This window comes from Onychomys torridus, chromosome 2 (genome assembly GCF_903995425.1).
Source record: "Onychomys torridus chromosome 2, mOncTor1.1, whole genome shotgun sequence".
Classification (NCBI taxonomy): Eukaryota; Metazoa; Chordata; class Mammalia; order Rodentia; family Cricetidae; genus Onychomys; species Onychomys torridus.
The window spans coordinates 111,259,175-111,398,962 of record NC_050444.1 but is presented as its reverse complement, the minus strand read 5'-3'; the positions used below and the strand labels follow the sequence as shown (position 1 = coordinate 111,398,962).

The 139,788-nt window shown below is 39.1% G+C and overlaps 1 protein-coding gene, 1 long non-coding RNA gene and 1 pseudogene across 4 annotated transcripts; 2 read left to right on the top strand and 1 right to left on the bottom strand.

The window, feature by feature from the left end:
• The first annotated feature begins 19,607 nt into the window (after positions 1–19,607).
• Caap1 (caspase activity and apoptosis inhibitor 1) lies at positions 19,608–73,579 on the top strand. Of its 2 annotated transcripts, XM_036177622.1 has the most exons (7): positions 19,608–19,926; positions 24,562–24,762; positions 25,505–25,589; positions 26,876–26,951; positions 54,782–54,855; positions 57,387–57,425; positions 72,193–73,579. In XM_036177622.1, the coding sequence occupies exons 1-7, from the start codon at positions 19,684–19,686 to the stop codon at positions 72,627–72,629; spliced, it is 1,155 nt and encodes a 384-aa protein (XP_036033515.1). In that variant the 5' UTR covers positions 19,608–19,683; the 3' UTR covers positions 72,630–73,579. The 2 variants fall into 2 exon arrangements, with proteins under 2 accessions (XP_036033515.1, XP_036033516.1); XM_036177623.1 differs by lacking the exon at positions 57,387–57,425.
• Positions 73,580–75,546: 1,967 nt separating this feature from the next.
• Positions 75,547–79,276, bottom strand: LOC118577926 (annotated as a pseudogene).
• A 16,481-nt stretch (positions 79,277–95,757) lies between these two features.
• On the top strand, positions 95,758–111,890 carry LOC118577453. 2 transcript variants are annotated; one of them, XR_004944202.1, is made up of 6 exons: positions 95,758–97,265; positions 103,077–103,158; positions 104,936–105,004; positions 107,473–107,594; positions 108,235–108,351; positions 111,412–111,890. It is a non-coding gene; the product is annotated as an uncharacterized LOC118577453 (long non-coding RNA). The 2 variants fall into 2 exon arrangements; XR_004944201.1 differs by lacking the exon at positions 95,758–97,265 and having other exon boundaries at positions 102,631–103,158.
• The last annotated feature ends 27,898 nt before the right edge of the window (positions 111,891–139,788 follow it).

Here is a 139,788-nt window from a genome sequence, read left to right as displayed (position 1 = left end):
GCTCTGTCCACTGGATTGCATTCCCAGCTCCAGTACTTCCATTTTTATTATGGAAAAAAAATGGTTTTACAAGACATTGCTTAAAATTGTAAGCAATGATCTCAACGTTGACAATACGGAGAACCATGGGGTTTCCTGACAATGCCATATTACAGTCTAAGAAGGACAAATTTTTTTCCAGTAAGGGGAAGAAAACCCTAAATGTTTAGATTTACCCATGGAAGAACCTGTGAGGGAATGAGGAAATGTAAATAGGGATGTATACCTTATTAAATATTAAATTGCAATTTCCTGTGTGTACCTAAACTTTAAACTTTATGTTGCTGGTTCATTTATGTACTCGTGCTTTACTTTTGTTTAATTGGGATTTAAATTGTTACATCAAAATTAAATGGTGTAATGTAAATCACCCTGGTCTTATTATATGCTGCTTGTTAATACATCCAATCTAGCATGCAATTTTAAGTACAGTTTATCTTATATTTTGAAAGACTGGGTGGGTACCTCTGAAAAAGGGTTGGATGTATTCTTATTTAGAACATGAGTTTACTCTTCAGAATGTAAGAGGTGGAAAATTGTAAATACTTTGTTTCATATCACTGTCTTTTTTATACTAGTTTTTATTATTTGTACAGTTCAACAAAAAGATACTCTCACTTGAAGAACCTGTTAAATAGTGGTTTAAAATTTTGTTTTCCTTTAAACTTTTTTATAGCCCTCCTAATGTTTTCTTGAATATAAAAGAAATAAACATTTAGTAAAACATACACACATCTCATTGACTGTAACACTACTAGAGAACCATTCTTAGTGTCTTAAACTGTATTGACATGTATGTAAACATGCATTTTACTTTTTCAAAAAGGAATGTATTATATGTACTGTTCAGAAACTTTATTTAATATTCCATTATATTATACCCATTTTCTATTATCTGAAACTTTCCTGTTTTTGATTATCAAGCTATGCTATTAAAGATCACACAACACTCTTACCGTTTCCTTACATTATGCAAGAAATTGATGAATCAAATTAATAGGCAATTTTAAACTGATAACTGTTTCTAAATCATCCACACAGGGATAATTCCAGATTAGTGGATTTCACATTGCATTTTAAACTCCATTGTGTACAAAAGACATACTTTATGTCCATTTCATAAGTATTATTTTCATTTTCTTAGATATGTTGTTGTGATTTTCTTAGGATTTGCTGAGTTTGGTTTACTGATAATTTATCACTGCACAGCAATGCAATTAATTTTTTTTTAATCCACTTCACAGTTTCACAAATGATAGAAGAGACATAGCTAAGGATAGATTCTTTTCAAAGATAATTCTTGGGATAAGTGGGAAGTAGGTTCCTTAGTTGTTACCAAAGTACATTTTAGGAAGAAGTGATAAAAGAAGCTTTTGTGATGTGTCTTCTTTACTACAGGTCTGAGAAGGATCCTCTTACATGTCTTGAGAAGGAATTTAACCATTCAAGACTAGGAATATTATATCCAAGGGGCTGGAGAGATGGCTAAGCCATTGAGAGCACTGACTACTCTTCCAGAGGACCTGGGTTCAATTCTCAGCACCCACATGGCAGCTCACAACTATATGTAACTAGTTCTAGGGAATCTGACACCTTCACACCAATACACACAAAATTAAATAAATCATTTAAAGGAAAAAAAAAAGAATGTTACCCAAGGGGCTGGAGAGATGGCTCAATAGTTATGGTCACTTGTTACACTTGCAGAGGACCTGGGTTCACTCCCCCCTCTACCCACATGGTGGTTCACAACCATCCATAACTTCAGTTCCAGAGGATCTGATTTCTTCTGACCTCTGTGTGTAGCAGGCAAGCATGGTACATAGACACACATGCAGGTAAAATCTGCATAAAATAACTAAGTTTTAAAACATTACTTAATTGTATTAAAAAATACTTCCTAGGGGCTGAAGAAATGGCTTAATGGTTAAGTGTGGTTCTGCTTTTCCAGAGGACCTGAGTTAAAGTCACAGCTCACAGGACACAGGTGACTCACACCTGCCTGCTAACTCCAAATCCAGAGAAATTGGGTATTTCCAGCTTCTGAAAGTTCAGCACTTAGGTGCACACCTACATACCTCCACATAATTTTAAGCAACTAAAAAAATCTTTATCTAATTTTAATTTCTACCACATTTTCTGTAACAAATTCAATATAAATATGACTATAGATAAAATATAACATTTTTAAAAGTTTTATTTATTTATTTAGTATGTATACAGCATGTATGACTACAGGCCAGAAGAGGGCACCAGATCTCACCACAGGTGGTTGTGAGCCACCATGTGGTTGCTGGGAATTGAACTCAGGACCTCTAGAAGAGCAGCCAGTGTTCTTATCCTCTGAGCCATCTCTCCAGCCCATAACATTTTTATTTAGCATTATTTTTCCTTTAATGTTCATTAAAAACTGAAAAAAAAAAATAGTGACCCTACAAGGAATTTACAAGCTATAAACGTACTCCCTTGTGGAGTTACCAAAATCTACCACAAGTAGAAACTACCTCAATTTGCAAACTCATGTCAATACACCAAACCTACTAAACATAGCAACTTGAAACACCGGAGTACTAATGGTTTATTGTCAGGTTAATTTAGCTGTCCTGCATAGCCACTGCTTTGTATAAGAGTCCCTTGCCATATATCACTAGGTGAAGAAAGCTCTAAATCTAAAGTTTTCTACTGGATGGTGTTGCTCTCATGCTATCACAGAGTCAAACCACTGCTGTCAGTGAATTTGCCTTCTCTATACCTGTGAGACTGCATTAAAATAAATTGCAGATTTCACATCAATTCAGCATTTCAATATATATCTTCTCTGAATACAAGCATAGTTGACGTAATGTCAAAGCTAGAAAATAACTTCATGTCTGATATCTAGTCTGTATTTGAAATGAATTTGTTTGACCTAGAAATACCTAATATAATTTTTGCTTTTTTGTTGTTGTTGTTTTTCAAGACAGGGTTTCTCTATGAAACAGTCCTGGCTGTCCTGGAATTCACTCTGTAGACCCGCCTGTCCTTGAACTCAGATCTCTTTCTGCCTGCTTTGCCTCCCAAGTGCTGGGATTAAAGGCATGCGCTACCACTGTCTGGAGGATTTGGTGACTTTTTTTTTTTTTTAAGATTTATTTATTATGTACACAGAAGAGGGTGCCAGATCTCATTACAGATGGTTGTGAGCCACCATGTGGGTGCTAGGAATTGAACTCAGGACATCTGGAAGAGCAATCAGTGCTCTTAATCTCTGAGCCATCTCTCCAGCCCAATTTTTGCTTTTAAAGTAATTAGGATTTATGAGTTGTAATAGATATTTTTCGGGGGGGGGGGGGGAGACTCTAGAATAGTCCATCTTTACAAAATACTGTCTTTAGAGGCTACTATAGAAATGTGCAGTACCCCACATGTGAAAACATTTCCTATAGTCCTCTGTATTATATATTATTTAATAAATTACCCCATAACTTAATGCTTTAAAACAATGCCTTATTATCAACTATTTTACCCAACAGTGCCTTGTATGCTACAATACAGACTTGCTAGGCTATATGTGCCCACTGGTACATTAGTGGTATGACTTAATAGAGGTAACTGACCACTCTGGTTGTATTTGAGGCCCATGCTACAGGAAGGAATTACTGCCTTGTATTGTAAACCTGGTCAAAAGCCTAGAGCCAAATAGGTCATAGGTCCCAGGGGGAATCCTAATACTGTTGTGCTCCTAAATGGACATGGGGCCAAACAGCTTTGTAAATTCTATACTCAGACAAGTGCTGTTCTCAGCTTTGATCAAAGAAGCTTCTCTGGATAGTGAAGTGCAGACTTGTGGCTGCTCAAGGTGCTGAGAACAGGTAGCCACTGTGGACTCCCTCTCAACAGGATTAGAACATAGTGGAAGAAAAGGCAGAAAGGATCTAAGAGCTGGATGATGGATGATGGGCCTGTGAAAGACTTTCTTACTAGTATTACAAGGCCATTGCAGTCATGAACTCAGCTGCTGCTATTGGTTGCCTATGGTGGCCTGCACAAGATGGCCTGCCAGCATTCAGTCAGGGGTTGGAGAGGGACTCGTGAAGCTCTGTCCCCCATCCCACCCCAGGAACTGGTTGTTGATGGGTAATGGGGTGGGAGTGGAGAAGTCATTGTTTTCAGTGGTGTGACCAGGTTCCAGTGGATAGCTTTACACCTATGCTCATGCTGATGACCTTGGTTAAACTTGATCACAACAAAATACCATGAAAGTAGGAGCGACTTGTAGGGAGAAGGGGGATTGATGGGAATGGGGATTAAAAAGGAGATGAGAGGATAATGGAGTGCATGTAATTGCAATGTGCTCACACACACAGGCACGCATGCTTGCATGAGTGCTCAAGATGCTGAGAACAAGTGACCATAGAGTACCCCTCTAAACAGGTTATCTATACTACCTTGTCCAAGGCTTAGAAAATATACACATATAAAATTGTCAATATGTTTTAAAAATTTAAAAGACAGACTGGTTGTAGCTCACTGCAAACCAGTGTGTGGGTGTTCCTCTGTAGTCTTTATAGCAGACAGGGAAAATGATCCACCAAGAGACAACCAGTGCTGGACCAGGACTTCTAGAGTCTGGCCCAGGTCATTTTACTTTAGCCATACTTAAGTACAGCACAATTTTGGGAAAAAGTATTCAGGTAACTGGTGATAATTTGTTGTACTCTAATAAAGCTTGCCTGAAGTTCAGAGGTCAGGCAGTGGTGGCATACACCTTTAATCCTTGCACTCGGGAGGCAGGGGCAGAGATCCATTTGGATTTCTGTGAATTCAAGGTCACACCGGGCTACATGAGATTAATCCAGTCTGAAAGAGAAACAGCCAGGCAGTGGTGGCACACACCTTTAATTCCAGCACTTGGAAGTTGGAAACAGGAAGTGATATGGCTGGGCAGAGAAAGGAATATAAGGCAGGAGGAGACAGGAACTCACTCTTGCTGGTGCTCTTTCAGGCTGAGGAGTTGGTGAGGGAAGAGGTGATGGCTACGACTTGCTCCTCTGATCTTTCAGCTTTCACCCTGATTATCTGGCTCTGGGTTTTTATTATTTAGGATTCATGCAATATGTAACAACTCAGCCCCATGAGTACAACAAAGCTTCAGACATGTTTATATTGAAGTTAGCAAAGGACATATGACTTCATCCATAAGATGGTTTCTTGTTGACTTAGAAACAATGCTGAAGGTAAGGGTCTAGGGACAATGACTGAGATAAACATAATGTCTATGGAGTGAGAATTGGTCTGGCCCTAAGATAACATAGAAGTCACTTAGGCTGTTGTAAAGCCCAAGTGACAGCTCTCATAAGGATGGCTTTTATAGCCTAAAAGCAATGCTCAAGACTTAGGAGAAAAGGGTCTGAGAAAAGTAAATTCTGGGAGATATGGGCACAGCCTGTCTCATCAGACAGCAAAAGATCACTAGGCTGTAAAACTATCCTTCCTGGATTCCAGGAAGAGCAGCTAAATACCTCATTCCATTGAAGAGGTTAAGCTGTGTGTTTAACTTTCCTGGCCTCTCCAGTGCTTATCTGTGTGCACAGGCCTTTTTGCCCTCTACACTAGTGTGTGCACACATGCATGAACGTATGCACATGTCAGACATTTATTATCTCATATTGTGTCGGGAATCTTGTCACAGGTGCAAACTGAATCCTTGTTTCAACTGAGAGTACAATTGAGGTATCAGCAAAAGCTAGAGTCTCCATTTAAGGACTAAGGAAGCATCAGTTTTCAGGTCCATTTGTTTCATGTTGCATGCTTTTGGGATCTTTGAATCAATGAACTCAAATCCTAATTATCTGTTGGCCAGAGAAAGCTGTCCTTTATTTACCAAGAATTTGTGGGGTTGGGGATTTAGCTCAGTGGTAGAGTGTTTGTCTAGCAAGCGCAAGGCCCTGGGTTTGATCCTCAGCTCCAAAAAAAAAAAAAAAAAAAATTGTTTCATTAAAGCCACAAGAGACACTGCTAGCAGGACCATACATAGCTGGGATCTTTATAAAGCTAATCACAGAATTGACATCTCTGAAACATTAAAGATATTCTATTGGTTGGAAGCAGGTTACTTAAGGGGATTGGATAACTTAAGGCTGTGAGTACTAGGGGGAGAATTGTGTAGGACCATACTGATAGCTTGGTTACAGTGAGATTAAACTATTGGCAATGTTTTCCATGTGATATGTATCTGCTATTTTGACTTGATTCTATAATATATGAGATATCCTTTGGGAGTAAAATAATCTTCAGAATAAGTTAGTGCAAGCTTTAAAAGCCATCCTGAGAAATAGATTTCTCAGTATTTATCTTAGGACCTAAATGAGGTGCTGAGGCTTTTAATTTGTCTGTGAACCACAGCAATTATTACTTCTGATACCACAACACTTCAGTTCCTGACTGACTCTACAGGTTCTACAGAAAATTAGTTTAGAAATAATGGCCTCCATAAAAGAAAAATATTTAAGGAACTTGGCTCAGCTAGAAGGTGCACAGAAAGGCTGGTTACCTGTTCCTTGAGCATCACATTTACAAGGTAACTGGGGTCTGTAGCCCTAAGTTTTCTCACATCCCACCTGGCCCTGTGGTCTTGTAGCCGCTTATAAAATAACCATTCAGAGGTTTATATTAATTATGAACTGGATGGCCTATGGCTCAAGTTTCTTGCTAGCTAGCTCTTATAATGTAACCCATTTTTATTAATCTATAAATTGCCACATGGCCATGGTGTTACCAGTTTGCTGGCATCTTGCTGCTCCTTGGGTGGCAGCTGGCATCTCCCCTTGCTCTTCTTTCTCCTTTCACTGTCTCTTCTGGATTTTCCCACCTGGCTCCATCCTGCCCTGCCATAGGCCAATGTAGCTTTATTTATCAACCAATCAGAGCAACACATATTCACAACATCCTGCAGTGCTTCCCCTTTTTTCTCTAGTCAAAAAGGAAGACCTTAACTTTTAACATAGTAAAACTATATATAATAGAACAGTTATCAAGCAGGAATTACAGTTACAATATCTAGTCTATTTGTATTTGGCAAAAATTAAAAAAAAATACTCTATACTATATTTGTGAGTCTAAGGTTTTATATCTAATTATCTTCTATTATAACCAAAGAAAATTATAACTGTCTAGTCTTCAACTACATCAAAGACCCCAGAGGGATATAATATTACCTAAGTAAACAGGAGGTGCATTGTAAGCAACTTCCAAAAATCTAGAATGACAGAGACAGCTGGCTGCTGGGACAGTTACCTAAAGTTCCTTTGCAACATTGGGGTACCCATCTTCAGCCTGTAGGCCTAGAGTTTCTCAGTTGCTTCTCCCTGTGTCCTGTAGAATGTCTGGCGATCTCCTCTGTGAAGCAGGAACCTGAAGGACCATCTCACCTTGTTTTGGAAAAATTTGGTAGTCATTTTTCTATGAGTCCTGCATGTCCAGTCTATATAATATACTGCCAAATCAGTGTAGGCAAGAACAGTTCTTTGCCCAGCAGACCATTTTGTGTCAAGAAGAAGATAAACTCCATATCGAGTATCTTTGATGCCCATCTTTCTCTTTGAAGTAAATCAGTGCTGCCAGGAACAGACATGTCTCATTGTCCAGAAAGTCTAAGTTTTTAAAACTTTTTTTTTTTTGGTTTTTTGAGACAGGATTTCTCTGTGTAGCTTTGTGCCTTCCCTGGAACTCACTTGGTAGCCCAGGCTGGCCTCAAACTCACAGAGTGCTGGGATTAAAGGTGTACGCCACCACCACCTGGCTTTAAAACATTTTAAATGCCATATTTTGTAAGTCTTTGAAGTGTTTGAAGATTACCTACCTAATTGAAATATACCTTTATGTACCTAATAAAGTAACTAACATGGTTATTGATTATCCTAGATGACTATTAATCTGTCTTTCTTATATATTACAATTTTAAATGAGATGCGTAAACATAATACCTTAAACAAGGGCAGGAAAATATATATAGTATAACAACATTAACTTTATAAATTTGTAACAAACTAAAATCCATAGCAATATAAACATTTTAAACGAATTGTTGCTCTTTAAAAGTAGATTTATGTGATGTCTTTCTGTACACTGTGATTATGTGTTGCTCTGATTGGTTGATAAATAAAGCTGCATTGACCTATGGCAGGGCAGGATGGAGCCAGGCGGGAAAATCCAGAAGAGACAGTGAAAGGAGAAAGAAGAGCAAGGGGAGATGCCAGCCGCCACCCAAGGAGCAGCAAGATGCCAGCAGACCAAAAACACCATGGCCATGTAGCAATTTATAGATTAATAGAAATGGGTTACATTATAAGAGCTAGCTAGCAAGAAACTTGAGCCATAGGCCATCCAGCTCATAATTAATATAAACCTCTGAATGGTTATTTTATAAGCAGCTGCAGGACTGTGGTGCCAGGCGGGACCTGAGAAAACGTATGGCTACGGGGGTCCTGAAACATGAATCCATTCAAGGGTGACACCCACCTTGAGGGAGTTAAGATCAGAGGCAGCAAGGTCAACATGCATCCCTTCTTGGTCACAATCAAAGGACTAGGAAATTGTTATGAAATCCCTTTACACTATGTGAAGATATGTCTCTGTGATTGGTTTAATAAAAAGTTCAATGGCCAATAGCTAGGCAGAATTTCAGGGCAGAGAGGATGCTGGGAAGAAGACACAGTCATCAGCTAGACATTGAGGAAGCGGGAAAGCAGCTTGGGCAGTACAGAGTAAAGGTAACAAAGCCATGAAGCAGAAAGTAAATGAATAGAATTGTGTTAATTTAAGTTATAAGAGCTAGTTAAAGACAAGAATAAATTATCAGTTGAACTTCCAAAATTAATACTAAGTCTCTATGTCATTATTTGGGGAGCCAATGGTCCTAAAGAAAAATAATCTACAAATGGCGCTGAATGTGGGGCACTTATTTCAACATAAAACCTGAGAAAGTTTGAAAAAAGGGTTCCAAAAACAAAAAATGGAGCCAAATGTAGGGAGGGGCAAGGCTTGGGTGGGTGGTCCTTTATGGTGTGAGAAAGTAGTAGGAGCAAGCCAGAAGGAGCAAGCCAGTAAAAAGCACTCCTCCATGGTCTCCGAATCAACATCTGCCTCCAGGTCCCTATGCTATTTGAATTCCTACTATGATTTCTCTCAGTGATGGGACTGTGATGTGGAACTGTAAACTGAAATAAACACTTCCCTTCTCAAGTTGTTTTTGAGTGTGGTGTTTTATTACAGCAATAGGAACCCTAAGACTACATAATATTGTTTAACAAGAAAAAGCACCCTCATAATCTGAACAAAGTAAAAAGAGTTTGCTGTTATTTTAAAAGGCCAGGATACCTAAAAAAGGACTGCAGAAAATCCAAATATCAACAGGGGGAAATTAGAACAGGAACAGGGTTTTCTGTTTTACATGAAAATAAAACACTTTAGAAGGTCTTACTAAAAAATAGAGTGAACAGAAGGAACTTCCAGGATATTACTGTCAACAAGTAGATCCAAAATCAAAAGCTGATTCCCTGTATGAGAACTCCAGTAGATAGCTGAAGGATCAGGGCTCTTCTATTTATGCACCTCGTCCTGTAACTCCTACTATCAGATGGTCAACATTATTGTTGGTAGGCTTGCCCTTTATATGTACTTAAATCTCTTTCTTGCTGCTTGGGTGCTCTCCTCCATTGTTTTCTGCAGAGCCTCATCGTCACTGTGCTTCATGCCGGACAGAACTTTATAAGAAAACCAACACATACTGCTGATGTTGTTTGCTTTGTAGATGGAATGTATCTTTTAAATTGTAGTGAAGGGGGCTGGAGAGATGGCTCAGTGGTTAAGAGCACTGGCTGCTCTTCCAGAGGTCCTGAGTTCAATTCCCAGCACCCACATGGTGGCTCACAACCATCATAATGAGATCTAGTGCCCTCTTCTGACCTGCAAGCATATATGCAGGCAGAACACTATACATAATAAATAAATAGATCTTTTAAAAAATTGTAGTGAAAACAGCATAGCACAGACATTTGTCTCTTCAGTGGAAATCATTAAAAAATCAAAAACAAAAACCCTCTCCCAGACTGTCACCAACTCAGTGAACTGAACTGACTTCCTAAATCAGGTCCTGTCAGGTGGCAGAAAGTAATGTGACTAATAACTATGCAGATAGTTGCCATGGATTTGGAGTGGTCCAATATTTGAGGGTGTTGTGGAAACTAAAACAAAACAAAACACAAATCAAGAACATGGTTTCCTGAACTCTTCAGGACAACCCATTGAAAATGGTCACCTACTTTCAGACATATTGAAAGCAGTTTTAAAATCCAGTTAAAACAACCATGTAAGTTTGCTTCTTGTTGTTGTACTATGTAGCCATGTATTCCCAGTTGAACTTGAACTTGAAGTCACCTGACTCAGTCTCTGAAGTGCTGGGATTACCGTGTATCATGAAATTGGTGGGAGCATAAACTTCTTGAATTGCCCTTGCACGAGCAGGCCCAGTGCAAAACTGTTAAGAGAGCCACTGAGAAGGAATTATGAAGTGGGGCAATGGAGAAACATTCTTTTTGTGGGTTTGTTTGTCTTTCTCTCACTACGTAGCCCAAGTTAGCCTCAAATGTGCTATGTGCAGGCCCTCTTGCCCCACCCCCAGTGTTGCTATTGCAGACACATGCCACTGCACTCAGGTAGACCTTACCAGAAACTAGCTTACGGTGTGCAACAAAGAACAGATCAATTCTCCATAGTGCTTCCGCCTCCCTCTTACAACATATTTGTGTGTTAATTCTTTGGAACCATATAAACAGCTTTCTTATTAGCTTGGGGTATTTCTATGCTGCAGAGCTATGGCCCAAATGGTGGTGGAAATCCTACCAGAAAAAAAAAAAAACAATAAAAACAAAAATACCCAAACCTATTCCCTTCTGGTGAGTTCCTTTTGAATGCCAGTTTCCTGGAAATGTATTTCCTGGGCCAAATAATTCAGTCCTTTTGTAATATGTGGTGACTTTTCTTAGACTTCCCCTGTACTTACTATCCTTAGTTTTATGAAGACACAACGGAATAATAAAGTCCCACTTGTTAACAGAGATTTTTAACTTTTCCTGTCCAAAGGGTATTCTGTGGATTTTGCTCAACCTTTGTTCCAATCCCATCTGGAAAACATCAAGGTTTTCCCCTTTGAAATAATAACAGGAAGCCCCATCTGCCTAGTAGAAGGAAACATATGAGCCAGCTCTCCTCAAAGGGGATATTTCCACTTCTGTTAAGATCTAAACTTTTTTTTACAACAAAACAAAACAAAACCCCAAGTTAGAGACTGTTTTAATAGGGAGCTCCTGGGGACAAAGATATTATTCTAGATCACAGCTTTCAACCTAGGGGCTGTATTTGCTGGAAGCTAAATAAAAAAAAGGGCTCCCTCCAGCTTCCTGGAAGGACTTTATGAGTTATTGCTAACTAATCTTTGTGTTACTAGACACTGACACATTTGAGACATGCACACTTGCATTCTCATCAGCGAGCCTCATTAAAATTAAACAGGGTTTCTTTGTGTAGCTTTGCGCCTTTCCTGGAACTCGCTTTGTAGACCATGCCGGCCTCGAACTCACAGAGATCTGCCTGTCTCTGCCTCCTGAGTGCTGAGATCTAAGGCATGCGCCACCACTGCCCGGCCCTAAAAGTGTCTTTTTAAACTAATTTTTGTGGAGAGGTAGGGCTTACATGTCCCAAGGCACATGTGGAAATCAGAGGACAGTTTGGTGGAGTCAGTTCCCCACATGAAGTGGGTTCTGGATTGAACTGTTATCAGGCTGTGCAACCTTTCCTGTTGAGCTGTTTCTCTTGCCTCTCAACTAAAGAAGAAAAAACATTGCTCCATAGAAAGTTATGTAGAAATCTATCTACCTACCTACCTACCTACCTACCTACCTACCTGTTTGTTTGTTTGTTTACAGTGCTGGGGTTCAAGCCTGGGGCCTTATAGATGCTCAGCAAGTACTCTCCCACTGAGTTATATACCTAGTTATCATAAATATTGTGATGTTTTCACAATGCACACATTGTGAAATATTTAAGTCTGGTAAAAACATTTATTGCCTCAAAAATTTATCGTTTTGTTATGGTAAAAATGTTCAAAAATCTTTTCTTCTTGGATGCCAGAGTTTTTTGCTTCTATCTGACTGTAACTTTTTTGTGTCCACTGATGAACTTTTCTCCATCCTTACCTTTCTACTCAACCTTGCCTTTATCCCCCTTCTCTACTTTTGTTGAGAATGAGATCATGCAGTACTTGTATTTCTGACTCTTATGTACTCCACTTCTACCTCTGATTTCAGGGCCTGGACAAGAGACAACAAAATCATGTGCTCAGCTATTTTTAGCTCAGAGATGTCCTGTTCTTTTGGCTCTTGCTCCAACCATGGACAGTCTTGATGTTTTATGATCCATTTTACTTTCTTGTGAGAAATATTATTTTTAGCTTTGTGGATGCTGGGTTCAAACTCAGGACCTTATTAAATAGGAACCCCACCTCTGATTTACACCCCAGTCCAAACACAATGGCTTTTATTCTTTTCATTCCTGTATTCTACTTTTCTTCTTAAAGACTTGTAGTTTGTCCTTTTAAAAACCCTACAATTAGTTAAATGTTATCGTTCTAGCCATCTACGTGCCTAGGTAAGCTCAGACATGTTGGATGTCACCATTCTCCTACAACTGACAACGATTTATGATGCTTATCACTAATTTTTCCTCTGCTCCTTCCTTTTACATAACCGATAAAGAGACACCTGTAGATACTGCCTGCCAAATTTTCTTATGTCTCATGTCTAAAATCTTCTACTTTTCTGTCTTACCCTCTGCCATTAGCTGCCATCTTACATTCAGAATCATGAGGCAGTTCCTTATGGACATAAATTTTACAAAATGTTGTGGTTAAACTGAGAACGCCGTTTTTATTTACATCCTAGCTAAACAAGATGTTTACAAAGAACACGCATATGTAATATGCACCTGCGGGGCTTGAGAGAAAATGGCCCCCGAAGGGAGTGGCGCTACTAGGAGTGTGGCCTTTTTGGAGAGAGTGTGTCACTGTTGGTGTGGGCTTTGAGGTCTCCTTTGCTCAAATTATTCTCAGTGTGGTACACAGTTCACTTCCTGTTGCCTGAGGTCAAGATGTAGAACTCTCAGCTCCTTCAGCACCATGTCTGTCTGCAGGCCATCCACCATGGTGATAATGGACTGAACCTCTGAAATTGTAAGCAAGCCACCCCAATTAAATGTTTTCCTTTATAAGAGTTTCTATTATCATGGGTCTCTTCACAGTAACAGAAACTGTAAGGCAGAAGTTGGTACCAATTGGACCTAGGATAGGCCTGACCATGTTTTTGTTTAGAGGAATTTGAACTTTGGTACTTTGGGTTAGTAAAGCAGAGGAATGCTTACTGGGCCATATTAACAGAAGCATGGAAGACAGTGGTGCCAAGAGTCATATGAACTGTGGGGGCTCTGCATTAAGAGGTTTCAGAGGAGAAGAATTTTAGTATGTTGCCTAAAGACCAGTCTTGTGATATTTTGGTGAAGAATGTGGCTGCTTTTTGCCCTTGTCTGAAAAGTTTGCCTGGACTAAAGTGAAGAGTTTTTTATTAATTCCATCATTAGAGGAAATCTCAAATAGCCTAGTATTTACTCTGTTGTGTGGTTATTAATGTTAACTCTAATTATTTTTTTTCTTCCTTTTATTCCCTGCCCCCTCCCCCCACAAGTTTCTCTGTGTAGTTTTGGTGCCTGTCCTAGATCTCGCTCTGTAGACCAGGCTGACCTCGAACTCACAGAGATCTGCCTAGCTCTGCCTCCCAAGTGCTGGGAATGAAAGATGTGCACCACCACTACCACCACACAGCTTCTAATGAAAAAGAGCAAGTTGAGCTGAGAAAAATAATACAAAATGCACAATTTGGGGAAAATGGGGGAACCAGGAAGTGGAATGGAGCTAAGTCCTGTGTTCTAGGAGATAAAGAGATTAAGTAATGGAATAAAGGGAGTGGTGACCTCAGAGCAAGACCCCACAGAACTAAGCTTCCAACTTGTGACATGGAATTAAAGTAAAGCTTAGAGCTAGATGTGGTGGTGCACACCTTTAATTCCAGCACTGGGAAGGCAGAGGCTGGTGCATCTTTGAGTATGAGGCCAGCATGGTCTACGGATCCAGTTTCAGGACAGCCAAGCTTAGGCAGTGAAGGAAACCATCAAATACAAAAAGCTGGTGAAGATGCATTTGAACAAGGGGATCATCTTTCAGCCCTAGCAGGCAGAAGAACTTGGCAGATTAGGCCATGTGGTTCTGACTTTAGAGTCAAGGATAAAAAAAAGGGGCTATGGAATCTTCCTCTCATACTAAGGAAGCAGCTGAGGCCAGGTGCGTGGTAGGGGCATGGAGCCTCAGAGGGGCCATTGTGTGAAGCTGTGAAGTTGAAGCCTAGATTGCCTTGGAGACCCCAAGATGATAGAGATGCCAGAGCTGTGGAATACCTGCTGGGTGAAGCTGTTAACAATGAGTGCAACCAGCCCAAGAGAGAGAAGTGTGTTTCAATCAACAAAACTGAAAGGAGTTGGAGATCTTAAGAACACTTTGATATCAGACATGGAGACAGAGTTCAGAGTTTGCCCAGCTGGTTTTCAGTCTTGCTTTGGTCCAGTACTTCCTCACTATGCTCTCTTCCCTATGTTTTAATATAGTGCTGTATATTCTGTGCCATTATTTGGTGGGAGTATGCGATCGGCTTTTTGATTTATTTTTTATTATTTTGGGTTTTTAGATACAGGGTTTCTCTGTGTAGCTTTTGGACCCTGTCCTGGAATGCACTTTGTAGACCAGGCTGGCTTCAAACTCACAAAGATCCACCTGCTTCTGCCTCCTGAGTGTTGGGATTAAAGGCATGCCCAGCCTTGATTTGCTTTTATGGGGGATTGCAGGCAAGAGATTGCATAAATCTCAGAAGAGACTTTGAACTTACAACTTTCACATACGTTTGAGACTATTATAGACTATGGGGACTTTTGAAGATGGACTGAATGCATTTTTGTATTATGATATGGCTATAAGCTTTTTGGGGCTCAGGGTAGAATATATTACATGACCAAAGCCCTCACTGTGTTGCTATTTAAAATTAGTTCAAACCTTGTAACTACAGCTTTGTGGGACAACTACATAGGAATGAATCTTTCTAGCAACAGGGGATCTTCAGGTTTTTTTTGTTTGTTTGAGACAGGATTTCTCTGTGTAGCCCTGGCTGTCCTGGAACTCACTCTGTAAATGAGGCTGGCTTCGTACTCACAAAGATCCACCTACCTCTATCTCCTGAGTGCTGAGATTAAAGGTGCGTGCCACCATTGCCCAGTCAAGGATCATTCAGTTCTTAACTTTTGAGAACTATCAGTTGATTAACCATGCTTAGTAGAGAAAGATTTTGATCAAATTGGAGAAGTAAGAGAGGCTGGAAAACATCACAAAAAATGAGGTCAGAATCCTTTATCTCAGGGAAAATACGAGTATAACTGTAGTTACCTAGAATATTAGCATTGTAAGTTTCTTCTGAGTGATGCCATAAAAATAAAGGCCATTTTCTTATCATACTTATTTAGAATGATTAAAATGTTGATATTTTTGAGATTTATTTCTTAAATTATATGTACTTGTATGTGGTTGTGTGGTAGTGTGTGTACATGAGCGCAGGTGCCTAGAGAGCAGAAGAGGGTGCTGGATACTGGAGCAGCAGTGTAAGTTATTAACACTGAGCCATTTCTCTACTCTCCCTACCCTCATCCTGTCAGCCTTGTCAATAAATGAAATTGAGACAACTGTTTTGTTTCAACAAAATTTTGTTCTTTAAAAAGTAGGCTGGGCGGTGGTGGTGCACGCCTTCAATCCCAGCACTCGGGAGGCAGAGCCAGGCGGATCTCTGTGAGTTTGAGGCCAGCCTGGTCTCCAAAGCGAGTTCCAGGAAAGGCGCAAAGCTACACAGAGAAACTCTGTCTCAGAAAACCAAAAAAAAAAAAAAAAAAAAAAGGGAATGGCTCAGTTGCCTTGAACCTACTACCTACTGGCTATGGGTGGATTAAGACTTCTGTTGGTCTTTTCTGTGTCGAACACACAGATTGCAAGCCCAGCGCCACTTAGAGATCTTTGGCAACAGTGAACTCTGCAGCTCTCACACAATTGAGCCTGTATGATAATGAGTATTCAGAGACGGGTAATGCCTGGGGGGCGCTCACCAACCTAAGACAGAACACCTGTGTGGCCTGGACAGGTGTCTCCATGACGGGTAAGGTGACCTGCTGATGTCCCATGCAACCTAAGTCAGAAGCTTATTTTTTAGTAAAAGGAGGGGACCTGTAGGGTAACTGTTGCCTTGCTTGCTGACCTTGACCTTGATATCCTCCCTATGCTAATTCCCTGTGAGATTCCACCCTCCTGAACGCTTAAGGGAAGCTCCTCATCCGTGAATCCAGCATATTGGGCGTTAACAGCTTAGATGCAAGATTGTAAAATATCAGGAGCTGAGGTGGGGATTTAGCTCAATGGTAGAGTGCTTGCCTAGCAAGCGCAAGGCCCTGTGTTCAATCCTCAGCTCAAAAAACAAAACAAAAACAAAAACATCAGAAGCGAACTTCTGCCATCCGGGGTTCCCCAATTGTGCTGTAGGTCTGTATTTAAGACCTCCTCCCTCCTTCAATAAATGACATTTAACATAAAAAATGAAAAAAAGAAGAGGGGGTCAAGAACATGATGGGGAAACCCACAGAGACAGCTGACCGGTGCTAGTTGGAACTCACTGACTCTAGACTGACAGCTCAGGAACCTACATGGGACTGAACTAGGCCCCTTGAATGTGGGTGACAGCTATGTGACTAGATCTGTTTGTGGGGTCCCTGGCAGCAGGACCAGGACTTAATCCAGATGCATGAACTGGCCTTTTGGAGCCCATTCCCTGTGGTGGGATACCTTGCTCAGCCTTGATACAATGGAGAGGGGCTAGGCTCTCTTTCAACTTGGTATGCCAGACTTTGTTGACTACCATGGGAGGCCTTACCCACTCTGAGGAGTGGATGGGGGCAGAGTGGGAGGGACGTGAGGAGGCAGGAGAAAGGAGGGAGGGGGAACTGGGGTTGGTATGTAAAATGGAAAAAATTTTTAATAAATAAACATATTTAATAATTAAAAAAAGCAGTCAATACTGGGTCAAGAATGTGGCTCCATTGGTAGATAGTGCTTGCTAGCATACACAAACTGCTAGGTTTGATTATCAGCACTAAGAAAACTAGGCAAGGTGTTACAATAATCCCAATACCAGGAAAGGGGAAGCAAGAAGATCAAGTGTTCAGGGCTGGAGCTGGAGAAACGGTTCAGCAGTTTTCAGCAATTGTTGCTTTTCCAGAGTTCCTGGGTTCCACTTCCAGCACCCACATAGTGGCTTACAACTATAAATAACTTCATTTCCATGGATCCAAAATAAAACAAAAAACCTGGAAGAAGCCTGTGTGGGCAGAGAATCATGGATGGATTGGAATTTCAGTACTGAGGAGAGATGGGAGTTTTGTTGGTTTAGAGGCTAATTACCTTATCTTGGGCTAGTTTTAGCCTCCAGGAACAGCCTTTTCTTGTCCCTCTCTGTTATCAGTGTATAAACTGACACGGCTGCTCTGTGGTATGATTAAAGGGAAGGTTTTTTACCGTAGATAGGAGAGAGAAAACCCAGAGGCATGTGGAAGAGTCCACAGGAAAGAAAGAAGTCGACTGATGGCCAGGGCTATCTGTCAGAGGGGAGAAGAGCAGGGCACAGAGAGAGGAAACAGTGGGAGGAGCAGGAGCAGCACCTGGAGAGAACACCGTGAGAGGGAAGTCGGTGAGCTGCAGGGAGTTTAGGGTAGGGTAGGAGGTAGAGGAGCTAGGATGCCGGCCGGCATGGACTTGGAAATGTGTAACAGGTACCTGTGGTACTGAAGGCACCTGTAGACTAGCATGAGATTTGATATGCTGACAGGTAAGTGAAATGACTCCTGTTGGTAGATGGGAAACAGCTTCACAAGGCACCGAGGAATGCTAGCGTTTATCTAATAGCCACAAATCCTAGTCCAGGTTTAGCTCATTTCTGGACCTTTGACTGCCTTTTGGAGTTTGGGGGATTGGAGTTTCCTTTGGATGTGACAATATGAACTAACAGGTGATAATAAAAGCCTCTTAGAAGCCATTAACTTAACAGAAGAATACTAGCTTTTATCAATCCAAGAGCTAAGAATGTCACCAGATAAAATCTTGGGTCTATTGGACCTGGGTACTATCTCCCTTATCTCAAGGTATCTGTCTCTTGGGTGTACCCACTAATGTATTTAAAACTTGCCTTGACTTATCTTTGTTTTGTAAAACTATATTTAAAAAAAAAAAAAAAAAAACTTCATGAAACTGCTTCCACATTGGAACACAGAATTTAGAGTAATCTAGACCTGTGCTTCTCAGGCCAGTGACCAGATAAACTCTTATTCCCTTTAAGATGAGAGCAGTGGCCGGGCGGTGGTGGCGCATGCCTTTAATCCCAGCACTCGGGAGGCAGAGGCAGGTGGATCTCCGAGTTCGAGGCCAGCCTGGTCTCCAAAGCGAGTTCCAGGAAAGGCGCACAGCTACACAGAGAAACCCTGTCTCGAAAAACCAAAAAATAAAATAAAATAAAAAAGAGGAGAGCTGTGTTTCTTATGTCACACAACAATAACAAAACAAATCCACAAATCTATTCAAATTCAGACTTCACAAGGTTTATAGTTCCACCTATTGTAGAGGCAGGGACAATTAAGCCCAAGAGTTGTAGGTCTGACCAGACAACAAGAAAGAAAAACAAACGAAGGAGTTCCTCTCCCTAGGCTATTTGAGGAACTTTCCCTGAGGCAGCTAGAACTCATCTCCACAGGTGGCCATTTTCTTGACTCCATAATAAAAACTTTGAGCTCACTAAACACTGCGAAATATTACAGCCAGACCCTTTCTTTTTAAACGTTTTACTCTCCCCGCCCCCACATTTCTTTAAAAGTAACATGGAATCATGTCTCGAAATTAGTATTAATGAGAAAAGATACGGAAGCACAAGACCGCTATTCTTGAACAATTCTTTAAAGAACACTTTAAAGAACACTTAAAGACGCAAATGAGGTCGTAATGAGAGGAAACCCCCCCCTCCCCGAGATTCTTTTTATTGCTATATTGTTGGTATCACACGTGGAACTTGGAGGCAAAGGAGAATTACTCACGAACGTATTTGTAAGCTGACAAACACTACAAAGAGTTATCCACAAGGCAAAGATTTTTTTGAAAACTCCACCTTCGGCTCTTCGCTGAGGTTGGAAAAAAAAAAAAAAAAAACCAACCACACTGAGCCCGACTGGCCCACACGTCACCTTCCGAGCTCAAGACCACCTCAGCTGCTAGCACAGCGCGGCCGGGTCCTTCCTCCAGAAACGACAGACTGCGAAACGCGCCGGGACCGGAAGTGACGTCAAGCCTGCGCCAACCCCGCCGGCCGCTACGGAAGCGGTGTTCTGTTGCTGCAGAGACCGCTGACTGTCGCCGATGCTTGCGGTGCGGGGACCATGACGGGGAAGAAGTCTTCCCGGGAGAAGCGGCGCAAGCGGAGCGGGCAGGAGGCGGCCGCTGCGCTCGCGGCCCCGGACCTGGTGCCCGTGCTGGGCGGTACCGCGGGCGGCTGCGGGAGCGGCGGCTGCTGCGGGGGCGCCGGCGGCGGGGCGAGTGTGGCGGGCGGCGCGGAACGGAGCGAACGCCGAAAGCGGAGGAGCACCGACTCGTCCTCCAGCGTCTCGGGCTCCCTGCAGCAGGTGCGTGCCTCGCCTCGCGCCGGTCCCCGGAGCTGCGGCCCCTCAGGAGAGCCGGGCTGCGGAGCCGGGCGGGCGCGCACAGGAGCTCATTGTTAGTGCCGGGGTCCCCAGGGCCGCCGGTTCTGTTCTGAGTCCGGTGGAACCCGTCCCCATGTTTTGAACTCCCAAGTTTCTGAATTGACTGCTCAGTACCCGTTTCCTATTAAACTTTTCGTAGCTCTTTTTACTCGTGCTGTTCCGGATCTCGGGAGAGGCTTCGTTGGGTCGGGAACTAGTTAACAAATGCCAGTGTAAGCACTGATCATACCCTTGCCGTTTTAATGGATTCTCATTATTTTCACATTACACATGGAAAAAAAAAATCAAATAACTGAGACCCAAGTTCGAAAGTTTTACCCACAGTCACAACTGCAAGAATTTCATAGTTCTTACATTTGAATTCAACACCTGGGACCAAAAAATGTTTTTTGTGCGTCATCAACCTGTCGCGATAATCCCATTTAAAAACAGTAGTTTGTAACTTACAATAAAACGAAGGTGTTCTTAAAATCCATCGAAAACGGGATTAAGGCAGAAGTTGAAAGCCCTTCGTACTGCCGCTTGATATGCATACCTTCTGTTGATATGCAGCCACTTTTAATGGTTTCCTTTTACGTACATAATTGGGTAATATGCCGGCGTTGAATGGGGTTCCTTCTGTACGTGGTGTGTTTTAGGGACTTCCCAGTATCCACATATCTTTATTGATTAATGGTTAGGTTTTTAGTTTTCTTAATTTTTACATAAAATACCAAATGAAACATGTTCATGGATCTTGTGCAAGAGTTACATAGGCATAGAGCTACAGTAGTGAAATTGCAATGTCAAAAGTATATGCGTTTTTTGTTTGTTTGTTTGTTTTTGTTTTGGGAGCTGAGGATTGAACCCAGGGCCTTGTGCTTGCTAGGCAAGTACTCTATCACTGAGCTAAATTCCCAACCCTGTATATGCGTTTTATAAAGTGATGGATTAAAAAAAAAAAGCGATGAATTCATTTTCTTTAGTTCCTGGCTGCAGATGATATATTGACCAAATGCTTCATGCTCATGATACTAGAGCTTCACAGCCAAGATGGACTAATCCCTTGATCTGTGAACCTAAACCTTTTAGAGTGAAACAGACATGTTGGGAAATAGAACCAAATGCTTTTAAAGAAAGATTACTGATTTATAGCTACAAGTATTCATCTTTGTAAATCTCCACCAGTGTATGTTATCCTCCTAACATCGTGCTGCTCCCCCTTCCCTCCCACCCCCCAACTGTGTAGCCCTGGCTAGCCTGGAACTTGCTGTATGTATGCTCTGTAGACCAGGCTGGCCTGAAACTTAGCATCCGCCCTCCTGCCTCCGTCCTTGGAACGCTGGTATTACAGGTGTGCCCCACCACACCATTCCTGTAGTCTGTCTTCTTTCAGAGAGCTGTCATCAGACTAAAGGGCCAAGTGAATATTGCCCTTCTTTTTTTGATTCAGGGTTTCACTATATAGTGCCTACTGGTCTGGAATTTGTAGAACGGGCAGACCTCAAATTCAAAAATATTTGTCTGCCTTTGTTTTCTGAACACTGGGATTAAATTTAGGCATGTGCCACTGCACCCGGGCAACATTGTTTTAATATGTATTTTCCTGATGAATAGTGATACTGAACATGTTTACATTTTTATTTTCTGTTTGATTCCTTGTATCGTTGTATAGATCCTTTGCGTGTTGTTCTTTTATTCAGTGTTTCACTGAGAAGTCTTCACGTATTTATAGTGAGCTTTAGTTTTAAACCTTTGTGTAGTGTATACAGAAAATGTTGCAACTTTGTTTATGGGGTGCTGGAGCCTTTGATTTCTTTGTAGCCAGGGCTGGTAGTTTCTTTTGCTTTCCAGATTTTGTGTTTTGGAAGATCTTTCTGTATTTTCTTTTAATACTTAACAAATTTTATTGTGTGTGTGTGTGTGTGTGTGTGTGTGTGTGTGTGTGCGCGCACACACACACACACACAGCAACTGTGGAATGGGAGGACAACTTGGAGGTGTTGGTTCTCTACAGTTCATGGAGTCCAAGGATTGAGCTCAGGTTGTCAGGATGGCAGCAAGCACCCTTACATGCTAAGCCACCTTGCCGACTTTTCTTACAGTTTGTAAGATTAAAAAAGAAGTGTGTGTGTGTCCCATTTGAGTGTGTGCCACATGAGTGCAGGTGTCCAGAGAGGACAGAAGAGGGCATGAGGTCTGTTGGAGCTAGATATAGGTGATTTTAAGACCATAGTAGGTGCTGGGAGCCCAGTTTCCATCTTCTGAAGAGCAGCAAGTTCTCTTAACTGCTGAGCCATCTCTCCAGCCTCATACTCTAACATTACAGCTTTAAGTTGGGACTTGTGGGTGAAACTATCAGTATGATTTTTCTTCTGTCTAGTCATAGTATTTGTTATTAGTGATTTTTCTGTAATATTGTGCTCACACTGGACGTTTTTACTTTTTTAGCACTTTCTTTGTTATTAATTTTGTATCATCAAAATCTAGTGTAGTATTAGCTAGCAGCAGTGACAACAGGCATTCTCTTCCTGTTTTGTTTTTAAAGCAAGACTCTCCTTCCTCTCTTGTTCCTCTCCTATGCTGGACCCAGGGTCTTGAACCTGCTAGGCTAATGCTCTAGCACTGAGCTACACACCCAGCTCTAGTGGGACTGTTCTATGTTGTCCAGTAAGTATATTTGGGACAGATTGTGAGAGGTGGCTTTAGTCAGGTTAGGGAATTTTCTTCACCTGGTGGGTATGTCTTTATCATGTGGCTTCCTGGCATGCTTGCTGTTTATGTGATTGCTTCAGCTAGTGTAATTTTGTTGTTTAAGTATTGGTAAGCTAGTTGATATTAAACTATATGTACTGTCTTGGGATAAGCCCTGTCTGGTGTGTTGGATCTGTGTATTGTATGAAGTATTTTTACTTTGTGGTAGATATTTTTTTATTTTTTTATTTTTGAGTCTCTATGTAGCCCTGGCTGTCCTGATACTATTTAGCCTCTAACTCACAAAGATCCACCTGCCTCCCAAGTGCTGGGGTGAATCTTAATTAGACTAGCCTATAGCTTTAATTTTTATTGTGGGTTGAGTTGGGTTTATGTATATTCCACAGTAGTTCATAATATTTTCCTTACATGCTTATTAGAACTTGACCATTGGTAGGGCTTTACAAGCTTAATTGGTTTTTGTTTGTTTTTTATTTATTTTCAGTGAGGGCTCAGTGTGTATCCCTGACTATCCTGGAATTCATTGTGTAGGTCAGGCTGGCCTTGAACTCACAGAGATCCATCTGCCTCTCCCTTTCTAGTATTAGGATTAAAGATGGGCACCATCTTGCCTACCCTAAAAAAGCACTCTTATAAAAGAAAATTTAAGAGCCAGTGAGATGGCCCAGTGGGGCTGCATAAGCCTTACACCTGAGTTCCATCCTTGAAACTACTGTGGAAGGAGCAAATCCCTATCTAAAGTTGTCCTTTGACCGCCATGTGTGAGTGTGAAGCTCACACATTGTATGCTCATACAATAGCAATAAACAATTTTAAATTGAAAAAAGAAAATACAAAATTATTAGAGCTCTCTTAGGCTTTCCCACCCCATGTTGCCTTTCAGATTCATATCTGACAAGCATCTGCACTTGTTAATCGTGTGATATGGTGTAGTGTAGGGGAAGGAGGGAGGAAAGGCAATCTTATAGAAAAGATACACAGAAGCCCCACCTCTGTGAGCTGAGGGAAGGAGGTGTGTATTTGAGTAATTCGGAGAAGGTCCTTGTGCTGCGAACCTAAAAAGTGAGCATGAAGGGCCAGGTCCAACATAGTATCATAAGAACAGCTTGGAATCATTTAATTGTTTTAAACTAGGATAAGTAAGGACCCATCTAGAAAATTCATCTTGTAATGGTATACAAAACTGAAATCTCATCCTGAACATGGGGACCACAGCTTCATGGCTGCTATAATCTAGGAAAGATTATGGACCAGAATTTTGGAAGTAGATTTGGAAAGACTGACTAGTTATAGGGATAGCAAGTATAATTTTCTCTCTTTTTTTTTTTTTTTTGAGCTGAGGATCGAACCTTGCGCGTCAGAAATGTCTTAAATTATTGAAACTCTTTGAACCTCTTGAATATGACTAACTCATACAGCAGTTTAACAATGATAGCTGGTGGTTGGAGTACGGCTTTTTAATTGTAGTTTGTACCATTTGCTGCTGTTTTGTTTCTTGATGTGAATTTAAGTAGAATGACAAAGCATTTATATCTTTTGCATGAATGGCCCCTGAAGGAATCTTCTACTTCAAGTCTAAAATTTTAGGAAATAGTCCTCATGGAGTATATTTTCATTTGTGTCTTCCGAGATATGTTTGTCTTTTATTAAGACTGCTTGTGTTAACTGCAGAGTGAAGAGTAAAATTAAGGAGTGGTGAACAACTAGATTTTCTCTTTGGACTTTAGATAGATAATTGTGCAAACAACAGGAATTTAGAAGTGTTTAATGAAGAATAATTTAGTACAATAGATGGTGTCATGCATACACTCTTAAGTATTTTAAATAGTGTTATTTAATAATTCCTTATTTTTTTACTTGTAGGAAACCAAGTGTCTTCTGCCAACTCTGGAAAAAGAATTATTCTTGGCAGAGCACAGTGATGTTGAAGAAGGTGGACTGGATCTGACTGTTTCATTAAAACCAGTTAGTTTCTATATATCAGACAAAAAGGAAATGCTCCAGCAGTGCTTCTGTATAATAGGAGAAAAGAAGTTACAGAAGATGCTTCCTGATGTGCTGAAGGTACTTTGCTGGATTAGGAGGCTGCACACACGTGGAAAGAGAACCTTCTTGTGTAGCAGTCATTTCACTGAATGTAGTTTGTGAGTGGATGTTCTAACCTAGAGCAAGCTACTTGAAAGAATGCAAGGAAGAGAATTTGGAGAACCTTAAGTGACCTTATATGTTGAAGCATTTTATTTTTTTAAAGAAAAATATTTAGGCAAATCATTTATTGGCCCAGTGGAAATAATTTTATTATTTCCCGGTAATGGTACTAATTGGAGTTACAAGGTATCTTTCTAGTACTGAAGAATAACATGTTGCTGTGTAACAATCTGCAACAATGGTTTGTAGTAGCTTGTGTTTGATCAAGTTTATACCTGTTTTCTTGTATGTGTTCCTGAAAACATTAGGGAAATATGTAGTATTAATCGTAAGGGTGAGTAACTCATATAGTCACTCCCTGGAGATTTAAATTGTAAGAATTAAATAAGGTTAATAGATACAATTAAAGGCATGTGGAAGACTGATTTGTACTTCAGTTTTTCCTTATAATAAATCCATTCAAATCTCTGAAATTTTCATGTCAAGTGACAGCTTTTCAGATTTCATCCCATAAAAATGTTCATGTGAATATTCTTGAGGCTTTAATTTGTTTGATTATAAGAATTTACTAATTGGAATTTTTCTTATAATTGCAGTTTTCCAGTTTACATTGGAGCTATAGTACATAAATGCATTTTTTAAATGTCATTTTCTTTAGAACTGTTCAGTAGAAGAAATTAAAAAACTATGCCAGGAACAATTAGAGCTCCTGTCTGAAAAAAAAATCTTGAAGATTCTTGAGGGTAAGAATGAATATTTTTACATTCTGCAAACTTATTAAGTGGTTCTCTGCATAAATATTGAGGTTTTCTTTCTCTTGCTTAAATGTGACATTAATTTCGTTATTGTGGAATCACTGAAGAATATCTTTACTTCTGTTTGTACTGAAGTATAAAATTTATGTATTAGAATAGAATTTCCAAAAAACCCCCAAATTTGATAGTTTTCCCCAACCAATATATAGATAAGTCCATGTTTGTATATTATAATAAAATGAGTTAAAAATATCAGAAGTACTGTAAAAAAATCACCAAGAAGTTACATTTCCTCCAAAATAATTAAGACATTTTCTACTTTATTTTCTTCATGACTTATAATGAGCTATTGTGTATTTCTCCTGTTCTCACAAGACTTAGATGTAATATTAGAATTGTTTGAAAATTTCCAGCATTTATGTCTCCCAAACAAAGATTGTTCTTTGATATGGATAACTTTTAGAATTTTTGATTTTCAAGTTATTTTATTTTTTTGGTTTGATTTGGAACTTTGAGAGGATTTTCTCACTTGTATTACAGAAGAAACAAAAGCAGATTCTTTCAACTTCTAGAGACTGATTTTTTTAATTTTTTAATGTAAAGTAATGGGGTTGGAGAGATTGATTAGTGGTTAAGACTGGAGTTGGTTCCCAAATAACATCAGGTGGCTCCCTATACCTCCATCCCCAGGGGATCTGATATCATCTGCCTCTGCAGGCATCTTCTCCATTGTGCATACATAGGTGCATGCATGCATGTACACACACACACACACACACACACACACACACACACCCCAAACAACAACAAAAATAAAGGATTTAATGCGTTTTGTAGTTCTGGAAATATATACATATTTATGTATATAGTCCCTAATTATGTACATACTCCTTCTTGTTTGTATGTGATTGATAAAGGGAAGACAATGAAAAAATCCATTTTAAATATAACGCTGGAAGCTGGAGAATGGTTTAGGATTAAGAACACTTGGTGTTCTTTTGGAGTATCTGAGCATGGTTTCCCACACCCACACTCAGTGGCTCCCATCTATCTGCAATGACAATTCCTCCCAGTGTGGGCACTTGCATACATGTACCTACCCACACACATATACACACATACAAACACATAGATAAAATTGATTTTTAAAAATACCAGTAATAGAAAAATATTTTATTACTTTTTTAAACTTGTATCTTTTAAAGATGGCACTTTTATATAATGGTAAAATCATTTTATAGACATGTTTTCAGTAGTTCATTTTTTTTTATAAGGTGACAATGGTTTGGACTCCGATATGGAAGAGGAGGCAGATGATGGCTGTAAAGTGGCACCTGATTTAATCAGTCAGTAAGTTAAAAACGCAAACATTTTCATTTCACAATTTCTTTGTTATCCTTTTGAAATCCCTGATTAAAAAAAATATTAATGTGTGTGTGCTTGTATGAGTGTATTGTCACATGTGGGTAGTGGGAGGCCAGAGGAGGGCATTGGATCTGGAGTAGGAGTTATAAGTGGTTGTGAGCTGCCTGAAGAGGATGCTGGGAGCCAAACTTGGATCCTCTGGAAGAATAGGAAGTGCTCTTAACTGCTGAGCCATCTCTCCAGCCTCTCTTTGAAGATTATGATTGTCTGAATGTGTGTGTGTATGAGAACCTTTAAATAAATATGTATGTATATAAAAGTTCATTTGACCTATTTATTTTTACATGTACGTTTATATGTGTATTACTGTAAAAAATATATATGTATACATATAATTGAAATATTATGATGATAAAAGGTACTTGAGATTTTGAGAACCATTGTTAGTGGACAGTAACATGAATAAGTATGTATTTAAGCTGAAGTCTAGATTGTTTTTCGTGTTGAATAGAGTATTATTGGGTAAGTATCACTCAAAGGGACAGTTGCACATTACAAGTGTAGAGTGGTGCTGGAGAATTGATTCAGCAGTTAAAAGCACTAGTTGCTCTTCTGGAGGACCCCAGTTTGGTTCTTAGCACCCTCATGGTTGCTCACAACCATCCATAACTCCAGTTCCATTGGACTCGATACTCACTCCTTAACTCCTTGAGCATCAGGTATTATGTGGTCCACTTACATGTAGGCAAAACACTCATAAATATAAAAGAAAATAAATCTAATTAAAAAACTTTCAAATTGTTTTATTATTTTGTGGGTGGTTTTTTTTTTTTTTTTTTTTTTTGTGTGTGTGTGTGTGTGTGTGTGTGTGTGTGTGTGTGTGTGTGTGTGTGACAGGGTTTCTCTCTGTAGTCCTGGCTGTCCTGGAACTCACTCTGTACCAGGCTGGCCTTGAACTCACAGAGATCTGCCTGCCTCTACCTTCTGAGTGCTGGGATTAAAGGTGTGCGCCACCACTGCCTGGCAAGAATTTTTTTTTAAAGGTGTAGATAGCTAATCAAGTTGTCTATATTTTCTCAAGCCTTGAAAATGTCTTACTATGTTCCTTGGCTGCCTCGAGAGAAACAGACTTAGTACATCTTGCTTTAAGTCATTTGACAACATAGAAAAAGTTGATATTTTAAATAAATAATTTTAGTAGCTTTCCTTTAAAAACAATCCTAATCCTTTATATATATATTATGCACATATAGAAATGCACATCACTCAGTTTACTTAGTTTAAATATTCACTAAACCTGTTGCTTTTTAGTACTTTTAAGTTTCTTCTCCCATACCCTTGCTTACCCCCTTCTCTCTCTTTCCCTTCTGTTCCTTCCTTCCTTTTCCTTTTCATTTTAGTTCCAGGAATTGAACTTCACACATGCTAGGAATCTTTGTCCGACCAAGGTATATCCCCAGCCCTCAATTTCTTAAATTAATTGTTTTGTTTCTTGATGTTACTTTTAGAACCTTGAATTCAGTTTTTACTTGATTACTTTTATTTTCCCATTATTCATTTCCCTCCATTTTAGGGATTATTAAAGTTTAATGCTTTACTATCTCAGACCTGAATAATAGCGCTACCCTTTTTTTTTTTTTAGTGTGAAAGCCATTTAATGGTTGTTCAGTTAGAATATAAATTTGGTTCTTTTTAAAATTGCATCAAGAGATTGCTTACAAGCAGAGGCTGCTCTTATAGAAGATTTGGTGTCATAATTAGGGGTTTTATTGCTATGAAGAGACACCAGGACCACAACAACTCTTATAGGGAAAACATTTAATTGGGGAGGCTCGAATACAGTTTCAGAGGTTCAGTCTATTATCATCATGGCGGGGAACATGGTAGCAGGCAGGCAGATGTGCTCCTGGAGGAGTAGATGAGAGTCCTACATCTTGCAGGCAACAGGAAGTTGACTGAAACATTGGATGTTATCCTGAGCATTGGAAACCTCAAAGCCCACGCCCACAGTGACACACTTCCTCCAACAAGCCCTACTTACTCCATAAAAGCACAACATATAGCGCCATTCCCTAGGTGATTATGAGTGTCAGTTATATTCATGATACTGTAACACTTGGGTTTGAATCCTAGCTCCAGGGACTTCAGCATCCTCTTGTAGCCTCCATGGTGTTAGTCATTCATGTGGATGCACAGAGATACATGCAGGAAAAACAGCCATACACAAAACCAACCAACCAACCAAGGGCTAGCTATGGATTTTAGCTCAGTAGTTGAGTTCTTTTTTAGTATGAACTAGACCCTGGGGTTTAACCCCTAGAAACACAACAACAAAGTTCAATAACTAGCTTTTGAAATATTATGATGAAAAAGTTTTACAGAGAAACAAGATACAAAGCCAGTGTCATAAAGAACCCACTGTATGGATTAAGAGCACCGACTGCTCTTCCAGAGGTCCTGAGTTCAATTCCCAGCAATGACATGATGCCTCACAACCATCTATAATGAGATCTGGCACCCTCTTCTGTATACATAGTAAATAAATAAATCTTAAAAAAAAAAAAAAAAAAGAACCCACTGTATGATTAGACAGGTCACATGAACTTTTTGTCATGCTCTGTCAGGTAGACAAAGCAATTATAAACATATATATGGGTATCTGTAGGGCAAGAGAGGGTGTCAAATACCCTGGAGCTAGAGTTACAGGCTGCTTGATATGGTTGCTGGGACCCAAATCTGAGTCCTGGAAGAGCAGTATGCACTTATAACCACTCAGCTTCAGGATTCAGTAGTTCTGACCCCATGCCTCAGCCTCTTAAGTAGCTGAGACTCCAGTTTTTATTACTAAGAATGATGTAGGACCAGTGAGATGAATCACTAGGCAAGGCATTTGCTATCAAGTCTGATGGTCAGTGTTGGAAAGAGACAACTGACTCCCTAAAATTGTTTTTTTTTTTTTTTTTTTAGCCTGCCCACAGACACTCACTACAACTCTACACACACCCCCACAAAAATAAATGCATGTAAAAAACAATTTTTTTAAAAGAATGTCAGTTGTGATGAGGGAGTTATCTTGAAGTGTAAAGTGAAGGTTCTGGGAAGGGAGGGCTGTGGCTGTGGGAAGACTCCTTTAGCTTTAGCTCCTGCTGCTGACTCCTTTTCCCTGCTTCTTGGGACAGAATAACCCACATAAGCAAACCTCTAGACCTAAGACAGGAAACTAAGGGGTTCTGACAGAATGCAGGCAGAGTATTTCTTTCACCTTGCTATTGAGCAAAATTGGAGCCACAGAATAAAGACAGATTTTCCTTTTCTCAAAGCTTGCAAAGGCAGCTTAAGAGGCCTTTACTGATAGTATCCTTTTGAATTTTGCTTTGTACTTTGAGGTCAGTTGAGTTCTATTCATCTGAGGGGAGGTTGACTAGTGGGTAGATTCATGTAAACCTTTTTTTCCAGGCTTCAGCAGAAGAGCCAGCTTAGCATATTTGGTGCTTAAACTCCCCATGTCCTGTGACCTGCTGTTTTTCACTGTAGTGAAGGCTCAATGTGTGACCAGGCTGCATGCTAAGGGAATAGTCCGTCATGAGCAGACAAAAAAGGCTGAAAGGAATTCAGTTACTTCTGTTGAGCACCAAGTTAATAGAATACAGGAAATAAAGCTTTAACAAGATAATAGGACTGCTTGAGGAAATATAGTTAGAGCACAAATGTAATTTTGGGAACTAACACTATTCTGTGTTTCTTAACTCACTAGGCTAAGTGATAAAAAGATTGGTTATGACTGGGAACTGAATTGTTGTCCTAAACAGGCTTAATGGGCAGATAAATACAGAATACTACTGAAAAACCGTAAGACCCTATAGGGAAAATGTGGTGATATATTGTGTACCCTAATAAAATGTGCCTAAAGATCAGAGGACAGAGCAAGCCACTAGATTAAACATAGAGGCCAGGCAGTGGTGGCACACACCTTTAATCTTAGCATTCTTGAGGCAGAGACACGTCTGGATCTGTGAGTTCAAAGCCACCCTGGACTACATGAGATTGACTCAGTCTAGGAGAGAAACAGCCATACAGTGGAGGCACACACCTTTGACCCCAGCACTTGAGATCTTATGCCTTTGTTGGGAAGCACTCATGCCTTTAATCCCAGGAAGTAATATGGCAGAGCGGAGAAAGGTATATAAAGTGTGAGGAAACAGGAACTAAAGTCTCTTCAGCTGAGGAAGCTCATTCGGCAAGAGGCCTAGGCTGAGGCTTTTCAGGATGAGTTGGTGAGGGAAGAGGTGGTGGCTGTGGCTTGCTCTGCTTCTCTGATCATTCAGCTTTCACCCCAATATCTGGTTCTGGGTTTTTAATTAAAAGACCATTTAGTAATTTGTGTTACAGGAAGAATAAGGAGAGAAGATCTTATGGGTTAAAGTATGTCCTGGAGATTCATTTGTTAAGGTCTTACCCAACGGTGGCTCAGAATGTAACCTTATTTAGAGATAAAAGGGGTCATAAAATTACAGTGAGGTTTTTAACATGGGTTCTGATCTGATCTGTGTCCTGATACTAAGAAGGAAGTGAATACACTGGAAGACACGAGAGGTTAAATTGAGTAGGGGAATTTCCTTTACATTTCAAAGAAATTATAAAGTAATGAACTACAAGAACATTGAGAAAATAAAACAGCAAAGGCAAAAGCTCAAAACTAAAGAGAAAACACAGAACTTTAACCATTCATGGCCTCCGTCTTTGTAAAGGCCATACTATAGAGAAGATCTTTCTGATTTGAAGGAAGTAAGTAAAGGACAAGATTAGAAAGTAAGGAGATGCTTCATAGGTATATGTGAGCTTAAAACAAATTAGAATCCACATATGGCATTGTATGTACAACCATGGAACTAGCAAATACATGGCTTTCTTGCAAAATGCAAGTATATTCTCACAGAAATGGAAAACATGAAGATTGATGTCAGAGAAATTGGAAAGTTGAATGAAGTTCTTTTGAAGAAGCACCAAATCAAGACTGATGCATTCACACCTGAACTGCTCCTTAGAAGGCAACATGTTTAGTGTATTTATAGCCAATGAAATGTTCAATAAGTCCAACTGTTACTATTCATAGACAGATATATCTCTGTGTGTATATATATGTAAAGATGAAGAGATTTTTCAGTTTACCTTAAATTTCTGCATACTCTTAATATCCACAATCTTATAAGTAGTGCCACGAAAGCATACTGGAGATTTTAAGCCAGTTCAACCTGTGAATATAGGTTTGCAGGTATAAGCAGATAGAAATATTAGCATGTAGAATCCAACAGTGTATCAAGTGATTACACTGCTCATCTTATAGAATTTACTCTTAAGAATTTTATCAGAAAACCTAGTTAGAAAGTCTATTAGCATAGTTTATATCACTAAATTGAAAGAGAAATTACATGACCATATAAGTATATATAGAAAAGGCCTTTGGGAATGTTCAGCTGTCATTTTACTTGCGTGTAAGGTTTAGTACATGGTGTTTGATCCATTATAAAATGACTGTTAGGTAAGCACATAAGACTATCCATCACCTTGCTTATTTGGTTTTTGTGTATTGTAGCAGCATCTAAAATCTAGTTCAGTCAACCTCCTGTGCATATTGTTTTTAGCTAGCTATAGTCCTCACCTCATGCATTAGACCTCTAGATTAGATTAGATCTAACTACAACTTTTGTGCACTTTGACCTATATGCCATTTTCTCCTTACCCTGGTAAACACTATTTTATTCTGTTTCAGTGTAGTTAATTTTTTAAAAAGATTTATTTATTTTTATTAATGAGTGTTTTGCCCACACGTATGCCTTCATCACATGCATGCAATACCTGAGAGGCCAGAAGAGAGTATCAGAATTCCTGAAACTGCTGTGTTCTAGACAGTGGGTTCTGAGGTGCCATGTAGGTGTTTGGAACTGAACCCAAGTCCTCCTTAAGAGCAGCAAGTGTGTTTAACTGCTGAGCTGTTGAGCTGTCTCTCCAGCCGTATATTGGAATCTCTTAAGATTGCATATGTAACTGAAATCATGGTGTTGGTTGATTTTCTTGTTTGTTTTTTTGGCTTTTTTTTTTTTTTTTTTTTTTTTTTGAGATAGGATCTCATTATGTAACTCTGACTGTCCTAGAACTCACTATGTAGACCAGACTGGCCTCAAACTTGCAGAGTGCTGGGATTAAAGGCATGTGCCACTATGCCTGTTTTTTTTTTTTTTTTAATGTCTTATTGTCATGGGTTTCAGAATGTTATTATTCTAAATCCTGACTCTTTCCCGAGTGCATCATATTGTGTTATTAATCACTGCTCAGAAATTAACCCTTTAAAAGCATGAGACTATTGAAGGAGGGAGGAGGTCTTAAATACAGGCTTACAGCACAATGGGAGAACCCCGGAGGGCAGAAGTTCGCTTCTGATTTTTTTTTTTTTTCTGAGATGAGTATCGAACCCCGGGCCTTGTGCTTGCTAGGCAAGCGCTCTACCATAATCCCCACCCCCGCCTTTTTAATGTCTGCTTATTTCACTTAGTTTAATGGCTTCCAGGCTCATTCATGTGGTTACAAATGATAGGATATCATTTTAAAAAGCACAATACATACATACATATATGCATGCATATATCTGTATATGGGATGTGTGTATCTATGTGTAATAGGTATAAATACAATATATTATTGTATACTACTGTTTCTTTACCCATTTATTTACCATAGTAGGACTCATAGATTGATACTATATCTTGGCAGTTGTGAATAAGACTGCAATGTAAACAAAATGTGAATATATCCATGAGGTGTATATATAGAGTTGCTTTTTTCTTTTTTACTTTTTTTAAAAAACTTTTTTGAGAACTTCTGTAGCTGGAGAGTTTCTCTTCAGCTCCTGCCAAGCTCTGGCAGCCCCACAGCCCACTTATAAAATAAACACACAGACTCTTATATTATTTAAACTGTTTGGCCTAATGGCTCAGGCTTCTAGCTATCTAGTTCTTACATCTTACACTAACCCATTTTTATAAATCTATATCTTGCCACACGGCTCGTGGCTTACCAGTATCTTACATGTTAGTACTCATGGTGGCGGCTGGCACTGTTTCTTCACTCAGCCTTCCTGTTCCCAGAATTCTCTTCTCTGCTTGTCCCACCTATACTTCCTGCCTGGCTACTGGCCAATCAGCATTTTATTTATACAGAGCAATATCCATAGCAAACTTCCATACTATTTTCTACAGTGGTTGTACAATTTACATTCTTACCACCTGCTTGCAAGGTCTTCTGTGTTCTCCACATCCTCACTAATCCTTATCCTTGGTATTTTTAATTAAATTAAATAAAATTAATTAACTAATTAATTTTAGGTTTTTTTTTTTTGAGACAGGGTTTCTCTGTGTAGTTTTGGTGCCTGTCCTGGATCTCACTCTGTAGACCAGGCTGGCCTTGAACTCACAGAGATCCACCTGGATCTGCCTCCCAAGTGCTGGGATTACAGGTGTGCCACCCAGCTCCTTGGTATTTTTAAGATGTCATTACTTACTTATTTGGTGTGTGTGTGTGTGTGTGTGTGTGTGTGTGTGTGTGTCTGTGTCTCTGTGTGTGTTTTCTTTGCTTCTAATTGTGGGTTGTAGGAATTGCTCTCAGGTAGTCAGGCTTGGAAATGTGGGATTCTTAAACTAAAGACTCAGAAACCATAAAGATACATTTGTGTGAAAATATTAGAAATGGTTGAGTAGGACCAGGGAGTTGATTCAGTAGGTAAAAACACTAGCTACACAAGCTGACCAATGTAAATGTGATTCCCAGAACCCAATAAAAGTAGGTGGAAATTTTATATAGCACCTTATTAATGAAGTTTTTCAGTATCAGTTAAAAACAGGCTTTGTTGTGAATTATTTTGCTCAGTTGACTATGGACTAATATGAGTACTCTGAGCATGGTTAAAGTAATCCAGGGTAAGCTGTGGTATTCAGTTGGTTAGGTATATTAAATACAGTTAACTATATTTTTATTTTGCCTTGTGTTTTCTGACTGTCTCATGTAGCCTCAATTGGGCTTCTCACTCTATGTAGGTGAGGTTGGTCCTGCGTTCCTGACCCTCTCACTTTTGCCTTGTGAGCGCTGGCATTATACATGTGCCCATCATTCCATCCAGCATTTTCAGTTTATAATAGGGTTATAAGCATCAGTAATTCGCAAGCAAGGGACAGTAGTCCTTTTATTAGGCAAAAGTGGACTTCACTGCAGATTCGGAGGTTAAAGTGGATGTGCTTTGAAGATGGAAGAGGTAGCCATAAACTAAGATATGTAAGTGGTCTTTTAGGGGGTGATGAATCACAGAAATGAGATTGCTCTTTCTTGTAGCCTCTTGAAGGCATTCAGCACTGTTTCCACCTTGGTTCTCCTTACCTGAGGTTCTGTTTGGATTGCTGGCCTGCAGAACTGTTTGGGAGTAGATTTATCTTGTTTTAATCTGCTAAATACTTCAGGAACAATAGGAAAATAATGCAGTGTACTTACTAAAACCTGGGAAGTAAGCCAAAAATTACATATAAAATTTTTTTTGAATTGGTTTCCAAGCAGTAATATATCAAAATATGGATTTTTTTTTCTTTTTTTTTGTGGAAAAAATAACAGGTTAAGAAGTTTTCTAGGAAGACAAACATTGTTTGGAGTTATGTATTGGTATCCTTATATGACATGTATATTTCAGTCAGCTGCATAGTACTTCATTTTTCTAAATGTTTAATGTATAAAAGTATCTATAAATGAAGCTCTGATTATAGGAAAAAAATGCATAAAAGCCAGAGGCTAGTTTAGGAAATATATCAGTTTCTCAGCTAAGGAAAAGAGGAAATAAAAGTATCTTTCTTCAGTTTATGATATTATTTTTTAATTAATTAAATTATTTAAATATTTATTTCCTTTTTTTTTTCTTGTGTGTATGTATGCACCATGTGCATTTGTGCATTTCTCTTGGAGGCCAGAAGAGAGCAATGGGTCTCCTGGACCTGGAGTTACAGATGATTGTGATCTATTGTGTAGGCACTTAGAACTGAATTGGGGTCTTCTGCAAGAATATTTAGGGCTCTTACCTGCTGATCCATTTTTCCAGCCTCAGTTTCCAAGATTATGAATGTACAATATTTGAGATATTGTAGTTAAAAAATGTATCTTGGTATTTTTGCATTATGAGTGTGTGTGTGTGTGTGTGTGTGTGTGTGTGTGTGTGTGTGTGTGTGTGTGAGAAAAGTGTTGTTATACAGGGTGGTGGTAGTGTACACATTTAATCCCAGCATTTGGGAGACAGAGGCAGATGGATCTCAGTGAGTTCAAGGCCAGCTTGCTCTACAAATGGAGTTCCAGGACAGCCAGGAATGTTACACAGAGAAACCTGTCTAGAAAAACAAAACAAAACAAAAGTGTTATTATGTAGCCTAAACTGGCCTTGAACTTGAGTCTTGTGCTTCTAAGTGCAGGGGTCATAAAAGTATGTGTGATCTTATCTGGTCATTTGCACTTCACACTTGGTGTTTTGTTTTTATTGTATTTTTGTCATCATTATTATTTATTCCTGTCTCTGTGTGTGATGTGTGAGTGTGGATGTGCATGTACCATACATACATAGTGCATGTGTGAAAGCCCAGAAAACTTTGTGGAGATGGTTCTCTGCTTTTGCATTTTCGTGGCTTCTGGGGCTTGAACATAGGTCATGAGACTTGCATGGTAAGTGCTTCACCTGCGGAGCCATTGCTTTACTTATTTTTTTGTTCTGAGACAGGTGAGTCTCAGGTTCCCCAAGCTGTTTGTCTGGTCCTCCTTTCTCTACCTTCCAAATCCTGAGATTATAGGTATGTGCCACTGTGGCAAGCTTTTTAATCCCAGTTCTCTTCCTCTTCCTCCTCTTCTTCTTCTCCTTCTTCTTCTTCTTTTTCTTCTTCTTCCTTTTTTTTTCTTCCCAAGTCAGGGTTTCTCTGTTGCTTTGGAGCCTGTCTTGGGACTCACTCTGTAGACCAGGCTGGCCTCGAACTCATAGAGATCCGCCTATCGCTGCCTCCTATATTGGGATTAAAGGCATGTGCCACCACCGTCCGGCAAGATTAAATTGCATCTTAAGGGCTGTGGAGATAGCTCAGTGTAAATTTCTTGCTAAATCCACCTGTAGATGTAACCGTCTTGTTAAATAAGAAACACAGAGCCAATTGCAGAGTTAAAAGCCAAGAGGTCAGAGCAATAGCTGAGAGCTGAAAACCTTACCCTTCACTGCTGCTCTGTCTTTCCTCTCCGGCAAAGCTACTTCCTGTGTCCTGTCTTTTATATAGATTTTCTGTTCTGCCTTCTCATTGGTTGTAAACCCAGCCGCATGACCTCCTCATCACTGCCTGTCTGTACAGACCTCCAGGTCTTCTATGGTTGGTATTGAGGTTAAAGGCGTGTGTCGCCATGGTGGCTGTGTCCTTGAACACACAGAGATCCTGCCTAGCTCTGCCTCCGAAGTGCTGAGATTAAAGGCGTGCACTACCACCATCCAGCTTCTGCTATGGCTTGCTCTGACCCCAAAGCAACTTTATTAATATACAAATAAAATCACATTTCAGTACAAATAAAATATCACTATATTCACCCATGATTCATTCCCCAGAATTGTGGGGAGAAAAGAGAACAACAATTAAAAACCTAACATGAAAAACAGTTGTGTTTTCTTTCAATGGACAACATTGGCTTTTTTTTTTAATTGAAATTTTAATGAGAAAGGACATAACATTACAAGAATTGAGACACTACAAACATCTTTCAGCAGGAATCCATGGATTTGTGTGTGTGGTGTTTAATATGATGTATTTCTGTTAGTTTTCTTACAACATGCTAAGGAATTTTAGATATGGAAATACATGAAAATGTTTATGCACAAAATCTAAAAGTTCCAAAATTATCTTTACAGTTTATGTTAAGTCACTGTGTAGAAAACTTTAAACATACAAATTATATTTCTTCTCTAAGATCAGTGTTGAAATGCTTTTCTCTTCCCATACTATTTATATTCCCCTGCTTAAAGCTTATTCGCTACTTTTCACTTCCATGATTGTTTTTAAGGTTTTACTTTTCATGATGTGTATGTGTGTTTGTGGGTATGTGTGTACAAGTGCAGGTAGGTTCCTGCGGAGGCCGGAAGCATCAGGTCCCCTGGAGTTGGAGCTAGCTGCAGGCGGTTGTGAGCTCCGCAATGTGGGTGCTAGTAATGGAATTCCAGTCTTCTGGAAGAGCAGCAAGTGCTCTTAATCTCCTAGCCCTCTCGCCAGTCCTGCTTACTTTAAAGTGGATTTATTCTTTTTCCAAAATAACAACAAAAAAGGTAGTTATGAAAAAATTTGACACTTGGCTACTTTGAAATTCGTAAGTGTGAAGTTGGTATCCTAGTTTGGTCAGTCGGTCAGTCGGTTGATATCTGTGATTCTCTTCCTCTCTTCCTCTCCTCCTTCCTTCCTTCCTTCCTTCCTTCCTTCCTTCCTTCCTCCCTCCCTCCCTCCCTCCCTCCCTCCCTCCCTCCCTCCCTCCTTCCTTCCTTCCTTCCTTCCTTCCTTCTCAAGTTATCTGGGAAGAGAAACTTCAGTTGAGAAGATGCCCCATCAGACTGTCTCATAGGCAAGTCTGAGGGGCATTTTCTGGATGTGGGAGGCCCTCACTCACTGAGGGCTGTGCGACTGGCCGGTAGTCCTGGGTTATGTAAGAAAGCCGCAGAGCAAGCTATTGGAGGCAAGCCAGTAAACAGTACCTGACTTCCCTTCACAAACTGTGTGCAACTGTGCAACTAACTGTAAGTTGAAATAAACCCTTTCTTCTCCAACTTGTTTTGGACATGGTGTTTTATCAGAGCAGTTTAAACCTAACTAGGACAGTTGAGTATAATAGCAAATGTTTATAAACCTGGCACTTAAGAGGCTGAAGCAGGAAGTAGTAAATTCATGGACATCCTGGGCAACTTGCAAGACCCTGTCTCAAAAAAGAAAAAAAAAAAGAGAACGAGATCTAAGAACTCTGAATATCTAATACCCACAGTTTGTAAATCCTTGTAAGGAAATAAACAAGCTAAGTTACCACTGTATTGCAGATAGCCTAAAAACTACCATCTCAACTTTTTAATTAGGAATTGTGTCAAAACTTATGAAATCGAGATAAATTGCTTAGCAAAAATAACAGATAAGATAGTGCAGAGCCTGAGAATTTCCATGCCGACTCCATCTGGTGATTGGCTGGAAGAGAAGCTTTATTACGGTTCAAGTCACAGTAAAGATGAGACTGGTTGTTTGGCCTATCATACAATATGGTTATGCTCTAAAGAATGGGTTTGTAATGAAATTTAAGTCTTGACGAGGACAGCAAAATAACCAGCATGGGGAGTTTTAAATGTTAGGGATAAAAGTACAAACACTTTAGGGAAATCATAGCAATGCTTCAGAATTGTTATTGCTAAATACCTTTTTACGAATTTTAAATGAATGCGTTTTTATTGCAGGATTTGTCAGTGGAAATGAATTTGTATTTCCCTATAGGTGATGAGCTATGTAGAAATAGTATTGTAGTTTTAGATGACAGGAAACTCTGAAATTCTCAAAATAAGTTGCAGTGAGCAATGAGGAAATAGTATTGTAGTTTTAGAGGATAGGAAATTCTGAAATTCTCAACACTGCCGGTTATATATGGGACTCTAGGACTGTTCCAGCCATTTTTACCTTTTTTTGCAGAGGGTATGCTTTGAATTGACTAGCAAGTTCAACTTTTAATGTTAACTTTTTTTGTTTGTTTGTCTTTTGTTTTTTTGAGACAAGGTTTCTCTGAGTAGCTTTGTGCCTTTTCCTGGAACTCACTTGGAAGCCCAGGCTGGCCTGGAACTCACAGGCTCTGCCTCCCAAGTGCTGGGATTACAGGCGTGCACCACCACCGCCCGACTTAATGTTAACTTTTTAATATACAAGATATACTTAAGTTTTGGAAATACAGCTACCTAGCTGAACTGTTTAAAATAATTTAGAATTTATAGAGAGAATTGGACTTTTTAAGAATTATTCATTTTCCAGTGAGATGGCTCAGAGGGTAAAGGCCTCTGCTCTCAAATACTGTCACCTGAGTTCAGTCCCTGGGACCTACAAGGTAGAGAGAGCACTGAGTCCTGGAAATCAGCACTGATCTCCACATGTGCACTGTGGCAGATGCATGACCCTCCCGTACAGTAAGAGTGGCCTAAAAGGCTCATAAGATGATTCAGCGGGTAAAGACCTCTGCTGTCATGTCTGGCAGCCTGAGTTTGATTCCAGAACCCACATGATGGAAGTAAGACGACTCCCACAAGTTCACTGTTTCAAAACAAAACACAGTATCATAGCAAGTCAAACAGAAGACATGGCACATTAATTACTTTTCTTGTTGATGTGACAGAGATAAAATAGCCAATAAAAACAGCTTAAGGAAAGATGTGTTATTTTGACTCACCTTTAAGAAAAGACAGTTCATCATGATGGGGAGGCACAGCATCAGTAGCATGAGGCAGCTGGTCACATGACATCCACAGTCAGGAAGCAGGGAGACAGATGCTGGTGCTCAGTGCTTTTCTCTTCATTCAGTCAGGGGCCCCAGCACATGGGATGGTGCTGTTTACCTTTAGCATGGGTAAACTTAAACTTTCTGGAAATACTCATCTACACACCCAGAAATGACTTTCCGTCTTGATTCTAACTTAGTCAAGTTGACAATGGAGATTGAATACCATATACAGAGACCCATCCATCCTTCTTTCCTCCTTTTCTTCTTCTCTTCCTTTCTTCCCCCCTCTCTTCCTATCTCCCTCCCTCCCTCCCTTCCTTGTTTCCTTATTTTCATCCTCTTCTTTTTTTGGTTTGCGACAGGGTCTCACTGTAGCCCTGGCTAGCCCAGAACTTCCAGAGATCCCAGAGGTCTACCTGCCTCTGCCCCCTTGAGTGCTGGAGTTAAAGGTGCCACCACACCCAGCTCGCTCTCGCTCGCTCTCTCTCTCTCTCTCTCTCTCTCTCTCTCTCTCTCTCTCTCTCAGATTTTGGCGAGCCTTAAACTTTAGTATAGTTAGAAGCATCACTTGGCTTTATTTAGTTACTAGTTTGGAGGTACTGGTTATTAGTTATACTGCATTAGTTTAACATAATAGCTAGATTTCTTTATCTATAAGTGATTCCACCTTCAAAACAGTTTTTCTTACATATTCTTTATAGCCAGAGTAGATACTTTAGAAGCAAGAACAAGAGGATGTAGTGCATAAATGGTGAGGTTTGATGACTGCTTTGCACTAAAGGGTTTAGTTTAGGAATTACTGGGCTCTTTTTTTGTCTTAAGAGCAGCAACTAAAATTTGTTTGTGACCACTCGTCAGTTGTTGAACCCTAGCAGTGATATGTTGTGGAACTCTGTTGTTGGTTGATTTAATAAGCTTTTATATATTCAAATAATAGTCTGTGTAGTTACTAAGCTCGGTTGGAAGCCAGCCATTAGTAGCTGTGTTAGTTTTCCTGTTGAGCTAGCATAATACAGCTGCTCACTACCTTTTGTTTTTTTCTAAGAACACGTTGATTTCTGTTTAGTGGTTCAGCTCAGCTGACAGCAGAGTGCTAAGAGTTTATTTGGTTAGAGAAACTTCCTTGACTATGTTTGTATAAATAACTTTAAAAAAATGAATGCTGTTTAACCAAATGCTAACTGCTGTCAGTATCTTTTTAACAAAACGTGAATTTGTTAGAAGTGAGTCTTTCATTACCCACTTTTATTAAATTTAAATGCAATAAAGTATTTGAGTACTGTGAATACCCCTGAGCTTGATTAATAGGCAGCACAAATTTACATTACAACCAAATATTTCTGTTAAGGGATTTTTAAAAGGGGAGCCTAAGATAGACCTGAGATATGAGCTTGCTGGGGAATGATATATTTGGAAAATTGACCTGTGATTCAGTCAACTACTATCACTACTCTGGAATGTATGACACTGTTATGTTTAATTGTATTAAGTATGGATTTTTTTGTTGTTGTTTTTTGTTTTTTTGTGTTTAGTTTTTTGAGACAGGGTTTCTCTATGTAGCCTTGGCTGTCCTGGAACTCACTCTGTAGACCAGGCTGGCCTTGAATTCATAGAGATTCACCTGCCTCTGCCTCCCGAGTGTTGGGATTAAAGGAATTTAATAATATTCCTGGTGGAATGATTTTAACATGTATGATGAACTCTTTCAAACTTACCATTTACTTTTCTCCTCTGGAATTTTAAACCTCTTCCCAACTTTTCCTAGTCTGATTTTTTGAAACAAATTGTGACCCAGTTGTTTAGAAATGAGAAGCAGATAGGTACTTTTTCAGAATCTCTCAGGTATTCCTTAGCATATATACTAGTTAATTTTTTATGTCAGCTTGATATAGGCTAGGGTCCCTTGGGAAGAGAGCTCCTCATTTGGGAAATGTCCCCATTAGATTGGCTTGTAGGCAAGTCTATGAGGCACTTTCTTTGATTGTGATTAATTTGAGAGGTCTTAGCCCACTGTGGGTGGTGCTACCCTGAGCACGTGGTCTTGGTGTATACAAAAAAAGCATGCTGAAAAAGCATGGTGTCCATGCCAGTAAGCAGTGCTCTTCCATGACTTCTGCTTCAGTCCCTGCTTCCAGGTTCCTATCCTGAATTCCTACCCTGACCTACCTGAGGCATGGATTGTGACCTGAGCGTTGTAAGATGAAAATGGCCCTTTTCTTCTCCAGGTTGCTTTTGGTTGTGGTCTTTTATCACAGCAACAGATAACTGAACTAAGACATCGTAGGATCGAACTTTGCAGAGGCCATAGGTGGAATCCTCCTTTTAATGGTCTGTATGGTCTGCCTGTCAATTTCATATGGAGAGCTTTGAAGGACTGAGATTATTTGTTGTTTTGAAGGACTGAGAATATTTGTTGTTTTGAAGGACTGAGATTATTTGTTGTTTTGAAGGACTGAGATTATTTGTTGCTTTGGTAGCTATCTCTAAATTTTTTCCCTGTTTTTGAAATCATAGAAATCTAATTGTTACGCTAGGATTTTTTTTCTTTTGTCAGTGAATTTCCTCATCTTGTTCAAGTACTGGGTCACATGACTAGCAGGTATTTTACCTTTTGCCTAATCTTTCCCTATCATCTTTTAAAAATATTTTATTCTTTGAATTAAAATAGAATTACAGTGTTCTTCCTCCCCTTTCCTTCCTCCAACCCTTCCCCTCCACCTCTCTCAAGTTCATGACCTCTACTCTAATTGTTACACACACACACACACACACACACACACACACACACACACACGTATATATAGTTTCAAATATAATTAGTTGGTGTGTTCTCCCCTAGGGAAGACTTTCTCCTGCTCCCAGCATTCCTTTGTTGCCTGTGGTTCTTTGTCTCAGGTTGAGGGTTCCTGAGCTCTCTCCCACTTCCATGTTAGCATTTTTATTGGTTTTTATTTAGGTCTTACTTAGGCAGCTGTGTTGATGAGATTTCATGGGTTTAGCTTTTCTGAGATTTCTAGCAGATACAATCTCACAGGAAACTTCCTATTCCTCTGGCTCATACAGTCCACTCCTTCCACTATAATCTTGGAGCCTTAGGTGTAGAGCTGTGTTGTAATTATATCATTTGGGCTGGACACCACACAGTCACTTGTTCTCTGTATTCTGATCAGTTGTGGGTTTCTACAATGGTTTCTGTATATTGCAAGGAGAAATTTTCTTGATGATGGGTTGAGGACTAAACCTGTGGGTATGAGGATATTTAGAATGTAGTTAGGGATTAGTAAAGTGATAGTTGTAGGTTCTCCTTCAAGACCCATGACTTTGCTAGTCCCAGCTAGATGGCTAGGTTTCCAGTAATAGGCATGATTTCCCCCTTATTGAGCAGGGTATTAAGTCCCCTAGAAAGCTAGAGTATATGTGTCACTATTACACCATTAGGGGTGTGGTGCTATGCTGTCTGTCCATTGTTTTAATTTGTAAGCATCATAGCCAGGTAGGACTGTTGGTTGCTTCCCTCCCTTAAGCTTGCATGACGCCTCTGGTACCATGAAAACTAGTCCTCAGGAAGGAGGAGAACCAGCTCAGATTCTGTGTCCTGTTTGAAAGGTATCTTTAGCAAAAAAAAAAGTGAAAGGTATCTTTAGCAAAAGAGGCTTATCTTTAACCTCTGGGAGGCAACCAAGGACAACAGCAGTAAGGTTATGTTTTGGGATTTTCTTAGATAACCCTGAACAAGAACTCAGAACACTCCTTCCTGGTCATTATTATTATTAGTGTATGGATCTTGGAGGGGAGCATTATCAGCTCAGATGGGGAAATGTTATTTAAACGATATGTATATAGGTATACATGGGTTTGGATGTGTTCTATGTAATTTTAGTAGGCAGATATTAGGTTCCATATGACTTTTTCAGACATTCTTACCGTTATTTTGCCCTCTCTCCTCCTTTTTCTGTATTAATTTCCCTCCCCATCCCTAATTAGAACCCTTGTTTTCCCTATTTCTTCCTTCAAATCACTTGTACTCTACTGTTCCCTTCTATTGTTTCTTCTCCATAACCATGGTTCCTTGTAACTCACCATTACCTTTATAAAAATCCAACTTTCTCTGACAGCTTTATGTTTATTGATCATTTTTTCATTTCATTTCAAAAACAAGTTGACTGATACCAGCAATGTGCTGAATTGGTTGTCAACAACTATTCTGGAGTATGATTTCTAACAGAAACATGCTTGCAGCTGTCTGCTTACCAAGACTAACTGAGGCCTGTTTCCAGTACAGTTATTAAAAATGTGCAGTTTAGTTAAATGTAAGTAAAGATGTAAATATTAATAGTAAAGAAGTATGTAATTAACTGCTTTGAGAATAATGAAAGTTGTGGTCGCTTAGCTATAGTGAAACAATGAACAATGGATAGCATTGAAAAATACCAAATTTATTTTTGAAATAGAGTCTTACTCTGTTGCCCAGGTTGACCTCAAACTCAAGTTCCAGGTCCTCCTGCTTCTGCCTCCTGAGTGCTGGAATTACATATATGTGCCACCACTGTGCCTGACTTTAAACTTTGGTGTTGTTTTTTGTTTTTGTTTTTGTTTTTGTTTTCCCTCAACTGGATTTCTAATTTATTTTGTAAGTTTTTCAGCGAAAAACTAAACTGGGTCTACAGCTGGATCCCTGTTCTTACAAGGGAAGAGACTTTATATAATGAGACTCATTTTGGTTTTTCCTCATTGACAATTTCAGCCTCTTTTACATTATTTCTACAATTTGTAAACATTTATTTTTACCTGCTTTCTTTGAAATAAGGAGGGAACTTTATTTAACATTAAGGGTTGGAGGGAATCAGAAAGGAGGTGGGACTACTTAGTGACAACGTTCATTCATATCATGTTCTTTGTGAAGCCACTGAGCCTTTTGCCTCCCCCCCCCCCCCCCCCCCCGAGACAGGGTTTCTCTGTGTAGCTTTGTGCCTTTCCTGGATCTCACTCTGTAGACCAGGCTGGCCTCGAACTCACAGAGATCTGCCTGCCTCTGTCTCCCTAGTGCTGGGATTACAGGCATGCGCCACCACTGCCTGGCCCTCTCTTCCATCTCTTGTATTCTGTTGGTATGCTTGCATCTGTGTTTCCTCTTCCTTTACTCAGATTTTCTCTTTCCAGCATTCCCTCTGTTTGTGTCTTCTTCATTGTTTCTATTTCACTTTTCAGGTCTTGAACTGTTTCCTGCACATGCTTAATTGCTTTTTCATGGTTTTCTTGGCTTTCTTTAAGGCATTTATTGATGTCTTCCAATTTTTTTTGTATGTCTTTTCCTCAATTAAAGGCCTCTAGCATCTTCATGAAGTTATTTTTAAGGTTGCTTTTTTTTCTGCTTCTTCTACATTGTGATGTTCAGGTCTTGCTGTTGTAGAAGGGCTAGGTTCTGCTGGTGCCATATTGCTCTTTATAGTTTATGTATTTTTGCACTGTTGTCTACCCATCTCTTCCTCCAATAGGTGCAAGAGGTACCTGTGTCTGAGTGAGTTGCTATTGGTCCAGTCTATGATTGCTGTGTCTGTGTGTCAGAGGCCCACTCTGGGTCGGTCCAAACTTAGCTCTTGGTCTAATTTGAGCTGGCAGAGCTCTTGGTCTAATTTGAGCTGGCAGATTCTGTACTTCAGGGAGTTGCTCTTGGTCCAGTCTAAGCTGGCTGGTTCTGTGACACCTGGTCTTATCAGGGCTCTTTGGATTCTGTGTCTCACGTAGCCTCTTTTGGTCCGATGAGACCTGGCAGGTTCTGTATCTCAGGAAGCCACGGTGTTTCAGGGGGATGGATATTGGGGCAGGGCATGGGTCTTATAGGTTGGTGGGTACAATGGAGGTTTTGATGGGGGAGCCTGACCCCAGGAGTCTTCCCTGCTGGACATCAACTCTTGGTCCAATGAGAGCTGGCGGATTCTGTGTCTCAGGAAGTTACTGGGGTCGCAGGCAGATGGGTTTGGGGTAGGGTGTGGGTCTTGTAGATTGCAGGGTCTGATGGGGGGTTTTGATGGGGGAGCCTGCCCTCAGGAGTTTTCCCTGTTGGCTAGCAACTGGGGCAGAGATGGGTGGGGGTTCCCAGGGACTGGTTGTGTCCCAGGGCCTAGGTCCTTGAGGCAGGACTCTCTGGGTCAGAGAAGAGTCACTCACCTCTTGGTCCAATGAGAGCTGGTGCATTCCATGTCTCAGGAAGTTACTGAGGTCGCAGGCAGATGGGTATTGGGGTAGGGCATGGGTCTTGTAGATTGCAGGGTCTGATGGGGAGTTCTGGTGGGGTAGCTTGCCCTCAGGAGTTTTCTCTGCTGGCCAGCAACTGGGGCAGAGATGGGTGGGAGTTCCCAGAGACTGGTTGTGTCTCAGGGCCTCTTAGTTATTCTTTACTATTTTATAAAAAACACCTTATTGCTTATGTGTCTCTCCCCCCACACACACTTATTAAAAATATGATGTGTCTAGGTGTGGCAGTGCATGCATTTAATGTCCAGTTTGGCAAACATAATTTATGTGATAAGATGGCCATGAGCCTGTTGGAGGCATGTGTAGAATATTAGGTTCTGTATGTGAAATGTCTTCCATAGGTTCATGTGTAAGCACTTGGTCCCCAGCTGGTGGCACTGTTTTGGGAGGCTGTGGAACCTATAGGAGGTGGGGTCTAACTAGGGAGTGGTCACTAGGGCCCTGCTTCCATATTCATATGCACACCCCACCCCCGTTGATACTGTGTAGTAAGTAAGCATCTGCTTTGTTTCCGCTGGTGCAGCCATGAGTCAGTTCTGCTGCCCTGTCTTCCTTTCTGTGATGGACCGTGAAACAAAATAAAGCCTTCCTCCAGTGTTGTTTGTTTTTGTCTAGTATTTGAAACAGCAATGAGAAAAGTAACCAGTACAAAAGGTTCTGTTTATATATACTTATATTAATGCATTAGAGGATTTTCTTCTCACAGCATTCTCTGAGTTTAATTCTCATATATGTCTAATAAAGACCTGACTATGCTTTTAGGTAGCGAAGAATAATAAACTGGTTATTTGGACACAGTTATGTTCACATGTGCTTTATCTACTGTCATTTATCCTGAAATAACAGGGTAGTGTTTTCAAAAAACTTTAGGGAAAGTATTATGGAATCACTGACAGCATCATGATTTATTATGTTTAGCTAGAATCTCACACATAAAGTAATAAATAGTATCTGCTGGTTCTATTTCATGTTGCACATTTAGATACCTTTTAAAGTGATAAGTTAATTTTCATTATTGGAAAAGACATGAAAACAAGATTATGTAGACACAGCAAAAGAAGACACTTCCTTTTTTGGTTCTGGTGAGTTAATTTTTTATTTAGAGGATTGCTTGTTTAAAAAACTTGAGTTTCAAGCAGCATGTTTTCAGAGAATCAGAAACCTGAGGAAGAGCTGGGATGTAGTGATTCTTGACTCTGAATTATATGATATGTGAAAAACGGATGGAAATGAGCTTCCCTTTGGTTAGGGTAGGATCGAATGCTGGTGTTATTTGTGGAAGAGGATGCAGTAGAGACAAAACTTGATTTATTTGGTACTTGGGAAGGCTTTGTAGATACAAATGGGTTGTTTGGATTCTTCGTATAGTGTTTGAGGGTTACAGTTCACTGCCAGTTTTAAGGATTTGTGAGTCAGTGATGAAGGTGCTGGGATCTGAACTCTGGTTCTCTAGTAGAGCAGTAAGCACTCCTAACCACTGAGCCATTTCTTCAGCCCCACATACAGTCTTTTGAGGCTGGCTTTAGTAGTATAGTGTATCTGGGGCTCATACAAGTTTTGAATTTCAGTAGTTTTCTCTCATTGCTGAGTAATCCTGTGGGTATATGAGTTTTTTAATTCCCCAGTTGAGATGCTCTAAGAATAATGGCATATTAATGGTTCTTAAACGCTGGTCTTGAACTCACAGAGATCCGCCTGCCTCTGCCTCCCGAGTCCTGGGATTACAGGCGTGCGCCACCACCGCCTGGCTCAGGGAAACAGTTTCTACAGCCTCGAGGAACATAATTCTGTCCAGAACCCAAAAGAACAGAAGATGGACTCATACCTAGTCTTCTAGATCCTTTCGATTCAGCAAGATCCACACCGTACTTCTGACTTTCAGAATATTAATATGGTGAATTTATGCTGGTTTTTTTTTTTCCTCTGTTTTTCGAGACAGGATTTCTTTGTGTGGCCCTGGATGTCCTGGAACTCATTTTGTAGACCAGGTTGGCCTGGAACTCACATGCCTGCCTCTGCCTCCTGAGTGCTGGGATTACAGGCATGTGCCACCACACCCAGCAAATCTGTTTTTTAAACCATCGAATTTCTCATGATTTATTATGGCAGTGTTAAAAAGCTAATGAGGGTATAAGGTTATTTGTAGCCGTGCGGTGGTGGCGCATGCCTGTAATCCCAGCACTCGGGAGGCAGAGACAGGTGGATCTCTGTGAGTTCGAGGCCAGCCTGGTCTACAGAGCTAGTCCAGGACAGGCTCCAAAGCTACAGAGAAACCCTGTCTCGAAAAACCAAAAGAAAAAAAAAATTACTTGTCATTTTTAATGATTTAAAACAAAGCCTTAACTAACATTTGCACGAAAGTTTTTTGTGTCTTTTGTTTGTTTGTTTAAAGGAAGCAACTGAGATCAGGATTGCTGTGTCATCTCTACATCCTTGCTTGCTGACTCTGAGAGTTCCATTTGGTAGTTGCTTTGGGTTTTAGCCTTCCTAACATGTGTGGTATATCACTTTATGGTTTTAGTGTACCTTTATTTCCCTAATAACAATGGATGTTGGATTCCAGTTGCTTTTTCTATTTGCCATCTACATGTCTCCCTCAGTTGAAGGCATTTTAAATACTTTATTGTTTCTTATAATTATCCTAGTTGCTCATTTGTTACCATAACAAAAGCAACTTAAGGAAGAAAAGTTTTATTTTGACTGGGAGCTCCATAATGATTACAGTTCATCATGGCGTGGATCTCATGGCAACCGGAGCAGGATGCTGGCCATTCAGGTTGTATTGGCAGCTTAGAAGCAGAGAGATGTGCCAGAAAATGTGGCCTGCCTATAAAATCTCACAGTGCACCTCCAGTGACACCTTTGCTCTGTAAGGTTGTTTCTCTTAAAGGTTCCATAACCTTTCTAAACACTGTCATCAGTTGAGGACCATGTGTTCAAATACATGATCCTATAGGGGAAACCTCACATTCAAACTACAGTTATTATGTATTCTAGATTCAAGTTGTTTTGTTGTAGACAAGAAGCACTATCATGTCCAGACTGAGCTCAACTCCTGGGCTTAAGTAATCCTCCATTAGCTTTCCAAATATCTGGGATTGTTGGCAATGCTAGCCACTTGGCTTGGATATATGTTCTTTATCAGGTATGTGGCTCACAATTACTTTCTCCAGTCTGTGATTTGGCCTTTCATTTTCTTAGCCTTTTAAAAAAAAAGAAATATTAAATTTTGATGAAATCCAACTTAGCAATTATTTTTATTTGTAGGTCATGTTTTAAAATTATTTATTTGGTGTGTGTGTGTGTGTGTGTGTGTGTGTGTGTGTGTGTGTGTGTGAAGTATAGCCATGGCAAATGGGTGGAGGTTAGAGGACAACCAGGAAAGTTGATTATCTTTTACTGCAGTATCCAGGGATTGAACTCAGATGGTCAGGTCTGCTGTTTCCTCTGTTTGCTTATCCTAGCATAAGCCAAAAAATTTCCTGTGTTTTCCAAAGGTTTACAGATTTAGACATTTGGGTCTGTAGCCATTCAGAAATACTATTTGCATATGATATAAAATATGGATCAAGATCATCTGTAAGCTATTTAACTGACTAACAGCTTTAGTTCAAAGACTGTCCTTTGTCCATTAAATTTCCCTTGTTCTTTTATATTGAGGAGTGTGGCGAGAATCCAGCACTATGTATATATCCTTTATTTTACCGGTTTACCTGGTTTTGCCAGTTGACCTTTGCCCTTTGAGAAAAATTAGACTGTCTTTGTCTTGTTGATCTTTTTGTTGAGAGATTTTCCTAACACTTTTCATTTGGACAAGAAATTGATTACTCTTCCTCTCCCTTTAGAAATACATGTTAAGGGCTGGAGAGCTGGCTCAGCCATCAGGAATACTTGTTGCTCTTGCAGCGGACTGGAGCTGAGTTCCTAGCACCCATGTCAGCTGCTCCTAACTGTAACTCCAGCTCCAGGGAAACTGATACCCTCTTCTGGCCTCCTTCAGCAACTTTGTGTCACACACACACACACACACACACACACACACACACAAATATGTTTCAAGCTTTTGTTAATTCACACATAGTTGTTCTTGATTAAGTTCCATACATTTCTCCAGTGTGTTAATGTCCTTTTCAAAAAACATTGTGTTGTAAGAAAGGAAGGAGTACTATTGAGGGCCATGGTGACATCCAGCCCGAGCTGCTGTTGAGGGCCATGTCTGGGCCATGTCTGGGTCTGTGGCCCTGCCATAGCCAGAATCTGTGTTGATATCCGTGGCTCCTGTTACCATCGAAGGCTATGTAGATGCTTGGGATCTGGGCCACCACCTGGGGCCATGTTGGTACGTGAGGGTCATGCTGCCACAAAGACAAATGAAGAGGTGATGAAGAGGCAGGAAAGACAGAGGAATGAAGTGGGTTGCCTTTTTTAATTAATATTTTTATTTTTTTATTTTTTGGGGTACTGTAAGGGTGAAGGGTAGATATGGAAGGACTGAGAAATGAGTGAGATTGGGGTGCATGATGTGAAATTCCCTAAGAATCAATAATAATAATAATAATAATAATAATATTATTATTATTATTATTATGTTAAAGAGGGAGGAGTGTCATGTAAAAAAAGTTGGGCTTATGTCTGTTTGAGAACCTCAGTTAGGGCTGCAAATAGAGTCCTCTTATAGAAGGTCATTGACTGTAAATTAAGCTGTGTTAAAGAAAGAATGCAGATGGAGAAGAGAATTAGGAAAGTAAAAGTGAAATTAAGCGTATTCCTAGCTTGTTTTAAATAGAATCACAAAGATCATTGTAGACTCTTAGTCAGACTGGCCTTGTCGTGTGTTTTCTCTCTTGAGTTCTCATTATTCTCCAGTTGTTTACTCTAGTAGTGTTAGTTTTAAAGTGTTTAGTACAAACAGTCAAATAGCCTTTAAATATCAATTGCAGATTTTTTTCTTAGTTTTTCCTATTTTGGGCAACTAGCATATTTTATCATTATAAAGTAGACTCAGACCACTCATAAACCTGAAAGAGAGAAATATATGCATGTTGTAGTGTCCTTAGACTTTAACATGTTTTCGTGAATCTCTTGTTTTCTCTGATGTTTAGTGAAAAATTTTAAGTTGTGTTAAAGAACTAAACCTGTATGACAATTTTAGTTGTGAAATTCGCATCTTACAGTTATCTAGTATTAGTTTTGATTTGTATTTATTTTATTTGTTTGTTTATTTTTAGACAAGGTCTCCCTCTGCAGTTCAGGCTGGCCTTGAAGTTTTGGCAATCTTCCTGTCCCCGCCTCTTTGAGTACTAGGATTACAAGCATGCATCACCATGCTCTGCTTAGTACTGATTTTTAAGTTTTAAATCATTAAGAGCTACTTCTGATTAAAAAAACCAAAACTGTCTTTTCATGTTTCTGCCACAGGGTGGTGTAGTGTAGCTATTTATGGAAATTGTTTTGTGACTTCAACAGCCTGATCAAACCTAACTTAAAAAGGAATTTTATGTATATTCTCATTGAACATGCAAATACATTGTTTATAACAGTAGATAATCTTTAAAGAGTCTTATTTGAAGAATATTTTAGGGACTTTGATCAGTTTTTATTGCATTTGTACTTAAACATTTTATTTGGAAGTAATTTTAGACTAAATTCATTGTAATTGTAAAAATTGTAAAAATCAGACTAGTAAAGGTGAAATCCTAAAGCATTTATCTAGAATTACTTTTTATTAACATTTTATCCTTTGTACACACCTTTTATTTATATATGCACATACTTAAAAAATCTTAATATTTTTGTGTATGTGTGTATGATGTATGTATATGCACATGTGTGGAGGTCAGAAAACAAGTATTTCCTCTCCTATGCTTATGTGGGTTCCAGGGGTTGAACTCAGGGTGTCAAGCTTGGGTGGCAAGCACCTTTACCTGTTGAGCTGTTTCTTAGGACCTACATGTGTGATTTTTGTGTCTGAATGAACATTTGATGGTTAAGTCACATTGTGATGTGACACATTATCCCTAAATGCTACATTGTGTGTTCAAAGGAACAGTCCTAGCCTTTAAATAACTTTGAGTATCAATTTCAGGAAATTTAACATTCATAAAAGGCTTTTATCCATCTACCATCAGTATCTCAATTTCTCTTTTGATTTAATTCACTTCAGCCCTTATTCCCCCTCTAGTCTGGTCATTTATAATATTTAATTGTCATGACTATTTAGATTCCTTGACCTGAAATATTTCCATAGCCTTTTGTCTTTCTTAAAAAACACTGAACTTCCCTTACTGAAAAGCATTTTCAGTAATGGGTTTGTTATTTCAATGATGGGTTTTTCTGATGATTCGTCATCATATAGACTACACATTCACAGCTAGATTGCAGAGATTTTGTTGTGTCATCTTTGGAGTATTATGTATGTCCTATATACTTTTTTTTTAACCAGTGATACCATATTTTGTTGATGGTGATTTTGGTACATCAATGTTAATTAAACTTAAAAATATTGATACTGGGATTGGGGATTTAGCTCAGTGGTAGAGTGCTTGTCTAGCAAGCACAAGGCCCTGGGTTCAGTCCTCAGCTCTGGAAAACAAAAAAAATACTGATACTTAAAAGCATAAAGATTACATATTTTAATGGGATACTTTGTCATATTTTGATACAAATGCATATTTTTGTGGTTTTAGGTACATGCATGTGTAGCTAAAGAATTATGTGCCATTTGAGGATATATAAAAAATGTTTTCTTTAAAGGTTGATCAGTGCTTGGGGTAGATAATATGAGTTTACTAGGATGCTTGAGGTAGAACATTTTTAACTTTGTTCCTTACAAATCTCTGTATTTGTCTCTGGACTCCCAAGGAGAAATTTTGATACCCTCCTTGTGATTTGCTAGTCATTATAGTGAAAGAATACAATATGAGTAGGTGATATTAGATGGCAAAGAAACATTAAAAATGGAGTCATGGCAACTACAAATCTCACAGAAGTTATTGTTAGTACCAGAGCCAAATACATTTTTTTAGGTAGATGTAGCTATTTCTGCCTCATCCTCCCATGTGGTGGAATTATAGATGTGCACCACCATGCCTGGTTCCAAAAACATGATTTTATAGTCTCTGTTTGAGTTTGGGTTTGTAATCATGATTTGTTAATGCAAAATAAATACATACTTGCCAAACACATTGATTGTAAAGAATAAACTTGGCAAAGAAATATTTGCAATTCTGTTTTATTCTTAGGTTACTTGAAAGACTTGTGCTACTGATAACTAGATAAAATAATTTTGTGACTAGCAACATTTCCCAAATTATTCCTGTAATGCTTCTTTCAGGGTAGCAATAAAAATGCTCAGAAGGAAATAGTTATCTGATCTGAGAAGGTCATTGCTTCTTTCACTTGAATTTTCGCAAATAGTGTCTTAACTGTTGACAAAGTGTTTGTAGCATCAGTGCTGAGATGGCCCAGCACTGCTGCAAGTTGTGCAGGGACTTTGTGCATGCTCTTCTATTTAACCTGTTTACTTTGATTATGTATGTACGTGTGTGTGTGTGTGTGTGTGTGTGTGTGTGTGTGTGTGTGTGTGTATCAAATGTATTTTCCACATACAGTAGACATCAAAGCATTTGAGGTATGAAATTAGAAGAATATAAAGTAATTTGAATGCTAAAATGCCCATTACATTTAACTGTGAAAACTGGAAAATTATTGGATACTGCTGTGAGTTGTGATTTCTTCCATCAGCTTCCCTACAGAGTTTTGGGAGAAAAATTGCATCCACATTCCCCTAGGTTTTCTCCTTGATTTTACAAAGAAGTACATCACATAAATTATTTCTCTATAATTGCTTCTTTTGACACATGTATACACGGTTCTGAATTCCCATAGTACTAAATTATACCCTGGGGCTTGGAATTCACTGTCTCCCTGGTACCTAGCATAGTTCTAAGAACTTGGACAGTAAATGATTGAATCCAGTTTGTAAAGTTTTTATTTTTATTGTTTAGGCAAGACACCTGTGTAGATTCTGCTTCATCCCTGAGAGAGAGCAAACAACCAGAAGGTTTGGAATCAAAGCAAGGTATGGATCAAATCCTTAATTTTATATGGCTTTTACCAATAGTAAATTTCCAGTTTGAAAATTCACCTCGTTTTATAGAGAGGGAAATGGAGTACCCTAGTTGTCCATGATTATGTCTTCTTAGCAACTGGGTGACCTGAGTGTTGTGTGGTTGGCTATAGATGCCACCAGAAAGGTTTTACCATCTTGAATGGTTTTTATTTTAGTGATTTCTATTGTGTATTTTCAATTGCAAGATGGAAGTAAGTTAGTTGGGTGTCTCTGGGTTATATGTGGAATAAAGATGATAACTTTGTAGGATAACTACCCTTCTTTCCTTTGCCAAGATATTTTTCCTTAAATTATTTTCTTTAAAGAAGAATTTCCTTTCTTTCAATCAGTTTTGACCTAACAGGCTAGTAGGTATAAAGTGGTAACTTTAATTTATTTAAGCCTTATATATCAATAGGACTCATAATTTTAATACTTCAAAAATTCTTCTCATCTTTATTAGAAAAATTTTATTTATTTTTCATTATATCTCATGTTTTTTCTATTCATTAAAATTTCTGTAAAACTTGAGCTATAGGAACTTCTCGGCAGAGAGAAGCAGGTTTTTATTTCTTTTAGGCAGAAGTTCTGAAGCTTCACTTTGTTAATTGATAATTGATTAACAAAGTTAAAAAATGTATAATTTTGTAATTTGTTATATATATTTAATATATACACAATCTATATTTTAAAAATGCATTGGTGTTTATTAATATTTCTGATGCTTTTGGAAAATGTCCAGTACTTTTTAGAAATTCTCTAGTATTAGGCTCATAAGTAGCCAAACAAAATTATATATTTGTACTTTGACTACTGAGTATCCTCACAGATGGAAACTGAGATTTGGTTCATCAGCATTTCTTTATCATAGAAATACAAGCTATAAACACATTGTTTTCAGTTAGTATAATTATGATCATCCAACCCTCTTTACACTTCACATCTAATTAGACCACAGTGCTATTGTATCTTTTCTTTTTGTGAGACAGAGTCCTACTTTGTAGCCAGGCTAGTCTTCAACTCATGATCCTCTTGCTTTTGCCTCACGAGTGCTGAGAATAAGCATATAACCACCACACTCAGCCTGCTATTACCACTTTCCTTTGTCCCTAAAGTTCTTGGTATTGATTGAGCAAAGAGAATGTGAGTATGCTATTAGATTATGTAGGGGAAAATACTATCATATGAAGAATAGAAAGGCTAAATAAGGCAGGTTGATTCTGGTGCCAGTAGAAAAGAAGCCAGAAACTGCACTGTACAATTTACACCAAGGCTAATTTTCTAAGGGAAGATGTATTTTGACTCCATGTTCAGATACCCAGAATTCTTAAGAACTCCATTTCAGTATAAATAGCCTGTTTTACTGTGATTTTCCTACAATAAGTAACTCCAATCATTTGAAAACTAGCTATAGAAAAGCCAAGAGGAAGAGAAAGTACTCAAGGAGCTAGAAAAACTATGCATTTTTGTTTTTAGGAGCCTGTAGATTATGCTGAGTTTCTCACATAAGCATGGGGAGCACTCTCTTGGCAATAGCCACACATAAGAAAGGTGAGGTCAGAGCATAAAAAGGCTACTGTGCAAAACAGTTTGTTCGAAGATGGTAACTAATCTGAAGAAAAGTTACATTTTCAGCATTTTTTGTTGTTGCTGTTGGTTTTCATCCTTTCTCATGGATGAGGATGGAACCCACAAAGAATTCATATATGCTAAGCAAGTGGTCTACCATTGAATCACAATCCAGTTCCACTCCCTTTTAAAAGAAAACAGAAGTAAAGTTGTTTTTAAGAAAATGTTCCTAAGTAAAATATAAAATGCTTTGCTGCCTAGTAGGATAAGAATGAATTATCTGGAAGTCTTATTTATGCAGAACATCTTTTGGGTAAATTCTGGAAAAAATGGTCTGAACCAGATTGTAAGTAATTTCATGGAGTTACCTAAGAAACTATGGTTTATTAGGAAATAGAAATTCTGCAGGCTCAAAAAAAATAGCACCCCCCCTTTCTTAATGGAAAAAATGTTTTCTATTTATAATTTGCAAAACTCTGAAAATGTAATGGTATATCTGGAACTTTTCCTACATAGTTAGCCATCCGCTCACAATAAGCTTAGTAAAAATAAAATAACACCAGGCAGTGGTGGTGCACTCCTTTAATCCCAGCACTTGGGAGGCAGAGGCAGGAGGATCACTATGAGTTTTAGGTCAGCCTGGTCTACAGAGCAAGTTCCAGGACAGCCAAAGCTACCTAGAGAAACAAACCCTATCTATAAAAAAACAAAAACAAAAAAAAATATAACACTCCTCGGAAATGCATTGTCATTTTAATGGCTTGACTATTTAAGATTAATCATTCCAGTTTAGTTAGTTTAAAGTTCAATAGATGAAAATATGAAGTAGCATTGAGTTTTCTGTTTGTTCTTTCAGGATAAATCTTATTATGACCTATTATTTCGATATGGAACAGACATGTAATTCAAATTACCTTTTTGATTTTTTTCAGTTTCTAAAAGGCTGAAGTATTATTTGAGTAGTTATCCAGGTAGGAGTTGGACATTCACTCTCAGTTAAGTTGGTATTTCTTTGTTAAGTACTGATAGGAAATAGCATTTTTGAAACTAGCAGTGCTAAAGATGAATGTTGAATTCATAAAATAACCTCTACCATACTGATGCTAATAACTAGAGATCTACTTTTACCATGAAAATATTTATATGCAGGTATAATATTGTTTGATTGATTGGAACTGTAACAAAATTGAAACTCTTCTGTTAGAAGTTATTTTTTAAATCATTCATCCTTAGCCAGAGGGAAGTTATATGAAGAGATATATTAATTACAGTTTTGTCTTTTAGTACAACCATGTGTATGTGTATACATGAGTATGCACCTGTGTAAGCTTTTTGTGAGCTTGAGATCTTAAGATTTCCTAGAATATCAGTTATTGTATTGTTAAAAAGACTTAGCTCTGCTTTTAAAATAGACATGGTGTGTTAAAATTTAAAATTGATCATTTTGCTATAGATCAAAAAATGAAAATTTCTGTTAATGAAGGTATTGTGTAGAAAACATTTTTAAACTTTTAAACCCGTCTTTGGTAGTGTAAGGAGTTATTTTCCTACAGACTTATTCATGAGAACATTCAGCAATATTTAAATACAGGTCTGTATTTAAATTATTCATATCTTGGGGATATGTGTGGCTTGCAGATATTGTAACTTCAAAAATTAAGTAAAATCTATGCTTGCATTACTTCTTTAAAGTTGTAATGTTAACAAACTTAAAACCACACTTGAGAAAGTGGGTATTTATTTTAAAACCTTCGAAAAGTTGTCAACTAGAAAAGTGATTAGTTTGTACTGTATTTCTCATAAGCATGAAAACCGAGTAGACAAAAAATCACTAGTTAACATTTTGGAGTTTATTTCTAATTATCAGAGGTATCAGAAGATGCATTGGATTGCCTCAAGTTCCTATAATGGAAGGTGCTTGAATGAAGATTGCTTAAACCACCACGTGGTGGTGCTGTTGTACAGCAAACTCAGGCACTGCTGGCCGGCCTTTTACTGGAAGTTTGTTTTAAATCGTCAGGTTTTATAAAGACCAGTGCCTGCTGCATTGTTTGTACTTGGGCAGAGTGTTGAATATGTTTTCTTATTTTGTTTAATGGTAGAGTGAACTATACAAACTTTTCTTCTATTATCTCTACATTTTTTGTTGTTACATTAGAAAAAAAAAGGATGCTTGATTTAGTCATTAGTCTATTTGATGATTCTTTGAGATATATTCACTGGAATCTAGGTATTAAAATGAATAATATAACCATACAGTACATAAATTATCAGTGTCAGTAAGGCATTTGCTGTATTTTACTTGGAGTCTTATACATTCGTTTGTTTTTTTTTTAATGAAATTGGAGAAATGCATATACACATAGAATATGCACATAAGATTTGTGCTGTGGTTAGGCTCAGATCTTACCACTAAATCTAATTGGCTCTTATAGCTATAGCTTAGCCTTTGAATTCATGAGTTAATGAATACTAGACAGCATTAAGGATGACTTGGCTGTGCTAGGAGTGTGGCTCAGTAGTAGAGCACTAGCCTAGCATATGCAAGGCCCTGGGTGTGATGCCCAACACTGCAAAAAAATATTAATGAGAGCTTGAAGAATTTGAAAGTCAGGCTTTAATAGGAATAATATGTAAGGCAAGCTTTAATAGGAACAAACTGTTTGTCAGTGGTTAAGCTATGTGGTGAATGCTTCTATTTATTTATTTTTATCTTATCTTTTTAAGATTTATTTATTATGTATACAGCATGTATGGCTGCAGAAGAGGGCACCAGATCTCATTACAGATGGTTGTGAGCCACCATGTGGTTGCTGGAAATTGAACTCAGGACCTCTGGAAGAGCAGTCAGTGCTCTTAACCTCTGAGCCATCTCTCCAGCCCATGTTTTTATTTTTAAATGAGTTTTCAGCATTCAGACCAGTGGTCACCAATAATGTATGCTTACCATATTTCAAGAGTTAGAGGAAGAAATGCCAAAATTTATATAGTAAATTAATAATAGAAGCTAATTATGTTTTAAATCTTTCCCCTTAATCTTTTTGATTTTATATAGATGTACATATAAAATGCCTATATAATTATAATGGTGTAAATCAGTTTATAAGAATAAAAAGTATAAGTGTTAGAGCAGGTGTTTAAAAATGTTTTCCCTTACAGACAGGCTAACAGACTATAAACTGTCAAAGAATTGCAGGGACTAGAGAATGGAGAGATGCTGTCAGTGCTCTCCACCTTCCTAACGCTGTGACCCTTTAATACAGTTCCTCATGTTGTGGGGACTCCTCATCATAAAATTACTTTGTTGCTACTTCAGAATTGTAATTTTGCTGCTGTTATGAATTTTAATGTAAGTATGTGTATCTGGTATGAGGCCCCTGAGGGAGTTGCGACCCACATGTTGAGAAGCAGGTTGTCTAGCAGCTAGACAAAGGGAAAAAAGTGTCAACGAAGCAGTTTTTGTCTTGGACTAAGTTCTAGAGGTCTGTAGTACAACATCATGATTATACATCAGCATGTTGATTGGGCTCTTGATAATGGCTGAGAGAATAGATCCCAAATGTATTATGGGGTAGTCATATTGTAGCTTAATTTAAATATGCTACAGTACATAGATATGGCAAACACCATCCCATGTGTCATGTCTCTTTTGCCTGCCAGTCATACCTTAAAACTAGGGGAAAATAATTGAAAATGGCTTACTTATTTTTTATTTCTAACATTTTTAAAGTTATATAAAATATTTTGTTGTCATTTAGAAGAATTAAGCATAACACTTGGTGAGGTCATTTGAATTCCTAAGAGGAGGGGTAGTTAAAAAAAAAACAAATAATTCTTGATCTTGCTGCCATTGTTGATCTAATGTAGTCCTAACTGGGAAAAAATAAAATAGGTAGATAGAGATTAAGACCAAAGGTCACGAATGAGTGGATTTGCAGGTACAGAGGCATCAGGAACCGGCTGAGGCAGTGCAGGAGAACAAATTCCAGGCTAGCCTGGGCTAAATAGCAGGATCCTATCTCTAAAGAGGAGTGAAAGGTTGAACTTTGCTAAAAAGAACTTCACACATATAGATGAAACCAGTTATGGAAAGTTATGGGAAATCAGATGCCACCAGCGGCTTTTATTATTAGCCAGGAAGAGAAGGGCCATCAGCTAATGAAGTAGCATTTGTTGCCTATGCATTTTCAATATCTTCCTTGTATGTATTGCCACAGAAATCTCTGGATTGGCAAAGGACCTCCTTCTTAGAAGATCTACGTGCGTTTGTGGTGTGAGTGTTAAAGAGCCATAGGAGAATGAGAAGAAGGTTGTACAAAGAAGTCTGGAGTTGCGAGCACTCCAAAATAGTGTGTACTACTTCATTCTTAAAAGCCATGTCTAATTACTTTCCTTCCGAGCTATTGTTTTGTGTTCTGAACAAGCTTTGACAAGTAAGTGGTCATGCAGATTCTGACTGGACTTGAAAGGGTTGGTCAAGTAAGAAGAGTTGTGGTGTAGGCCAACCTGGCAAGTCTTCCCACCCCGAGAAAAAAGAAATTGTTCCTTTTTTCCCATTTCTTTGAACTTTTTTACACATCATTGCCAGAAATTGAAACAATGTTCTTTCTACTTTAAAAATTATGATTGTTATTTTTACTATTTTTCTGAGACTGGATCTCACTATGTAGTCCCGCCCACCTGGAACTTACTGTGTAGACCAGGCTAGCCTAGAACTCATAGAAATCTAACTTCGGGGTTGGGGATTTAGCTCAGTGGTAGAGCACTTGCCTAGCAAGCGCAAGGCCCTGGGTTCGATCCTCAGCTTAAAAAAAAAAAAGAAATCTAACTTCTTCAGCCTCTTAGATACTAAGATTAAAGGCTTGTGCCACCATGCCCAGACTCCCCTAAATTACTTGTCATTATTTTTTTTCTTGGTATGGTATATGCGCATATGTATATGCATAGTCACATGTGAGTGGTCATGTGTATGTGCTTGTGCGCGTGTATGTATGTCTTATGTATTTCCTCTGTTACTTTCCACATTTTAGTTATGAGGCAGTGATCTCTCAGTTGAACCAGGAGCTCACTGATTGGCTAGATTAGCTAGCCAGCTTATTCTGGAGATTGTGCCTGCCTCCTGTGTGGTCACCATGAGTGGCTGCCATGTCTGCCTGGCTTTTACATAGGTTCTGATGACTCAAAATTTGGTCCTCATGCTTATTTGGTAAGAACCTTATTCCCAGCTACCTTTCCTACTTTTTAATTCATCTCTTTCTATAGGTAATAGTTGAATGAAATAATGAAAATTACATTTTATATACTTAATTAGTTTTTGTATCTTTTGAAGTGTAAGAATTTTCTACATTTAAAAAAATACATTGTCAAGAATTTTGGACAATAATGTCTTACCCTTTAATATTGGAGATAGGGTTATATTAGGTAGCTCAGGTATGGTTCTCCTACCTCAGCCTCTGAGTATTGGGATTATATGCTTGGGCCCCCATGCTTGGCTTGTTTCATGAATGAAATTACAGAAGGTTTGATTTAGTATATTGAGAAAAGTTTACTTCCTTAGTTCCGTAAGTTATGTCCATTTTAAGCATTTGATTCTGTGATATGTTTCTTAGGATCCTTAGGGCAGTTATTTCAGAAGTTACATAGCACAGATTTTCAGCAGATACTTGGATCCTGTTAGGTACACTGGGTGCTTTAAGTTATCACTTAGATGTGGTTTGGTGTGTACAGGTGCATGTGTGGGTATATAGGTGTCAGAGGTCAACCCTCAGGTGTTTTTCACGTGTCACCCTCCTTGTTTTCTTATGAGACAAGGTTTGGCATGGGGCTTGCCAATTAGGTTAGGTTGACTGGCCAGGAAGCCCCCAGCGACCCACCTTACTCTGTCTCCCCAGTGCTGGGATTACAGGTGCATGTGCCATCCTGGCTAGTTTTTTTTTTTTTTTTTTTTTTTTTTTTTAAAAAGCATGGGTTATAGGGATCTGGGTTGCAGGGATATAGCTCAGATGCTCACACTTTACCAGCAGAGCTATCTCCCAAGTCTGGCTGTTTTTGCATCTGACTTATAGTCATTAGTTCTTCTGAGACCTTTTGGATTATCAAGAGAGCAAGCACATTAATTAGTAACCCAATACCAAATGGTCTGCCCTGAAGTTATACATACAAGTAACATTATATAACCTGAACAGGATGTATTTATGTATTTAGGAGTATATGTTTATATACATATACATAGTGAACACATATACATACATTCATGTAACAATTAGTGAAAAAGTTCATGAATTAAAGAGAACAAGGAGGGGGTATATAGGAGGGCTTGGAGGGAGAAAGGGAAAAGAGATATTATATTACAGTCTCAAAAAATAAAGGACATAATATTTAAAATGAGTTTTCAGTGCCTTTTGGTTTGTATATTTTAAAATTTTGAAACTGATCTCTTCACCTAACACAGTGTTATTTAGTGCTAGGCACTAGGGCTAAAGAGATAAATAAATTGTCCTTAGCCTGGAAATAACTTAAAAAGGGAAACAGATGTATACTTTTTTTCTTCATATTCACCTGTTCTTGACTGTGTATGTGCCTTTTCCTCCTGTTGAGACTGACAATGAACTCTGTACTCTCAGGATCTGCATAGTCCTCTATTTGTGTCCAGGTCCTAGTCTCTTGATAATTATCACCTACTAACCCATTCTCTCCCTTTCTTGTGAACTGCTGCTACCAACTAAGTCACTGCTTCCTGCTCATCCTGACTCCTGACTGCTTTTGACCCGTTGATGACTTTCCTTTTCTCTGTGGTGCCCTCCTGTACTCCTCCTGACTTCTCAAGAATAGTGCCTCCGGACTGTGAACTTTCTCACCACTAGCCCTAAGACTGACAGGAAGAAAGCCTGCATGCTTTCTGCACTCCAAGCATTCTTGTCTTTGCTATTGGTGTTTGCTCTCTAGTTCATCACCTGAGTTGTTCATATGCCAGTTATGTCTTGATCAAACGTCATCTGATCTGCTTAAAGTAGTTAGCCTGTTTCCCTCTTTCCAGAGCTCATAGACCTCATGTACCTCGACTTTCCTAGGGGTTGGTGTCATGTTTACTGGGCTGTAGTTTCAAAGAAGCCATCTTCATTTGATAACTGGCACTGCACTGCTCTATTAGATGTCTAGTTCACAGCCTATCTCAGAGTATAAATGGAAATCTGCCAGTGCGAATGGGTTTCAGTACTTGTGATCCAAATGTCTACACCTAAGATTTAAGTTCATTTATGTGAGTAGCAAACTGGTTAGGTAAAACCCAAACCAAACAATCAAATAGCTCCAAATCTGTGAAACATCCTAGTCTGCCATTTGTCTCACCTCTTCTTGATATAGAACTGATCAGCACCTGATCCCTACCACCATTGCCTAGTAAATACTGCTAGTTATTGTTTACAGCTTGGCAAATATTTAAGGGCATCCACGTGTTAATTGGACATGGTCCGTACGCATAAGTAGCTGCCTACCTTGAGTACTTTTTATTTATGTCTGATTATCTTATTTAAATAGAGTGCTTCATTAGCGTTTCATTTATGTCTTTGGTTCCTTTAAGTCCTCAGTACTAGTTCATAAAAATTGGACTTAAGTCAATTTTTTTGAATAAGTAAGGAAATAAATGGATAAAAGTGGTGTGTGTGTGTGTGTGTGTGTGTGTGTGTCTGTGTGTCTGTGTGTGTCTGTGTATGATCTGTCCTCTCCTTCCACTTGTGAGTACTGGGGATTAAACTCAGATCATCAGTCAGCCTTGATGAAAAGTACCATCATCTCACTGGCCCATAGTCTATACATTATTCTTTATACAGAAGATGAAAGCAAAACACTCTAGCATTGTAACAGAGTTGGTTTATTTCACCTGCTGTTCCTCCTCAGAAAAGTGCATTGTTTCTGAGTGGTTTTTCTTTCTGTCCTCACCGAGGCATTTGTTGTTGGTTTCCCTTAGTCTTTGGCTTGGTTTTCGTTACAAGTGTAATCAGGCTCTGAACCAGTCTTCTATGTTGATGAATGATTATGGTCTCCTTAAAATGTGATCATAATAATCACTTCTCTGGAGGTTACGTTTCTTTTGATATTTTGTAATTTGGGTAATATTTATAAAGTTTAATATAGAGCCTTTTTTACATCCCTAAGCTGTCTTTCCCCATAAGAAGTATGCCTTCTCTCTGATCATTCTGGAAAAAGGAAACACCAAAAAAAGCAAAACCCTTGGGATACTTTTGTGATTTCCACCTTCATTTTAAGGTGGTAATTCCCCAACCCCCCATGGGTTCCCTCTACTTCTTTATATCTCTTGAGGAAAGAATGAAGGTAGAATAGTCATTATTTTTACTACTTCTTGAATCAAAATATTCTTAGTTTGGGGGGAATGATTGCATGTTTAGTGAAGTACTCTTTTTTTTTTTTAGCATACTAATAATGATTCAGTTTGCTTTTTAAGTTTATAAAAAGGACCTTTATATTTTTATTATCTTTTTCTTATAGGGGTAGGACCTTATGAGCCCTTCCCCAATTCATGATGGGATGTCAACTAGTGTGGTCTTGTGCAGACAATCACATTGTTGATAGTTCATGGGTATAACCTCCCTGTCATGTCCAGAAGTCCTCCTGGTCCTCAGCCTTTTAGAATACTTCTGTCTCCTCTTTCTTGATGTTTCTGGAGCCTTGAATGTAGGGGCTATGCTATCCATGTTTCACTTTAGGGTGGGTACCCCATAGTTATGTGTATACTCTGTACTTTGACCTCTTGTGGGTTTCTGGAATAGTTTCTATCTGCTGCAAAAATCTCGTGCTTTTCTTTGGTTTACTTTTCTTTGTAGCCCAGGTTGGTCTTGAATGCAAGATCTTCCCTCAGTGCCAGCCCCCACAAGGCTGCTTATTGGTGTTTCTCCACACTCCTTACTCAAAAAAATTTTTTTTAAGATTTAAAAATTTTGTATGTACGAGTGTGTATACGTGATGCCTCTGGAGGTCAGAAGATGGTGTATGATCCCCTGGAACTGGAGTTAAGGATGATTGTGAGTCATATTGTCAGTGCTGATAACTAAACTCAGATCCTTGGCAAGAGCAACAAGTGTTCTTAACCACTGGGCCATCTCTCCAGCCCTGTTCCTGTTCCACAAAAGCTGAAAGTTCTAGGTTTTTTTTTTTTTTTTTGTTGTTGTTGTTGTTGTTGTTGTTGTTGTTGTTTTGGTTTTTGGAGACAGGGTTTCTCTGTAGCTTTGGAGGCTGTCCTGGAACTCGCTTTGTAGACCAGGCTGGCCTCGAACTCACAGAGATCCACCTGCCTCTGCCTCTCGAGTGCTGGGATTACAGGCATATGCCACCACCACCTGGCTGAAAGGATATATATTAGCCAGTAAAAAGTAGTATCTTTTTGTTTTGTTTTCTTGTGACAGGTTCTCAATATGTAGACCAGGCTGGCCTTAAACACCTGAGTGTTTCAATTAAAGGCATGTGCTACCATGCCTGGTTTCAAAGCAGTATCTTTTAAATTTACATTTCCTTAATTGGAAATTATGTTGAAAAAATTTTCATGTATTCATTGGTCCTTTGTGGTTTTTAATTTGTGGAATGCCTGACCTGTTGCTTGCTTCCCCCTGCCCCCATCTTTTAACTTTTTATTGATTCTTTGTGGATTTCACATTATGCATCCCGACCCCACTCATCTCTCCATCCTTTGGCATCCACCCTCTGCCCTTGCAACCTCCTTCCAAAACCAAAACCAAATTTAAAAGAACAACTGAACGCGCCCCCCCCCCCCCCCAACACACACACACACACACACACACACACACACACACACACACACACACAAGATTCTGTAGTGTGGACCAGTGAGTCACACGGTATACCCTTCAGTCTGTACATCTTTACTGGTAAGTGTTCATTGCAATGAGCCATTCATTGGTATAACTCTGGCTTCTGCTGCACTGATACTAGGCCTGCACTGGGATCCTCTTGGATATCCTGTTGTTGTCCTGTGTTGTGGAGCTCCTGCAGTTTTGGGTCTGTAGGTCCTGCCCCTTCACATGCTCCTGAAGTTCATAGATGTGGTGGGTGTTGAGCGGGCTAACTCATAGCCCTGCTTCTGGGCCTGGGTGGTAGCTGGGTTGGTCAGCCTGCCAGCTTTAACTTGCCATCACCACCACTGGGGTGAGCTCTTCAGTACTGCTCTGGCTATCTCACCCAGTGCAGCCTGTAGCAAAGAGTGGGGACAGTTCTCTTGTTCTCAAGGCCTCAGGTCAGGTTCACCTTCACTCACAGGGCCAGCTCTACTGCTTTGCTACCCTTTGCCTTTGTTTCTGATTGTTTCTTAATAATACATATTCATAACTAAATATAAAAATATTTCTATACTTTTTCCTTAATACAAAAATATTTTAGTAGTGTTTTACTGAATTCTGTCCCTGTCTCAGGAATTGTAAGTTTTTGTTCCTTTTTTCTTTTTCATTTTTTTTTTCCTTTTTAAACAGTACCAGGGATCTACTCAGGGCCTTTCTCCTGCTCCTGGGCTAGACCCCTAACCCTAGAACTTTAATTGAAGCCACTTTGTTGTTTCTTTGTGGGTTTTTTATTTTTCTTTTTGCTTACGAAAGACTTGTATTTACTTGTCTTTTCTTCAGATCATTTTTGGGCTATTTTTAGGTATTTCCTGTGTGACTAGTTGCCATTTGCAGGTATCTGGACAGCTGTGTAAATACTCCCTCTTGTAGGCTTTGTCTCTTGGCTTTATGTAATAGTGCACCTTCAGAAGGTTTCATAGGCAGACTAGCCTTTCTTGTTACAAATAAGAAGTGAATTAACAACTAGACTGTAATAAGACCTTGTAAGTGTTAAATATGCTAACATAACTTAAAATAACCTTTAACTTTTAAGATTCATACTGTGATGTAACTCAGGTGATGTCATCAGTGTTTTTGTGTTTATTTGCTTTTATTGACTGTTCTAAAACACTTATGAAAAATCAAGTTTGTGACATGAAATGTTTTCCTTTTACCTAATTTTACAAAACCTTACAGTTTTCAAGCAGTGAAATTTGTTGCAGATTATAGTAAAATATAAGCATTACATTTTAGCTTCTCCTGTTCCGTAGTGGAAGTCCTTTTATTTATACCACTTGTATGCTACTTGTGGGTGTGTGTCTCTCAGTGCATTCTCAGTGTTGGAGACGGAACCTATAAGCCTTGGCCCAGAAGTGTATGTTAAACTGAATGGATATTGGTTATTTTTCTTCTCCTTGGCAGTAAAATGTTTGAGGAGTATAAGGTGTTGTGTTTAGTTGTCAAATGTTTAGCCTTTGTGCTTTTATTCCATGCTCATAGCTATAGCTCATCAAATAATGTAACATATTTCTCTGTGAAATCAGAGTATTCACTTGTGTCCTTGATTAATTTGAGTAATGATAGATTAATATTTCTGTCCAGATACTGAGTCTAGATAAACTGGTTGATTATTTAGAACTCTTTAGTACTCGTGTCCAGAGTTGGGGAGATGAATCAAGCAGGTAGGACAGAAAGAAGACAGCAAGGGAGAGAGCAAAAGAAATGATGAAAGCATGTGTGGCCAGAGGACAGTGTGATAGAACGGGCATCGGCACAGATGGCTTCGGCACCGCCTGAGCGAAGGCTGCCGGGGAGGCCGGTGCTGCCGGGGAGTCCCGTGCTGCCGAGGAGGCCGGTGCTCTGTGTTACTTTTGGCTTTTTTTCCTTTCACTTTGTTTTCCTAGCACTGTAGCCTAGCCAAGCTCTTAAGGTCCTTTAATCCTTTCTTATAATCACTCCGCTCCACTCTTTATATTGCTTTTTTCCGAAGAGCTCTATAAGGTCTATAATATGAGGGGTCACCCATCTTACTGGAGGAGCAGAGTTAATATAAGGAATATATCACAGACTCTGTTTCCTGTGAATAAAGTTAATTATTCTGCAGCTCCGTAACATCAGCAACTTGGGTTTTATTTTTTTCTTGACTTTTTTCCCCTGTGCTATTTTTGATTAGTCTTTTATTGTTTTAGTTAATAGTTTGAATTTTTATTCTTATTATTTTAATTGCATGTTTGATATTTTAATTCAGGTTAATTTGTATTTTATTTTTCTTTTTGGATTTTAATAACCTTTGTTTATATCATGCATACATCAAACCTTTTTTTAAGATCTTTAATAAAACTTGAGTAGTTAACTGGATTTAGGTACTAGTGTTTTTGTAAAGTCCAAGTATGTAACTGCTTACAAAATGAATTTTGGGGCTCTTATCATAATTCATGGTACATGAATATATCTGTAATGAAAAAAGTTTGAACATATATTTCTGAAAAGTAATTCTAAAGCTTTATTAAAGCAGATATCACATTATTTGCTTAAGCTTTTCCTAGTGACTAGATTTTATTGACAAGACTAGAAATAATTTACCTTTTACATTGTTACTGTAAGACTCTTGTAAGTTTAGGTGTAAACTGAGGTGGTACTTTGTACAAGTCTTACATGACTTAAATTGGCACTCACTTTTCCTGAAAATGAGTGCACACACACACTCTTGTGTGTACATACACACCCAGAGTGAGAGTATAGAAGGATAGAACACATGATCACACAATTTTAAGAACTTTGAATGAGGCGTTTAAGATAATCACTTCTTTGAAAAGAATGTGTAAGCTTTGCCTTTTCTGCTTTGTGAGATGTAAGAAAAATCATTACAAGTCCCCACTGCTGAGAAACGATGAGAGCAAATGATTTTGGAAATGTGTTCATATGTTTTCAGGTGATGATTTTAAAAAGTGAGTTACTGACTGTTTCTACTGAAATGATAAAACTTAAATAGTAGAGAGGCTAAAAATGATATTGATACCTTCAAATAATGGCTTTTACAAGTTATTTCCGTTTTGTGAAGAAGTATACATGTCAAATCATTTCAGGTGTGTAATGCTACAAAGTTTTGATACCTATGGTATACTTACGATGGACAGATGCAACCTATGAATGCCTTCAGCAATATTGTGTTGTAGAGAACTCAAGGTACTTGGATTTGATAATTTTGAATGTGAACAGAGAACACCAAATTTCTCTCTGTCTCTGTCTCTCTCTGTCTCTGTCTCTGTCTCTCTCTCTCTCTCTCTCTCTGAGACAGGGTTTCTCTGTGTAGTTTTAGTGCCTGTCCTGGATCTCACTCTGTAGAACAACAGGCTGGCCTTGAACTCACAGAGATCTGCCTGGCTCTGCCCCCCAAGTGCTGGCTGGGATTAAAGGTGTGTGCCACCACTGCCCGGCTCAAATTTCTTTAGTGATAGAGTAGATGTATTGTTGATAGAAAAGCAAAGGTATAAAGCAGCATATCTCGTGTCCATTTAAATGTTTGAAACACACTCAAAAAGATTTTCTTCACTAGGTTTTTGTCCTTTGAGATTGGGACTGAATGTATGAACATTTTGATCCTAAATCTTTGGTGGTACTGATTTTATAAAGCATTTTACTATGTAAGCTCAGGGGAGTGACTCTTTAGTTATGGTTACTTCTTTTTTTTTTTTTTTTTTTTGAGCTGAGGATTGAACCCAGGGCCTAGTGCTCTACCACTGAGCTAAATCCCCAACCCTTTTCTTTTCTTTCTTTCTTTCTTTCTTTTTTTTTTTTTCCAGTTACTTCTTAAATAAGCCCATATAAACAGGCTTTAAAAATTATGCAGATTAAGCAAATGTTTGTGTAACTTTGGGCTTCTTAGCCCCAGAAAGGTCTTCCTCCTGACAGGGATAAAGAACATGCATTATGATTTGAGTGTGAAATGTCTCCACAGACTATTGCAGTGGACCCTTAGTCCCACATGGATGTTGTTTTGAGAGGTTGTGGAACTTTTAAGTGCCTCATCATTGGAAGTAGGTCACCCAGGAGATACCATGTCCCTGGCCTTGTGGCTGTTTTTCTCTTCCTGTTGCCATGTAACCATGGATTGAAGTTAAATTAGATCTTTCCTCTCGTACCTTGTTTCAGGCATTGTGTCCTAGTCTGACCGACTGAGCTCTCCATTTCCAGGCCTGCTGTGAGACAAGACAGCATGGTGGCAGTGGGAGTGTGTGACGGAATCTGTCCCTGTCGTGGCAGGCAGGAAGCAGAGAGAACAAGCAAAACAAGACAGAAACCAAGAGCAGGGGAGTCAGGGCAAGATATTCCCATGGCTGGGCAGTACGTCTACAGCCTCTCATAATAAAAGCTCCCCAGCTGGAAGGTCACATGAGCCCATCAGTAACATTTTATATTCAATACTTAACCTTCTGTTCATGGCCCCCAAAGACTCATGGCCATTGTATAATACAAAACACTTAGTACATCTCTAGACCTCCCACAGTCTTAATGACCTCAATATTGTCCAAAAGTTTGAAGCCACCTCCCCCCTCTCCCACCCAGGGGCTTGCTCAGAGGGATCCTAACCCTGCTATGCATTGCCTGCTCTCCTAGATTTCTCTTGGTGGAAACCTTCATGACATTGTAATTCATGTATTCTGTACAGATGTCAAACCAGTTTGATTGTAGATGACCCCAAATCTTCCACCTGAATGTTGAATTTTTTTTTGAGGTTTTAAACAACAAAGCACATGCTTTCTTATGTTTGTTTTTATCTCAAGTTGGAATATTTCTATCAAATATTTTGTAAGAAGAATAATTATTCATTTTGCTGTAATTTTTCACTTGCTGTTTGGAAATTCTTGCTTCTTTGGGAAGTCTTTGGGGAGATACATGAAATGTTCTTTAGAATCTATTAAAATTACAACCTTTTTGCACATTCTATTTGTGGCAACAAAAATAATATATTGGCTTTTTCTACTTTAATTTTGGAGTTGGAAGTGGTTTTATAATTAAAGTGATGCAAGTTAAGGTTAGTAGAGTATCTGTTATAAAACAAATGAGGTAGAATTGTTTCTTTTTTTTCATTTGTTAACACTTGTTTTTGTTTGCCATTCAATATTTTATAAATAAGTTTTATTCTCAGACCAAAAGTTTGATAATTAATTTTTAAATAAAAACATGCTTTTTACTTAAAATATAAATAAATTAGGATAACAAATGAGCATTCAGAATTGTAAATGATATCTAAAGTTAGGTAATGTCCAGTGCTAAGGCCAAGACAGTTACTTGAGCATCATAAATCTATATTTAGATTAAATTCTTGACATCGGTGTTTTATAACATTAAAATACTTGTATACCAATTTTATTCATTTGTTGATTCAGAACCAAGTGCTTGAATTAAGTATAGGAGAGGATTTGGGATAAGTGATGTACAGAATATCTAGCTCCATGATGACATTTTTCCTGTTTTCTAGTCTACAAAGCAAAGTGTATCCTCAGTGATGAAACTGTGTTTCCCAATAATGCTCTGTTGAAAAGGTTTCACCATGAGTCTTCACTGTGTAATCCATAAACTTCAGTGTGGCATAAGCATGACATTTTAACTAGGAAAACTGAGCCAGGGAACTCCCTACGACCGACTGTTTCCCAGTGGTCTGTGTTTTACCAAGTGGGAATGGAAACTGCTTTAGGGTTTACATGAAGTAGAATTTGTTTTTCAAGTTGAAGAGTCAGGGAAGAAGTGCGAGCAAGAAGGGTTACAGGTGAACTTGGGCCTCTGCAGTGGGGAGGTCAGGGCAACCCCTTCATCATAAGTAGAAGGAAACGTTGACCCAGAGCTTTGGGTTACATGGTTCTCCCCCACCCCCTTCTTTTGTTTGTTTCAGGCAAAGGGGAAGATAGTGATGTACTCAGTATAAATGCAGATGCTTATGACAGCGATATAGAAGGCCCATGCAACGAAGAAGCTGCTGCCGCTGCCGCCGCTGCCACTGCTGCCGCTGCCGCTGCTGCTGCCGCTGCCGCCGCCGCTGCTGCCGCTGCCGCCGCCGCCGCCGCCGCTGCTCCAGAAGTGCCAGAAAATACAGTCCTGAGTGAAGCTGGTCAGATAGATGACCTGGAGAAAGATATTGAAAAGAGTGTGAATGAGATTCTGGGACTGGCAGAGTCTAGCCTAAAGGAACCCAAAGCGGCCACCCTGACTGTTCCTCCTCCAGAAGACGTTCAGCCTTCTGCTCAGCAACTGGAACTTCTAGAACTTGAGATGAGGGCAAGAGCTATTAAGGCTCTCATGAAAGCTGGTGATATAAAGAAGCCAGTCTAGTTTTCTGACTTGAATTTTGTGTGTGTTTAAATGAAGCCATGTCATATAATTTTGTATCTGACATTTATTTCAGGTCTCATGTATTTCTCCTGTAAAACTTACTAGGTAAACTCACCTTAGGCTGAAATTATATATCTTTTTTACTTTTATATTGTACACTATAGATGTGTGTTTAAATTCAAGGCAAATATAGTTGGACACCCTGGGTATTTCTTTTAGTTGTGTGTGTAAATTGATATCTTAAAAGCCAACAGGAAGGAGTTGGAATATTTTTTTCTTTGTTTTTAAATGTTTGGGCAACAAACTCAAAAGCTTTAAGAAAGATTGACCAAGCATGTTTCTCTTAAGGCTACCTGTATTTTTCAATAGAATATTAAATTATTGCTCCTAGATTTGTTAACAATTTAAGAATTTTAGTTTTGTGTATATATATACTTTTAAGATATGTACTGTTTGAAGATGCCTTTTGTGAATGTGAGTTTCCTAGCTAAAACTAATGAACTGTTTTGTTGTAAGGCTCAAAGATCTGAAATTGCTTTCAAAGCTTTTTTAATAAAGAAAAAACTCAACTTAAGGCTATTTTTTTAGCAATGTAAAGTTAATTTGTTCCTGTTTAATTCCAGCAACAAGCCATTCTGACATATGTTTGGTCTTTTGGGGGTACTTTGTTCACAGTTTTTCCTCCAATTAAAAAAAATAAATTTTCATTTACATTCCAAGCTTTCAGGAAAAGGGTAATATATTATGATACAGGGTTTCATTTGATGTCAGTGTTTGAAGATCTAATGTATAATTCCTTAAATCAAAATAATAAAAGGCTGTTATTCTGGATATGAAGACTTGATACTTTTCCAAAGGCAAAATTGACTTTAAGAACCTTTGATAAATTGATGTTGTAATTAAGCTAATTTTGTATACTTTTTAATAAACAAATTAGCATCTTGCCACAATTATAGATACCTTTTGCTTCATTACTAGTTACACTTGTTTGATACCAAAATAAATTTTGGTAGGATCCCTTAAAATAAATGAATTTTTTTCTAAAATAGAAATTTGGATCTGTCTTACATTATAACAGATGACTTGATATATTTTTATTTATAAACCATACTCTAGTGATGTAATATAGGAAGCTTCATCACACAATTTACAGGAATTGTCTTTGATCAGCTGACTTAATTACGTGTTGATCTCGATAGGTTTTAGGTGCACAGAAGCCAAGTTTATAAACTGTTACAGATGGATTTATTGCTCCTGAACATGTCTTTAAATAATCCTTTCATTTTCCCCCTCTCTGAATTTAATGAAGCACAGAAATCTTTGTCACATGAAATACTTCTCTTAGCTGGGAAACACTGGTATGATTTCAGCAATATGTGCTCATTGTCAGGGCTTCTGTACAGTTATAGTGAAATATTCTAATATAAATGTTAAAATAATGAAACAGTACAGAATGACTATTACTGCTTACTAATTATAAAACATAGCAGTTTGCATTTCTATGATTAGATATACAAGAGTAGAAAAATCTGAGTTTTAGTTTCTGTTCATAAAGCCTTGTGTATCTGTTCTATTTGGTATATGCTGTAGAGGATATTTGAAGTAGAATATGTGTGTAAGAAAGAATGAACTAGACATATTAAAGATTATTAGGTGCCTGGTTTTAAAAAAAAAAACAAACTTGTTTTCCACATCAAAGTATGGAGAGGTTTCTGAAATGATTGGCTGGAAAAAATCAGAACTTTTGTGTTAGAAATGTGTTGTAATATCAAAATAACATGTAATTCTCCTGTCACTACATAATCCCCAACTCAGGAAAGTCACTGAAGGTCACTGAAGGAGATTTAAGCATGAAGTAGACTGATAAGTGAAGATGTGAGAACTACCTCTTTGTATGTAGAATTCTTTTGTAAAGTGAGGAAATCCTTGAGTGACTAGTAGTTAAGTTACAAAAGGCAAGTTTTCCACTTAGTGTCAAATAGTTTTAACATGACTAGGAGAATGACCCAAATGTGTTTTTTTAGCTGGGAGGGCATGATCATGTCCCCTATTTTGTGGACATGAACTGGCTTGTAGTCCAGGCTGGTCCTAACTTATTCTCCTGCCTCCAGTTCTCCAGTGCTGGGCTAATGGTATGCCACCATGTCTGGCTGTAACCCAAATCTTGAGTGCTGTGTGGCAGCTGATGATGGGTTCTCAGTGTTAATGAGCAGTTGTCTAGTAAAGTGTCTTTTTAAAGGAACACTAGCAACTCCTTACGATGAATAGGCAGTATATTATTATAAGTCTTTCCTCAAAACTTTTTGAGTTAAACCTTAGGTCCCAGGCCCCATGATTGCTCATCTAATAAGGGAATTCTCCATAGTTTGAACATGAATAAAAATTACAATAAAATACACATTTTTATTTCCATTTTCAATGTGGACAACACATTTGTAAATCTACAGTATGGACAGCTTAAAGATGTTAAAATTTCTCAGTTCTCTTTCTTCATAAAAAGTTGGAAAAGAAACTTTAGTTATTTTTTTCCCCTTGAGTGCCTGTTACAAACTAAAAGATCAGTGCTTTAACTAAAATTTCATCCTTCATTATTTTTACATATTTTTTTCCATTTTACTTGTCAATTTATTGCAAGATAGTACAATTAGTTACAAATGTAGACTATAATTTGGTCACTTTAGTCAGCCAGCACGTTGCTGCAAATTGCTCATTCAAAAGCCCTCCCCACACAACTTCAGATGCAGATCAAGGATCTGAAGGACCTTACTGGACAATGGGTGTAAGCCACTAAAGGAGTCTTTGTTATTGTAGTTTCAATAGCAACAGGGGAAGATTTTTGTCACACAGACCAGTTCCCACTTAGTGAACTCTATCTGGCTGTCTTAGTTGAGACAGATACAGTCAGGCGCCGGCAGCTTCAGATCTGCAGTGCGCTTGGCAGTGCCTCCTCTCCCGGCTTCGTAGAGATGCTCTGCGTCATAAGCTTCGCCCAGTCTATCATGTACTCCCAGTCTTTTTGCCACATCGTGTCCTGTACAGAAATACGATAGTCCAGGTGATGCCTTGCCTCCTATACTATGTAACCATGTACCTGTATTCTGTGAAGCTATTGCTGGTAAGGGACCCCCAAGGCCACAGTAAGGTTATTCTTCTGAACATCAGAGGTAGTCCTGCTTCTGAATGCTTGCTGTGCCTTCTCCGTGCCTGCTGTACCCCAAATTCCTTTGATACTCACTTGCTTTACTTCTAGTTGAGCAATTTTTTTGCTTACTAAGTTTATTGATAAATTCTCCAAATAGAGGCACTATGATTTTTAATCACATAGACAATTAACCCTACGATTGATATGGCAGAGAAGGTCTCTGGGTTAATTACATTTATTTCTTAAAATAGAAAATACAAGATAACCCCAGTTCCAAGTTGTAGGGTCTTGTTACACCAGTTTTAGGATAAAGGAACTGGAAGAATTCCTCAGAGATCAGCTCAGTATGTACTTTTTCTTCATATTCAAGAAGAGGTGGTAGACAGGAAATACCGCTGATCCCAAGTTGTCCATGTTCTTCACACTCTGTGGTGGCAGGCAGTACCACACAGGACAGTGTGGCTAGTGAAATGGGCAGCTACCTTTTTACTTTTACATTTTTAAATCTTAAGAATTAAGTAGATTTTAATAAAATACTGACTTTTTCAGTTATATGTGTGTGTGTGTGTGTGTGTGTGTGTGTGTGCACACGCGGGCAGATGCCTGCAGAGCCCCTAGAGCTCCAGGCAGTTGGGATCAGCTTTATGTGAATGCTGGGAACCTGACTTGGGTCCTTTTCAAGAGCAGTGTATACTCGTACCACTAAACCACCTCTCCAGCCCCAAGTCAGCTTTTTGAGATGAAAAAGTTTTTAATTAAGTTTGTAATTAAAAGTGGATTTTATTTATTGATTTTTGTGCCTGGGAGATGAACACACATTCAGTAGTGTGTGTAGGAATCAGAGGACACCTTCCAGGAATCACTTATCTCTGTCTACCCAGTGGGTTCTGGGAATTGAATTAGGTCTTGAGGGTGGTAGCTTCTGATTTTGCCCACTGAGCCACCTTGTTGGCCAGAGACATGGTTTTGCTATGTAGTTCATGCTGTCTTTGAACTTAATATTAGCTCAGGCAGGCCTGGAACTCATGGTAATTCCTCTGTTTCTTCATCTTCCTAAGTACTGTGATCACAGGCAATCCTGTTCATTCCAGTCACTGGAATCCCTTTTTAAAATTAAGTGTTAATTGTTACCAATAAGCACTCAGGTATATTTAATGTCTAGTACTTGAGATGCATTATTAACTTGGGATGTAGGTCCATGGATGAAGCACCTGTCACACAAACATAAGGACTTGAGTTTGGGTCCCTCCAACATGTAGATACTGTGTGTGTGTGAGACATCCCACCTGTAATTCCACTGCTTCCAAGTTGGAGACAGTTGCTCACCAGAGCAAGCTGACTACTTAGACTGTGTAGGTGAGCTCTGGGTTCAAATTCAGCGGCCCTGCCTCAGTAAGTTAGAGAACGATGGAAGATGGAAGACTTCCAATGTTAACCTCCAGCCCACATATGTAAACTTGAACACACACATATGCATACCATACATGTGGTTGAAAAAGTAGATGCCTTGTGATGTAATGAATGTGAGGGTTAAAGAACAAAGGGTTCGGGTTCTACACTGAGCACCTGTGTAGCTTGTCCAGATAGCCATACAATGAGGGAACTATATGGTTAGCCGTGTGTCCAGTATCTTGCAGCTACACTAGCCTGTAATTCTAATATAGTAGACCACCAGACTTGTGAAAAAGAGCTCTTAAGTTCAAGGTTCTTCCATTCCCTTTCTCTTGCAGTTCAAAACGAAACAGCTGTTGCCCTTTGTTTATTAGGACTCCTTGGTGTGAACTGTAGATTAGCTGTGATTTTTTTTCTTTACCCAATTAACGTCTTTGTTGTCAGAATCTCTTGGTATGTGTACTGCTCAGAATTACTCACTTTTGTCCATAAACTTAGATGTTTTTTAACATATTATTTATTGTAAGTAATGTCAAGTTGAGGTTTTTATTTAATTGAAATTTTTTTTCTCATATATTCTGGTCATGTTTTCTCCTCCTACGGCTCCTCCCAGATCCTTCCCACCGTCGAATCCAGTAAACTCCACATCCCTTCTTTCTCTCTCTCTTTAGAAAACAAACAGGCAAACAACAGAACAAAACAAATCAGAATATAGGAAAAAACACAAACATGCACACACATAAAACAAAACTAATAAATACGAAATTGGAAACTACAATTTACATTCTTTTCCCCCCAAAGCTTTTGGTGAGAAAGAACAGTTTCATTTTGTTTGGTCTCTTTCCCTATAGAAGCTTTTCGAGTCTGATCTTTATTCCTCTAATGAAGTTTAAGGGTGAGGATTTTCATCCATTCATCTCTGGGAAACTTTTGAAACATTCCTGGGCAAGTGTTTCTTCTCTGTTTTGGTTTTACCCGTTTTTTTGGGTTATCTGATTTTAAATTCTTTTAATTACTTTTAATTTTCATCTTTTTTCTTCCACTTTCTCAGTTTTGTTTTTCACCATTTTCTTTGATAAAGAAAAAAAATCCTATTTTTAACTTCCCAGAGATTTTGCTGTTATCTTGTAAATGTTCCCCCTATAAGGCTGGCTAATGGTGGTGAACGCCTTTAATCCCAGTACTTGGGAGGCAGAGGCAGGCAGAGCTCTGTGAGTTCAAGACCAGCCTGGTCTACAGAGTGAGTTCCAGGACAGTCAAGGCTACACAGAGAACTTTGTCATACACACACACACACACACACACACACACACACACACACACACTCCCCTTTTAATCTAACTGGAAATATCGGTGTCTTTAAGGTAGTGGTTCCAGAATGGAACTTGCATTTTGATTGGCCGTGCTGTTCAGACCTACCCTCATCTTATTAGAGCAGTCTATGATCCTCCCCGCAGTGAGCCAAGACAGTCCTGTGAGGTGCACATATGGAGCCATTGTAATACCCCTGTTTATTCTGTGCTTTTAATGCTTTAGCTGTAATATGTTGTGGGGCGTTTCTTTTCTGGCCCTAGCTTACTTATAATGGTGTTCTGTAGGCCTCTTGTACCTGCACAAACATCTTTCTGTTCTCTTCTGTGATTTTACTGAAAAGTTCTCTACATCTTCATTATGGTATTATTCTTTTCTGTGCACCTATTTTGAAGGTTAGGTCTTTTCATGGTGTCCCAAAGCTCTACCATGACCCATTCATATTTAAAAGAAATGTTTATATTGGGCTTAACTGAGTGATCTAGTTGCTCTACTTTGTTTCCGAGCACTGTTTTCCACATGATCCATTGTGTTGGTGAGGCTTTCCCTTCAAGCTTTCATTTAACTAACTGACTCTTTCATTTCCAGCATCATTTCGGTTTGGCTTTTCTTCAGCAATTATACCCCTTTACTGAATTCTATTTTCATATCTTGGATTAGCTTCTACATTTTCATTCAGCTTATTGTTTTTGTCCTTTTGAAGTATGTTTATATACTCTTTGAGTTGTTTGAACTTAGTAAAAATCATTCTTTTGAAGTCTGTCTGTGGAAGGTCTTCCATATAATTCTCACCACGGTTCATTACGTATGAGTAACTTTTGGGGGGCAATTGTGTTTTTGCTGTATTAATCTTGTTTTTCTTGAAACAGGCTTTCTCTGTGTAGCTCTGGCTGCTCTGGAACTCACTCTATAGACCAGGCTGGCTTTGAACTCACAAAGACACACCTGCCTCTGCTGCGCCACCCAACCCCCCAGCCCCCATGTCCAGCTATGTGTTGCTTTTGTTTCTGCTCTGGGACTTGAACATCTGAAGTAGTTTGTCAGGTGCAACCTTCTTTTTGCTCTAATAACATGTTTTCTTTCATTAGGCATGCACAACATTCACGAGAGCAATTAGGTTGCGAAAGGACCTAGCCTTTGTTTTCTCTTGTGGAACTGGTTTTCAGAGGCTGCAGGTTGTCCTATTTTCTCATGAGCATCCTCTACTATGTGCATGAACAGACACTATCCAAGAGTCATCACACTCCTTGCTATTCTCTGTTGCCTTCTGGAGTGCTCTCCAAGTCAGTGGGCAGTGGAGCCAGGAGATCATGGGAAGCTGAATGTGTAGTGAGGAAGGCCTTGGACCCAGAGCGCAGGGCCTGTCTGGGAAGTGAGATTCTGAAGGAGACTGGGAAAGGTGGTTTATCTGGTGGGAAGAAAAAGGGATAGGAGACTTTTAGCTGGGCAGGAAATAGGTATTTTGATTATAAAATAGAAAGTGCTTCAGATTTAAAACCTACAACTTGAAAGACTTAAATGGGCCAATATTTTAATGTTCCTTTAAAAATGTAAGAGACTAGAATTTATTGTCACTGTAAAAGGTAAGTTTTATATATATATATATATTTTCCTTATATTACTCTGTTGTTTTAGTGTATCTTCTCTATAGATTATATTTTTATCAGAGTTCATAAAAGATTAAGAAGTCTTGTGATAGATTTGCCCTTTGTAAACAAACACATTTGGTGTGGGAATTTTAAATAAGGTTCCATTTCTTATGTGATATTTAGAATCACCAAATTAACATAAATTTGTATTTATGCCTATCATGTTCATTGGCCTATTACAACATAGTTAGAAGGAAAACTAAAGATCATCCAAACAGAAAACTTCTCTGCCTAAATAGAGACTCTAGAAGCATAAACATGGCATAGTTTTTATCTCTCTTAGTGAAAAAGCTTAACTTCAAAATGATTGTTTTAGTGTTAAACATTGGTGTAATAGCTTTTTACAAGATTTTGTTATTAGTAAATGTGGAAGAAAATAATATATCAATAACACTGAGATATCAAATTACAGTTTGATTATGGGGACTTTTACTTATTATCATATTAACCTTTTTATTTCTACAATAAATCTGAAAAGTGTAGAAAGAGAAAAAAGCATTTATTATATTTCCTTATTTGCAGCCAAATTTAAACATTAAAAGGACTGCATTTTCTTGTCAAATTTCTTACTTATGGTTCTTTCCTGTTATTAACATTAAAATATGTAAACTGAATACTTATGTATTCTATAGCCTGTAAAAAAGGTTTTTGTTGTGCATTAGTTTATCAGACTGCTGCTCTAGTCACTGGAGAAAACAAAACACTAACTAAATACTACATGGTTACAAAACTGTGGAGGATCACTCATCAGCCTTCCTTATTGTTGTTTTAATGCTTGTTCATATAGTTAACTGCCCTATCCACCTTAGGATTCACCCTTCCTATGCTGTCTGTAGGTGGTAAATCTTATCTGTCAGAGTTGGAAACCTGTTTTTTCAGGATATGAATTTTAATCTATGTGGGAAAAACCTCTCACGTAATTTACAGGTTTCCATGCCGAGTAAAAGAAATCTGAATTTACCAGTTGCAGAATATGTTACACAAACATTTGACAATATAAGGTCTTGGTTTTCATGATTCCACTGATAGATGAACTAATGCTAATTGTTTTTAAAAGCTTGATAGTCGCTAATGAAAGATAAACATGTTGTTGATAGTTATCTTGAATGCCCAAAATTAACCTTTAATTAAGTTTATTGTTGTGAAATTCAGGAACTTTCAAATTATAGTTTCTCTAAGAGTAAATCTGCAAATCATCAACATTGAAGACATTTTATTACTAATTGGTTTGAAATTATTTGTGAGCAGTTGTTAGAAAATAGAATTTTGATTGTTTGGTCTGTGTGTAGAGCTCATGGAACTCTGAACAGAAATTTAGGGTGAGCAGTTAACCACGTTAGCCTTTGAAGCAGCCCTTCCTGAATAACGGTTTCTGTCTGCTCTTCTCCCCTCTTTTGCCCCTTCCACTAGTAACTCTCCTTTCTTCTACGTTTTATCTTTCCCCTTAACTGGTCATTGAGAAAAAAAACAACAACAACTTAATAACAACTTTGTTTCCTTCTCAATTTTTAAATGTTAAGAAAGAGGCTGGGGAGATAGCTCCTTCTGGAAGAGGATCTGAGTTGTGTTCCCAGTGTGCATATTTAAAAAGCTGGGCGTGATGGTGCATGTCGGTAATCCCAGCGTTGGGAAGGCAAAGATAGGCAGATCCCTTAGGCTCACTGTCCAGTCAGCCTCGCTGGTCTCGTGGACACTCCCCAGACCTATGAATGATCTTGTGTTTAAAAACAAGGCCAGTGATTTCTGGTTTCCACATTCATGAAAGCGTATGTGTATGTATACTCACACCCACAGAACATCCACAAGGAATTTCATAAAAATGTTAAGAAAAATATTATCTATTATGAACTTTGTCTGAAACTTGCCTTTTGATTTTTAGTTAGAAATTTTATACTCTTAGAACCAAAACAGGACTTTAAAAAATTTAGTTTTATTATATTTATTTGTGTGTGTGGAAAGCAGAAAATAGTTTGTGGGAATCTGTTCTCTCCTTCCACCATGTCAGTTCCAGGGATCGAACTCAGCTCCTCAGACTTGGTATCAGGTGACTTGACCTTCTGAGTCATCTCATGTACTTTGGGCCTAGGAATTTTTTTTCTTTTCATTATATGTGTTAATGTGTAAGTGTGGGTTTGTGCACATGAGCACAGTGCCTCCAGAGCCCAGAAGAAGGTGTCATCCCCCTAGAGTTGTAGTTACAGGCAGCTGTGAACTGCTAGATGTGGGTGTTGAGAACCTAATTGTGGTCCTCTGCAAGAGTAGGCTGTGCTTTTAACCACGGAGCATCTCTCCAGCTCTCATGTTTGTGTTTTGATTAGATGAGATCTAGTTTCAAATATCAAGACATTTAATGTTTCTTTTCTGTGAGTAGACTAAAGTCATTTTTAATATTCATTTTGAATTGCAGATACTTACTTGGATTTGAAGAATCTAAGTTTTTTGTCAACCCATGGTCATTTCAGTACACATAGTTACTCAAATGTAGTCTTGTCTTTTCCTTGTATCTGTCTCCCACCAATGGGTCTCAGTTATCAAAAGGACATGAATGTTCATTTTGAGTTGAAAGAATTTTTTTTAAAGGAAACCTTTAGTTTCCTTAGTTCCTAATTTCTTTGTAATATTGTTGGTGTTGTAGCTGACTTGGAGAAAAGAGAATGCTATAGAGGTATCCCACCTACATGTAATTTAATGGTTGTAGTGATTGTTCTGTATTTCTAAATCATAGTCTGTTAATTAAATTAGTAGTATGCAAACTTTTTCACTAAATAAATTATATATTGATATGTATGCACACAATATGCATTCATATATGAGACTCAGTGTTTTCCAAGTATATAAGAAATGAATAAGGCAAGCTACATTCTGGAGAGAACACATTTGCACAAATAAGAAAACCATATGGCTGGGTGATATCCTTAAGACAGCAAGATGTCCTACATATAATTAAGACATTGCAAAATCTTAGTATTCTAAAATATATGTTAATTATGGTTGCTTATTCTTCAGGTTCAGTGAATGTTGGAGGTAAGATGTGTTGGGAGATGTACAGAGGAAGTCCATACAACAGAGAGAAGTAAAGGCAAACAGCATTCTGCAGGAATTATATTTACTCGATCATAACATGTATCATATGATAATTGATGTTTCTAATGATGAGTCAGTCTGCAAGAAATAGGATTGATGTGCAATTTTGGCAAGTAGATTTCATTGCAAAAATATTTTATTGAAACTATCCAAGCTTCTGTTCTTGATTTACTAGGCAAATGGGGCATCAACTTCAGGCTGCTATTTGAAAACACACTATTATATGTACTTACATGTATTGGAATTTGAATTGCATCTTGGTTGCAATCATTCTTTTAGGTTTGCTTGAAACAATGGGATTCTTTTTCAATAGAATATAATGAAAGAAATAAAACAATAGAATGAAGGAAATGAACTTGTGTACTTTGGGTACATAGTCCCTTGATGTCATTTAAAGCATGTGCTTATTACTGAAAGCTCCTAGAGACCCACAACTAGTGAGCTGAATTTGGTACTTTAGGGGGGGTGGTATAAATTAGCTGGTGAGACGGCTCAGTGTTTAAGAGCATTGGCTGCTCTTCCAGAGGACCCAGGTTCAACTCACAGCACCCACATGGCAGCTTACAGCTGTCTGTAACTTTAGTTCCAGAGCTGTCTGTAACACCTTCACACAGATATACACTCAGGCAAAACACTAATGAACATAACATTAAAAATAAACAAATAAGTAAACACAGAAACTATGAAAAAAAAGAGTTGAGGTATAAATTAAGCCAAGCATAGTGGTTCATGCCTTTAATTCCAGCATTCAGGAGGCAGAGGCAGGTGAATCTCTCTTAAGTTCAAGGCCAGCCTAGTCTACATAGAGTTCCAGGCAAGTCAGGGCCAAATAATGTGACCCTGTCTCAAAAACAAAACAGAAAACAGGGTTGAGGAGATGGTTCAGTGGTTCAGAACACTGACTACTCTTGCGGGGGCCTCAGGTTAGATTCCCAGCATCTATGTGGTGGTTTGCAGCCATCCCTAGCTTCAGTTCCTAGGAATTTGATGCCAGCACTTTTCTCACCTCCATGGGTACTAGGGACATACGTGATGTACAAACATACATACATGCAGGAAAAACATTTGAATGCATGAAATAAAAAAAAAAGAAATCAATGCCCCCATCCCTAGAAAACCAAAACCAAATAAAGATATACATTCAACAAGGAACATCATTCAGAATAAATGGCTGTTATACTTGGCAGATAAGTGACATAGTTAGCAAATACTGCTTATAACTCTCTTGCTCTCCCAAATATTTTTTCCATGGAAACAGTTACTATTATAGGTCTGGTATTTATAATAATATGAACAAGATTGTGTGTGTGTGTGTGTGTGTGTGTGTGTGTGTGTGTGTGTGTGTGTGTGTTTGATTTCAGCTGAATGATGACAACCCTATGGAGGCCTGGTCAAAGTGAAATTTCATAATGTACTTTTCATGTAACAAGTATGGGCAGAATGCTTTATCTGTAAGATTTTGCCCACACAACAGTTAAGAAATCATGCTTTTCATTAGTCATAAGCTTACTGTCTCAGACTTTCAATGAACATTCTATCAGTGCCTTGTTTTAAATTTGGGGGTTTGTGTTATTTTGAAATGGACGATCCCTGCATATATTTTCACAGAGGTCCCTGTAAACATTTAAATCTTAACAAGTCAAAGCAATGAATGTTGCAGATGTTTGACAACATCAGCAAAATAATAAAACCACAGTGAACTTAAAAAATGATCTTCATGTTCTAAATTTGTGTATTTTTTTTTTAATAAAAGGTGGGGTTGTAGGAAGGAGAGAATTTCAGGTTTTTATGGTTAATTGCACTAACAGCATGTGTTGACAAGTCATAAATAACAGCCACTCTGAGGGACTAAATAAATTGGTTTCCACAAGCAGTGATTCATCTTCTGTCTTTCATTGCTGTCAGGCTGAGACAGCTTCTTTCTGTCAGCTGATAGGAACACTATTTGATAGTTTAACAGCCCGGTTCTGTTCTTACAATAGCTATCTTACCTTCTCTATCTTTACATTTCAAATACTGCAATGCAGTAATTAACTCTCACTCTTTTACTTAAAACTTTGCAACTTTGTAACTATTCAGTCTGGTCTTTTTTACAGAATTCTGGTGGAATCGAAGTGCACTGGGTGAGCAGTGCTCCTTAGTGTATTTCTATCACTTTATTCTCCATTTTGTTGATATACCATTTACATATATAAAGGTCACCCTTTAAAAGTGTACAGTTCAGTGACTTACAGAGTTATGATTTGTTATTATCTAAGTCCAGAAGTCATTATACTCTGAAAAAGATGCATTTTACTGATAAAGGCACTGCTTCAGCCTTACTTCTAGCCTCTGGCAACATTGATACACTGTTCATACTTGGGCTTGTCTACCCTGGCTACATATAAATGGAAGCCTAGAATAGGTACCTAGCTCTTTAATTTTATCATTCTTCTGCCCATGTTGTCATGTATATCAGTACTTCATTATATTCATCCCCAAATAGTACTCAATTATCAATAAACTCTAGAATTTTATTTATCGCTAATTAAGAATGAGTTGATTGCAGTGTGGTTTACTGCATTCTCTTCCTATTATGCTTTCATTTGGGGTCATTGAGATTCTTAGATTTGTCATTTTATTTTCTCAAGTCACATTTAGAAGATTTAGGGCCATCATTTCTTTAAATATTCTTATTGCCTTTCATTTTTCTTTGAGCACTACAATTATACAAATATAACATAATGTCTTTTAGCAAATCTCACTAATGCTCTGTTCATTTAAAAATTATCTGTCTTTTAAACTCATCAAGCTAAACTGGTGTTGATCTCGTTCAGTACATTTCTCGTGTTACACATTACAGTATTCCCTTTAAGGAAGTCGGTAGGCACCTCTGTATATTGTCTGGATATGAAGGAATCAGTCCTGAAACCGTTTGGAACTCGTGCTTGTCCACTTAGCCCAGCAGCCGTGCCGGTTCCTGCCTTGTTTGGTTGAGTTGGTTTTCTCCTCACATGGAGAGTTTTCTGGTGTCTTTGCAGGCCTACCAACTTTTGAGTGAATAACATGTTACTTTGGTGGGTGTGCAGCATTTTATTTGCGTAAGTAGTCATGGACCTTTCTATCGAGATGCAGTTACTGTGAAGAGCTTGAGGCTTTATGTTCTTGCTTTTGATATCTGGTAGGCAGAACTGTCATATTCAGCCTAGGGCTAATTATTCCCTGGTACTGAGACACCCTCCATGTCTAACACACATGGATGAGGTGCAGCATTAAGACTCTCCACCTGGTGAGCAGGCCCTGTGTCTGGGCTTGTGGGGGCGCAGCTACTCACCCCTTCCTTTCCTTGGCTTCAGTGCTCAGCTGCCCGTTTGTGGGGATCTGGGGCAGCTCCTGAGTTCTCTCTTTGGATGGCTCTTTCAGCCCTGCTGCACTGAGAACACTTGCTGATCCAGCCTTTCTGGACTTAAACTTCCCTTCCTCACCTGAGGGAGTGAGCTGTGCTCTATCTGGGTTCTGTTTCCCTGACCTGAGACCTGGAAGACCTCAACACGGCCATAGCCGTACCTTGTTTGTGTCCTTCTTCACAGGAATGTCTTCTGTGTTGCCATGCCTGGTGAATTCAGGACTGTTGCTTCACGCGCCCTTTCTGGGCTGTGGTTGTTTCTGTGGATGAGTAGATCCATTTCCTGTTACTTCATTTTGACCAGACGTGGAGCTTCCTTCATTCTTGGTATTTTCACAGAGGGTAGCATCCTGTCTTGCCTTCTCTTGCCCATATAGGCACTCAGGCACTGTTCTATTGTCTTCCGGCCTCCTCCAGAGTTTCTACATAAGTCAGTGGTACATAAACTGTTACTCTCGTGTGTTGTATCATCGTTCATATTGTCATTATTTTTTGTCTTCTCTTGTTCTGAGACTCCAGTTACTCATACATTAGCACTTTTGACATTGTCACAAAGATCCCTGAGGCTTTGTTGAAAAAAAGTTTTTCTCTTGTTCTGATTAGAGAATTTACTAGACTATCTTAAAATTCACTGGTTCATTCCAATTTTGTCTCAGTTTTGCTGTTAAGCCTGTACAGGATCCTTTAAAGTCTTTTACATTGTGCATTTCAATTATGAAATCTCCATTTGGCTCTTTTCATGTTTTCAGTGTCTTTATCGGGATAACTGTCAATTCATTGTCCAGACAGTACTTTACTTTACTAAGCAAGTCAAAATAGCTGTTGTCATATCCTTAATAGTTTAATATCCAGGTCGTTTGCTTACCCTTAGTAGTCTTTAAAAGAAGACAAATTAATGTAAATTGAACAGATATTTCACTACCACTTCAGTTAAGCAAAAGAACATTGTTAACACTCCAGAAACTCTAGGATTATTTGCATTTTGTTTATTTCTTTGTTTGTTTTTGGAGAATGAGAATACCTATTATGCTTATATTTTTGTTTAGGATTATGTTTTCATGTTTATGATTATGTTTACGAGGGAGATAAATTGTCGATTCTTGAAAAAGGAGAGAAATAGTAAGGTGCTAGGCCATAGCAGTCATCACAGCTTCACAACTTCAAACCACACGAGAAGCCTGGAAACTGCCCTCAGAACGTTGACATTGACAGGCAAGCAACTCAAGCTCTTGGACATCAATGGTGGGACTACAATGAGTACATTATTTCGGAGTTTTAGCAGTGTGACTTTGGAGCTGAACAATCACTTGTGGTCTAATAATCTGACACCTACATGTGTGCCTGTTAGAACTGTGTTTTGTATCACACCAGAAGAGCAATGTAAGAAAGGTTTGTAGTATTTTTGTTGTTGCTGTTGTTTTTTGTTTTGTTTTGTTTTTCATTAGTTTGTTTGTGTTTTGAGACAGGGTCTCACATATCCAAGGCTGGCCTGGGAATCGTTTTGCAGCTGAAGATGGTTTTGATCTTCTGCCTACACCTGGGGTACTAGGATTACAAATGTATACCACTGAACCCAGTTTATGCATGGCTAGACCCAGAACCCCGGGCCTAATTCTGCATGCATGCTCTCTGCCAGCTCACTATATCCTAAAGTGTTCCTATTATTCATAAAGCAAGAAGTTTGAAAATGTCCAAAGTATCCATTGATAGCCGAAGGAACAATGAACTTGTGTTCTGTTCACAAATTAGATTGTAAATATAGCAAAGAGTATGAGCAAAGTGCTGCGTCTAACAAGGAGAGCTCCACAACAGTGATGCTGAGTACAATAAATCTTACATGTGATGGGCTGCAACAAGGACCTTTTCATCAGCCAAGTGATAGTTAAATTGCTATGCTTTCTTTGCAGACCCATCAAACAGTATTATTTATGGATTCTTCTGTATTATACTCAATAGAACAATCCCTATTGTATATCTTACTCTTTTAGGAATATTATCTAGTTAGTTACATCTTAGCATATTAAGATGTAATTATCTTTCTATATTCCACATTTAGGAGGGTATTGTATTTCTTCATTGAATTCTGAATTTAGTTTCCATGGGCACATCCTTAGCTGTCCTAGTGGCAGTATGTGTTTCTCTTGAGTTCACTTCACATTGGAGTTATTTAGGATATTACTTGTGTGTTTTGTAAGCAGTCTTTGAGAATCTTTCACATGAAAATGAGTTCAAGGCTTTGAAGAAGGAGGTTCAAGATCATTCTGATATTATACTTTTTAAAGAAGTAGCATTGTCTTTGAAGTTAGTGGAACATTCAGAAGCAGAATCATTGTAAGAGAGTGGACCTAATCACAGAAAACACTGATTCAAAGCCAGGCAATGGTGGTGCACACCTTTAATCCTGGCACTTGAGGGGGAGGCAGGCAGATTTCTGAGTTTGAGGCCAGCCTGGTCTACAGAGTGAGTTCCAGGACAGCCAGACTTATACAGAGAAAACCTTATCTCAAAAACCAAAAGAGAAAAAGAAAAAGAAAGAAAGAAAAGAAAACACTGATTCAGTAACTAAGAAAAGGCTGTATGTAATTGCCGGTTGCTGTGTAAGTAACCATCCTCAATTCTGTAGCCTCAAAAAGTAGGCATTTCTGGGGCTGGAGAGATGGCTCAGAGGTTAAGAGCACTGACTGGTCTTCCAGAGGACCCAGGTTCAATTTCCAGTAACCACATCGTGGGTGACAACCATCTGTAATGAGATCTGGTGCCCTCTTCTGGCCTGCAGACATACATGCTGTATACCTAATAAATAAATAAAAAATCTTAAAAAAAAAAAAAAAAAAAAAAAAAGTAGGCATTTCTTGGTGTCACAGTTCCTGTGGGCCAGAACTTGGGTCAGCTTTACTGGTCACAGGTTACAACTGAGGTGTCACTTGGGCTATGGTCTTACCTTATGGCTAGACTTGAAAAAAGATCCACTTTCGTGTTCACTTATGTGATTTTTGTCAGGATTTGTTCCTTGTGGGTTGTTGCACTCTTCACCATATTGCGCCAAGCTTTAGAGGCCAGAGATTTACACCTCTAGATGCTTAAGTTGGAGGCTTGTGCTGGGATTTTAATGTGATCCTGGCACTTGCAAGCTAATGTAATGCTTTGCAATAGTGAGTAGCAGGCAATGTCTGCTTCCATTCGAGCGTCTGAGCAGGCCTCGGTATTGGGGACTCGCTCTAATAGCAACTAGCGCTGTAGCTCTTGGGCCTAGGGTGTTGGTATCCTTTTCCCTTAGTACCTCTTCCAGTAGGGAAGGCCTGCAGTTTCTGGCCTCTGCTACTTGTCATTTGTGCTCCCAGTCACTCTCTTGAACCCATCAGCCCTTTCTTGCCGTTGCTTCCATCTCTTTCTTCTGCTGTCTCTTTACCTCAGCCTGCTCTACTATTGATGATAAAAATCAAGCAAGAGAAGACCACTGTAAGGTTTTTAATGGCCCTAGTACTGCCATATCAGGAATCAGCACAAGGTGTCCCTGATGAAAAGTGAGCCAGATAGCCTGCTTATCTAGCCAGAAGAGAGGTGTGGCATGGGTATTTCATCATTTGCATGAAAGACTATGTTTAGATCAAGTGCAGTCAGTCTCTACTTGTCTGCCAAGAAAAAGGCTCTCCCTGTGGCCTGTATGAAACAGCTTCAGGAGCTTAAGGCTTGGGATGGCAAAAATTCTGGTGCAGGTTATTTGAAACAGTCATGACTGGAAGAGTATCTTCTGGGGCTGGAATTGTGCTTTGTCAGCAAGAGATATTGTTGACATGGAGAGGCTGCTTGTCTCCCCTACCTCCACTCTAGGCACCAAGGAGTCTAATAGTGGTCAATTCATGAGTCAGAGTGCCCAGCACAAACAGCTTATTAAAAGCAACATCAACAAATAAACAAAAATCAGAAAGTGTTTAGTGTGTAACATCGGTTTAGGGTACACATCAGAGTTTGTCTTCAATGAAGAATTTCTTTTGTCTATTTTGACCTGATTTAGAGGATGTTTCTCCAATCTTGGTAAGTTTGAGCCAAACATACTCTTCAGGAGATCTTGAGCCTTCATTTACCCTGGTTTCTCTGTGGGGGTCTGTGTTGTTTTGACCAATTATTTCTGGGTATGAGACCTGGCCTGCAGTGTGGTTGATATACCCAGTGACACTCCATTGGAGAAAACATTTTTTTTCCCCTCTCCCAACAGCTATCAGTTTGCAGATAGCTTGGGTAGGGTTGAGACTTTGTACCCACTTCCTCTTCTTCATGCTAGGATTTTGATGATTTGAGTCTGCATCGGTCTCATGCATTCTGTCACAGTCTCTGCGCATTAATATGTGTATCAGCCCTGTTGTGTTTGGAAGACACTGTTTCCTTGGAGTCATTACACCTCTGAGAGCTCTTACAATCCTTCTTCCTCCTCTTCTGCATGCAGCCCTGAGCCTCAGGAGGGTTTTGATGAAGACATTCCATTTAGGGCTGAGTGCTCCAAACATCCCAACTCTCTGAATGTTGCCCAATTGTGAATCTCCTTGTTAATTCACATCTGTACATCTGTTTCAAGAAGAAGAAGCTCTTTTGGTGGGGATTGAATGATGCACTGATCATCTATAATTGATTATTTCCACTGTGGTGCCTCACGTAGGGAGTCTTGGGAAAGAAAAAGCTACCGTATTTATTTGATATAATGCATTGCATATTATGTTAATTTATTTATTTATACTTTGTTTTTGCGCAAGAGTATGTTTACCCTTGTAAAAATGTTAGTGGCCCGTCACCTTGCAGCTGCTTGGCCACCACTATTTCTTTTAACAGTGTGTTTTGGCTTAAGTTGTCTGTTTTTCCTCTTAAATATTTTCTCAAAGAGATAATTATGCTGCTATGAAATTTAAAAATCCCCTTTGGGACTTCTTCATTGGTGATGAAATACTATGCTGTCATCTTGTTTTTTAGTATTAAAGAAATAAGACTAGAAATACTTGGAATGACAGCAGCTTTTGGCCCTTATTAAACAGCAAAAAATGGAAATGGATGTAAAGTTCTGTTTTATGGTTTAAAATGTTTATATGATGGTTAGATAATACAAAGGCAGATGTTAGTAAATTCTACCTTAAAGTATAAAAGTACAGTAAGTTCATTTAAAGTTAATTTTTAAAAAATCACTGGACAGGTAGGCAATGAATCTGTTGCTATCTTCCCATAAGAAATAAATAATTGAATTAAAGTAATTGAAAAGTATTCAGAAACAGTTTTCTAGTCATGAAGAACATGTTCTTATTTTGATTCTAGCGTGTTATTTATTTCTTCATGTAGCTTAGGCTAGCCTGGAACATGCTATGTAGCTAAGGCTGGCTTCAGACTCACAAGCCTCCTGCTGAAGCCTCCTAGATGTTGGTATTAGAACATGAGCACTTCTCTGTTCTTGGAAACACGGAAGTGTTGAGTCTTTGTCTGTAACAGGTGGTATTTCCTTCTACCTATGAATAGATTCTATGACTGATTAATAATTCAGCAGTTGTTTTGGTTCTAAATGAAAGAGATAACATTCCTAAGAATTTATTATGTATGTTTCTTGCCACTGGTGAGCAAGACAAATATATACCCATCAGTGCTGACTGGATGGTAATTTCTGAAACATGAAGCCACGGCTCCTCATAAATAACAGAGTAACAGAATCACGGAGAAGTTGGCAGAGATCAATCTCTAGATGGATGAGTTAGTTTGTAAGCAAATAGCTGCTCAGCTTCTAACTTTTAAGGATGCCCTTGTTTCTAACCTAGATGCTTGGATGTCAGTAGAGACGGTAGAATTTCTATGACAAAAACTGATGGGTTAGCAGCTGAGCATTTTATGTGAGGACACATTGTATTTTAAGTGGAAAGCATGGAGGGGCATCCTACCCTCTGAGATCTAGAAAAGCACCATTCTGTGCTATCACAGAAATTAGCTATGACTGTTTAGTGAGTTGAATTTAACAAAGGTGTCTTGGGAAGAGAAGTTGATACAGGTTTTGTTGAGACCCTGAAAACACCACCATTAAAACATTTGACAGCCTTGTTATTTTATTTCAGCCATATTTATATGTGACATGTACTATGTGTATGTCAGTTTAACTTGTATAAAAGCATACATACATAAAAGTATACATACACATATTTGTGTTGTTTGACACTGTTACTGCTAAGATGTGAATGAAAATCTACTCACTAAGATAGGGAACTGACAACAAACCAAAGTAACGATACCATTAAAATCCAACTTGATGAAGCAATGATTTTTATTGGGGTTACTTACAGGAATATAGGTGAGGGGTTACTTAAAAAAGTAGAAATGACTAAATGACAGTTGCATCATCAAGAGCCTACCCCAGTATGGTTGACATCTCACAAAAATAAAAACCTGGAGTACATTGCACAACTTGTGGGCAGGTTGATGGGTTGGGGAGTGTTTCTTCCAGGTAGCTCAGTTGGTCTGAGCCTCTTCTAGGCAACTTTTGTCTAGGAGTGTCTCTGAGCAGTCTTTACTATTTATATTTGCCTGTGGAATAAGGGGCTAGTGCATTTTGTCAGTTTCAGGGACTTCCTGCATCTTCAGAGTTGTTTACTTCCTGCCACTTAACAAGCTCCCTGCAGGAGGGAGTTTCACCCCTCCTTATTTTATTTCTTTCCATTTTTATTTTATGTGTATGGTGTTTTGCCTGCATGTATATCTGTATACTACATTTGTACCTGGTGCCTATGGAGGCCAGAAGAGGACATTGGATACCCTGTAACTGTGTTACAGATGGTTGTGAGCCAGCATGTGTGTTGTGGGAATAGAACCTGGATCCTCTCTTTAGAACAGCTTTAATGGGCTTCCTTTTAGTATGGAATGTTTATAACATGTTAGCAGTCCTTCCTACCCTTTCCACATATTTTTAGTAGATGCTCCACAGGAACTAAAAACTCATAGCGTTGCCTAAACTTCCTGTTTCTGTCTCTGGAAACTGCCAGCATTTCCAATTCTGTGAGTAAACAAGGAGATGATCCAAAGGTGAGTAAATGTGATTGAACTTTCAAATGAAATACAAACCCAAATGATTCCTTTTCTATCAGAAGACAAGGAAAGAGGTGTCAGGAGATACTTATATGATCTATGAAGTGCCATTGGCTCTGGCACGTATGGGCCAGGTGGGAAGAAAATTTTAAATAGTTAAAAATTTGTGGTTGTGTGTGTGTGTGTGTGTGTGTGTGTCTGTTGTACACATAAAAGTATGTGGGTGTATGTATACACATGTGAAGGCCTGAGAAGAACATTTGTGTGTCTTCTATTGCTTTCTGCCTTATTGCTTTGAGATGGTATCTCTCATTGAACTAGAAGTTTGCTGTTTTTGCTACACTGACTGACCAGTGAGTTCCTCGGATTAGCTTATCTCAGCTCCACAATGCTGGAGTTACAGGCATGTACAGCCATGTCCAGCTTCTTACATGGGCACTGGGTATTCAAAATGAGACCCACATGCTTTCACAGAAGGAGCCCTTACCTACTGAGCTATCTCCCCAGACTCCCTGTGTCACATTTTTAATAGTCTTCATACAGCAGTTTCCTCATTGTGGTGCTCTTTGTAGATATGTTTGTGTGTTTGAAAACCTTTTTACATCTGTGTAATTTTTATAGTTGTTTACATCTAGAAGTTTTATTGGGTATATCATTTCATAGGGGCCTGCTGTGGGAAATATTCGATAACTGGGGATAGATAACCTCAACAGAACTGTAAAGAGAGTAGAGCATCTTTATGATAATGTACTGCTCCTTCTTAAGCACCATTCCTCCTGAAAGAATTTGTACTGTCAGTAAGAAGGTAGGCACATCCACTTTTGTTATTTGTACATTTCTTGTGTTTGCTAATGGAAATGTCATTCACACATATTGTAGACAAATAGGGCTATATGTACAGTTGATGCCTCCTGAAGTAGAAGTATCTAGAAAAAAAGAAGAAAGTTTGACAGTGAAAAGAAACTAGATATTGGAATCTGATCTTTCATGCAGTAAGTTGAGTGTGCAAGGATAAGAAATATGAGCTCTTCTTTTCTGGGAGGGAGGTGTTGGGGGAGACAAGCTATTATGTAGCCCAGACTGTCTTTGGAGTTCTTTTGTAGCAGGAGATGACCTTGAACTTCTGATCCTCTTGACTTCCACATGCTAGGATTGCAGATATTCACCATCATGCCTGATTTAGGTACTTCTGAACATTGAACCCAGGCTTTATGCATGCATGGAAAACACTTTACCAAACTAAGCTACATCTCAGCCTCCTGACTGTTGTGTGCACAACTGCATGTATTGAGCACTGTGCAGAGGCAACTATATGAAACAGAATACTTCCAGTGTTCCAGGTCCACATTGTGAAATCACATGATAAAAGGCCTTATTTCAAACACCTGATTCCTAATTCCAAATATCCCTAACCAAAGACCCTGACTGAATGTATAACAATATGATAGAAGTCTTAATATATTTTTTGTTTGTATACATCAAACTGTATTATAATAAGCATAGTAGTTGCCAAACCTAAAAAAGAACATCAAAGAACCAATGCCCAGATGGTTTCTCTTAGCAATTAAGGAGAGGTCACAATTTTTTGTTTATTTTGAACCAAGAATTCTTTAGTCTAGAAACTAGGCAAATAACAGTTTGCTTCAGATACATTTTAACAATCAAATACTATAGATTAGCATTATTATTTTGTGTGTATGTGAGAGGAGAGAGAAATATTCAGTCCAGAATCTTCAGCTGGAGAAGACTGGGGATTTAGAATAGAATAATCTAGATTTAGAAAATGTTAGGGGGGACTGGAGAGATGGCTCAGAGGTTAAGGGCACTGACTGCTCTTCCAGAGGTCTTGAGTTCAATTCCCAGCAACCACATGCTAGCTCACAACCATCTGTAATGAGATCTGGTGCTCTCTTCTGGCCTGCAGTCCTACATGATATATACATAATAAATAAATAAATCTTTTTTCTTTTCTTTTTTTTGTTTTTTTGAGACAGGTTTTCTTCTGGATTGTTTTGTGCCTTTCCTGGGACTCACTTGGTAGCCCAGGCTGGCCTCGAACTCACGGAGATCCGCCTGGCTCTGCCTCCCAAGTGCTAGGATTAAAGGCATGTGCCACCACCGCCCGGCTAATAAATAAATCTTAAAAAAGAAAATGTTAGGGAACAAAACTGTAGAAGTGTCTTCTTCCCTCTCCATGTGTGTCTGACCTCTCCACGTGGTTTTAATTTGCATCTTCCTGCCAATTCATGCTACTTTTCATGTGTTCACTGCTCAATGTGAATATATATTTTGATTCTGAGCATTTCGCCATTTTTAAATGGGCTGTTTGTCTTTCTTTGTGTTGTTGCAGTTCTTGCCACAGTCTAGACGCCAGTCCTTTGTCAGACATGCTTCCCCAGTATTTCCTCAGAGGCTTGCCATCTCTCCAGTCACTCTTCTTTTTCTTCATGGTGTCATTTGATGAGCTGAAGTTTTAAATTTTACTGGTTTCTGTGACTTAGGCACACTTTCTCCTCTGCTAAAAACCTTATAGCTTTAATGTTTAGGCATAGCTCATTTATTTCTTATTTCTGTCTTGATGATTTTCAGAGTAGATCCTCTAAAGAAATGTGAAATAATAGCCAGTTAAAATTACTTTTATTTAGTAACAAGTAAGTTTTAACAAGATCATGGGACTCCTATTAAATATCTCTCTTGAGAAAATGTATGCAGGTTTGGAATTACTGAAAAGACCAGAGCATCTTCCATAGTTACGTTCTGCCTTCCAGCATGTACTTTAAGAGTATTAGAGGTTCTTCTGATGACAGGGCAACCTTGATTTGCTTTAAACATATTGGTTCAGGTATGGGTATGGACTGTGCATTTCTGGGTGACAGCCAGTACTAGCACAAGGAGTCACCTCCCATGGGAACCTATCAGGAAAATAGGCAGGGTACCTTTTTCCTCGTGGCCCCATTGGTCTTCATGCTTGTTTTCTCTACACTTCTAGATCTGAAATAGTGTGACTGCTCTATGTCCTGTTTCATTCAAGTATGGGGAGGGGAGGAGTCACAGCCGAGGACCCCTTCTACCACCCTGCCTTCCTCACATGACGGGCTGCACCCTCACATTGTGAACCAAACTAAACCCTCCTTTCAGGTGCTTTTCAGATTTTTTTGTTGGTTAGTGGAATTCTGAGAATTCATCCCAGCCCAACACTGAGGTGTACTTCTAGCCCTTACGTAGCTTTTTGTCACAGCAAAGAGAGGTAATTCATGTGGGAGATGTGGCTCCCATCTGCTAACTGAGTAGAGACACTGATGAGTGAGCAAGCCATTGGATATTCTCTTCAGCAGAGGGTGGTGGCTCATTTAAACTCTCACATAACACTTGTTCTGAAAATAGGTTTCCTGAAGCTTAAGTAACCGTGGATTAACTTTTGGCAAGACTGAAACAGTGGAAGCTAAGCAGAGCATAGAACCTCAGAATGCTGGGAAGCCATACATTGTCATGGTTCTGCCTCAGTGCTCTGCATAGTGCTTCCTTTGAAATTTGCAGTAACATTCTAAGGTTTTCACCATTTAATGCCTAGAAATGCTGACACCGTTTGGCCATTTCTTCATGTTGTCCAGGCAGTACACCCAAGTAAGGTAAGAATATATTTGTCAAATCAAAGAACATCCTTCTAGAAGATTAGATTGCTGCATTCAAAATGTTCTCCTAACTCAGATAAACATAGACTGTCCCTGGTTGTGTGTCTTGTACCATTTCCTCTGGTGTTGGTATCCCATATTGTGATGTCTTCCCAGAAGATTTTCTTTCCCTGACTTAAAAAAAGTTTCTAATACAAAGGTTATATTATCAACCAATGCTAGTTTGAAAGAACCAAATAGGATTTTGAAGATTACCCTTCTTTAACAATGCCTTAAATTTTTATCTCCTTATCCATTCCACATTGCTTTCTTTCTCAAGACATTATGGTTTATTGTGTCTCCAGCAGGTACCTTGCATGTGATTTACACAGTGAATGGCCCTGCTTTCAGAGCAAGTTAATGATATAATATCCCCATTTATATTCAGAGCAGTCAACACTCTCTAGCTCTCAGAATAATAAAAGCACCTGCATTTAATATACATGGAAGAATGGGAAGGCAAATAGCAGATAAGGCACAATCAGGTAAGTGTAATCAGATAAAATATCACAATATTATAGTAGATCAGCATCTCGTAATGACTTGAATTTTGAAAGACTGACAAACAGCATGGCCTAAAGCAGCCAGGCATACTCCTTCCTAGCAACTCTTTCCAGAGCTGATTGCTCCTCTCATGGGTTTTCTGGCAGATTAAGCAGGTAGTTTCTTATTTTAACTCTTCTGGAACTACAATGTCACATAGAAAACACCAGCAATGTTCCTTTTGAGACCATATCAGAACCAAAAATAAGTGACACACCTGAAAGGAAAATGTTCCATTCCCAGCAGTTATCTCAAATTGATCCAAATCAATTTTATTAAAAAGCAAATAAATACTGCAGTCCGAGGCAGAGCTTTCATTTCTACATCAATCTTTGCCTGCATGAAATTGACATTTTCTTCTTATTTTTTTAAACAGAGGAAAATGGTTAGGTAACCAGAACCTGTTCTTCAAGGGCATCTTTACATTTGACCATAGCCATCTGGTAAACCTACCTGTACATCTTAGTACTCCATGATCCTTAATGGATCAGAACCTCATGGATTCCAGTAGAAAATATTGAATTTGCCAAAATCACAGCTAAAAAGACTTAGTTTATAGGGTAGAGTGTAGCAGTTTTCTTTGGCTTTTAAGTTACTCTATGTTGGAGACCATTGATCTTTTCAAGTAACTCCTTTCACCTTTCCAGGTGTTACCAAGGCCTAGGAGTGTGGGTTGTGAAACATGGGAGAGCTCAGGTACAGAGGTGCTGCAGCAAATGTATGTTCAGCTGAGAGTTTGCCCTAATGTTGGTGCCCTCAACTGCCACAGCCTCCAGATCTGGAAGCATATTTGTTCTTAATGTACTGCAAAAACTATTATATGCAGAAATTGAACTGACATATCCATCTTCTGACAAGGACTCTGTTCACTTTCTTGTTCCTATCTGAAGGGTGGTATCCCTGAGTATTAGGAAAACTGTTAAATGAAATTTCCATAAATCCAAATATGGATGAGATGAAATAACTATTTATTGCACTTAGATCTGAGGTAGGCAAATGGAGGAAAAACTTAACAACTTGGGACTCTGCTTGGCTTGAGCTACACACACATCCCTTTTCTGACAAGGCAAGGAGCAACCTGGCCGATGGTTGGAGATGCCATACATATAGGGGTTTACAGCCTCCTCTAAGACTCCTCCATTTACAAAGGACTCAGTGAGGCCCAGAAAGAGGGTCACTCCAATCCTGACTGTGGATAAGTGGCACCAGAGAGGTCCGTATATTACCACGTGTGTAAATGGACTGAGTTTCAGAAGGTTTTGAGTAACTAGAATAGAAAGCATAGAAGAATTTGTGGAGAATCAGAGATTAACTGTAACTCTGCTTTCTAAGCATTCTGTTTTATATGTTTATTTCCATATAATCCATCATTGAATGCTTTGGGGAGATGGGTTGAGATTTGCATTTTACAATTGAAATAGTGAGTGGCTTCAAGGTCAGAAGATGAAATCTAGATGATCAATTTAAACATGAATTGCACAATACTGCAAGTTGAAAAGGCCTCCCTCACTTTTCATTTTACTTCTTGGAGGCTTACAGGGAGAATCGAAGAAGCCTATTGTTGTTATTTGAAGTCGTCATTGTCTGAATTGAGGCTGTGAACAAACAGTGCTAAGCATGTTTAAAAACATGTATCATAGGTCTGATTTATGGTAGGCTGCTTAGACAAAATGAAGGCCATTTCAACTTCCTGATTGAAAACACTTCTGCTTCTGCTTGGAGCCACATTAACAAGTATTTTGTATACAGTGATGCAGACAGTGCGGCCAGCATTATTTTCTGGTTACACTGGCATGTCTCACACTCAGGACCATCCTCTTGCAGGCCTAGGCTGGTGCAGTAATGGGTTATCAAGCTACCCAAGGAGTATCATTAACCACCCCAGTTATGTTAATGGACTGTCCCCTTGTACAACACACCTGTGCTACAGTTGGGTGTGAAGTACATGCCTTTATAACTGAAGACTTTGGCATATCCATGCTGTGTTTGGATATGTGAGGTCCTGACCCTTTTTGTTTGTTTTTGAGGCAAGGTTTCATGTGTCCAGGCTGGCCTCAGACTTGCTATGTAGCTGAGGATGACCTCAAGCTCCTTCTCCTCCTGCCCCCAGCACTGAGTGTGAGGATTAAAAGCATGCACCACCATGCCCAGTTTACATAGTGCTAGGGAGGGATCAAACTCAAGGCTTCATGCATGTGAGGCCAGCACTCAATCAGCTGAGCACATCCCCTCCCCTGAAGTCCTGACCTTTTAGAAATGACAAGAAAGAGAATAAGGGGTTGAAAATTTAGCTCAGTGGTAGAGTGCTTGCCTAGCAAGTGCAAGGCCCTGGGTTCGATCCTCAGCTCCACACACACAAGAGAGAGAGAGAGAGAGAGAGAGAGAGAGAGAGAGAGAGAGAGAGAGAATAAAACGTCTGTGAAAACATGTAGGTGTGATAACTTCCTAGGAGATGCATGTGTAGTTCTTTCCTTTTAACTATAGCTTGGGGTTGAAGATTTTTGGTGATAAAAAGATACTTTTTATTATCATTTTCAATTATATTTGAATCCTATACCCTGAGGGAAAGGCTTTTCACATTTCAGAAATCAGGGATGATGCAATCTTCCTGTGTCAGTTTTTGCTGCTCATTTCTTGGAAGACATTGAACTTTTAACTTCAACTTTCTGGCGCTAAAGGCAGGAGCAGCCCCTGTGAGGTGGTGTCTTGATTTCTGTTTTGAACATAGCTTAGATCTGTTTGGTCTCAGAATATCTGAACCAGAGTTTCTAATAGTCGTTAATACCAGAAAATTGATAATTTCCAGAAGCCTTGGTCTGAGGCCTCTGGTGCTAAAAGGTCATCCGTGGAGGGGCAGTGAGGGGCAGCCCTTGAGTCAATTACTGTCATTGCTGGCAGGACTTGTGTCCTGAGCGGCTGGCTCTGAACCTTGCTAGCTTTACCTTGGGACAAAATATAAACAAGTGAATTAAAAATAAAAGGAAAATATTATTATTTTCATGCTATTTTTTGTTTGTTTTGAAAAAGGATTCCTCTGTGTAGCCTTGAACTTCTTGGAACTTGCTCTGTAGACCAGGCTGGCTTCAAACTCAGAGATCCACCTGTCTGTGCCTCCTGAGTGCTAAGGTTAAAGGCATGTACCACCACTACACAGCAAAACCTTCCCTCGCTTTTTTGTTTTAAAGATTTATATGTATGAATGTTTTGACTGTGCCCACAGAAGAAGGCAACAGATACCCTAAAAGTGGATTTACAGATGGTTCTGAGCCACCATGTGGATTCTGGGACTGGAACACAGTTCCTCTGCTTTTAGCCACTGAGCCGTCTCTCCAGGCCCATTTTTTCATCCTGTTTTAAATAATCTCACTTAATAACTTTAAATAGATTGCAGAAATTTTGTTATTGTATAATATGACATAATTATCCAATTATATAAAGCATTAAACACATATATTGAATTCTTTTATACTATATATGTATGTTTGTATATATATATATATATATATATATATATATATATATATATATATATATATATATAGTGTGTGTGTGTGTGTGTGTATGTGTATGTGTATTTATATAAATTGAACACATTCATTCTCCCTCCTTCTAAGGAGCAAGAATGTTTCATTGGAGATGAAAAATGGCTAAATATAAAAAATGATCAGTAGAGAAAAACCATCTGAAAAAATAGTAACTTAGCTGACTAATGAGCATTATGATTAACATATTCTACACATCTATCAATACCAAGGCTCACTATGCCTCTGTTCCTCTCTAAAATTAATAATGATAGGTACCAGGACCCTGTTAATCTTTGAGTGGTCTAATAGACACAGGCAAGCATGCAGCAGAGAATGTCAATCAGGGTCAGGGTCGCCTTCCTCTGCCTCCTGTCTGTTGAGCAGTCATTTTCTTCTGGGTCTTCTCCAGCCTCAGCTCTTGTTGAGCTTTTCTGTTCCCACTCTCACTTCGCAGACCAACTGAGTTCTGTTCTCTTTGTTTCCAAGACACTCTGAACGAAGTGTGTTCCCTGGGTCATATGGAATTGTAGATGTGCTGTACCTAAGGATATTCACAGGCTCCTTGATGATAGAGTCTGTCCCATTGGTTTTTGTGTACCTGACACATAGTAGGCACTGATAGAGCATTTGATGAACAGATGTTCAATACATTCTCTTTCATTGTTAGCATGCAGCAAAATAACATGATGTCATAGCAATATGAAAGATATTAAGTGATTGCATTTTATAGTGTGTGACAAGACATAGAAAGTTGCCTATGTTTCATAAATGTGGTACACACATTGGCTTGGTGATGGTAAGGAAATGGGATGGTCATGTTGGCAGAGTGCAGTGAAGTATGACAAGACACGGGTCCCAGTGTTCTAGGGGTAGCTTTGTCATAGGGCCTGGCCATAGTTCTGGGACTTTTTAGATCACCCCCCTCTCAATTTCATTAAATAGACAAGAAGAGGTAATCTTACATGAATTCCAGATCATTAAAGCTTCAAAACCCTTTTCCTGTTTTAATGATCTTTTAGAGATTGTCCATAACCACAAAGAGCCCTATCCTGTTAGCCCCTCATAAAGCTCTTGGGCAGTCCTGTGCTCTGTTTCAGTTTGGATCCTCTGGGTACTTTTTCTCTTTCTTTCTTTCTTTCTTTCTTTCTTTCTTTCTTTCTTTCTTTCTTTCCCTCTCTCTCTCTCTCTCTCTCTCTCTCTTTCTTTCTTTCTTTCTTTCTTTCTTTCTTTCTTTCTTTCTTTCTTTCTTTTTTTCATGTTCATTTCTCTCTCCCTCCAGTCCTGTGGGATTTGCCTTGAGCTGCAGAGAAATTTGAGCATCGTGTGGCATTGGATGTTCCCAGTCTTCCCTCGGTGGTCTCGTTCACCTCCCCCCTGCTCACATTGCTCACTGTACCACTACTCAGAATTCTGGGCCCCTCTTCTGCCACCCTTTAGCTGCACCTGGCCTACAGGAACTTTTAAAGCCCTTTGCCCTATTTTCATTTGCTGTCAGTGTAAAGTCTGAGGCCATTTCGCTGTGGGTTTATGTCACCCCACCCCTACTTCCATGGTATGCTTCCATCTTGAATATGATAATAACCCCGAGTACTACTCTTTGACTGTGTATTGTGTGTCTGTGTTGCCGCAGGTGCAGGCGTTTACTCTTACCATGTCTAAGTCTTTGCATTGTTCCTAAAGGGTGGTTGCATTCATTTTACAGATGAGGAAGCATCCTCAGGTGGCTTAAATAACTTGTCCAGATTGTCCAAGATCAAAGCTGACACAGTTTCCAGTGTAGCAAGGTGCGTGTCAGCCTCTGCATGGAGTCAGTTCTTTGTTATTGTCTTCATGTCACCATCTTTTGTTTCAGAAGCTAGGTTGTATCATCATGTGACAAACATGTCACCATCCTTACACTTACCCTTCCCTGTTTTGTTACTGTGTGTGTACGATTTATTTGTACCATACGAACTTAAACTCTCAGAATAACGTGCTTCCAGTTAGTTCTCATTCTAATGTGGCGACTTCATGAGCATTTTTGTTGTTTTGGGCTTTCATCTTGTCATTTTATTTGCTAAGTTGTTTTCTTCAGGTTGGTTTATCATAATTAAATAAAGTTTAATTTTTGTTGCTACTACAGAGAATTTAGAATATTTTCATTTTGTACTTAGATAAATTATAATATTTATGTCCCCTTTGAAGATAGATGATCATGTTGGATTTCAAAGAAAAAATTTTTTTTTTTAATTTTCAAAGAACTCCCATGTACCTGTCCCTATTCCTATAACATTGTGCACATATTATTTTAACTAATCTGCCTTTATTTCTTGACTTGAAAATATTAAAGAAAATTTCAAATATCTTACCATTAACCACTAAATACTTCAGGACCAACTTTTTAATGCATAAGGACCCTTCTCTAAGGTCATCCAAATCCAAGTTTGAATTTACATGATAATAATGGATAATTTCTCTCATTTGGTTTGTGCAAATTAGGGTCCAGGTGTGATCCACATATCACATGCAGTTGGTTGTTATATGATTAGCATGTATCATTCTGAAGGGTAGATAATACACACTCAGTCTCCCTGTGTACAAGGCCTTTATCTTGCAAGCCTCTTGTCTCAGCCTCTGGGGCGCTGAGATTACAGGGTTACTAGCCCCATTTACAAACATGTAATTTCCATCAGCTTGGTACACAGACAGTGGTCCTGTGTAGTACCTCAGCATCTTCACACTCAGTGTCTCCTCAGCGTGCTCTTTAACTTCCCTATCCACTGTATTTGTTTAATGTAGTAGATTTAATATGAATATAGCTCAATTTTAAAGAAAGAATACTAGGTAAATACTTGTATTTTCAAGTTGGGGCTAAATTTAACACTCTTCTCGACACATTTTGCCAAATCATATACTCTTCTTCCGCCCCCCCAAAATCAGATCTGGTTACTTGCACCCCCAGAAATAAACATTAATGTTGAGGAGCCCGAGCCAGTGTTAATAGGAACATGTGTGAAGATGACTCACTGCATGAGATTCAGAAAGAGGACAGTTGTGAAGTACTTTATTTAAGAGGATGGCTTTTCATTGGGAACCAAATTCAAATATCTGAATTTTTCTCTTTCATCTTATGGGACAGGCTGTGAACTGAAGAAGATGTATTTAACTTTGAGCTGTAAATATATTTTTTCTCATTCTTTATCCTCACTCTTTAACTTCTTGTTGCTCATTTGCTGTATTTATTGCCATTGTGTGGGGGTAGATGGTAAATGGAGAAGAGTTAATATTAAACTTTCTAATCCAATGTCTTGGCTTACAATTATTTTTTGTTCTTAAATATTTGCCCAATTTAAGCTTTATTATTAACCATTTTTCTTTATTTCCCTTAAGAAATGACTTTGCGGGTTGGGGATTTAGCTCAGTGATAGAGCGCTTCAAGAGCAAGGCCCTGGGTTCAATCCTCAGCTCCAAAAAAAAAATGACTTTGCTATGTTTTTACTATTATTGAGAATGAAGTCTTTCTGTCTCTCTATCTTTGTCGTTGTCTCTCTCTGTCTCTTTGTCTCCCTCTCCTGTCTCCAGATGGCTTTTTAGACCTCAGAAGCAATTCTCTTTCTTTTAAAATATCTGCAAATATTTGAATTGATGCTGGTAAGTTACGTCTTTTTTCAGTATTTCTTCATTGACCTCATAGCACTTGTCCTTGCTTTGAGAATCCTCCAAAATTTCTACCATGCATGTAAGAGGTGTGTGTACTGGGAGTAATGTGAATTCAGAGGGTGTGTGTGTGTGTGTGTGTGTGTGTGTGTGTGTGTGTGTGTGCATGCACGCGCGTGCGCGCGCGCGCTCAGGGTTGGCATACTACTGCAGCTGGGAGGAGAGAACAATGTTGTGGGGTTGTTTGTTTGTTTCTTCACTGGAACAATAAGGAGAGAAGTGAAATTGAAAGGAGGGCGTTGCTGTAGGCTTGAGTTGATACAGAAAACTACAATGCTTCTAAAGATCCTTTTAGGCTGGAGAGATGGCTCAGAGGTTAGGAGCACTGACTGCTCTTCCAGAGGTCCTGAGTTCAATTCCCAGCAACCACATGGCAGCTCACAACCATCTATAATGAGTTCTGGTGCTCTCTTCTGGCATGCAGATAGAATACTCTATACATAATAAACACTGTATACATAATAAATAAATAAATCTTAAAAAGAGATCCCTTTAAATGTTCTTATTCTGTATTTCTTAGGGGTAGAAAAGCCCAAGTTTAAATTGTTATATTAGACTGCCAGAGTCCTTTGTATTTTAATTTTGTTGTTTGTTTCTATATCAAATAGACACTTAGTTGCTAATCTGTTTTGATTTTCCACAACCCCTCCTTTTTGTTAAATTTAGTAATTTTTATAAGAATAAACATTTAATGTAGGACTGATTAAGCTAATTTTCATTTGCATTTCTAACCTTTCTATCATGAATTATAGTCTCATTTTATAATGAATCTTTTTTCTTTTTGGTTTTTTGAGACAGCCCTGGCTGTCCTGGAACTCACTCTATAGACCAGGCTGGCTTCGAACTCACCGAGATCCACCTTCCTCTGCCTCCCGAGTGCTGGGATTAAAGGCATGTGCCACTACTGCCCAGCATTTAAAATGAATCTTAGTTCAACATTGCCACATTATTATTTTTGGGTAAATGCTAAAAAGTCATCATGTTAAAGCCTTTGAATATCATGATAAAGTATGAATTGTTTTGTTGCCTGTTCTAAAATGTGCAAAAGAGGACCTGCATTATGTGATTCTGTGGCTTTTCTTTGAGTTCTCTCTCTCTCTCTCTCTCTCTCTCTCTCTCTCTCTCTCTCACACACACACACACACACACACACACACACACACACTGTAGTAAGTACAGAAATTAATCAAATATAAGTGAATAAATTTATCAGTTCTTTCTAAGATCAACCACGAACTCTATGATTCTCAGACCCAGTATATGGAAACTATATATAAGTTGGCTCCTAAAGTTGTGAATCTCTCTGACTTGAGACCTAGCATGGGCAGAGTTCTTAGAAGAAAGAAAGAATCTCTTCCATTGTTCTATTTGCTTATTAAGGTTTGGTCTTTTTCAATGTCTTCCTTATGTAGACTTTTCTGCTTTATTTGAGATAAGATCTTCTAGGTAGCCTATGCTGGCCTGGAATTCACTGTTATCCAGGATGACCTTGAGTTCATAGCCCTCCCTCTTTTTCTCCACAAATGGCATTACAGGTGTAATTATACTGCTTCATGTGCTGGGTTCCCAACTTTGTGTGAAGTTCTAACTTTGAGAACTTTTATGTGGTCCCTGGACACAATTTTTCTTTGTTTCATTGTATCAAAGTACTACCTAACAGTCTTTTCCTGTGGATACATGTCATTTGTAAGCTGTGGGCTCCCTAGCAATGTGTGAGTCTCTATTCACTTCTTCCCCTTGCATAGCAGCTCTGGTTTTCAAGCAAGTAAGAGAGTAAATTTCTCTCTATTTAGATGAAGTTAAAATATAAAGCCTTGACTATTGGACATGAATCACAATTCTGCTTAGGCTAATATATTATTGGAGTATATCAAATGCTACATCGATTAATCTTAATCATTTCTATTCTTTTAAAATATCAACAGTTAGAAATTGCATATCTTATTATTAAAAATGGTTTGAGCTGAGATGTAATCTCTCAAATGAAGGAATAAAAATAAGAACAAGATAAGGCAGAGAACCATTTTTCTTCCTAAAAACTTGAAATAAATTGAGATTTTAAAAAAGTTACACATTGTTAAATAAATCAGAGGTCTTATGACACCTCTAATATTTTATAACAGGGTTTTGACTTGATTTATGTATTTAAAATAACTAGCAAGGTATTCTTTAAATGCTAAAACATAAATTACAAATGGAAAGCCTTGATTTATGTAAATGGTGGATGATGTGTGGGATGTGGCAAGTGATTGCTGAATTGTGCAGTATTCCCGAGATGGGGCCATACAAGTCACAAAGTACAGGAACAAATGCTGCCTTAGGCTTCATTTCTTGACTCATAGGTACAGGCTGTCTCCCAGGAAGTGATAGAATCTTGATGGGAACTTTCACTTGTGTTTCAGCTATCCAGATTTTAGTGAAAGCTCCTGGACAGGTCTCAGCAACTCCATGTCACTGTGGCAGACCAGATGTGTGCAGAAGTCTGCAAGGAGAGTGTAGAACTTGGAACAGATTGTCTTCTTAGGTAAACCTCATGTCTCTGATATCTTCCTATAATGTGTAGGTCACATGGCCATCAAGGCAGCTGCTCCCCATTTTCATATTCCAGCTTGAGGACCAGCCTTTTTTTCGGTTTGTGTCCTGTAGCCATCTTCCTGGTTGTTTTGCACGACTGTCTGTCCTCTTATCCTCCAACTCTCACCTTAACTATAACTGCCCCAGAGAGTCCTTTCTGGATCTTCTTACCTACAGAGATCCCCCTTTACCCTTTGCCCTGTTTATTTCCTAACACTTTAAAAAGAATTCTTTCTTAGTGCATTCACATCTCATTGCTTGCCTCCACCACAAATTTCCTGTGGTGGGGGAAAAAAATCCACTCTGTTAATTACAACAGTAATGCACTTAATGGCAAACAGTAAGCACTCTAGACAATTGTTAGCTAAATGAATAAAGATCTGTAAGATTGCATTTGAAAAAATTTCCTGTAAGAAGCATTGCTTTAAATGAACATGGTCCTAAGCCCAAGAGATATCTTTACAGAGCTTTCTCATTCAAATAAGTGTCTTGTGATGGTTCAGCAGGCAGACTGTAGGGTTCTGCACCAAGAACTCACAGCACTAGCCAAGCCCTTCTCTCAGAGGTTCTCGGTCTCCCTTTGTCTGCAGGTGACACTCGATGGACACATGCCATTGAAATCAACCGGGACTAACTACTTTGTGTCTCCCAGAGCCCTTCCCATGCCTGCCCTTCTTCCTCTTCTACTCAGGAAATCATGCTATCAGGTAAGCTAGTAAGGCCTTACAGGGACCACCTTAAATAACACAAATTTACTATTAAAAGGCAAACAATAAACCAGTTATAAATATTAGAGACTTTTTGTGTCAATGAATTACTTGCTACAGTTAATAAAGATGCAGTGTCTTTATTGATACAATTCACATGATTTTCTGCCTTTATGTTTTAGCAATTGGTCTTGAACTTCTGGGAAGCATTTTATTGTTTATGTAACTTTTAGGGAAGGAAACAATGTGTGTAGTTGAGAGCCTAAGTGGGAGAAGAATGCTTGGAAATAATTGCAGTAGAGCCTTTACTGATCCTTGTTAGGTATTGCTTCAGAATGATTAGCATAATGATTATTAATATTTAAAGTGAGCCATGTAAATGCAAATGTCATACATTTTCACTTATAATGTAGTTTCATCCAGTTAAAATTATTAATTTGTTAGTATTTTTACCATTGATCTAAAATACATTTGGAAACAGTTGCAAACTCTTGAAAGAGGGAGGAAAGTAACATTACAATGACTTTTGTACCTCTTTTAGTCTTTTTTCCTAAAGACAAGTCAATCAGTCGGTTATCCTGTCTCCATACTTGCATAGTCTTAGTCTACACTGGCATCTGTGTTATCTGGAGGAAACTCTGGGCTATAGAAGTTGGAAGAACAAGATACACACAGGAAATAAAGCTGCCTGTATATACTACGTTGTTTCAGTTCATACTGTGTTCATATGCCATGTAGATACAGATACATATTTCTTTCTAGAAGAACTGCATTAATAGTACATCATGAGTTCCCATGTACCCTTTAGTTTTCCTTAATGTTAATATCTTATATAGCTATATGCATTTACTAAACTAAGGTATTGCCATTGGTACATTGTAGCTTGAGAACTTCTCTCCAGGTGCCACCAAGCCCCTGTGGTCCCACAACCCACGTATCAAATAATCACTCAGATGCTTATATTACTTATAAACTGTATGGCCGTGGCAGGCTTCTTGTTATCTACTTCTTCTATCTTAAATTAACCCATTTCTATTAATCTATAACTTGCCACGTGGCTCGTGGCTTACCTGTACCTTACGCTCGCTTGTCATGGCGGTGGCTGGCAGCTCTCTCTGCCTCTGCCTTCCACTTCCCAGAATTCTCTTCTCTGCTTGTCCCACCTATACTTCCTGCCTGGCTACTGGCCAATCAGTGTTTTATTTTAACCAGTCAGAGCAACACATTTGACATACTTGAACATCCCACAGCGGTACATTATTAAGTAAGCTACACTTCTTTTTCATATTTAATGAGCTTTTCAAATCATGGATATTTTTTTTTCTGTTTTGGGACCTAATATTGTATTTAGCATATATGTGTTTAATAAGGGATAAAATATAAATGGAAGATGCAAAGAATTTCATGAGTACTCAGGCATCAATACTGTTAGCATTTAGCATCTTCTCTTCCTAATCCACGTACAGTAACAAACACTGTACACATTTTTAGGTCAAGCTTAACACCGATTTTTAAATATTTTGGTATTTATGTGACAAGATCTAACTATATACCCTAGGCTGTCCTAGAACTTGGGTCCTTTTACCTCAGCCTCCCAAGTGCTGAAATTATTAGGTGTGTTATTACACCTACCCACCTACCAATTTTTGCATCCTCTTCTCTCACTATGTAGATTCCAGGAGTGGACTTTAGGTCATCAAGTATAGTGGCAAATACACTTACCCATTGAGCCATCTCACCAACTATTTTTAATCATTTAGCAAATCACGAATATCACCCTCTGTAGTTTCAGTTTGAGATACTTTTATATGTTCAGTTTTTAAAAAATATGGATATTCTTTTGGCTAACATTACTTATTCATTGTTCATTTCAGTTTTTTATTGCAAATGATACCATGATGATTTTTGGTATTCATTAGCTTTGGGTAATCTCCATATTTTTACAGATCAAAAAGACAAATATATCATGAGAATCTAGGGATTCCCCCCATTTGTTTTGCTTCATTTTAAACTCAAGACTAGTATATTTAAATTAAAATGAACCTATAAAATTAAAAATGAGCTGGGCGGTGGCGGTGCACACCTGTAATCCTAGCACTCGGGAGGCAGAGCCAAGCGGATCTCTGTGAGTTCCAGGAAAGGCGCAAAGCTACACAGGGAAACCCTGTCTCGAAAAACAAAAACAAACAAACAAAAAATGAGCCTCTCTGCTCAGGTAGACTTGTCTCCCTGAGGGCAGGAAAGCAGTGGGCGATCTTCAGGCTGAGCCAGGACAACAGGAATTGTGCAACTTGAAGCCTGAGCTTTCCAGAGGCGCCCCAAGCTCTCAGAAGAGTGCCACAGCCGATATGTTTTGATGTGGGTGGCATTGCTTGGTCATTTCCTATGGTTGGCCAGTTTTACTTTCAGGGTTTTGCAATTTCTTGGTAAGTTTTATTACTAGGTAACAGACATCAGCACCAGAATAAAAGGACCCTGATTGTCCTGACTTTCAGAGCAGATAGTTCATCTACTCTTAGGGCACAAGTCCTGTAGTGTCAAGATCTCTCCAGCTGTGGTCAGAGGACATTGTTGTCACACATGAGCAGAATCAGGGCTAGGAATCTGGATGCCTCCCCTCCCCCTCCCCACAGCCACAGGCCACAGTGGTTGGACATTGTGACTTCACTCTTGAAATAAAAGCATACCCTCCCTGGACTAGAATGTGGAGAGAGGGGCAATTATGACTTCGGAAGTTAAGCAGGCTTTACATATCCTGAATCCAGTACCAGCTAGAAACTCTTTGACATAAGTAAGTGAGGCTCCTTAGTCTGAGCTTTCTCAACATAAATGTAAGCCTGCTATAGAGGTTGATTTGAATGACCTGTGAAAATATCTGGTATGGTATCTGGCTGACAGTGCACAATTGGATGAAAGTTTATTCAAGGAAGAGTTGGATGAATGTGCTTCCTAGCTATTTGAGCACCTTATGTTGTAATAGTTGTGTGGCTGTTTGTGATAGAAAATACAATAAACATCAAAGAAATGAATTAAATATCTATTTAACTCTCTCTCTCTTAGGGTTGCAGAAAACATAAACAGATTCTGGCTAGAATTTATTGGATGAACAGTCAGATCCTGAAATTTAGGAGTTGAAGCAGCAAGCAGTTTGATGACACAAGCCGTGGATCTCTGGGGCCTCAGAAGGAGATTGTTATGGATCTTCCTCTGGAATGTTGATGCCTTTATTTCTCATTTTTAGTGACCTGTCATCAGTTGCCAGGAAGATGGGCTGTGTCCCAGAGCATGGACACTGATATCATTTCTCTGATTCAGGAGTACTTCACAGGGCAAAGGGAATGTTGGAACACTAATATATTTTAAAGTTTCTTTTTGTATTTTATTTGAAATGTTTATGTAGTATAGAAAAACTAATTTTAGAGATGACAAATGTTATTAATTTAGATAACAGTTTACCATAAAAGAGAGACATAAGAAATATTTATGTGCTGGGCAGGCGGCATAACTTGGTGGTGGAATGCTTGGCTAGCATGCATGAGGCCTTGGGTTCAATCCCAAGAAAACTTCCTTCTCTAAAAAAAAAAAAAAAAAAAAAAAAAAAAAAAAAAAATTAGTTACAGGATGAAATTTCAGAACGTCACTGAAAGTTTTTAAAGTTTTTTTGAGACATGATTGACATATAATAAAGTCTTCATATTTAAAGTCATGGTTTGGTCTATTTTGGCACTTACGATGCACATCTGGAAAAATGCCACCATGATGAAGACAATGACTGTCTTCCACCCCTGGATGTCTCCTTGTGGTTTTTGTGTTCCTTCCCTCAGCCCTGCCATCCCTGAGCACCTACTGCTTAAGTCTCTTAGATTGATTCGCATTTTCTAAAGTTTCATATAAATGGGATCATACAGTGCACATTCTTCTGTGGGGCTTTTCTACTCAGCACAACTACCTTGAGACTCCTTCATGTTGCAGTATGTAACAGTGCTTTGTTTCTTTATATGAATAGCTAATACTGAATAGACAGCTTGTTTTTTTTTTTATTAGTTGGTGAGCATTTTACTTATTTCTGTTAGGGGATAGCATCAATAAAAATGTTTTGAGAATTTGTGTGAAGGTGATTTTTTTTGTATGTTTTCATTTCTTTTGGGTAAACTTGAAGTAGGGTCACTAATTGCCAAGTAGCAAGTGGTTGTGCCATTTTATATTCCTAACGGAAATGTCTTATATCCACACTGGTTCTGTATCTTCACCAGCATGTAGTGTAGTCTAACATTTACGGGAAAATAATACTTTACAAAGGGAAACAAGCCAAATTAAAAAATCAGTTAAAAATTTTAAACAGCTTATTAAAGAAGATATAGAAACAATGGCAAGCATATTTAATGTAGTTAACTATATTTGGAAATAAAATAGTAAAACCACAATGACATGCTTATTCAAATGATAAGATAAAAAGCCAGGCGGTGGTGGTGCACGCCATTAATCCCAGCACTTGGGAGGCAGAGCCAGGTGGATCTCTGTGAGTTTGAGGCCTGCCTGGTCTACAGAGTGAGTTCCAGGAAAGGTGCAAAGCTACACAGAGAAACCCTGTCTCGAAAAAAACAAAAACAAAAACAAAAACAAAAAAGATAACTAATAACTTCATATTCTTTTTTTATTTTATTTTTTCTACTTTTTTATTTATTATATTTATGTTTTAATTTTACATACCACCCATGGGTTTCCCTGTCCTCCCCCCTCCCGCCCCCACCCCCACCTTCCTCCCAGCCCCTCCCCTCCATTCCCATCTCCTCCAGGGCCAAGACTCCCCTGGGGATTCATTTAAACCTGGTGGATTCAATACAGGCAGGTCCAGTCCCCTCCTTCCAGGCTGAGCAAAGTGTCCCTGTGTAAGCCCAAGGTTCCAAACAGCCAGCTCATGCACTAAGGACAGGTGCGGGTCCCACTACCTGGGTGCCCCCCAAACAGTTCAAGCTATTCAATTGTCTCACTTATCCAGGGGCCTGCTCCAGCTGGGGGCTCCACAGCCTTTGGTTCATAATTCATGTGCTTCCATTTGTTTGGCTATTTGTCCTTGTGCTTTTCCAATCTTGGTCTCAACAATTCACACTCTTACAGTCACTCCTCTTTCTCGACAATTGGACTCCTGGAGCTCCACTTGGGGCCTGGCCGAGGATCTCTGCATCTACTTCCATCAGTTATTGGACGAGAGTTCCAGCATGACTGTTAGGGTGTTTGGCCATCTCATCACCAGACTAGGTCAGATCAGGCTTTCTCTCGACCATTGCCAGCAGTCTACAGAGAATGTATCATTGTGGATTTCTGGGGACCTCTCTAGCACTCTGCCTATTCCTGTTCTCATGTGGTCATCATTTATCATGGTCTGTTTTTCCTTGTTCTCCCTTTCTGTTCTTGATCCATCTGGGATCTCCTGCTCCCCTAAGCTCTCTTTCCTTCGAACCTTGTCCTTCATTACTCCCACTGTCATACAGGTTGTTCATGTAGATCTCATCCATTTCTCTGTCATTGGGCAATTCTTGTGTCTTTCCTAGGGTCCTGTTTTCTAGGTAGCCTCCCTGGAGTTGTGTAGCAGTCTAGTCATCTTTGTTTTACATCTAGTATCCTACTATGAGTGAGTACATACCATGTTTATCCTTCTGAGTCTGGGTTACCTCACTCAGGATGATTTTTTTTTTCTAGATCCATCCATTTGCCTGCAAACCTCGTGATGTCATTGTTTTTCTCTGCTGAGTAGTACTCCATTGTGTATATGTACCACATTTTCTTTATCCATTCTTCAGTTTCTGAAGGGCATCTAGGTTGTTTCCAGGTTCTGGCTATTACAAACAATGCTGATATGAACATAGCTGAGCAAGTGCCCTTGTGGTATGATTGAGCATTCTGTGGGTATATGCCCAAGAGTGCTACAGCTGGGTCTTGGGAGAGATGGATTTCCAATTTTCTAAGTAAGTGCCATATTGATTTCCAAAGTGGCTGTACAAGCTTGCATTCCCACCAGCAGTGGAGGAGAGTTCCCCTTGCTCCACATCCTCTCCAGCATAAGCTGTCTTCTGTTTTTTTGTTTTTTTTTTTTTTTTTTTTTTACTGGCCAATCAGCATTTTATTTATACAGAGTGATATCCACAGCATTTCCCCTTTTCTTTTTTGTTAAAAAAGGAAGGTTAACTTTCACATAGTAAAATTACAGATAACAAAACAATTATCAAGCAAGAATTACAGTTACAATATTAAAGAAGATATCCTATCTATCTTATATTTGTGAGTCTAAGGTTTTATATCTAACTTATCTTTTATCATAACTGAGAAAATTATAACTATCTAGACTTCAACCATATCAAAGACCTCAGAAGGATATAATATTACCTGAGAACCGGGAGAAGGATGCAAGCATCTTTTGGGAGTCTTGCAGGGTAGACAGAGACAGCTGGCAGCCTGGACAGTCACCTAATGTTTCTTTGTAAAGTTGGGGCATTTGTCTTCAGCCCATAGGGCTAGAGTCTCTCAGTCAATTTTCTCAGTGTCCTGTAGAATGTCTGGCAGTTTCATCTGCAAAGCAGGAACCTGAAGGACCAATTTGTCAAGTTTAGTGGTCACCTTTCTATGGATCCTGAATGTTCAGTCGATCAAGCAGTCCAGGCAAGAATAGTTTCTTGCCCAAATGGCTATTTTTGCCAAGGTGAAGATAAATTCCATATGAAGTGTCTTCAATGCCCATCTCTGAAGTAAATTGGTGTTGCCAGGAGCAGACATGTCTCACTGTCCAGAAAGTCTAAATTTTAAAAATATTTTATATGCCATATTCTGTAGGTCTTTGAAGTATTTGAAGTTTACCTATCTATCTGAAATATCTCTATGTATACCTAGAAGACTTAACTAACATGGCTATGAGTATGATTATCATAGATGACTAATTATTAATCTATTTTTAATTATCCATTATAATTTAAAATGAGCTATACAAACATAATTACTTAAACATGAGTAGAAATATACACACAGTATAACAAAATTAACTTTAAGTTTGTCTCAATAGACTAAAATCTATACCAATGTAAAACATTTTAAACAAGTTGTTGCTCTTTAGAAGTAAGTTCCTTAATCTACCCTTTCATCCTATTTTATCTATATCATATCTCCTTTTCTTCTTTAGAAAGAGATCACATTTATAATCAACCTGCTTTAAATAAAAATACTGTTTTTTTTATGTCCCACATCAGAGGGCTCTTCTGATTTGGGACTTAAAAATCTCTTAACCTTTTCTTTTAGCAATATGCCTGGGTTTAGAGAAGGAGTGAGCCAATTCCATCTCCAAAACCAGCTTGATAATTTTGGGAAATTGGGCGTAGTTTCTCTTACTACTTCCTGCTGGAGGGGGGCACTGTATCTTATGGGGACATAAAGAAAATTTTAGGATTATGGAGTAGTCCATGAGGGTAAACCTCTGAGCCAGTTGCCTTGAAACAATTTTGGATGCTGGACCACCTGGGCCATGGTGTCATCGGAGACCTTTCAGGTGGTCTTGGCTGATCAAACCTGATGTATCTTAATCTGGAACAAATCCACAGCCTCTGACTTTCTGTGGAAACAAAAGCAGAGACTCTTTTCCAAAGCAACATATCCTTATATCCAAATTTTGAAGTCAAGTTACCTTTAAAATTTACATATTTGTTTAACTCAACAGCATTTTCGATCAAATCTTTTTCTGTAGTTAAAAATCCCAAAGACAACACAAACCAGATTCTCTGTATAATATCCATCTTTGTAAGATTGAAACACTGCTGGCTCTGCCCACCTCAGCTTCCCAACATGGCGGTGGTACAGTTTACCACCAGCTCTGGGTCTAGAGCCATATGTACCATCAACTATCAGAAGCAGTTCTATCAAAGCATTGCATAGCCCAGAAACCCTCCACCCCACCCCCCTTTTTTTTTAAACTAGCAAAGGCTAAATCTACCACGCAGCAGAGTAAAGTGCTGCTTGTAGACTCCTCATTCCCACCACACTGCAGGTCAGATGCACACGCCAGGAACCTGCCATAGTAGCTCAAACCGGCAAGCTGCCGCTAACTTGAGAGAAACAACTAGGAAGCTGTTTTTAGCTCCGTTTTAGAATCTTTTTTCTCAGGTTTTAGGTGAAAACTCTAGCCAACACGTTGGGTGCCATTTGTAGTTGGAGAGCTTCTCTCGAGCACCCGCCAAGCCCTATTAGTCCAACAACCCACCCATAAAATAAACACACAGACATTCATATTATTTAAACTGCTTGGCCATTAGCTCAGACCTACCATTGTCTAGCTCTTACTCTTACATTTAGCCCATTTCTATTAATCTTTGAGTTTGTTTATATGGTGTATTACATTGACGGACTTTCATATGTTGAACCCCCCTTGCATCCCTGGGATGAAGCCTACTTGATCATGATGGATAATTGTTTTGATATGTTCTTGGAGTCTGTTTGCCAGTATTTTATTGAGTATTTTTGCATCAATGTTCATGAGGGAGATCGGTCTGTAGTTCTCTTTCTTCGTTGCATCTTTGTTTGCTTTAGGAGTCAGGGTAATTGTAGCCTCATAGAAGGAATTTGGTAATAGTCCTTCTGCTTCTATTGTGTGGAACAATTTAAAGAGTATTGGTATTAAGTCTTCTTTGAAGATCTGGTAGAATTCTGCACTGAAACAATCTGGTCCAGGGCTTTTTTTGGTTGGGAGACTTTTAATGACTGATTCTATTTCCTTAGGGGTTATTGGACTATTTAAATGGTTTTTCTGGTCTTGATTTAACTTAGGTATGTGGTACCTATCCAGAAAATTGTCCATTTCTTTTAGATTTTCCAGTTTTGTGGAGTAGAGGTTTTTGAAGTATGACCTGATGATTCTCTGGATTTCCTCATTATCTGTTGTTATGTCCCCCTTTTCATTTCTGATTTTGTTAATTTGGATGCTCTCTCTCTGTCTTTTGGTTAGTTTGGATAAGGGCTTGTGTATCTTGTTGATCTTCTCAAAGAACCAACCCTTTGTTTCATTAATCCTTTGTATTGTTCTCTTTATTTCTATTTTATTGATTTCAGCTCTCAATTTGATAATTTCCTGGCGTCTGTTCCTCCTGGGAGATTTTGCTTCTTCCTCTTCAAGGGCTTTTAGGTGTGCTGTCAAGTCAGTAGCGTGAGATTTCTCCAGTTTCTTTATGTGGGCATTCAGTGCTATGAATTTCCCTCTTAGCACTGCTTTCATAGTATCCCATAAGTTTGGGTATGTGGTGTATTCATTTTCATTGATCTCTAGGAAGTGTTTAATTTCTTTCTTTATTTCTTCCTTAACCCATTGGTGATTCAGTTGAGCATTATTCAGTTTCCATGAGATTGTAGGATTTCTGTAGTTTTTTCTGTTCTTGAAATCTATCTTTAAACCATAGTGGTCTGATAGAACACAGGAGGTTATTCCAATTGTTTTGTATCTGTTGAGATTTGCTTTGTGGCCAAGTATGTGGTCGATTTTAGAGAAGGTTCCATGGGGTGCTGAGAAGAAGGTATATTCTTTTTTGTTCAGGTGGAATGTTCTGTAGATATCGATTAAGTCCATTTGAGCCATAACATCAGTTAAGACCATTATGTCTCTGTTAAGTTTCAATTTGGCAGATCTGTCCAGAGGTGAAAGTGGGGTGTTGAAGTCTCCCACTATTAATGTGTGGGTTTTATATGTGATTTAAGCTTTAGTAATGTTTCTTTTACATATGTGGGTGCCCTTGTGTTTGGGGCATAAATGTTCAGAATTGAGACTTCATCTTGGTGGATCTTTCCTGTGATGAGTATGTAATGTCCTTCATCATCTCTTTTGATTGATTTTGGTTTGAAGTCTATTTTGCTGGGTATTAGGATGGCTACACGAGCTTGTTTCTTAAGACCATTTGATTGGAAAGTCTTTTCCCAGCCTTTTATTCTTAGGAGGTGTCTGTCTTTGAATTTGAGGTGTGTTTCTTGTATGCAGCAGAAAGATGGGTCCTGTTTTCATATCCATTCTGTTAGTCTGTGTCTTTTTATAGGTGAATTAAGTCCATTGATATTAAGGGATATTAATGACCAGTGATTGTTCATTCCTGTTATTATTTTTATTTTTTGGTGGTAGTATGTGTGTACTTCTCTTCTTTGGGGTTTACTGCTGTGGTGTTTTCTATTGCCTGTGTTTTCATGGGTGTATCTGCCTTCCTTAGGTTGGAATATTCCTTCTAATGCTTTCTGTAGGGCTGGGTTTGTGGATAAGTATTGTTTAAATCTGGTTTTGTCTTGGAAGGTCTTGTTCACTCCATCTATTATGATTGAAAGTTTTGCTGGGTATATTAGTCTAGGCTGGCATCCATGGTCTTTAGTGTCTGCATTATATGTGTCCTGGTCCTTCTGGCTTTCAAAGTCTCCATTGAGAAACCGGTGTTATTCTGATGGGTTTGCCTTTATAAGTCACTTGGCCTTTTTCCTTTGCTGCCCTTAATATTCTTTCTTTATTCTGTACATTTAGTTGTTTAATTATTATGTGGCAAGGGGACTTTTCTGGGGGGTCTTGTCTGTTTGGTGTTCTATAGGCTTCTTGTATCTTCATAGGCATTTCCTTCTTTAAGTTGGGAAAGTTTTCTTCTATGATCTTGTTAAGTATATTTTCTGTGCCTTTGAGTTCGTATTCTTCTCCTTCCTCTATCCCTATTATTTGTAGGTTTGGCCTTTTCATGGTGTCCCAAATTTCTTGGACATTTTGGGTCATGACTTTGTTGGCTTTAGTGTTTTCTTTGACTGATGAATCTATTTCTTCTAATGTATCTTCAACACCAGAGATCCTCTCTTCCATCTCTTGCATTCTGTTGGTTAACAGTTGCATCTGAAGTTCCTGTTCATTTACTCAGATTTTCTATTTCCAGCATTCCTTCTGCTAGTGTCTTCTTCTTCAGTTTTTCTGTTTCCCTCTTCAGGTCTTGGACTGTTTCCCTTGTCTGTTTCGTTCCTTTTTCATGATTTTCTTTCAGGGACTTACTGTTTTCTTCTGCTTTATTTGTTCTTTCCTCTAGTTTTTTTTTTTTTTAATAGCGTTCTTCCCATATTTTGTTTGTCTGTTCCTTCACTTTATCTTTGATCTCTTCTATATTAGGCTCTAGCCTCTTCATGATGTTACTTATAAGGTTATTTTCTTCTTCTTCTTCCATTCCGTGATGTTCAGGTCTAGCTGTTGGAGAAGGGCTAGGTTCTGGTGATGCTGTATTGCTCTTTATTTTGTTGTATGTACTTCTGCCTTGGTGTCTGCCCATCTCCTCTTGTGTTTGTTCTTGGTCTTATCAGTGTACTTGGTCCAGACAGAGCTGACAGATTTAGGGAGCCTCTCTCTGTTCCAGATGGAAGCTCTGGGCCAGATGGGAGTGCTAGTCCAGATGAGAGTGCTGGCCTGATAGGAGCTGCGGGGCTGGACTCTGAGTCTCAGGAAGTCCCTGGGGTCTCCTTATCTTGTCCAGATGGGAGCTCCTCTTGTCCAAATGGGAATTCTGGGGCAGGATGGAAGCTCTGGTTCAGGTGGGAGTTCCGGGGCAGATGGTAGCTTGGGGCTCTGGTTCAGATGGGAATTCCAGGGCAGGATGGAAGCTGGGGACTGGTTTCTAAGTCTCTGGAAGTGACTGGAGTCTCTCTGGTCCAGATGGGAGTTCTGAGGCGGATGGGAGCTGAGGGCTGGTCTCTGAGTCTCAGATAGTGGCTGGGGTCTAGGGCAGATGGGTGTGGAGGCAGGGTGTGGAGACTGCAAGGTCTGCCTGCAGTCTTGGAAAAGGGGAGCCTTCCTGTAGGGCCTACCGAATGGCCAGAAACTGGGCCAAGTTGGACAGGTCTTCCCGGGATGGCAGGTGCCTCTCTGACTGTAACCCCAGGCACTCACCTCTGGTCCAGATGGGAGTTCCCATAACTTCATACGCTTATGCTCAATTTATAGATGGAAAAACTGAGGCTCACAGAATTAAATAACTCAGTTAAAACAGAATTTTATTTCACAGTCATTTGAAGGCTTTAAAATCTCAGGTTGGAAAGATGGGGATTTACATATTAATTATCCCCTTTTCTGTCAGGACAGGCTGCCCTAGTCACAGTGGATATTATGGAAGTTCTAGTGCAGGTTTTGCTATCTACTTAACCTAGTGTGTAAAATATATGCATTTCTAACATCCAGCTTTGTCTGGATGCCTCTTGGAGTAGTACTCAAAATATGGTAAATACACGAAAACTTCACTGGTCCAACAAAGATATAATTCTGTGTAACTATGACCCCTAAAATTCAAGTTGTTGTTTTTTTAATGGTTTTATGTAGCCCAGACTAACCTCTACATTGCTTTATAGCTGAAGCTGGCCTTGAACTCCTGTCCCCTTGGCTCCATGTCTTGAGTGATGAGATCACAGGCATGCACCACTGTGTCCCCCAGTTTTATGTGGTCCTGGGCGTTGAACACACAGGACTTTGTGCATGCCAAGCTAGCACTTTACCATCTGAGCCTCATCCTCAGTCCTTGTTTGTATGTTTACCTGACAGATCTCAACTTGACTCACTCTACTCTCTCTTAGCCATTTGATCCTGGGCAAATTACTAAGTAAACAATTTAAGCTTCAGCTTCCTCTTTTGTAAATTGAAAATAGTCATAATCATGCCAATGTGTTAATGGCCTGAGAAGCTAATACATACACTTTCCTGCTATGGCTTATACTTGTCTCCCATCACTGACATTACCATGCCAATAATAATATATGACCATCATAAGAATAGGTATGTTAAGCCTTGTACTCACTACCAAGCTCAAAATACCAATTTATCATTAGCCAGTATCTTACATGTGAAGGACTTGTTTTCTCCTTTAGGAAATGGTAATTCCAGGACAGACTGTGACAATTCAATCCATAGGAGTTCTAAGAAAGTTGCCCTTTAATTGCAAACATTGAGCCACATCCTCTGAGTTTTAGAGTTCCTTGGTATCAGGCACACAACCTTGGTTGATGTGTCTATCCTCCACTTGCTGTGTTACACCACTGGCTCTTTTCCAGGCCTCTGAGACTGTTGCTGGGGCTACTGGTGTTGCATTGTCTCAGTCTTGTGAGTTTCCTTGGAAATATGAATAATGCTTTTGGTCAGTACTTGGGACTTCAGTAAGGCTTCCTCCAGCCACTTGAATGTGAGATTGTGAAGAGAGACAAATATGCTTCATTACTGGCTGCCTCCAACAATGTTCACTCAAGTAGTCCAGTAATAAGTTGGTCTTGTAGAGAGCCTGAATTTCTGCTGGTTGGCACCACTATTGTTATGAAAATTTCCTAGGCACTGAGGACAATTGTTTTCCCATGTTGGAAAAACTGTGCCCTGCTTTGAAAACCACAAGGTCAGGTGAATGTTATGTCCCAGCTATGAATGTATGAGTGGAAGGTCTCTGTAGGTCTCTCTTTTGGAGTATGGTTTATATGGCTTTCAACTGTTCTGTCAATCCCCAGCTTGACTCTTAGGTGGCAAAGGAGTGAAGATTATGATGTACAGCGCACATCTTGTTTCTTGAACTCAAGTATTGACATACATCATCTTTGTGTAGCATTGTTTGATGCTATCACTTTGCAGCACAAACATAATTCTTTATCTTTTACAATTTCACTTCAAAGTAAGTGCATAACACACTGGAGTAGAGATCCCTAGCAACTCCAAGGTTTGCAAAGTGTTCCCACAACATACCATTCATTTTTTTTTTTTTTCAAATGCATGGTGGTGCAGGTCTTTAATCCCAGCACTCAGGAAGGAGAGGCAGGCAGAAGGCCAGCCTGGTCTACAAAGTCAGTTCCAGGACAGCCAGGATTGTCACACAGAGAAAACTTGTCTAAAAAAAAAATAGAATTTAAAATGTGGCAATATATCTAACAATGTATATAACATTTTCACATTTCAACTGGGCACTTCAGTATATAAGTACATTCATGTTTTTAGAAAATCACCAACTCGCTTCACAGTATAAAAACTTAAAAATCTACACTCATTTAGCAATAATTACCCACAGCTCTCAGAAATCACCATTCCACCTTCTCAATGTATCTGACTACTTTTTTTTAAATCTCATTCAGTGCGTTCATTTAGATCTGTCTTCTTACTTTCAGTTTCAATTCACACAGATAAATCAGAAATGGTGTAGATACCAAAAAAAAAAAGTTGGTGGAATATAAACTAGAAAGACTGTGGAGAGGTTAACTAATACTAAAGGGTTTTTGGAAAAAAAATTTCAAAACCAACTACTATAGAAGTAAGGAATTTAAGTGGAATTTCCATATAATGGGGGTGACAATGTCCTAATTAGAAATCATATGCTACCAAATAAAACACTCAGTACCAGGAATAGTTTAAATCTTTATTGAGACTTTGGCCAGAGGAATCTCACAGATCCCCTCATAAATATTGTTGGCTGCTGCCAATGCCATTAGTTACCCTCTGCAACCCGATGGTAAGACCCAGTTACTACAGACACCACATATTTATGTCATCCAACATGGAGACAGAGAGCTAGTGCTCAATTAGAAGCTTTATCCCTACTGACTAGCATTCACAGTGCTGAAAAATGCTATACATGTTACCAGAGAAGAAAAGTAATCATGAACCTAGCCATGAACCCTGTGAGCTACAATAGTGACCTGCCTGCAAGATATACCTACTGGTGCAATATTGCACAAATGTTCGGGAGTAACTGATGGTTGGAATGAGAATTGCCCTCATAGTGTTTTGTCCCCAGTTTGTGGAACTGTTTGGGAAGAATTAGGAGGTTTAGTCTTATTGAAGGAAGTGTGTACCTGGGAGTGAGCTTTGAGGTTTCAAACACCTACACCAGGTCCTTTCTCTGTCTACCTGCAACATGTGTATCAGATGTGAGCTCCCAGCTATTGTTCCAATGCCAACCTGCTGCCTCACCATGATGTTCATGGACTCTATCACTTTGAAACTGTAAGTAATCCTCTGATTAAATGCTTTCTTTTATAAGCTGACTTTGTCATGTCTTTTCACAGTAATAGAACAGAAACTAAGAAAGTAACCAACTGTTTTTTAAACATTGGATTGAAGGCTCATCCCATGAGATGGAAACCATATCTGACATTGTAAATGAGGCCAGGAACCTGAGGCTAGACAGGTCATGGATCCCAGGGTGAAACCTATTATTCTGCTAAAGGAACATAGAAATAAAATGATCCCTGAGAACATATTACTATATCCATAGATCAGTGCATTACTCAACCCTTATCAGAGAAGCCTCTTGCAGTAGATGGAGTTTAACACAGAGACCTGCAACTGGATGATGTGTGCAGGGGGACTCAGTCCTCGATGGGATGTCTTTATCACATCCCTCCCCTCAAGTTTCAGGGATTTATGCAGACGTGGAGGTGGAAAATTTGAAAGAGCCAGACACAGTGATGACTCCAAGGACAGTGCATCTTTCAGACACTACACGGCTGATACAGATGTAAACTCACCGAGAATGTGACAGCCTGCATAAGACCTTCAAGCCAGACAAAAACCTCAGCATAAAGAATGGGAAGTGGATACAAAGTCTCACCTGTACTAGAAGCTATTTGCAGTTGGTAGCTGATGAGAGAGGGGAAAAAAACCCATTCTTTGCTGGAATGATACCGGGCATGTCAACCACACTCCTCGGCAGGCCTAATTCTCAGGAATAGTTGGCCAACACAAAATGCAGATGATTTTTTTCCCCAAGACAGGGTTTCTCTGTGGCTTTGGAGCCTGTCCTGGAGCTCGCTCTGTAAACCAGGCTGGCTTTGAACTCACAGAGATCAGCCTGTCTCAGCCTCTCAAGTGCTAGGATTAAAGGCATGCATCACCATGCCTGGCTACAGATGATTTTTGTTGTTGTTATTGTTTGCTTGTTTTTAATGTGTGTGTGTGTGTGTGTGTGTGTGTGTGTGTGTGTGTGTGTGTGTGTATGTGTGTGTGTGCGCGCGCACACTTTTTGGTTTTGTTTTGCTTTTTAAGAGGTAGAAAGAACATGAAGGTTGGGGGTTTAGAGAGGTAGAAATAATTGGGAGGTGTTGATGGTGAGAAAAGAATATGATCAAAGTATGCTGCATGAAAAAAGATAGAGCAGACATGATAGAAATCAGTGTGAATGTTTCTCAAAAAACTAAAATCAGAACTACCATGTGATTCAGCTATCCAACTTGAGGATATATATATATATACCTGAAAGAGTGTTAGTCAGCATACAACATGTAACCAGCCAAGCTCAGGAAGACAAACATCGCACTTTTACTCCTATGCACAATCTATATAAAAAAGATACATAAACAATGTTTTAAAGATATGACAGGGGAAGGGGGACTACTTCAGTTCTCATGAGATGGTCAGTTCCATCCATTTTTCTACAAATAACATAACTTCATTTTCCCACATGGCTTAAAATTCCATTGTGCATATATAGTCCAAATTTTCCTTATCTATTCATCTGTTGATGACTGAGGCTGATTCCTTAGCTTTTCTGTTATGAATAGTACCACAGTAAACATGGGGGTGCCAGTTATCTGTTGTATGCTCATTTAACCTAAATGGGGTGTGGATATGATCAAAATATAAAATATATGTATGAGAATGTCATAATGAAGCCATTATCTTATATAATGAATGTACATAATAAAAGAAAAATAAATAAACAAGAATACACAAAAAAGTTATTTAGTACCCTGACTGAGCAAGGAAATCCATGCTGATTGTTGGGCAAATCCTGCTATTTATCTTAATGCCCTGCAAACATGTGTATATGTGCCTTGCTTTGTTCTGATTCCACAATAATAAAGCAACCCTCTGGTTATGGTATTCTTTTCTAACTTATATGCAGCTAGCTTCTTCCAAGCCTCCATCCCATCTTGTTTTATGTCACATAGTGTTATGTTAAGGTTTGAAGGCTAATACAACCCCTTAACTCCTGAGATAAGCTATAAACATGTTTCCATAACCACAAATGTTTTGGCATAATGAACAATTTACATGGATGCTGACCCTGGTCTAACCCAATCCTCTGGCTATAGTGATTAGCTCATGGGGAGATGTGATTGCTAATTTTAACAATCAACCTGACACAACTTTGAATCACCTGGAAAGACAGTCTCACTGACGTGGGAAGACCCAGCCCACTGTGGGCAGCACCATTCCCTAGATTTCTGGTTTCTGGGTGCTGGAGTGTATGAGTGTAGGCAATAAAGTAAGCACTAGAGGCATGCATGTGTTCATTGATCTCTGGTTTTGACTGGCTGTGATGTGACTGTTTCAAGTTTCTGCAGCCTTGGTTTCTCTGCAGTCATAAAATGTAATATAGAATTGTGAGCTAGAATAAGCGCTTTATTCTTTAGGTTGCTATGTGACAGGGCATTTAATCACAGAGACAGAGATGAAAGTAGAAGAGCAGATGTGTACCTAGGTTGGTCCAATTAGACTAAAGTTCTGGGCTTTTTCTTGGTGAGTAGGCACAAGTCTTCCTCCTCTGACTGAATTCCAGCCACCAAAGAAGGAGGGTGCCGATGTAATGGAAAATATAGGATAGAAATTTCATTCTTGGTGATGCTGGATCAAGTCTTGCCTCAAGACTCCCTACAACTGATCTTCTGAGTTATATAAATTAATTTAGTCTTTTTTTTTTTTTTTTTTTTTTACTATTTAACCAAACTTGAATTGGCTTTTTCTAATCACTCATTTTTCAGTGCATTCTAACAAACTATCTGTGAAATTCTTTGTACAGGTTCATAAAATAGTGATTAAATGGAGTTTAGCACCCCTTTCTCCCTTCCATTGATATTGATTTCTCTTTGTGAGAAAATACCTCTTTTTCTGGCCTTGCCCACTAGTTTCTTTAGCTTATTTAATGTGATCAGTTCATTGTCAGGATCCTGACAAACTAATTCTTAAGTTTATGGGACTGCTTAGTGCCGACCTTCAGGGTGATGGGTATTGTTCCATGGGGGTATGTTGGGAGATCTTGATGAACTTGCTGCTTGCCTTGATGGTACTCTTGGAATAGTTCCTTTACCTAGTTTCATTGGCTTCTCTAAAGTAGCAGTCAGTTCTAGACACACCTGATTGCTAACACTTGACATCTTAGTCCTGGTCCCATTCTCTGGCTCAGCTTCCTTCCTCTGAAGTCTGAATCCTTTGTGTGTTGTTGTAATGGGAGCCATATTGGCCAACACAGTACTTAGCTACTAATAGGTTGACTTTAAACATGAGGAGCCTGTCTAGCTCTGATTTCTGATATCAGGGGATATCAGAAGACGCCGTTGAAGATTCACACGCTTACTAGTCTTGTTTTTCCACTGTCTCAGTCAGCTTGCTTGTTTACATTACAGAATCTCACAGAAGAGTTAATTTTTAGAACTAGATAGACCTAGTGGTGCCAGACTAGGGTCTTAGCCACACATAGGTTTGGGGAAGGAATCATAAGTTCAAGGTCTGCCTGGACTCCAGATGAATTCTAAGATAGTCTGTCAACTTAATGGGACTTTATCTCAAAATAAAAAGTAAAAAGAAATCTGGGGATGTCGCTGGCACAGCATGGGACTAGCATGTCTTGTGTCATAGCTAGATTCAATCTCTAGTAATGCACGTACACACCCACACACCCACACACATCCACACACACACAACTTTTCATAGCATGGAAGTCCAGTGCCAGGGGCTCTGGTGAGAGTTTTCTTTCTGTGCTCTCACATGGTGAAAGGTGGAAAGAGGAGAGGGACTAGAGCTGATATTTTTTTTCCCTTCAGGTACATGTTATTGAATGAACAGCCTTATCACTGGAGAGCATGTACCTTTTATGACTGAGCTACATTCCCAGCCCAGATCTCATCTTTTTATCAGGAGCCTACTTCTGTGACAACTGACACACTCTTGCAAGAACAACTTTAAACCACCCACAAGGATAGAACCCTCACAACCTTCTTACCTCTTAAAGGTGCCATCTCTCCACACAGTTGCAACAGGAGTCAAAGTTCTAACAAGTAAATGTTGAGTATACATCCATACACCATAGCAGCCACTTCTCCCATTTGATAAGGTCCTGAGTTAGGAGCTTTCTGGTAATGTTGTATGTCTCAATGTTTTCTTCTTCATATTCTCTTTAAGAAATCTATGCATCAGGCTAGGTATGGTGGCACACACTTTTAATCCCAGCACTCATGAGGCAGAGGCAAGCAGATCTCTGAGTTTGAAGCCAACCTGGTCTGCACAGTGAGTTCCAGGAAAGCCAGAGCTACATAATGAAATGCGGTCTCAAAAAGCAAAGCAAAGCAAAACAAACCAAAACAAAAGAAATCTATGCATCATTCCTCTTTCCTCCACTGGCCCTGGGTAAATGTACTGAGCATGGACTTGGAATATCACATTAACAGTGTGTTGTTCTCACCTGGGACACATATGCAGTGCTTCTTTAAGGACTAAGGATGCTTGAAAAGCCAACAAGAGGCTGCAATCATCCAGAAAACCCAAGTGTTTATTGTTTTTAATTTTATTGTATAAGTTACAGGTTCCTCTGATGCAGGGAGAGTTATACATGAAACTATACTCACCTGTCTTTGGGAATTGTCCACAGACATACACCCCATCAATTGCTGCTAAATGAAGAACAGTTTACCCTGTCATCACCAAGGAAACTTGGTATTCGAATTCACAAACATTTAAATGCAGTCACTCTAAACATACTATGGCCTTGACTTGTATTTTCTCATTTTCAGTGATAGGACCATTTTTAAAAAAAGAAATAAAGCATGCTATCTGTGTGAGCTGGCTCAACAGAGTGCCCTGAAAGCCCTGAATAAATTATAGGTGGATTTATGGGTATTGCTCAGGGCCATGGTAGATTGACTGGGTTAAAAAAAATGGGGTCTATTTATCCTGTAGGTCTAGCAGGTCTTAGGTGTTAGGGAAAAGAGGTTCCTGAGTGAAAGCTGAATTTCTCAGATCTTACAGATTGCTTCCTGTATATAGAGAACCATCTTCAGAGTGGAAATAATTGGTTCACATTAAAGTGACACGTTGTCTAATTGGTCACTCAGGAAAACGTTCTCAGTGTGAAGCGACTAACCTTCTGCAAAATCACAGCAGCAAGACAGTTTTCAAAGTCACCCTGACACTTCAAACAGGAAGAAATCACTGCTATCCCAGGTGAGTGGGCCTTGTTTACATGCTGTGTGCATCTAAGAACACTTCTTGTGCCTAATGTTTCCCGGGGTTTATCACACTGGTTACTTCGATGTTCTCATTAGGAGGAGATGACTGGAGATGAGATTTCAGAGTTTATGTTTAGCTTGGCCACTTCTGGGGATGTCATTGGATTTACTGATCTGTGACTTTCCATCTTTGTTGATGAAGTGTTGCCTGGTGAGCTGTGTTCATAAGGGAAAACAATGCAAAGGTGAGCGAGAGATGTTTTCTGCATTAAAGAGCAGTGTTTCCTTAACTTGGGGCCAAAACGTTAGCAGGAATGGGAGTGCTTGGAAAGTGTCACTGGGTAACTACAGTTCTTAACTGAATGATCAGAGACCGTGGAAATTATAAATCCCCATGTAAGGAGAAGGACTATCCTATATCCTGCTGAAGGGAGTTGCATGTGGTAGATTCCTACAGTGCTGATTATATGCTCTGCTTCTCCTTTCTGCCACGTGGAACATCTCTTCCAGACCTCTCTTCAGTGGGGTTGATGCCTAGCATGATGGCTGTCTTCACTGCCCTTGTGTACTCAACTTTTGCCACTCAAGTCAGGCATTCAACCACTCACTATTTGGTCTGTGACTAGCATTTTAGACGTGAAGTAACAACAAGTTCATCCCCTCAAAGTATTCTTTTCTTTTTCTATTTTATCTCTGAGATAACTACAATTTATATATTGTCATCTAATAGGTCATTTGATTGACAATACAAAGGACAAGAAAAAATTGAGGAAAATGTGTACAATGCTGTTCAGCCTAGAGTAAACATGTAAAACATTTAGAAGAAATTAACATGGATTTATATTTTGACCCAATATCCATTTGAGATAAGAACAGAGTCCTATTTTTAAAAATTATTATTTTTTTATGAGTATGAGTATTTTGTTTCATGTATTTGTGTACTACTTGTATGCAGTGCCTACAGAGGCCAGAAGAGGGTGTCAGGTCACATGGAGCTGGAGTTATAGGAGGTGAAGTAACATGTGGGTGCTGGGAACTGAACCTGAGTCCTCTGTAGAGCAGCAAGTGCTCTTACAGGCTGAACCATTTCTCCAGCCCCAAGACAGAGCCTTATTTATCTTTGTAGTCCTCACAGAGCTCAGAATCCACTGGGTAAAATATATGTGTGACTGACCAGTTGATCAGAACCTTTTAAAATAGCTACTATTTTTTATTATTTTAAAGATTATTTTATTTTATGTGTACAGGTGTTTTGGACCCTTCCATATTTCATAAGGTGTTCCTCTAACTATAAAAACAATAGGTGTCTATTGAAGAAGATGAGGACAATTGCAAAGACTGTATATAATAAATACATTTATCAGAGACAAAGATTTTTCTTCCATTTTTTTTGGGGGGGGGTGGGGAGTATGTATTTTCACTCTGGATATATGAGCCCTAACATAAATGCAAGCAAATTCCCTCAAGTATTGAGGAGTTGTAGTTAGATTATTCTGGAGCTGCTAGAACCTTAACCCTGGGAGTATGAAGATTAGGAATGTGGCATAGAGGACAGTATAAGAAATAAGAGGCCATAGACTTCCTGTGTCAAGGTGCTCAGTGATCTCATGTTAGTTAGCTCAGCCCCTTCTGCTTTTCTGCTCTACTAGGAAGAATGACCTTGAAGGGATGTGTGTGTGTGTGTGTGTGTGTGTGTGTTGTGGAGGGGGATTGTATTCTCGAACAGAGAGAAAGGCCTTGGCCACAGTCCAGCTCCACCGCCCGGACACAGAAGAGAGCCCTCTGATGTCTCTAGAATGATTTAGTTTTACTGCCTATTGTCTCTCTCTCCAAATTGCCTTCAGGATGAATGTCCCAGCCAGAATCCATATAGAGGACACTGGCTTCCCAAGTACCTTCCTAGATACAGATGCTCTTTCTCTTTATGAAACATACTTCAAATTGACCATTAACAGAGGCTGTATTTTGCACCTTATGAAGAGGAAATTATACCATATTAGAAGTTCTGCTCTCTGGCTTAGGCAGTGAATTAGATGAGGGTTACGGGCTGGAGTGCTTTCCTACTGGGCATAATACTCAATTTATTTTCATTCACGTTAATTTCTCTGTATCACTGAGTGCACAGGCATTAAACTGTTAAATGCAAGCAATTCCCAATTGTCCGACACAAATAGAAATCTTTAATGAATAATAATAAAAAAGAAGCCTACAAATGAAACCAATATGCAAAATGTGAGAACCTGATAATCAAACTTTCTACCTTTTTATAAGGGCTTGAAAAACTTCCTTTCTCGCCTTGAAGTTTACTTTGAAAAGACTGGAGAGCTGGCTAAGTGGCAAAGACATAAGTTCAGATCCACATAAAAGCCAGGCACAGTGCTAGCTCTGAGGGGAAGGAGACAGGCAGATCCTGGGAGCTTGATGGACAGCTAATCTAGCTCAAATAGTGACTTTCAGGCCCAGTAAAAGACCCCGTCTCACAAACTATGGTGGAGACATGATTGAGAACAGACATCCTAGTGTTGACCTCTGGCCTCCACACATACACCACACACATGCACATACACAAACACACATGAGTAAAACTAAAATAAAAAAGACAAAGCAAGCACACACAAATGGAGCAGAAGTAACAAAGTAAATAAGAAGCATGTACATAAAAGCCTTTATCTGGCAGTTCCACTATGGTTCAGAAAAACGTACTCCCTCCCTTTGGCTCTAGCAATAAAGTAGTTTTGCTGCTGATATGAAAGGAGGCATTAATCCATGCATCTCAATAACATCAACCTAATGTCTTCCTGGCCTCCCTGGCCTGTTAGGAGTAGAGTCACTTAAGGGAAAAAAAAGTTCTTCCTCATTAGCCTTTCATTCGCAAGCTTCTGGTTCTGTGGGGTTGCATCCAGTACAAACTGAGTCTTAAGCCTCTGTCCCACCAGTTTTATTGCTCACTAGCTTCATGGTAGGAGGCAGTCCAAAGGAGTTTGTTCTGAGACACACCCAGGTGGGTCGAGCTTTCTGTGAGCAGTGTGTCTGAGCAAACCTGCTTCTATTTCTGTCATCACATTCCTTATCTACAAAGTGGGCAATGAATAACTGTCTACTCTGATTTCCATTATCTCAGCAGCAAATTTTAGAACAAATAAAAATCCACACAGAAGATTAGAAAGAAAAAAAATAGCAGCAGGATGTCAACAATTGCTGGTTGTTCTGTCTATGCCTTTCAACTTTTTAAAAAACAGACAAGTATCTTCGTAAGGAAATTATGGTTTCCATTGTTTACGTGTTGTTGTGGTAAAGCACACATAGATTAAAATAACCTTTGATATTTCTTCTCCTTTTCCTCTGCCCCATATGATGTTTCTTTCCAAATGAAGAAGAGTTAAGACTGATACACTTTGAAAGCAAGAGCATATAAGGTGCACTGATTTCTAGTCGTTGCTGTAACAAATGATAATAAATGGTTTGCTGGTTTAAAACAACATACATTCGGATGTGAGGCAATCTAGCTGTGACATCTATTACCCCATGGTCACCAGGCTGATGTGGCTGATCGAGTCAGCTAAGCAGGTGTCCCCTTCCTCCCTGACTGCTCCTGTGCATCCTTCCCGGATAGAGGAAGGCAGGCCTTCAGTTAGAGTATACAATCAGCTGTGCTCCTCCACTGAAACAACATACATTCATTCCTGTATATTTCCAGAGGTCAGAAAACCAACATGAATTTTATGTCACTAACATAAAAATATAGCAATGTCTGCTCATGTATGGAGGTCTTGAGGGAGAATTTGTCTCTGCTGTTTGCAGCTTCCAATGGCTGACTAATGCTTGGCTGTGGTTCCTTCTTGCATGTTCAAAATGCCTTGCTCCAGTGTCCTCTCCCATCACTTCACATTCTTCCTTTATGATGGTACTTGTAAATCTATTGGACAGGTTCAGATATCCAACATAGTCTTCCAGTTTCCATGCCAAGATCCTTAAGAAAACATTTAAACAAAGTGTGCCTGGGGTATGGAATGTGGCGGGCTCCTGTAGCCCCATCACTCAGGAGGCTGAAGCAGAAAGATCATTTCCTTTTTGAGATTTGAGTCCTGCAAGGACAAGTAAGTAAGATGTTGTCTCAAAAATAAAATAAAATAAAATTGAGGCTACGGAGATGACTCCATTGGTAAAGTGGTGGCTGTGCAATCAATCATGAAGACCTGAGTTTGAATCCCAGCATGACAGAAGCTTGGTCAGACAGTATGTGTTTGTAAATGCTCTGTGCTGGGGAGTTAGAGACAGGTGGATCTCTGGAGCCCATTGGCCAGTTAGCCTAGCTGACTCAGTGAGCTCCAGGGTCAATGAGAGACTCTCTGCCAAAAAACAATGGTAGAGAATAACTGACAGAGACACCAGCTAGTGACCTCTCTGGATTGCACACACATGTGCACACACCACAAATGTGGATGCACATAAAAAAGTAATAAAGTATAATTTGCATCATCCATTTCCCATTGGTGGTTAATGGAACTTTTTTTGGGAAGTGATATTACTCATCTCGTCCCTTGGTACCCAAATGAGAGAGGAAGAAGTAAAGAAAAAGTGTGCCAGGGAAATCAATAACAAAGTTCCTTGTAGTGAAAAAAGCAGAGACTCTCTACAGGATATCTTTTCAGTTCTTGCAGACTAACTATATTGGACCAGATACCTGATAGGGAATAAAAAATGTTTGGGTTTGGTGTGGTCACAGAAGCTGATGGATACTATTGAAAACACCAAAGTGACTGTACCTAGCAATGAAAAGCTGTCAAAATCTCTAAAAGACCAAATTCAATCTAAAGCGATTACATTTTCTTTGAAATGTCAGTTCCTAATGTTTAAAGGCACGGGGAAGGCCTCAAGTCAGAGAGTGAGCTTTGATTCAAAGGCAGCTCGTATTCTCCAGCTTGGTACTAACGAGTGCCAAGAATAATTTTTATAACAAAAAGAAAAAAGGTTTACATTATTATTTTTGTTACAAAAATGCCACATTATTAAAGTAGCATCAGGAATGGATATAATCAGATCTCATCTATTATTAATGAGATCCTGCCTTAATGTGATCATTATAGGTGTGTGCCTGCCACCTAGAAGCTATCGTCTAACAGAATAACAACCCGGAATAATGAGTTGCCAGTGTGATGTTTTCTTTTGTGAAGGTTTATACCTATAGGGCTGCCTTTGCCTTTTCTTATAACAACAATAATAAACGGTGGCATTTTAGACAGAGACAGGTGTAGGTTTTATTTGTAGTATAATGGTTTCTGTTTTGCATCTTTACAGTTCAGATTTACTACAGAACAAAACAAGAGTATTTTAAAACTACCATTTCCACTTGTGATACTGATTCAGAGCTAGGGAATTCAAATGTCTTTGTATAATATGTGCTGAGAAAGAGAGAGAGAGGGAGGGAGGGAGGGAGAGAGGGGGAGAGAGAGAGAGAGAGAGAGAGAGAGAGAGAGAGAGAGAGAGAGAGAAGAGAAGAGAAGAGAAGAGAAGCGAAGCGGAGAGGAGAGGAGAGGAGAGAGAGGAGAGAGGAGAGAAGAGAGAATAGAGAAGGGGGGGTAGAGGAGAGACAGAACAACCACACATCTCCAGCAGTTTAGTTTCTAACACTGTCCTTTAAAGCAAGTTATTACATATGGTTGTGTTGAGGCATGCTTCCCAAACTCTGTTTAGTTCTCAATACTGTTGAATTATGCGAAGTACAGACAAGACTAGGCAGACTTAAGTTTCAAGAATAAAAATGAGGTCAGAAATGAGAGTATGGAACTAAAAAATTCAAGAACCAGGCAATAGCAAAACCAGCCCTGAAAAGGCCACAAGTGGTCAGGTCTATCACATCCTACTAACTAGAACACAATAGCCCCACTCCCTCCTTGTGATGCCCCTTCCTTGAAGGTTACATCCTCCCGATATGCAATGTCACATTTGCTCTCCTGGCCTGGCCTTGGACAATCCTCTATGATCTCTCTAAACTATTCATCACACTTAATCTATTGTGGACATTTAGCATTGATGGTGGGGTACTGCTTTCAAGACTGCTCCTCTCCTTTGGTTTGTTCAGCTCTTGGTCTTCTGGATCTCTGTCTCTGCATCTCTCAGTCTCTCTCTTTCTCTCTGCATCTCTGCCTCTCTCCAGGTCTCTCTTTCTATCTGTCTGACTGTCTCTGTCTGTCTGTCTGTCTGTTGGAATCTGCAGCAAATTGGCTTCACACTCTTCACATAGCTGAAGATGAAGTAGAACTCAGTATCTTGGCTCTGTCTCTCAGGTGCTGGGATTTCAGGCATTTGCCACCACACCTGGTTATGTGATGCTTAGAATCAAATCCAGTGCCTTGTTTTGCTGAATACACACCTTATCAATTCAACCACATCTCCAGTCCCATCGTGATTTATTTTTTTACTTTTTTGTTTGTTTTGCCTTCTCTTTTTTTGTTGTGCTGGCTTAGGTGATACCAGCTTTGTTTCTACTAATGAGACACAGACCTGAGTCTTTGCTGCCTCACTGGTAGGCTATACAGTCTGTCAACCTGTACAGGCCCAGTTTTGCTCAATGGTACCTCTCTCCAGTTTCTGTCCTCACCTGCCCTTGCTGTTCTTCTTGGTGAAGGGTTCATACTCTTCTGGAAATACCTCTGTTTAACCTTACGATGCCTACACTCTCCTCATTTTTCTGTGAGAAAATATTTTTTCTCTTGCCTTAGACAGTAACCTAACCAGTCTTTCTGCCTTTCCACAAGACAACCTTGGTGGAACCATGATACTGTTGGTAGTGGTGGTCCTTCATGCAGTAGTTGTCCAAAGAGTGCTACTTTGTTATTCCTATACTTCAGTGATTTTATCTGATAAACTGAGAGATTTAAACTAGATAGCTAGATAAAAGTTATGTCTCCAAGAAATAAAGGACAGAGTTTTCATTTGTGTTCTGCCTGAAATCTTATCACTGAGGACTCTAGCTCTAGTTCCAAATAGTGATCCCAATATTTGAGGCTCATTTTCCCTCTAAAACTTTCTAACTCATGTACTTGACCACTGTCAGAGTATCTAAACTCTAGAGCTAACAATGCTTAGAATATAAAACAGGCTCTAATCACAGATAGGACATTGGTTAACTTCATATAGAGTGAATTATTAAAATACCATTTCCAGGGATGGAGAGTTGGCTCTGTGGATAAAATACTTACTGTGCAAGCATGAGGACTGGAGTTGGGGGTCATTGTCACCCACTTAAAAGCTAACTATGTTGGTGCACACCTGGGCAGAGACAAGTAGATCCTAGGAGTGCATTGGCCAGCCAATCCAGCCCGAATGGCAAGCTCAAAGGTCAGTGAGAGACACTGTCTCAAAAATTAGACAGTGGTAGAACAAGATACCTCATGTTGATATATGGCCTCCAAATGAGCACACACAGCCAAGTAAGTATACACATCACATAACATATAACACAGACAGACAGACAGACACACACCATTTTTCTATTCATAAAATATGCTATAGGGTCAGTTCTGCTTCTGAACAGTGTATATCCACTTAGAACCTTATTTTTCTCCTGAGTTGAAGTGCTGTGGATATTGCTCTGTGTAAATAAAGTTCTGATTGGCCAGTGGCCAGGCAGGAAGTATAGGCGGGACAAGAGAGAAGAGAATTCTGGGAAGTAGAAGGCTGGGAGGGGACACCGCCAGCTGCCTCCAGGAGAAGCAACATGTAAAGACACTGGTAAGCCACGAGCCATGTGGCAAAGTATAGATTAACAGAAATGGGCTAATTTAAGATAGAAGAAGCAGATAACAAGAAGCCTGCCACGGCCATACAGTTTCTAAACAATGTAAGTTTCTGTGTGCTTTCTTGGTTAGGTCTGAGAGACTGTGGGACTGGCGGGTGAGAGAGATTTGTCCTGACTCTGGGCCAGGCAGGAAAACTCCAACTACAAATGGCGCCCAACGTTTGTGGTACCTTGAATTCATGACAAAGCCTCTTGCCTGTGGCCTTGTGAGCCCTAGCTCAGGCCCAAGCTACACTCGGCCGGCTGTGGTGACACTTTCGGTAGGATTTACTGAAGAAGGCAGAGGCAGGAGGATCCCGAGTCTGGCCTAGGAGAAGCTTCGGCCGGGGGGAGCCACAATCAGAGTGGTGGAAATATGGAGGCAGCAGCTGCTGCTCCAAGTTGCTGGCTGCTTCTCATCGTGTTGGTGACTGCGGTGATGCTGCCACCTGGAACAAAGAGTTTACTGCTGCTGGTTCAGAGAATTGCCAGGACCATCGTGTTACAAGAAATCATCGACAAAGGTCAGTTTGGAAAAGTTTGGCAAGACAAATGCTGGGGAGAAATTGCTGTGAAGATTTTCTCTTCTAGGGAAGAACGTTCATGGTTCCAAGAGGCAGACATTTATCAGACTGTGATTACTCCAAACCATAGAGGAGGCAAAAAAAAAAAAAAAAAAAAGGGAACCATGATCATGCCTAACAGTGACTTTGAAATCTTCAAAAGGATGCTGGGACTCCACAATGATGATGCCACATGGACTATAGTAAAGCCATTAACACCACGGAAAGATCGACTCTGGACTACAAACTGCTCAGGACAATTTCAAGATGGCTAGCTGAGATGATCCAGGCTGACAGACTACCTGAACAAGGACTTGAAACAAGCCCTGCACTTTCTCACAATGCAGCGGCGGGACAAATGATATAGGACTTGACAATTAACCCCAAAATTTTCTTTTCAGGATCCCCTAAAGATGGAAGTAATTTTAAGAAGATGACGCCAACATCCCCAAAAGGTGGGATGGGAGGTTTTCGGTCGTTTTATGAGTTTTGGATATTGTCATTGTTTATGATGATTGGTTACAAGTTGTTAATTGTTAATGGTCAGGGAAAAAGCTGAACATGAAGATTAGATTCAGAGGTTTTGTTAATAAAAGAAAAGGAAAAAGAGAAAATAGATATAAAGTAGATCATTGAATCTACCCTGAGAAAAAAGATAAAGAAATAATAGGATAAATGGGTAGATCACTGAATCTACTCTAAAAAGAAAAAGGAGAAGATATAAAAATGACAAAAGGTAGACTACTGAATCTATTATGAAAAGAAAAGATAGGATAAGTACTGAAAAAATTTTTGTCTGCGTTTATCAAATGTTACTGGACTGGACATTATTATAGATAATGGAGTTTTTCAGCTGAATCTGTCAAATGTTAATGGACTAGACATCATTAATGTAATCTTGACTGTGTATATTGTATATACTTATTGGATATGATTTTTCTTGTATTAGTTATAACCTTTTTTTAATTTTAGACAAAAACAGGGGAAATGTGGTGGGTATTGTGTTCCCTGAAATATTGTGTGTTCCCCGAAATAAACATATCTGGGGTCAGAGAACAGACAGCCACTAGAACAGAGCCAAAAATGGTGGCTAGAAAATGGGAAGAGTAAGCTATAGCAGAAGTTGGGCGGTGGTGGTACACGCCTTTAATCCCAGCACTTGGGAGATAGAGCTAGCTGGATCTCTGAGTTCAAGGCCACTTTAGAAACAGCTAAGCATGGTAATTCACCCCTTTAATCCCAAGGAGTGTGGGCAGAAAGAGAAAAGTATATAAGGTGTGAGGACAAGGAACTAGAGGAAAAAGCACGTAGTTAGTTAAGCTTTGGAGCAACACAGTCCAGCTGAGAGCCATTGGGATGAGAACTCAGAAGCTTCCAGCCTGAGGAAACAGGATCACCTGAGGAACTAGCAAGGTGAGATAGCTGTGGCTTGTTCTCCTTCTCTGATCTTCTAGCATTCACCCCAATAACTGGCCTCAGGTTTGAGTTTCATTAATAAGAACTCTTTAAGATTCCTACTACATTGAAGGATTTGATTACATGTTTTTATGTGCAAGCCTTTATAGTTTTTCCTTAGAGTGACATGAACCTTCATCTCTCCAATCTCAGACTGCAGATATTATAATTGCAGAACTCCAGCTGCAGGCCCAGGCTAGGCTTCCCAAAGCCATTGCCAGGTCAGTTCCAGGGAGACACAGGATTCCATTGTCTGATGACTTTGGCTCAAGAACTCCTTGTCTGCCTTGCCGAGCACATGTCTGTCTGTCTATCTATCTATCTATCTATCTATCTATCTATCTATCTATCTATCTATCTATCTATCTATGAGACAGGATCTCATTGTAGCTCAGGTTGGCCTCAAATGCTGTCTGTAGCCGAGTATGACTTTGAACTTCTGAGCCTCTTGCCTTCATCTCCAGAGTGAATGCCACCACTCTTGATAATGCTGCTGGTGATCAAACCCAGGGCTTCCCTCATGCTAGAGAAGCACTCTGTCAATTGAGCTACAGTCTCAGCCTGCATCTGCAGTTTCAAAAAAAAAAAAAAATCTTGTTAAAAGATCTAATCTATCTGAGTGGTGTTGGGTTATGCCTTTAATCCAAGCACTGGGAAAGTAGAGGCAGACATATCTCTGTGGGTTCTAGTTTAGCCTGTTCTACAGAGTGAGTTCCAGCACAACCAGAGCTATAGAGAGAAAAGATACCTTGTCTCAAAAAACCAATAAATTAATGAAAATAAAAAAATATATAATAAAAATAATTAAAAAACAATCTAACCTTGTGTCTGGCTGGGGATTTTCAGATCCCACCCAGTAGGCCTGTAGAAAGGAGTCCAGGGGCTTTCATGAAGTGGCACCTGGAGCAGGAGACTCCAGCAGGGTCCTGGGTAAAGTGTTTTCGTTACCTCTGTTGGGCTGGAGGGACAAGCCGTAGAAATTGCGAAAAGCTCATGTTTGTGTGACGTGGAGAGCAGGGGAGTAGCAAAGACCAACGGTGGTCTTCCACCGCTGTCAGGCATGAGTTAAGTAGGTTGCAAACCCTTCCTAATGTGCTTTTCCCATTCAATTTTGTGGCTGCATAAACTTTCATAGCAAATAATGAGTCGGGGCTGTAGCCCAAATGTTATGGACTCTTTATGTATCAGGAGAGTCTGCAGAGTACAGCTCTGCATTCTAATAGCCTGCTTTACCAGGCGCCGGCTGGGCTGAGCAAGCTTGTTTTGGCTAGAAGAGGGATTCTGTAGAACTCAGAGGAACCCACCAGAGAGCTCCTTGGCCTCACTGCCATGCTTCTGTCTCTGCGGAGGCATTTTTCCTCAAGACTTGACAGCTGTTCCTCTTGGGCCAGAGTGAATTTGTCCCTTAGCTAGCATTCTGACTGT

What these genes read in the sequence shown, in the direction of transcription:
- Caap1 (XM_036177622.1), top strand. Translation starts at nt 19,684, where the DNA reads ATGACGGGGAAGAAGTCTTCCCGGGAGAAGCGGCGCAAGCGGAGCGGG. An exon ending in AGGTTTGGAATCAAAGCAAG is followed by an intron (nt 54,856 to 57,386) that starts GTATGGATCAAA and finishes GATTTTTTTCAG; the next exon opens with TTTCTAAAAGGCTGAAGTAT. An exon ending in TTATTTGAGTAGTTATCCAG is followed by an intron (nt 57,426 to 72,192) that starts GTAGGAGTTGGA and finishes TGTTTGTTTCAG; the next exon opens with GCAAAGGGGAAGATAGTGAT.